Genomic DNA, 144,179 nt, shown 5'->3' with positions numbered 1-144,179 from the left:
GTAACATTGATATCAACATTGTTTCGTGGATGCTTTTCCGTGAAATGATAGCTATCAATTGTCTACAAGTTTACTTCAAGTTTTGATAACATTGAATACTTGACCACAATATTGGTGAAACTCGAGACTTGGTTGTAAACTTTTGGTCCAATCGACAAATTCTTTTTGCGAACTCGAGTAGAAAGTGTCAGCTGTAATTGTTTATTTTCCATTAAAAAAACAAAAAAAAAAAAACTCATGACCTAACCGGTTCGTCGAGCCTTCTGATTCTGAATACTTCCAAAAACGGTATCAGCTCACGCGATATGCAAACAGGTGTCAATATTTATTATTTGTTTATAAAAATTTTTGTGACTGGATTCTACTGACAGAAATATTTCACATTGTGACTGGTAAGTACCAATCATTGCGGAAGCAGAAAGAGTCTATCAGAGAATCACACTCACTGGTTTTGTGCAAATCTATCGAAATGTCTTTTTTATTTGAAATAGAATGTTTACGATATAAATGCATTGGGATAGTAGAGAACACTAGCAGTGATAGCTGGTACCAATTGAGGAATGCTTTCACTCTGTTGCAGTGTTGACTGAAAATATAATAAAATCTAAAACTTATTGTTTTCGTTTTTGCGACGCGTGAATGAATGAGTGATGACGGGAGAATTGCACGCAATTTTCATGAATAAACAGCCGAGTCGTGTTGTTTTGTGATATGGAGTGACACTAAAATTGGAGTACGGTTGCAGGCTCAGGTTTGGCAGCGGTAAACCTATAGGTACGTAAGTTAAGCTTGAGAGTAAAACAAAACCATTTTTGGCGGCGCTTGGGGGCCATAAAGCAACTGTGAGTAGTAGCTATAAAAGCAAATGGTTTGATTTACGCGGCTCTTTATGAGTTTTGCTTGGCCGGCGTTTGCGGGTTCTGGTCGTAATATATCACTTAAATATTTTAGGTATTCATTGTGCGATATGAGATTGAGTGCCACATGGTGGTATGAATTGAATTGGCAAATATGTCAAAATCGATGCGATGTTACTACCGCCGAATCAGTAATTCGACCAAAGGTTTTCCTCTGAAACATGCCCAAAATTTCTTATCAAAATATATTAGAACAGTCTTACCTAAACAGCATACATTTAATAGCATTTGGTTTTAGCTATGTTAATTTAATAATTTTCTGGGTGACTTTACTTTACTATATTTTAGTTGGCTTCGAGGTATGACGTTGGCCTAATAAGTCAGTCGTCGCATGTTTGAATCTCGGCTGGGAGAGGCTGTTAGAGTCAATAGGATCGTAGCAACTAGCCCTGCAATTGTCCTGTACTCTAACAGCTAACCAAGTTTCGCTAACGGAATGTTGCACCTAGGGTTTACTTTTTTAACTATATTTGTTAAGCTTAATCCTTGATCACAAACTAACTTATATTAGAATAAAAATCAGCACAGTTTTTTGTAAGTAACTTAAATAATAATTATCACAAACAATCCAGTGAAGTACATTTTACATATTGAATTTAAATGTCATAACCATTATGGCAGTTACGTAACAACCAGTCAAGTGCTGGTCATTTTTTTACCGTACAATCACCCTCACTCAGAAACTGGCTAACATAGGTCGCACGGGTGTATTAAAATGTAAAGCGATCCCCCGAGTGATTATCAGAAGACGGAAACACAAAGTTGAAGTGGGTCTTGTAAATTGTTACGTTTTTATCCGTCTGAATTTTGTGTACCATGCAGCCCATCTGTACAGTGGATGCGAGCATGCTACTACTATCGGCTGTACTTGCAATCCTGTAGTTGGACGAAGAAAAAAAAACAATTTCCAGTATAACTTGAGGAACAGGCCGACAATTCCCCTGTGCAATGATAAAGATTGTCTCTTGTCGTACAGGCTTTTGTTCAAGCTGGTCAGCTCATAAATCATCATTTCTTCCAGTCTCCAGCACCGGAAACCATGCTTTCCTAAATAGACATTTTGTAGCTGACATTTTAATTTCGGAATACAAATCAAAATAGCCATCCATTCTTTCAATTACTTGTTTGTTTCCTCACTTGCCTATCGTTTGACTTGTCATAAATTTTTCAGCTTGACACTAATGTATGTTAACGCTGCATGGGGTAAAGATGTGAGCAGGATTGAGTTTCGGGCCTGCTGAAAACTAATTTTTAGCAAATGCTTCGAAGTGATTGAATGTATATTATAGATTATGAAGGGCCCATTTTTAAAAAGCTAGGAAAATTTTAATAGTGATTTTTGAACATCAAGAAGGTCGTGAAATAATGCTATCAAGAAGGTCGTGAAATAATCATTAGTATGCATTCGAAAAGTGGACAGATTTCAGCGGTTTTCCATACTTTTATTTTCATAAATTACTGTGCTACTTGGCTGTAGAGTCACTTATACATTATACATTGCATCAATCTTATTGTGTACAGAAAAATTTGACTGCGTTATCAGTTTTCGAACAAGTTAGACACTTCGTATCCGCTGCATATAGCCGATCCGGTATTAACAATATCCTCTCCCTTTTGGAGAAAGGCGAGACCGTCAGGTAAATAAAGTGATGCAGTAGTTGAAGAAGAAGAGCGAGAATAAGGCCTTGGGCTGGGAGTCGAAACCACCGGCCAAACGGTGAAGAAGTATTTGGCCAAAATGGATTTTACCAGTAGTCCCACTCGCAGGAGAGCCCCAGTCGATTGAGAGTGAATCTAATCGAAATTGATCGGATTCTGGTTCCCACCAGATCCCCAGTGCTTTTACAGATCCGGAATCTGTAGGGTCACCTATGAAATATATCGTCGTTTGCCAGTTGTTGATTCGTATTACCCAGAAGATGATGGAGCCACAGTTAGAAGCTCAACAATCTGGATGGAGACGTCCTTTATAAACCGTAAAAGAATGCAGGGTAATGCGAAGTCATCTGAATGATGTTGAATCTGACTGTACATTTTTTCTAGGTAAGTGGTAAGTGAGGAACTGAAGAACGATTGGAAGGAGGAGGTTATCTTGAACTACCAGACCCACGCAAATTACTTCATTAAGAGTGAAGCCGGTCGAAGTATGACCTGAACCAATACCACTCTAGTTTCGGTGGTCATACTATCTTCCGTTAGGACAGGGTATGAAATGGGGAAGGCAAATGAGGAGCGTCCAATATAGCTCTAGCCATCCCAAGCCCCAACCTAGCGCCTCCACGTGGCCATACCTGGTAATGCTCTTTTGAGTAGCCAAGCTAGGAGGTGCGTTGCTGGGTGGTTGCCGGCTGCCTGATCTCAAAACCGGGGTTTTGGGCAGACGGCGGACCCAGCTAGCATTTTCATATGTATGAAAAAGGTAAAAATCAGCATTACCTACAGATATACATGTTAAATAAATCGTATTTTATGCGCAAAATTGGCATATCCGTACTATTTTGGAGGCGATATACGTGATTACGAATAATTTTGAGCGTTACGACTATATAAGTATTTATATACGATAATATCCGATTAAGCGCGAGTCGCTCCGTACTACTCTACGATTTTGTGCTGAAAATCGTATGCATGTCAGTCATTATCATTATATACGACAAAAAATCAACTTGATCCCACTTTAGTTACTTTAGTTTAGTTTAGCTTTAGTTACGATTTCGAGTTTGTTAGGAGATATTTACGATAGTTTTCGTACATTGATATACGAGTTGGTGCTAGCTGGCGAGCCACACGGCCTTTCATAATAGGTAAGCCTAATTTAGTTATTTTAATTATTTTTTTTTTCGTTTTAGCTTATGAAGCATCTCTTGCTATATAGTGCAAACTTTGGCCAAAACGAGTTTTAATACTGCACATGGATACCAGAATGAAAAAATTAAATTAAGTATTAGAAGCACTTATAGAACTTCAAAGGACGCTATTCTATTTCATACGAAGGATTGCTGGTGAGATTGTTCTATTATATACCACACTTCATTATATACCCATATATACCACATTTCCTCATAATATCATATTATTAATAATATTATTATTGATATCATAAATGTGGAAGGCTGGATGATGGAGTGCCAACCTGAATCCTTATGATCTGAAGCAAATATGGAACTTCTCAACTCAAAACAAACAAATCATCACGTGGGTTAAAGTTGGTACAGCGAAATTGATTATTACATGGAAGGATCCTAATGCTGGAAGGCGACTCTTATAACCCCGGAATGCGCACAAGTGCCTCTGCTTGTGGATCCGCTCAATCCCTTTTGGCCCTTCTGTAACAGCATTAGTATGAAATTCATTTGATAATCAAATTTGGATCTACTGTAATTCTACCTACATACATAGGCAAGTCCTTGAAATGATGGTGGCTTTCCCCTACTACTACTACTACTACTACTACTCATACTATCTTCCGTTAGGACAGTGTGGTAGGGCAGATAAAACGTGAACGATAAAGAGAGTAAGGCTGTGTGTGTTTCACGAAACTTCATGTTAACCGAAATAGTACAAAATTTACCTTAGATGGTATGGTAGATCACCATTAAACTATGGTTGAATCGAAAGTAAATTTTGCTCGGTTTCGTTTCATTTCTGGCAAGACAAAATTTCGCGAGATTCCGCAGAGCCTTACAAAGTTGGGTTCAAGTTGGGTGAGGCAACGAAGTGCAAAGGTATTGGATTCCCCTAACATGGCATCAAAGTCGGTGGTCGAGCGGAGGTGGCGGAGTTGTCGTAGATTGATAGAAATCTTCACAGTAGCGCTCTTCGATGAAGTAGTTATTGTTGACGGTCAATTCCATAGTCTTCCAGAATCGTTCCGTGCTCTCCACCAGTGTCAGCATGGAAACAGTAAGGATACTAGAATTGGTAGACTGCAACTGAGCGGGGTGAGCCGTGCTAGCTAAGTCCGTGACAACCAAACCTAACACGCTGTCTTCCAGAATCGGTAGATGATTGGCCATCCGGAGCCGAACTGTGCTGGGGAAGAATGCATGGAAGTGCTTTGCGCCCAATATCATGTCAATTTGCTGACATTTGTTGACCGGGGGATCTGCCAACGCTATATTCTGAGGAATTTGCCAATCATGGACGGAAATGTCCTGTGCAAGAAGGTCTGCAGTAACCGTATCGATCAGTAAAAACTCGATCCCGCACTATGTATCGTCATTGCGCGTTAATAATTTATATTAAAGTAGAAACACAGTTTTAAGCATAACTATTGAATTTTTTGTTCATTTTTAATTTACAAGAAACTTCACGGTAATAATTTTGTTGTCGATTACGTTTCAAATCGGAGGTAGTCGGTTGCTATCCAAATAGGTAATTGCGTTGCTTGGTTAAACTCCTAACAATCAACTGACGGATCTCAAGAAAGGAGCAAAACTGAGTGCTAAAAACTTATTGATAAACTTTAATGATAAAAGTAATATAAATAGTGCGCATGGCGGTTTTCAATCTTTTATCAACCTACAGGAAAGTTTTATTCAGCTGTAACCGGAACCTGTCCATTATGGGTTGCGAAAACGTACCCTGTGACCAAAATTGTACGTGTCCAAACTTAATAGTATTGTAAAATATTTTTTAAAGCTTGTTTACACGCACAACTGTGCAACATTAGTTTAAAAAATTGATTTACTTTTGCCTGTACGGGCTTCCATTCAATTTTCAAAGCTTACAGAGCTTTTTAGTCAACCAAGGCGCAGGACATCACAAGGTTAAAGTATGGTGGTTAACCAATTTGGTTTTATTTCAGCCCGGTCATCGACCTTGAAATTAGTGAACTGAAGTGATTTATCCAGCTCGACGCACAAAGTTTTAAAAATTATTGGCTTTTCGTAGGATACACCGCCATGACGCACAGTATTCTATTCTGGGAAATATTTGCTCTGTTTGGTTTGGGGAAATAACATTAATCTTCTCTACGTTGCTTATCCCATAGAAAGCTGCAGCATGACGATGGCTGGTGGAGTGCGGAGAATATCTTTTAATAAATTGCGTTGGTATCGAAAGTCAACTCCAATAAGCCACATGATGAATGTTGCTACAAGATTATATCCCTAGCTTTTGAAAGGAAAGCTCATTCTGTCACGTGTGAGTATTCAAATAAAAAGCCGATTGATTAAAACTTTGAATGGCTGTCAAAGAGAGCATCCTTTTGACGGTGCTAGCTGTAAGTGCTGCTATTGCTGCTACGAGAATGGGAAATTCAAACATTTTCGCACAGGATCAACCCACAATTGTGCCGACGGTTGTTGAAATCTGTTCGGAATCCCTGCGGAGTGTTCAAGGAATATTCGTCCCGCTCCTTTAGACAATTGCTGTGAAAGTTGATATCGTCGAGAACAGGGAAGCCCCCAGGGTCGGTGCCGTTTTTATTGTAGCGAAGTGGAACAGAGGGAAAATTCACATATGACGGTTAGTAAAAAAATGTCTCCTACGCCTCGAGGGTTACATCGTTCATGTCTGAGTTTTAGGGAACTCTGTTTGACCGTTCCAGTTTTGCTGGTTGATGTGGAATGCATCGTTTATGGATGAACCCCTGACTGCATTGCTTTGCTTGCGGCAATGTCGAAGCATCCACGAAAAGCTATGAAAGTTGAGGCGAAGAACATAAAATTATGAACAATAAAAATGGTGAATGTAGCAGCTCCGAGAAATGGGAAACTTATGGGCCCAATGGAAAAGAATACTTATGGCTTTCAGATCTCATAATGAGATTCTACTACGATGACATCGGTTCTCAACACACAAAGGCACTTTTAAGCAGATGGCTGTGCCACGACAGCCGATGATCACTGTGAGCGGGTGGTAGTGGTGGTGTATGGTGCATGCCGGGAGTTACTTATTGGGTGGTACTTGCTAGTGGCGGCGGTGATGCGGTGCGAAATAATTCGAAAACATCAGCTTGAAGTGAGTACTTATTTGAAATGACGTTTTGAAAGAAGAGTTCTGTTTGTTTCCGTTGACAGCGAACATAAGCTTGAGTTTTAGTTATGCTGGTTGGCATATTACACACAACGGGTGTATGCACAAAAATAGAAGAAAAAAGATCAACTGTGTGCCAGTTAGACAAATTGGCAGCTTCCAGTTGGGTGCATCTTTCTGCATTGAGAGATGGAATTATTTGCATCATTCGTTGGCAGTGGTGAAATGATTTACAAACCTTGTGTGTATGCAACACATATGGTCTCCACTTTGCATAAGCTGTCTTTGCCAGGCAAGTGTTTTCTACTAACGACTGCAATTGCGCTTGTCGAATGCCGGTGTGCAATAAATGACAGAAAGTTTTATAATAATAATGCAATCTGTTAGTCACTAAAGTTATTGCATTGATTTGAGTGTGGTTGGTATTACAATTGGTGTTGAGAAAATGAACGTTTCTTTTTCAATACACAAGAAGGGGCAAGGTTAATAATTACTTGTTTATTGGGCTTGTTTAGCAAACAATCAAAGAAAAATAATCGTATTTTTTCACAAATAACCATGCGCCTCCATTTACTCGCAAATAATGGAGCAGTTCGATTTTTTTGCTTATTCAAAGTTATTCAAAGCTAGTTGAAAAGTGCATCACACTTTTTGCTGATAGTAGCTGGTCTAGGTAGTCTGAAAGTTAACAAACAACGGATAAATAATAAATGTTTGAAAAAATATTTGAACCATTTTTACTATGCAGATGTGCATTAAGATGTGCTTTTCTAATTTTTTTCAGCCAGTTTCAAAGTTTTTCTTTTATTTTTCTCTGTTATCGTGATTACGAAAGCAATCACTACCTAATAACAAAATATGTTATATCCCTAATAGTGTTAAACAATCACTACTCGTGAATCTTAGGCTACCATGTACACAAAAAAAACAAACAATTTCTCTGCCTCAGAAAAAAATATCATTTGCATATTTCATAGTGAGCATATAACATGCTGGCGCCCGGCGATAAACGAATTGCGACAAATGTGTCAAGATAGATTACCATCAAAACACTGTTCGAAGACTTTTTTTTCGGTTGAAAACTCGCCCAAGAAACACGGTCCCTTCCGTTCCCCATCTCGATCCACGAGTTTGCATAACAACTTTGTCGGGCGTTATTATGCGCGATACGCGCGAACTTTTTGTGATTCCTATTCGCAATATCAATTTGGTCGAGAAAAGAAAAACACATCCGTTAAAATGCTGCAAATGATACTGCAAACTGTTTGATGATAACACGAACCGACATGACACGGTAGGTATGCTACAAGGGAAAGCAGGAAATCGTAAAGTGGCATCGCCGCTGGTTGATTTGTGTTGAATTGGTAAAAATGGGGAAATGAAGGAGGAGGCGATGCATAAAATTCCATAAAAAAAGAAGGGAAAACCTAAATAAACAATATTTACGTACAGTACAGACGCGTTGCAGTCTCAATGTTTTTTACCTGCTTATCAATTCTCAATGAATGTTCTACTTCTTCGCTTGTGATGTTTGTACAAACAAGTGCTTATGTTTCGCGACAGACCAGACTTATGTGTTATCGTCAAATAAGTTAAAATATTCTGCTGAATGCGTAAGGCATGGTAGAGTGTAGGTATTACTGAACATGTGTATTTCCCTCGTTTGGATGTTACTCCCGCAGGCGATGAAAAAAGTAAAAACAAATTTTCCTTGTAAAATTTGGATGGTTCACTGGTTTCCCAGTAATACTTCTACATTATAGCCTAAGAGCTTTGAAAATTGGGCTGACATGAGATATGTGAGAGTCGAAAATTGTGTTATGGCAGCTGTTTTAGCACGTTAAACGTTAGAACATATGTACGTCGAATGAAAATTATAGATCAGACTCATTCAAGCAATGATGACACCGATGAATATGCTAGGTTCCAGGAATTTGTCTTTCAGTTTAAACTGATATCGCCTTTAATTTTTATTGTAGATGGGGGAGGATGTAATTGTTATAATTATAAGAACAGTATTGTTTGAAATATTTCAAAACAATCAGAGTTTTTATTTCTTTCTAACCAACTTTTCATTTAACATGAATTATTTGTTTGCTGTTTCAAAAAGACTTTGCAGTCGATTTAAAGTTATTTTTTCATATTTTGCAGTTTAACGCATGATGATCACATTATTCACAATCACTGAACGATTTTTCCGTGTATCTCCAATGATGAGGAAGCGCAAAAATAATACAAAAGTCGATAAGTTGCATCGTTTTTGAATAGTCGAAAGAAAACTAATCGAGTAAAAAATTGGAAAAGCGGCTTTACTGCATTTGATAATACAAATATGTCAGCAACGTCGGAAGTAGGAACTTCGTGATAAAGTCTGTATCCTATTAACTGTCAAGCCGACCGACGGTCGTTCCGTTTTCTTCTCTAGCAACTTGGAGCCTAGGTCCTACTTACTTCACTTTTTCAGTGATAATCCGCTTATTGAATCATTGCCGAATTTAGTAGCTATATCCACGCTTGTCGGTTTAGTCGCGTTTAGTCGCTTAACAATATTCACATCGGTTCATTTTAACGTTTTACCGATATAAATATTATGTAATTGAACTGAAAATGTTCTGTAGTACATCTAAAAAAATGTAAAGGGGACGTAAACGACTAAAACTTTTGAAAATTTCATATTTTTTTTATTTTAGGTTTTAATTCTGCAGTCTTTTCCGTTTATTTTGATACTAATTTTGTAATGATCCGACCACGGGAAGTGGCCGAAAAACGATCATATACAGAAGCGTTCCAGTGCGGCCTGAAACAACCTCTTTGGAATAAAACGCCGCTCCTGAAAAACCACGATTTTCAGACTTTATGTACCTTTTTCTCAGAAACTACACAAGGTATTGTAACAAACTTTTTTTTGTTTTGTTGGTAGGGGCTTGACAAAGACTTTTATAACTTTTGAGCTTTGTAAACAAAACACAGCCAAAGGAAAAAGAAAAAGAAGACAAAATTTTATTTTTTCTGCCATCTTTTCTTCTTCTTTTTCGTTTTTCTCAAACTATCACACTATGAGCTATCACTCTTCCTGAATGCGTGCAACTGGATTTTCATCTTTTGCAGCTCTCTTGCCAGGATACTGGCATATGTCCGGTTCAAGTAGAATCCTAACATTTCGAGTACCAAGTTTCTAAGAATCTCATTCGTCGCCGATTCCTTGAGCGTTTCGACATTTGCAAGCCATCTTCGATTGAGTCAACCCATCTAGCCAATTGAGCCCCTTTCTATTCCTTTGCCCATGGATGCATAGTTGACGTAAAAACCAAAATCACCAAAATGTACTTTTTCGGTCCTACGCACTCTTAACTATGTTGTTCACATGCCCAATACTCAAACAACATATGTTTCTTCGAAAATATTCGAGATATTTAGGAAAATTGAGTTACTCTGCTATTGGTTTCACGTAATGCTAATGGTTGACGTAATTTCCTGCATAATCAATCAGCATAGTAACCTATTTGTTTTTGTAGCTTTACGCCAAGTTATGGGAATAATCGTTCAAAAAACAGTCTGTTTATTCACATAAACTGGCGTTCGCATTTTTTAAACACAATAATTGATGAATGAATCTTAAAACCCCATCAGTCCTGTTTTGATTAATAAACTCTACTAAATAGACAGATTATTCGTTTGAAAAAGTTTATAGCAAAGATTATATGGCTTTAAACATTTTTCACGATAAAAATGCGTTTTCTCAACAATCATGGTGCTGGTCGTTACGTCGACTATGCATCCATGGGCAGTCCTGGTGTCGGTGGGATCTGTAAAGAAAAGAAGTTTCGGCGTCCTATCGTCAGGCATATTCGCGACGTGGCTAACCCATTGCAATCGACTTTCGTTAAGTGAGCATGGAAATATCTCCAAGGTATTCATGCAGCTCATGGTTCATGTACCTGCGATCACTCGCAGAACCTTCCATTCAAATAGGTCAAATGCAAGTCTTACGTAAGCACAGATAGAGTCTAAAGTCCGTGAAAGACTACCGTTACATCGTCAGCTTCGTACTACGGCGTTTGCTCCTTGACCGAAATATCGTTGAATCTCCTTACTCGTGTAGCTATCGACTTGGACCATTATCTAGTAGCAGTACACGTGCGCTCAAAACTATCGACCGCTTTTACCTCGGGACAAAGCCGCGGCAATTAGACTAGCCGCGAGTTGCCAAAAATGCCGCGCGCGTACTGGATGAAGTTCTGCCTTCCTCTGTGGATCTAGATGCTGCGTCCTTCGAAAACGGATGGAGTATGATATGCCGGCACTCGAGCGCACGAAATAATTGGTTTGACGGAGGGAGAATCCCAAGTAACACACAAAACAAGTTAGAAAATAATATTCGTGGAAATTAGTCGCTTAAGCGTACTATAAACGTACTTTGAAAACATATGTCGTTATTATTAAGGTTTTGAGATGTTTTGGGATAACATGAATTTATTTGACAGCTCATATCTAATGTATAATGTTTGTTTTGTCAACATGTCAACACGAAGTTTTTATTACGTCACCATTACTAAATTTAAACTACTGGAAGAACAAGTTGTAGCTTATGCTATAATAACGTTTTAAATTGGTATGAAATAACCTGATACATACTTCTTTCAATTCTTGTTTCATTAGACTTAAGTTTTTTGCGCTTTTCAGGTAATAGAGAAGTTCTGATATATGTAATATTATACTATTCGATAACAAGCTGTGTTGCTTGGGATGCTAACAAGCGATAGAGAAGGAAAAAGTGCTTGGAAAAACTATCTAAGCAAATCCACGAGAGAGGATTCGGCCAAGTATCGTCGAGCGCGGAATGAGTTGACCACGATCCTGAGGAGGAAAAAGCGCCAGAAGGAGGACAGAGATCGTGAGAAGCTGGAACAACTATTCCGAGCTAATGACACGTGCAAGTTTTACCAGAAGGTGAACCATACTCGTAAGGGCTACACTCCTAAACCTGACATGTGTAGGAACGAGGGAGGGGATTTAATCACAAACCAGCGCGAGATGGTCGACAGGTGGAAGCAGTTCTACGATTAGCATCTCAACGGCGATATAGTAGAAGGAAACACCGAGACGCAGCGGAAGTTAATCTAGGAGTGCCTACAAACGACAACAGCGTGCCACCTCCCGATCTCGAAGAGATCCGGCGAAAAATTGGTCAGCTGAAGAATAATGGAGCCGCCGAAACGGACCAACTCACTGCAGAACTCTACAAAAATGGCCAAGAACCCCTAGCAACGGCACTTCACTTGATAGGGCAATAAGGCGCCGAAATTTCTTTTCTTTACAGATCCTACCGACACTAGGCATAGAGAGGGGTTCAATTGGTTAGATGGGTCGACTCAATCGAAGCTGACTTGCAAATGTCGAGACGATCAAGGAATCGGTGACGAATGAGCTAGATTCTTGGAAACTCGGTACTTAGAATGTTAGGGTTTGAACCGGCATATGCCAGTATCTTGGCAAGAGAGCTGCAGATGGTGAAGGTCTAGCTGCAGGCATTCAAGAAGAGTGACAGCTATCTCTAATACCTATTTTGTACGACGCAAGATTCGGAAGCATACCTCGAAACACCCCAATGGAGAGATTTTAGGAGGAGGAGAAGCTACCGGAGGAGTGGATGGAAGGTGTAGTCTGTTACATCTACAAAAAGGGCGACCTGCCATATTGCTGTAATTACTGCGGCAGTATGCCGGTTAACACCGCCTACAAGGTGCTCTCTCAGATTTTGTTATATCGTTTATCCCCAATAGCAAGAAAATTCGTGCCACTACGGATCAAATTTTTACTCTCTGACAAATTCTCCAGAAATGTCGAGAGTACAACGTGCCCACCCATCATATTTTCGTGGAATTCAGAGCAGCATACGATACAGTTGAACATGAACAGCTATAGTAGATAATACACAAGAACGGTTTTTCGGACAAACTGACGCGGCTGATCAAAGCTACCCTGGAGCGAGTGATGTGTTACGTGCGCGTTTCGGCGATACTCTCGGGTCCTGGATGGACTGTCCTGCATGTTATTCATTATCACTATTGAAGGTATGATCCAGCGAGCGCGCACAGAAACGAAAGGAACAATCTTTAGCAAGAGTAGCGAACTCCTAGCCTTCGCAGACGACCTTGACATTATTACTAGAAGCCTTGGGATGGCAGAGGCAATCTCACCAGACTAAAAACGGAGGCTACGAGGTTCGGGTTACAAATCAATGCGTCGAAAACCAGGAAGAGGCACCAGAGAAAGCAACGTTTGCCTCCCACGGATAGTGACTATTGACAGCGATGAACCAGAATTGGTTGATTAATTCGTATATTTGGGATCTCTGGTCACCCTCGACAACAATATGAGTAAAGAGATTCAACAACGCATTCAAGGTGGCTGGAAATCGAGCCTACTTTTCTCTCCGCAAGATGCTTCGATCAAGTAGCATAGTGATTTTTAAATGCATAATGCAGTTTGGCTTACTAAGCTCCGCGGTACTAGTTATAACAGTTTTGTGACAGTTATGAAATTGAATTTTGTGATTCCATTCATAAAATTTATGACGTTGACGTGGTAAATAAAAACGATGTTTACAAACTCTTTATTGGTACAAGTGTCAAAAAGTTATATCGCGATTTACGATAGAACCAAATAGATAGATAGAAATAGAGATGCGTGACAGAGAGCGCCGCGCTGTTGCACGCTAAGTAAATTTATTGTCGTGCAAAATTGACTTGTTTCTGATAAGCACTATGTTCATCGCCGACATCTAACGTCAGTAACTACATCTATTGAATTCAACTGGGAAATATCGATGATACACTAGCGCCAGCTTCTGTGTTTTATTATCATAAACTAGAGGATGTGTCTACATTTTGATTTACTAAATCATATGCTGTCTGGAAATCTATGGCCAAATAGTGGATCTGCAGGTATGTATGGCTAATTAGTTATCTGTCAGATCAACAAATCGTTCATTGTGTTACAATCATCATGAAAACCGAAAAAGTGAAGGAAGTGAAAAAGTAAAAAATTACGATGGGAGAAAATTTCTGGTCTGTTTTTTTATTAGATGATTAACAGTGAGGAAATATTCCAGATGTACCAGTGGTTGTGGGTGTACCAGTAATAGTGGAAACTCGAAACATTTCATAATTTTGGCGAATTTTAGTATCATTTCGATAGAATATCAATTTTCGATTGTTAAATGTATATTTGTGAACAGTTTTATCTAACGTATATAGTTAAAATTTAAGATGTTGGTGCATAAATTACAAATTTCTTTTGAGTAGACCAAAACGGTGCAATTACTTAAGAAATTCATAACAAACCATAGCATTTAAACAAGCCTACGTTGTTATCCACCAGCTGCCATGCACATTGCAAGCGTTACTAAGGGCGGTAAATAAAATTCCACTATTATAGGCAAATTTTCCACTATTATAGGAACATTGCCACTACTTTAGGAGCACAGACTAATGTCAGTAAAAGCAATATTTTAGATATATTAACCAACAGAATGGTATAATTTTGGTATGTATATAAAGCCAACATTATGGCGCACCATATTATCATATAGTTCAATTGGAAACTGGTAAATTGAGCATTCTGGTTGTCTTTAAATACTTTCCCCTGACATAATCCCTCCATTACTGGAGCATCTACCCTAAATGGAAGATAATACGTTTGCCAAATCTACACGTGAACACCAAGCGGGAACCAAGCGACCAAGCCCGTTCACGCGAATGTTTATGATATGCATTTTGAATTAAATGTTTATTTTTTGCGTATTCTCTACCCAAAGCTAATGTGACGAAGCAAAACACGGTCTGCTTAATAATTGTCTGTGCAATAACAAAAAATAGCACCAATTTCCAGCGTCATTTCAACTTTTCTCCCAGTAATACCAACTAAAAGGAGCAAGTTTTATCGCTCTTTTCACTTTGTCGGAACTTTGCACTGCTAGCCGCTAGCAATTTGAACAATTCACAGGTTAACGAAGAAATGTCAGTGAAGTTTTACCAGCCATTCGTTTACTCGCACCGTCCATCGCTTCTAAGGACCTGTGCTGTGTTACGCCATCTCCATCTGCGGTCGAGTGCTATGGTCACTTAATGATGTGTCGGCAGAAGGAAGAGCAACAAACTGAGTTGGATAAGCTGAGGTCTCCCGTCTTGAATGAGTCCTCATTTTTTGCCGTTCTTTATATCGAACCGGGATTGTAAATTGAAATACACTCCCAAGAGGGTCATTCTTCTTACCAGCAGGCGACAGTTTGGGGAACGGTTTCGTTTTCGTTCGATGGAGATGCAGTATTTTAATATCAATACATTCAGAGAGAAAGTCACAGCCGAATCGAAGCATCTGATAAACCAGCACCATTCATCACCAAAGATAAATCTTAAAAGAGTGGACTGGATAATTAGTTTACTCTAATTTAATGGAGATCTTTCGATCGATAAAGGAAACTTTCCGTTGCTTTCCTTTCGTGATAGTTGATTTATGTAACGGGAAAATGTTCCGGATGTGGTGGATTGTGGCGCAAAACGTGATTTTTCATTCATTGCTTTCACTTGAATTTAAACTTTTTTTTTATTTGCAGCAAGTGCTGCAGACTGATTTTTAAACTGCTCTTGTTCGATACCTGATGCTTTGTTTAACAACGGTAAAGCCTTCAAACATGTAAATCCGAACCAAAAACATCGAATAAGACAGAGCAAAATTAATGATTCCTTGGTCGCGAATAGCCGCAGGGTGAACTGCCTGCTTCAGATTGTTACAAATGTCTCCGTCACTGTCGGAGTGCCGGGGATATTTCGTTTTCTTCTTGCTCAGACGCTAATTCCTATCTACAAATAAAGAAAGCATTGCCTTTTTACCCAAAGCCATGGCGAGAGAAACAGCTTGATTCAGAGCAACCACTGCTGTATAACACAAGCCTGATACTAACGAACGGATGGAACACACTATACCTACTGTACTTTTAGCGTGTAGAAAAAAGCATCGCGTTCTAGCCAGCACGCTAGCCAAAACAAAAACAAGGATGATTAATTGTACGTTTTTGTTTGACACAATGAATCTTCTCCGCTCGATTGTTAACCAGACACAATTGGTCACGAGAGTTGACGTGTTTCTTGCAGCCGAGAGTGTTATGTAGCGGGCTGCTTTAAGGTTAGAGCAGTTTGGTGGAAAGTTTTTTAGCGCAAAAGAATTGAATTGAATTTGAATGGGTCCGGAGGATACGGCGCCATTTGTTAGGAACAAAAAACCAGTCTACCCGATATAGACATTAGATCAACTCTGATAGAGCATTTTAAATAGGTACCTTAAAATTTTGGCATATACTTTACTGGCTGGTCTGTAAAACATTAAATATCGACTAACCTCGTGGTTCTGTCCTGACCTTTAATGAGGTCAGGCGTTAATTATTTTTTTATAACGGTAGTTTTTACAATCGACGAAGGGGACGGTAGAATAAAGTCATGAAACAAAGGTGTTGATAGTATCCAAACAGAACGGGATAAGGCGTGAAGAGGAAAGAGCAGAAAATTAGGTAAGAGAGGGTCATTGAAGCAACACTTAGTAAGTTTGTGTAACGTTTCTCATTACCCAAGTTGGGGGATCGATTCAAACTATAATGGGAGCCAATTGTGACCGGATTCGAACCCAGCTTCTCCTCTCAGGTCCTGTGGATCACAGATATTGGTGAACCTTTGAACCACTGCGAAATGAAATATCACTTAATAGGACTGACTTATTTTCAGTCTGTTAAGCGGTGGCCTGAACAATGTTCATGAATTTTGTTGAAACTCTATTTGTTCGATACTAGTTTTTCTCACCCATTTTATTTGTTTGTAAATGTTACTGAATATCTGAATGCATTTTGGTACTAAGAAAACGGGATGGTTCGTGGTGTTTCAAGCTGTCAACTCCATCAAATTCGATCTGAGACCATTCGTCGCCAACTTTCCAGTTTTCTCAGAAGTCGCAAATCGCATTCGCCTGATCGAACCATCTTGCACGTTGAGTCACTTGTACCTGTGATTGGTTGAGTTTGTTAAAGTGTACTGTTTTCATCGCACTGTTGTCCGGCATCCTTACGACGTGTCCGGCCAGCTTTCAATTTGTACTCAAATATCGTTCGTGGCACCTTCCGATCGAATACGGAAAGGCCGCGTATGTCCTTCGTGAGCAGCGTTACGGATTCAAGCACATAAAGAACTACCGGTCTAAAAAGGGTTTTGTACATTGTCAGCTTCGTATGGCTACGTTTGCTTCTTGATCGTAACGTTGTGCAAAGGATAAAGTAGGCCCGATTTCTTGGTTGAATGCGCTGCTAAATCTCCTTACTAGTGTTGCTGTCCGCGGTCACCGGCGATCCCAAATATACAAGCTCATTTGCCACTTCTAGTTCACCTCCGTTAACAGTTACCGTCTGTGGGAGGCACGCGTTTGATTATTTTAAGTTTCTTCGTTTTATGTATTCGGTCTTCAACGCATTTATTTTTAGCCCAATCCTAGACTTTCAGTCTGGCGTAGATTGCCTCCGCTGTCGCAAAGTTGCCTCAGTTTATCCGAAAAACCGCGTTCGTGCATTATCTGCATAGTTAATCTCGATCGACTGTATCGTATGCTGCTTTGAAATCAATAAACATGTGATGCGTGGGCACGTTGTACTCCCGACGTTTCTGTAAGATCTGTCGGATGGTAAAAATTTGGTCCGCAATTACGCCAGTCCTTATGAAGCCCGCCTGGTAATTCCCTACGAAACATGTGCTATCGGTAACACCGAAACGCTATCTGGAGAGTACTTTGTAAGCGGCGTTTACCACCGTAGTTACAGCAGTCGAGCCGATCATTCTTGTAGATAAGATAAACCCGTCCTTCCATCCATTCCCCCGGTAGCTTCTCCTCCTACCAAATCTTGGAAACAACCAGGTGTGCAGCCGTTACCAGCGTTATTTGGTCATGATTATAAAGCTCTGCCCGTAGGCGGTCCTTACCAGCGGCTTTGTTGGTCTTTAGCAACCCTATTTCCTAATTTGACTTCTTGGAGATCAGGTGCTGGAATATTATTATCTTCCATGGGCACTCCTAGGTTAACTTCCGTTCCGCCTCCTTCTGCAACTCGTCATTGAGGTGCTCATCGAAAAACTGCGCACACATGTCATCCACCTCGTGCTCGTTTGTAATCATATTCCCTTCCTCGTCCTTGAAAAAGGCAGAAGAAGTACATCATCCAGTATTTGCGCGTTATCTAGCTGCCTGATATTCAGCTGAGGAGGACGGCTTTGACGTGTCTGGTATACGGTTGACAGAGTTGAGCACACATATGCTATTATTAGATGATGGTCAGAGTTAATATGTGCACCCCGTAGGGAACGAATATCCGTAATATTTAAGAAGAATCGACCATCTCTGAAAACGCTTGGAAATCTGAATCTTTGCATGGAAAAAAGGTGCTTTGAAGTTTGAAACACCGGGTTTTGGGAAACAGCGAAGTTTATACATTGTTGGCTATTATCCTGGTGTCGGTTTGCAGGCTATAAGGTCTATACAACATCGAAGCCTGTCAATAACTAATAGTTCTCAAGAAAATGGCCATATATTTCGAGAAGTTTATTTCACGATGGCTGACTATCCGGATACTTCGCGCCAAACAATTGTCTTTTAGTAACATGCGATATCTCGCGCTTGATTTTGAATATGTGTAGGGGAGAGTAGTCAACAGTGAGACAACAGGAACAGTGAGACATCGGGAATAGCTTCGATATAAAACATACAAGATCCATGATATTTTCGTGCAAAGTAAAGTTTGTTAATCTATATCACATAATACAGTTTGAGAAAAATTTGTTAATTTTTTAGTATATTTTTCAACAAAAGTCGTTTTTGGGGGGGTCAAAGTAAATTTTATTGCGATCATTTTCAGGTGATTTTTAAAGGCAAATCGCATAACTAATCCAAATTAATTTTACTACATGGCATCTCATAGGAATGAGAGATAAAAATAAAAAATGTTAGACCATCGAATTGTTTGCTAACACCACTATTTCACTATTTCTTATAAAACATTCCTATTGGGAACAGTGAGACAAACAGATGTGGGTAGTTTTCAAAAAAAAAATTTGTGTTGAATTGTAAATCAATCCATATAAATTGATTGTAAATGAGTTCTGAAGTGTAAGTTGAAGATCAGAAAACCAAGATTTGACCTTTATATGAATATAAATGTAGATGTGAGAAAAATCGGAATTTTCAATAATGCACAACAATAATGTATCCTTTATGCACAAAATAAACAGTACGACCTCTAAACTATTCTTTGTAACCAAAAAATATGGTTTAAGCTTAATTCTAATATGTGTCTCAGTATTCAATACTCATTGTCTCACTCTTCCCACCTACTGGGGAACAGTGAGCCAAAAAGACACCTTCACATTTGCGTTTGTAACTATTTTATCTTTTAACCAAAAGGGCTGAAACTTTTTTTCAGACAACTAGAAGGATATACCTCTCAAATGGATTGAAGACCTCGTTGGTAACTATTACCAAAAAAATTTTAAAATTTTTGGAAAAAAAGTGTCTCACTGTAGACGTCTCTCCCCTATAGCTTTCACTCTTTTTGCTATTTTACATCAATCTCACTCCAGAGCGAAAACAAACTATAATTTACCCAGTTCGAGAACCCTTGTCACGATCTCCAACTCAGTATCACTTCTTTGACCTGGCAGCACCTTGACCCGTTGATCGAGCGGAGTTCGACGCGTAGAAACGGTGTGGTCGGGTCTGAAAATTAGGCTGTGCTTAAGTAGTTTGATATCCAATGACCTGATTTTACCGGTTGCATGGTTTTTCATTTTATTAGTTTGTGAGTTATAATGTAAAACCGCTACACCATAAATTTGAGGATTAAAATATTATACATTTAAATCTCAGAACAATTGAAAAATTAAACACTATTATAAGGCACTTAAATACGAAATCAAAGTACGGGGGACCGGTAAAATTATCAAACAATTACGACGAGGTCGTACCGCACCCTAATAGAAAACAGCGGTTCCCATTTACTGCTTTTCTGGACAGCCTATCGCTGGCGGCCGGTGATGGTGGCAGCGGTGTCGGCGTTTTTCATCTGGGTGAAAATCAAATTACCGAAAGCTTCACCGAGAAAAAAGTGCCCACTTCTCCGAATGTGTCATTGTGCGAATAAAAACAAATTTGTGTTCTGCTGGAAATCTTGCCATTTCGAACGCAATAATCTCCTACCGGAAAGATCAGAATAAATTATATTTCTCGTCCGGTAGAAAAATGAACGAAAAAAGATGCAATAAAATAGCGTGGGTTATGTGCAGGTAATGAAATTTTTCTTCGGTGTCGTAAAATAAATATTCCAAATTAAAGGGGGGCAAGTAACACCCGGCTGTTTGGGTCACTTTCGGCACGGGTGCGGAACGAGTTCGAGCCTGTTGGCAGGAAGGCCAAAAATATTTGTTACACCGCCTTACTTCAGCGTTCATAAGAGAAAAGTGAAAAACTTACTGAACGGAACACTTGGGCTGCGATATCACCGAATGGATTTTTCCCTATCAGAGCAGCGTGTAAGAAGGTCTGGGAAATGGAGTTGGAAAAGGTTCGGCTGGAAAAGGGATTCACAGAGCGTTACCCTTTGCACTTTATTTCCTCAAGGGAAACCCCCTTGTTCTCGGTAGTTTTTCATCAAATGGAGCTCCTTTTTATTGCTCGATCTGGGTAGTATCAGGTAGGTATATCCTTGTGCATTAGCGCCGCTGTGAGACAAAATAAGCGGGCACAAATTGGCACACGAAATGTTCATCGGCATTCCGTTCGAAATTCCCACTGCGCTCGACTATTCCGCTTTTTCCCCCCAAAAGAAAAATCGTCATGGTCAACATTCTAGCTGAGCGGTGAACGGAAATGTTTCCTATGAGCTGGAGCTCAGCATAAATTTTCTTACGGGATGCGTGATTGCGGAGCCGTTTCAGATAGAGTACACAGAAGGGAATCCTATTTCCATCCACTTATTAAGTTTGAAGGATTTGGAAAATTGAGTTTTATTGGATGATCTGCGGACTGCAGATAGTAACAATAAACAGTAAAAAAGGGTTGCAACTGATACTATATATCTTTCTTTCAAATACATTAAGCGGAAGACGTGATCCAATTTGGAAGATAATGAAGGAAGATTTACCTTGTATTGTCGATGGATGTTCGAATTAAGCGGGGAAAATAATACCAAATACTGATAGCGACAGCAAATCGTCCTCTGGTTTTGTTGAGGCTTTATATGTCAGTCAGTACAATACAGATCAATTGTTACCCGGTGCATGACCGATCGTTACTTTTACGGTCACAATTTAGAAAATCAACTTTATCAAGAAATTTTTTTCTCATTACTTGTATACTACCCACAAAAGCATAACTGTCCCATATGGAAAGCGTGAAGTGTGAGAAAATCAGATTGAAAGCGACTGATTTATTTATATGTTTTGTGTCATTATACAAGAATTATTTTACTTTAATCGGAGGAAACATCACGTTACACTAGTAATTAAACTATCCACAAAATTAAACACCAATTCATTTATTTTTCAAAATTTTGAACCCCTAGGAAATGACCAGTTTCGAACATCAACAAAAACTCATCATGCGACCCCTTAAATCACGCTATAACTTTTGAAATATATTCATGTAAGCCAAATTGAGTACATAGAACCATAATGGCCAATTCCGGACATGGTTTTATTATCAAACATATACCACATTGGATTATTGACTTCTCCAGGGTTTTAAAGTCCCTCAAACACATCCAGATATGACCAAACCTAACCCTAGAAAGCAGATTTGGCTTCCATTGATCTAGTTATTGAATTCTTTTGTGATTTAAGGTGTCGCACGATAAGTTTATGTTAATGAACTTGCCACTTGTCTGGGTGTTTCCGAAAGTCCCAGGAAGTTGTCCAGACATAACAGACCAGAGGTGTCGCATGATAAGTTTGTGTTCATGTTCGATACTGGCCGTATCCCACGGCGATAACTTAATTCGGAACATTTCCGGTTAGTCCCAATACAGCGTAACATTCCTAAAATGGCCACCTTCCAAGTAATAATTCTAAAGCCACTTGGTTTTACTCGAATTTTATAAAGGTTTTATTGCGGTATAGATCATTACCTTTGGTTTTATAGTGGTATTGCGCAATACCGAAAGGATACGAGTCCGAACACACTTATAGCTACCTAGAAAACCATAATAAAACTGTTGATAAAGCTAATTTAGTGTGGTTGTTTATATTACCACGTTAAAATTTGTTGGCTGCACCACGTCTCTTATAAACTTACCATAAGTGTGGCGTAGCAATACAAAATGGCGCATCAATCAAAATTGATATTATCACGGTTGCATGTCAAACCGCAATAAATCTGTTAATTTTATAGAGCTATTAAATCGATAGCACCCTGACCAAATAGTTTTTTTGCTGCTATTATGAAGAATATCGCAGTTCAACACCAAAATCATTTTTTTATGTGAGGCCATATTGCCATATTCTAGTATTTTGTTTTAGCTCGTAAACAAAAATTTATCAACGCAAAGTGTTTTGCAGAAAGAAAGTTATTATCAATCGGTTTTCCAGCCACAGGAAGCAACTAAAATGATTTTGCCAGAAATTGAGATTGACAAACTGAATATATTTATTTTGTTAAAACAACCAGTTTTCGAAAATCTTAGTGGCGCGTTCATTTTGTCCACCTATGTATCATATCAATATGCACGATGAAATTAAATGCGCACATACTGCAAACCAACGAAATTGCTTAAAATTTATGAAATATTCTATGGTATATTTTATTAATCGCTATACCTAAATCAAATCGATAAGAATAATCTGACAGCAAAACTATAACTTTGCTGCTCACGCATGTATTCTCAAGTTGATAATGCTGGCGAACTTATGTTAGCTTTCACCAGAGGCGAAAAGCGTTATTAAATTATGGCGATGGCTGTCAAGCAGCGAAAGCTTAACCGGTTTTATTGCTGCTTTCAGCAGAGCATGTTGCGACTACTTGAGCTTATGACCTGATTCATATAGCGATTATGAAAACCTTCTGAAGAGTGGGCCCCTTAGTCAGAAGGCAGTTTTATAGCGGTCATCAGAAAGTTCTGGTGGAGCTCATAGTTTTATTAATTCATGAAAACCACTATACGAGCGTAAAAAAACTTGGAATTGTTACTTGGGCTATGAGCATATGTTGCATAAAAAATCAATGCCGGTTGTGATTGGCGTTCATTTTGGAAGTATCGTTGAAGATTTTTGTTTACTTTATATGAGCAATCTGCCCTTTAAAACTTCAAAAGGGCCTAACTCAAAAGTTCGTTGAACAATTTTTTAATCCGGCTCAGAGGCGTAGGATGGCAATACAAACCAACTGGCATTTCCCGTTTAAATGGCCTATTTTGGTTTTTAGGGGTCGTGCAATAATTAGGTAAGGGCCTTTTCTTCATTTTGGAACCCCCCTTCCCCCCTATATAAGATTTTGTAAGATTCTGGCCAATCCCCCCTCCTCCCCGTAAAAAAATCTTAGTAAGATTTTTTGAAACATCAAAATGCAAGTTTTATTTAAAAAGTTAGACATTGAAAGAATATTGAAACAGTCAACAAAGTTCAAACAAGTTAATAAAAACCAAATTTCAAACAAATTCATAAAAAAACAAAATCAATAATTATCTGTTGTAAATCCCTTCATAGCCCACTCACGAATCGAACGTATTTCAGTATTGAGGTTGTCAATAGATGTTGGTATATGCTCAGAAACTCACTAGCGTTCACATAATTCGCATTGATCCACTCTACATCTTCTGAACACGTGTCTTTGTCAAGTAGCACATAAAGAACTTCTTTGCCTCTAGATGACACGCGACATGGTCTTATCTTGGTATTGGCACTGCGTTGCGTCTTATGTACAGATCTGTAATGACCATCCACGGTTTCCTTTGAAGCAAAATACTGATCCCACCTTGGTCACACGTGGCAGGCAAGATCTTTGGTAACAGAAGAACAATACAATCGCAAGAAACATTTTTGTTGTATAGTAGCTTATCAAGCGCTTGTTCCATTGATACAGCTATTCATCAGTTGAATAAGCTACTTTTAAACAAAAATGTTTCTAGTGATATCATAAGGGATTTTGCGGCTGCCTTGCAGGATTGCGATAATGTTGGAATAATTGCATAAACCGATGACATCAGATGGCTCTGGAACAAGTATGCCAACTGCTGTTTTCTTGAGGGGGCGTGGCTAAAATAGTCAGCAGATTGCTATGCATTTCCTTGCAGCATGAAGGATTTTTCGACACTTTAGAACTTAATAACTAATCAATTTACAATTTTTGGTAACAAGTAACATGACTTTTTTAAAAAAATGAGAATTTTTCATAATTGTTTCGTGTATGAAAATCTTACGTAAGAAATGATTAAACCCCCCTCCCCCCCCCCCAAATAAGATTTTGTAATATTTTGCGAAACCCCCCCCACCCCTCATTATGCCTTACGTAATTAGTGCACGGCCACTTAATAACGGTATTTTGAACACAACAGATATTACCCAGTGCTGAATGGCGAAATTGATTCGGCGAAACTCTTGTCCATGTTTAACTTCCGTGCATCACAACGTGTCCCAAGTAACAAATTCAGGCTGATCAAACGCTTTTGAAGCTGATGATATTCAACCTTCGTCTGGGCGAAGGCTTCTTAACACAAATGAAACCCTTTGCTGAGCGCTTAAACGTCTAAATCTGGTAAATTTATCAAGCTTTGGGCTTCTTAGTTGTAGCTTTCGAAGCGGCAATGGAGCTGAACAGAGGCTTTTCCGCGCTTTTAAATAGCTGGTTTTGCATAATACTGTCAATTCTATTTGTAGAAAGGCTTCGTGCACAAATTACGTAACGCACAGAGGGGAGGTGGGGAGGTCGAGCTTGCGTTACTATTTGTTACGTCGGGGGGAGGGGGAATCATGAGAAGAATTACGTAACAAATTTATCAAATTGAAAAAATACGGAATTATTTTTTGGTAAATAAATCTGAGCAGCTAAAGACCATTTGAACCCAATATAGAATACGGGGGGATGCCTAATTGGTAACTGTGAAACTCTCTATGATTTTTGCCTCGATTTTACTTTTAATTAAAATTTTTGTTCTGAACTCAAACCTGGTTGTGTTATATCATACAGTTTGTTCAGAATTCAGAATGGTTAGGAATGCAGATTCGATGCGTTTCTTGAGTTCGTAAAAATAAAAATAATTAAACGGATTGCGCGATTTTTATTCAATGGTAGGGGGGAGGGAGGTTTAGTTAACGTTACGTAATTTAAAGGGGGGCTATGCCAAGCGTTACTTTTTGTTACATAGAGGAGGGAGAGGGTTAAAAAATTCTAATTTTGGCGCTACGTAATTTGTGCACCACGCCAAAGCGAAATAGCTTTGCGATGCTTAGCATCAACGTCTCTTCAACTTTATTCAGTTTCAAAAATCTATTTGAAATGGATCAGCCATTTCATTAACCAAAAATCCAATTCAATCAATAGCTTAAACCTGTATAAGTACTTATGCATATAGTTTGATACTTAATTCACTATAAATAAAGTCATTTCGATAATGATCGTACAAAACCATTTAATTTTTATCAACGGTCGTATTTCAAGTAATTTCATTCATCTATGGTCTTACCGACCCATATCTTTTCATTTAACTATGTTCGTACCGTACCATATACATCATGCAACAATGATCGTACCGAATCATTTAATTAAACGATGGTCGTACCGAATTATATAGTTCATCAACAATGATCGCACCGAATCATTTAGCTCATCTATGGTCGTATCGAATCATATACTTCATCAACAATGTTCACATCATCAAATTTCATCTACGGTGTTATCATACCATACCATACACATCAATCAACAATGGTCATACGGAATCATTTAGTTCATCTATGGTCGTACCGAACCATATACATACATCATTCAACAATGATCGTATGGAATCATTTAATTCATCTATGGTCGTACCGAACCACATACTTCATTAACAATGATCGTACTGAATCAATAAATTCATTTATGGTCGTACCGAACCATATACATCATCCAACAATGATCGTATCGAATTATTTAATTCATATATGGTCGTACCGAACCACATACTTCATACACAAAGATCGTACCGATTCATTAGATTCATTTATGGTCGTGCCGAACCATATACATCATCCAACAGTGACCGTACCGAAGGATTTAATTCATCGATAGTCGTACCGAACGATATGCTTCATCAACAATGATCGTACTGAATCATTTAGCTCACCTATGGTCGTACCGAACCAATACTCTACATGTTCAGTAATTCAAGTTATAGTTCCTACCCATTCTGTGATTATAAAACATGGATAAAATAATTTTCCTATAATGTTCCTATGAATTCAAATTAAACAATCCTTGAAGCAACAAGTAAAGTGGACTCTAAGAAAAGTTAGGCAAATGGCAACTGTTATGCAATGCTCTCAAAAGTTAACTTCTTACTAAACTCTTATGAGAGTTTGAATTTACCCGTTGTTTGAGGAATTATTCACACACGTACACCATTGCTTTCTTTCGAAATCATACGATAGGTAGTCCGAAGTTGAAAAGTCTGAAACATCTTGACCCATTCAATACAAGTGATGGTGGGCTTATTAAATTCTTGAATTGCTTACTTCAGCCTTTCATTATAACTATTCATAGAAACTGTACATTAAAATATGTTTATTGTGTTTGCAAAACTATATAAACTCGACAAAAATACAATCTATTTATTATTGCACACATAGATTGTATTTTTACAAAACTATATGTCTCTACTCTATTCATCCTCTTCTTGATGACTACTCAGCAAACAACTTTTTTTTCACACGTAACACTTTCTTTCCACATGCTTTCTTAGGCGATTCTTTAAGAGGAAAATCCGAAAAAATAATTTGAAAACAATATTCTGCACTAGGCACTCTCCTGTTACGGTCGCCATTGTGAAAACCTTAGTTACTGCCACAAAGAATCGCCCAAGTCTTATTCGTTTAACCGTTATGTGTGCGACAGGGTACCCGGGTACCTTTTCAGTTTTAAAATAGTTATAACTCATTCAATTTAAAACATACGTCATTGAAATTTTGCGACATCGTAAAACTCGTTGATCTTAAGTAATTGAGGTTTTTTTGGTGCATATCCATAAAGGGGTTTAGCAATGAGAGTCACTGGAATTTTTTTATTACGTAGGAGGGCGACAAGGGTACCCGGGTACCCATGATTTGCTATCTTCATAACTTTAGTTATGTTGAACCGATTTGGATGAAACCGGTGGACATGTAGTTCCCGGGAATCGGTAATTCCGGAGCAATGTCCGGTAAAACGTGGGAAGCCGCTTGTTTTGAAAGAATATCAGCTTTCTGCAAAGTTTTTAGCTTTGAACTTGACGTTGTGGACCCTTTTTTCATCTTATTATATAAATTGGTGACTTTAGATCGCATTGGCCATTCCAGAATTGGGTTCCTGTAGGTTTACAGATGGCCAGTTGAGTGCCTAATCCAATACTAGAATTGGTTTAGCGGATCTTTTAGATGTTTTGAACTGATATGGTCAGTTTAGTACTGATTGATAATTTCAGAACTGGTTCCGAATGTATAACGGATGGATCTACGTTTTGAACTGTTCCTATAATGCTAAGCATTATCTTGTATCCTGCGGTATCATCTGTGACCCCGTAGAAACCATTTTCGAAATAACCAATCAAAATACATCGAAATGTAAAAAATATCACCTACCGAACTAATTCCAAGAACTTTGATACCCATATTGCTAGGTTTTACCTCCAATCCTGGACTGGCCACCAATGACCCCACAGGAACCTACTCCGGAATGGCCAACCTGATTCATCTCATTATATGAAATAGTACATTGTATGAATTTTTAGAGTTTTTATATCCGCATGACTGATTTTCCTGCAATACAATCATTTCTCTTCCTCACAGTGGACACTCTGTCGGAATTCCGGATTTTCGGGCCCCGTATGTCTTTTAGTGGCCAAATGGCCAATAGATTCAAAACTAGATAAATAAACGAATCAAATGACACCTATTTCGTCGAAATCGGTTTAAAATTGTTGATGTTATAACAATATCAATTTTGGGTACCCGGGTACCCTTGTCGCCCTGCTAAAGGTGTTTTTTTTGTCGCACACATAACGGTTAACCAGCTGCAGACGACTGACTGTCTTTGAACACAGCCCAAGTAACAATTTGGGTTTTATTACACTCTTATGATGGCATTTAAGACCAAAATTGGCTTTTAAAACCACCATAAGAGTACAATAAAACTCACATTGTTGCTTGGGAGCCGTAATCTAGACGATAGACGTTGATTATTGACACGATGACGCACCTGATGGATTTCACGGCAACTCGATTCAGAATTCAATGTTCAATGTTCAAAGTTGGTCTACATCAATTTTGGAAAAACTAAGTATGCAAAGTTGCACTCTTTACACACACAATATGTCATTGAATTATGAGAGGGTCATGCGTCATGCCAACCTCATAGACGAATTGGCGTGAAACCCGTCTCCTACTTTTCTGAGTCATTCATCGCGACGGTAGCACAATGGTATATTGCGCGAGGCGTTCTGATTTTGGGATAAGCGATATTCAATGTCAACGGCATTCAGTCCCAGTTGGTAGCGAGGTACGTCCTGGTACCTGGTCTAACAAACCAGTTGCTGTTGGTTTGAATCGCGACTGGGTGAGGCTGTAAGAGTCAATTGGATCATAGCACTAGCCGAAACATCTACTCTAGCAGATGGCTGCAAAATCTGTTGAATAAAAACAGAACGTCCCAAGAAGTTCCAAAAGTGGAATATAGCACTAAGGCTATACGTTTTAAGTGATATTTTAAGGTGTTGGCCTAGACACAAATCATTGAAAAATCATTGCTATATTAGAGAAAAAGTGGAATGTATTAAATATCGAGAAAATTCCGCACAATATTGATAATATTTAATGATATTATTTATATGAATCAGCAATACATTCATTTTAGCGTATTCAAAATGCTTCCAATGACTATCATATTTTACGGCCACTTATTGTGGCGTCAGCCATTATGATAAAAGCTGCATCGAAGAGTGAAAACTGCGCTTATTTTCATCACACTAAATAGGGAAGCAATGTACCGATGCAAACATCAAAAATTAAACCTTCCGGGAAAACAGAAAATACAGCGCATTTGTTCGAAAGTCAACAACCCGCCTGAAATGCAGAGATATCGCAAAAGCACCTTCCGTAGTCTAGCTGCGTTCGTTGGTGGATTGCGGAAAGCCAATTCTCATTAGGTGCTCGGTGTTTTAGGCTAACGTACCAGTGTGGTAGGCTTTTCCCAAATGTGCAAAGCATTCCTTTGTCGGTGCGGCATCCTGCCTGACAACCTAGCGAGAGAGAGAGAAAGAGTGAGCAAAGAGAGTAGTCGGAAATTGTTTTTCAATCACTTCCGCTCCATTTGCTGTTGTTCTGCAATGCCAGAGCAAGCGAATAAGACTAGAAATAAAACTTCGGCTTGTCGTACAGTGGGAAAGTCATTTAATAAAATCCAAATTTCCAATCAAATCCAAATTTCCAAATGCAATGTTTTGCCGGATGCATGTATCTCAAAGTTTTGGACAACTGTTGTGCGACTCGATTTTACTGTGCACCCATTTTGAGTTCTGTTGCTTTGTCAGGGAATTCCTATTATCGCCGGTTGGGTTGCGCTTATACTTGTGTTTATTGCTAACCAATGATTTCCACACGCGAGAGGCTTTACATCGCATCGGTGGTGCTCTATCTATGCTGGGTTCAACGTTTGCCCTTTCTGGAGGTGGGAAGAAATACCGGTGGGTTTCCGCCTCGCCTTTGCCACTCCAAATTTTTACCCTGCAGCAATATTCTTTCCATTTTCTTCTACGTTCGTTCTGTGATGTTCAGCAAACGAATCTTTCCTCATATCAGGCATTGTTTGTTCTCGAAAGAAGGTTAAAAGAGAAAGGATAACGTCGGTTTAAAAGATGTGTTAGTCTCTAGATGTAAGTATTGCCTCTGGACTTGGTGCTACAGGATATGTTTGGATGATGTCAAGTTTATTTATTTGTTTTTCCCCGAACTTTGACAGTTATTATTATGCTTAAACACGTAAACCTTAAAGCGATCTTATACACGGAATTGTCATTCTAACCTATTAGTTAATCACCTTTTGCTCGAAATAATTTTCCGAAAATATAAAGGACACACTAGTGACACTTCTTGTCTAGGGACTAGGATATCTTTTGTCGGCATCCATTTTTATCTCGAAGGCATTCCGTTACGAGACAAGCCGGGCTACTAAAAATTGGAAATAGCAAATTTTGTTGTGGATGTAGCACGGTTGAATAGTGTATTGATTGAGCTGGTAATAAAGTTTTGATTGTTACAGGTTAATGGAATGCAATTTAAATTGAAAATATCCTAATCGATTTTAAGCTTTTATCGCTATAGCTCATAGGTTATGGATGAAAACTTTCAAGATTTTCAACCGGATCTGATCGATAAGAGCTCTATGCTGTTATCGTAAGGAAAATGTTGAGGTTCGATACTGACTTTTTAAAGATATTATTAAAATATTTTTAAAGATTTACAAAAAGATGTAAAAGATGTAAAGCTTGGACATTTGAAAAATCTTTTTCAAAATCACATTCAATGGTATCCCAGTAATAAAAGATGGCGATCATATTCTTCTAATAACTGCACAAAACGCTCCGCTACTTCCTTAGCGGTCTGAAATTGACTATAGTTTCGATTTAAATGTTGTAAGCTCAGTACGAAATAATTTTTCCCAAAGAGTAATCAAATTTCTACTCATGAAACATCTTGATGAAGTACAGGTATTTAAAACTGCTTGGATGAAATTCGTTCAATTAAAACAAGATTATGTATATGAGTATATGAAATATATGCTTTCAATATTCTGAATGAAAATCTCCGAAAATCTCATTTAAATTACTTTGAAATTTTTGGTAAAAATATTAAATGTAACCGTTAGCATAATTTCCTCAATTGTTTTTCGACCTTCCAGAAAAGAGTATCCCCTTAAGGATGAGCCGACAAAAGGCCATGACCAACGTATATTAAAACTAAGCCGGAACAACCCCATGGTGTAATGTAATGCCTGGAAAAACTCATGGCCATGTATATTAAAGTTAAGATATTAAAGGTAAGATCCAGGAAAAGGCTATGGTCGACGGAAGTTAGGATTGAGAGAGGTAAATGCCATGGTCAAATCATATTAAGGTTGAGTCAGGAACGCTAGCAGCTATGAAGATTAAGTCGAGGTGAGTCTAAGGTCAATGTTTTGAAAACGTTAAAACGTTGGATAGGTAAAATATCATGACCATAGACTTCCATAGACGTACAGTATTAATGACAAGATATGGTCATTAATTACAAGATACTGGGACGAATATGCGTGTCCTAACAAAGATGTTAGAAAAAGTAGTATTTTCTATTTTGAGTCGCCACATAACAAAACGTAGAGCGATGTTCCCGCAGGATATGTATGAAAGTTAACGATTTTCAAAATAACAAACAAGAATAATTTGACGGTTGTGTCAAAAACGTAACTAATCTATAATAGATCTGAAATAATTTATACTCAATTATTCATTTCACGCAGGGGGAGGATGTGTCATCCTGGTATTTATACCATATTAGAGGCTAGAATGTGTAATACGTGTTTTTTACACACTATTTGGGTTAGAAGCGTGTAGCTGGCATAGAGAACATGCCAGGAGTTTGGCTGATAGCTTACTGCGAAAACGGGAATGCGAGTTATTCGCGCAGAATAGCAAATTATGGAATATCAGGCTTGGTGAATGGCTAAATAAATCGAATACAGACCTCATCTCCTCGTGGGACCAATCGGTATAATAGCAACTCTTAGGAGTCTAAGGTCATATACCAACAGGGAAGGAGGCATTGTGTTGTCTTGGAAATTTAAGATTGCAACCCCATCTCGAGACCCGGTAGCGGGGCCCTAGTAAAGTAACCGATATAAATCCACCGTACTACAAATATTCAAGCTAATACGGATCGAGCTACGCGACGAAATAAGGACGACGAATAGATACTCAGTACATGAAACTGCTGGTCGCTAAATATCCCAGGTGGTGACAGGGTGCTGCTCGAACAGCTTAAACCCCGTAAATTCGGCATCATAGCTCTGCAGGAGATCAGTCGCAAGGGAGAAAATGTTTGGAATATCCGCGGCGGGAAGGCCCAGTTTCATCAGAGCAATGGCACTACAAACGAATTGGGAACTGATTTTGTAGTATTGGGCAGAAGGCAAGATCGTGTAACAGATTGGAAGGCGATCAACGAGAGAATGTGTTTATTGAGGAAGAAGGGCCGTTTCTTCAATTATTACAGCATCATCAACGTGTACTGCCCGCACGATGATGGTAGACCTGACGATGAGAAGTAAGTATTCTCACGAGGCTGGAGGCAACGTACGACGGACTACTCGCCACGGGACTTCAAGAGCGTCATCGGGGGCATGAACGTCCAGGTCTGTAGGGAAGAAATGTATAGACCGGCGATCGGGACCCATAACCTACACACCGACAGGAACGATAACGGCCAACGATGTATAAACTTCACAGCTTCCCGAAGCCTGCTGATCTGGAGCACCTTTTTTCCACGCAAAGATATACACAAAGCCACCAGTAGATCCCCTGATCAACGTGCAGTGAACCATATTGACCACGTTCACATAGAAGGCCGATACTTCTCTAATATCACGAACATACGTTCCCTACAGGGTGCGGGTTCTGATCATTACCTAGTAGCAGTATATGTGCTCTCAAGACTGTTAACGGTATTCCAAACACGTCAAAGCCGTCCTCCTCGGCTCCTCGTCGGCCAGCTTAATAACTCGCAATCTGCCTAGAACTACGCGAATACGGGATGAGGCACTGCCTTCTTCCGATGAGTTAGGTACTTCAAACGTCGTAGACGGTTGGGGCTTGGGGCAGTAAACGTTCAGCCATCGGAGAGGCAGCAGGTGATAAACCGAGGAGAATACAAAATGATTAGTTTGACCACAATCTTGAGAAGTAAAAAGGAGGACAGAGACCGTGAAGAATTTGAACGACTGTCGAGCTAATGACTTGCGCAAGTTTTGCGAGAAGGTGAAACAATCTCGCAAGGACTACACACCGAAACCTGTCATGTGTAGGGATGAGCGAGGGAATCTAATCATAAACGAGCGTGAGATGGTCGACAGGTGGAAGTAGTTCTTCAATGATTACCTCAATGGCGAAGTCGCACAAGGAGGCAAAACGGAAGTTAACCTAGGAGTGCCCATGAAGTCAAACGAGAAATCGGGTTGCTGATGACCAACAAAGCCGCTGGTAAGGACCGCTTACCGGTAGAGCTTTATAAACATGGCCGAGAAATGCCGGTAACGGCTCTACACTGGGTGATTTTCAAGATGTGGGAGAAGGAGAAACTACAAGAGGAATGGATGGAAGGAGTGGTGTAACTTATCAACAAAAAGGGTGATCGACTCGACTGTTGCAATCATTGCGGCATAACACTAGTATGCGGCGCCTACAAGGTACTCGTGGGCAATTACCAGACGGGTTTCATGGGGGCTCATGTGGGTACAGACCAAATTTTTACCATCCGACAGATCTGGCAGAAATGTCGGGAGTACAACGTGCCCACGCATCTCATCTTGATTTCAAAGCAGCATACGATACAGTCGCTCGAGACCAGCTATAGCAGATGATGCACGAACACGGTTTTCCGGATAAATTGACGCGATTGATCAGAGCTACATTGCAGTGAGTGATGTGTTTCGTGTGCATATCGGGGACATTTTCGAGTCCTTTCGAGACGCGGCGAGGGTTGAGACAAAGAGACGGCTTATTCTGCATGCTTTTCAACATTGCTTTGGCGTCGAAGACCAAATAAGGAAGAGGCTCGTAGGAGACGTGCCTCCCACGGATGGAAACCGTTGTTGGCGATGAACAAGAAATGGTGGATGAGTTCGTGTATTTCAAATTGCTGGTGTCCGCGGACAGTAACACTAGTAAGGAGATCCAGTGGCACATTCAAGTGGGAAACGGAGCCAACTTTCTCCTTCCGAAAACGCAAGGATCAAAAAGCATGCACCGCCGTTTGAAGCTGATAACGTACAAACCCCTTATTAGACTGGTAGTTCTTTATGGACTTTATGGACGATCTGAAAGCGGAGAGTAACGGAGGCGTATGAATCACTTGCTACTGTTTGGAGAGATTACCATCGTAAATCTGGTGAAAATCGGTAAGCTACGGTAGGCCGAACTTCTTTTCAACAACCCCACCAGTACCAGGAACAGGGGTGCTCAACGTGCAAGATGGCTCGACAAGGTCGAAAGTAATTTGCGACTTCTGCGACAGCAGAGAAATTGGCGACGAGCGACCCAAGATCGCGATGAATGCAGACGATCTACAATCTTGGGGTTTAAAAACTGTGTTAGAGGGTTTGTCCACGAATAACGCTTCATAGATAATTTCCATGAAGAAATATAAGTATGGCGTGTTTGACAAACTTGTTTGTATTGATATTTAGTACAACTTTGCCGAAAGTGCCAAACCTGTATCTCGAATATACGAGAAAATAAATTTCGCATCTCACTTTTAAGGGAATTAATCACCCAAAGATTTCTCTCACAAGAAGGGGCATGTTATACCAAGAAATGTTTCTAAAGGTACTATATGCGAAAAACTTCACGTTTCGGCGTAATATCACACGATCACGTATTTCGCTGTTTGGACCACTGTGCAAGGGGCTGAACTGGCCTATATGTTATTCAATATCGCTGTGGAAGGTATGAACCGGTGAACGAGCATCGACACGAGTGGAATGATCTTTGGCAAAAACAGCCAACTTCTAGCCTTCGCAGACTACCTAAACATTATTAGGTACTAGAAACCTTTGAACGGCGGTGGCAATCTACGCCGGATTAGGAGGACAGGAGGATTGGGTTACGAACCAATCCATCGATAATCACATATATGGTAGAAAGAGGCTCCAGAGGAAACAACGTTCCCCTTCCACGGGCAGTAACTATTGCACACTATGTCCGAAGGAAATTATTATTTAATTTTCATGCACCTCAGATTTTTCTTCACAGGATGTTAGTTTTGGGCAAAACAATTAATTTAGAGAAGGTCTTAAAATATTATATCTTGGGTTTTTAACAAAATTCAATTTTCAATGTTATATAGGGGTCATTCCCTCTCAAGTGATCATATCCGTTGTAATCGACCACCACCGATTTCAACCAAATTTGGTATAATTACTTATTCTGACCCCACATTCAATTTCCCTAAGTTTTGTATTGATTGATCAATCCCTCTTGCTGTGACATGCAATGAAAAATGAGTTTTTTTCGAAAATCTAAGAAAATTGAAGAAGCGTCTCTGCAAGGGGGATTCAATCTGTACAAAACTTTGGGAAATCGAATGTGGGGTCGGAATGAGCAATTATGCCAAATTTTGTTGAAATCGGAGGTGGTCGATTACATTGGATATGGTCATTTCAGAGGGAATGACCCCTATATAACATTGAAAATTGAATTTTGTTAAAAACCCAAGATATAATATTTTAAGACCATCTCCAAATTAATTGTTTAATCAATACTAACATCCCGTGAATAAAAATCTGAGGTGCATGAAAGTTAAACAATAATTGCCTTCGGACATAGCACATGTATTGACAGCGATGGACTGGAAGTGGTTGATGAGTTTATGTATTTGTGATCTCTGACCACAGCCGACAATAATACGAGTTAGGAGATTCAACGACGTATTCACGCTGAAAGTCGGACCTACTTTTCCCTCCATAAGACGTTTCTGTAACTTTTCTTACGGTAGACTTACGTCCACTTGACGTATTTGAACGAAAGGTATTGTAGACTTTTTTGGCGGAGTAAGAAGCAAACGCGTAGACATGAATCATATGCTGCAGGTACTTCTTGTAGAGATTCTCATTGTATACCCAGCGAAGGTTGGGAGACTGGCCACATTGCAAGGTTGTCGGATGACTGTGCAGTGAAATTCGTGTCCTCCAAGAGCCACACCGGCACCAGGAATAGAGGGGTCCAACGTGCTAGATGGCTCGAACAGGTTGAAGCCGACTTGCGTATATCAACAAATTGGCGATGAACAGCCAAGGACCAAGTATCAGCGGAGACCATTTTTTGATACAACACGAGCCATCCCAGAGCCATATATGCTGCTAAAGAAGACCAAACCCAAAACGGGTTCTCGATATGACACGAACCACTTCAGCTTTGAGCTACTGAAGAACAAACTACATACAATTTTAAGATTTTGGCAGCATTCGAGCTGACCACGTGCTTTTCACTTTGGAACGGTGGCCCATACTAGAGTGACTATATACAGAGTGGCGACATGCCATCCCAAAAGTATGCAATGCGTATTTATTTTATATTTTCTTTCTCTTTCCTGCATACGCGTTGGATTGGTCGTCTGCTCGATTGGAATGGCACTGATAGATAATTATCATTCCAATTTTGACATTGTCGTCACTCTATATATGGTCACTCTAGCCCTTACAATAGAAGGTGAAGTTCGAACAACGCGACAATCTGAAAGTGGTAACCGAGTGTTTTTCGGTTTTGTATTTCTTTGGGAAGATTTTCGCTGAAAAAATAATAGTAATGTGAGCGGAACGTTCGCTCCTCTTCGCTGCAATTTGCTCTTGTATGCTTTTGCTTTCGTGTATTTTAGCGGAAAAACTCTTTCTACCGCCAGGTTCGCTATTGTCTATAGAAGTGTATCATGTATGTGTTTGGATTGGAATAAAATATAATATGAAATCTTTTTCATATGTAATTGGTTGCAAACTGGCAAGTTAAGGTTAGCGAAGTAAGGAGTTTTTAAAAATGGAGAGGTTCCAGTTTGGATTTCCCATTTTTGATTTAGAAGTCTGCTAAAAAGTGTATTACTTACAGAAAGTGTATTGTCTGTACTTTGTATCCATCTTTTTCATCACAAAAGTTTAAAGAGAATCACTGCTAAGTTCCATACGGTACCGGAGCAGACTAGTGAATTTTTTACTACATAAGGCAGCCATACCGGTACCTAGGGGAACTGGGGGGAAAATGAACACCCTTAGCAATTTCGCCATTTGCTTCCCCAGGAACCAACCAAATGCTGAACGCACTACATGAATTGAAAGCTGGATTCATATTCCATGTAGCAAAATATAAAGATGTTTGAAAAAAGACGATTTGTCATGAAAAATTCCTTATTTCCGAAAGCGTTACATTCGAGCCTGATTTTTTTCGTGTGGGTAAAATGAACATGCAGTGAGGGCAAAATGAACATGTCATGGAAAACTAAAGTTAACATGCAGCTTGGATAAATTAAACATTATTTTACCTTATCATTGTTCTACATAAGCTGTAGATAATCAACAGGGCTGCTGGAATTAAAATAGGACTCCACAAAGTTAACATAATGTAACTTCGCCAGGTTCAAACAATGCTTGACTTTCAACTCGCTTCATCGGTCATTTTCCGTCATTTTTCGAGAAACTTCATCATTTTTATTGATTGAATTGTAATTAGGTCCTGGCTGCTGATAAATGGAAAATAAAACATCATGATACACACTGTTCATTTTGCCCCCATAGTGAAGTGTTCATTTTTCCCCCAAAACACCAATTGTTTTCTAGTGTTTATTATAAACAAACAGTTGATAAAAATATTTGGAATTTTCGACAGATCCGCAGGACAGTGATAAGCAAACAACACTAAATGATACAAATAGTCGAAATTCAATTTGTTTCGCCAAAAAAGCTTATATACTAATAGTGGAAATTAACATCGGCGTCAGATTTCAACAAATATTTTTTACTTTTTCAATTTTTTTCACTTTAGAACGTTTATGATCACCACATATTGTCTCAAATAGCTTGAAATACTTCTAGGAGAAGATACCTATTGATATGGAACAGATTTTAATCGGTTTACTGGGAATTTGGCTACCTGTTCATTTTACCCCCCCCTGTTCATTTTACCCACAGTTCCCCTACTAGCTGGGCATAATCGATATCTTATTTCGTTTATGAACTTAGTGCACCTTGTCGCGTGACCTATAAAAACGATAGTGGAATCTATTATTTTAAATTATTATAACCACTCTTAATTTCTTAAATCTTAATTATTATAACCTCTTTTAAAGTCAAAAAGTCAAAACGAAAATGGCAACGTCATTAACGTTCAGTCTAATCCGCTGCCGTTGTGTGAAATACATTAGACCGGGCAATACCTGATTCCTGCAAAGATTCTCGATAAACAAGATTTGAATACGAACTGTTTTTCTGCCGGTTCTTCGAATAGATTTGCCAGCAAACTCAGAAAAGGAAACTCTGAAAAGCGCTCATATCCGCTTTTCGATATCACTTTTTCTGATTTCCGAGCGGTGTTTTTTTCTCATTTGCTCCCGCCGCAAATTTCATTTCGCCATCAATATTTAGGATAACCGCAATCTTTTTCTAAATGGGAGGTTTCTGTTCGGATAAATAAAGTTCATGGTTATGCATGAATGTGAAAGAAATTCATCAAGCTTCATAAATATACATTTCCATTTCATCATTTTATTTTCATTTTAGTTTTTTTCCATTCACGCTTATGCTCTATTACAGCTATCATAATCCTCTGCTCATATTTTTTTCAGATAATTTTCCATTTATACAATTTTATTTCAGCAGGGTTCTGCGAATCTTTTCTCCTGCCATTCAACTATGTGCTTAGCAGCTGTATTATTTCCTATTTCGATAAACTATGAAGGTCTTAAGATGATTAAAATTTATTTTTCGAAGTTATTCATTACGGTATTCTGAAAGTAATTTACAGTTTTATACACAGACGCACGTTTCGTGCTGCTGCCATTCGTTTCCCCCAATCAATCGAAGTAAAATTCGTTTAGGACAGCAAGGGATATCAAATATTAACATGTTTGGTGTAAAGAACATCGTTTCAAGTGCCGGTCTCTGTTAGACGCAGTTTCATCTCTCTCATATACATTCACTCGTCTGTGCTAGCGGAAGATTCAGTGTCTATTCAATAGAAAAATTTCACTAGAAATTGAATGTGGCTGTTTACGCGTAAAATGAATTTATTATTTCCAAGCGCATGCCAGAATGTTCGATTTTTCACATTTATTTTGATTTATTCTTTATTGCTGCACCAATAATAAAACTCTCCTAGTGGCATCAAAACTCAGAGTTGAAAACTTTAACACCGAACCGCTAGTTAGTTTTGCGATTCTAATCTTGTTCTGTACTATCTACTGACCGCAATCGTTTCTTCGATGAAGGGCACGTAAAGGATGTATGTAGGTTGATTTAAATTTATCGATCGTATCCCAGCTTAGACTGTGTACTTTGCAATCTTACCGGGGTTCGATTTGATAAAGCGTTGGCATGAGCTGACAGAGAGGCAACGGTAATCCTTGAGCAGGTGGCTAACGATGTTGATACTGATTGGGGGATGATCTCACGATTCGCATGTGGTAAACCAATGTAAATAAATTTTTTATGTGATTGGCAGGTAACAAAAAAGTTGGAGAATTCAATACCTTTACACCTGGTACCGAAACTCGGCAAATCGTGTGCCTTTTTAATTGAATGTTTCTCCTTTCTGACGCTCGGAATATCACTCCAATCATAGACTCCTATCATAATTTCACCAGACCGTTTATCAAACGAGCGCACGTTATTAATAAAATCCCTTTATCGCCATCAATCATCATTAAAGGTTGTCGTCTTGTGGATCCATATGTCATATTCGGTTACGGGCTGTTCCAAGTAGGTATACCGTTAGTTTCATATGTAAGCATCGTACCAATTGTCGACTCCTGGATTACACATGGGACGCCCGCGCCGGAGTGGGTTGGCAAACGTTTTATATGCTCTCGAACAATGTTTTTCATCGAAGTCCCAACAATATCTGCCAATCGAGTGGTTGTAATTTCCGTTCTGTAACTGGCAAGCGTCTGGCTGGAAAGGTAAAACCTGAAGAGGAGAAAAGAAAAGGACAACAACTGTAGAGCGCAAATATTTCCAAGTGGCACTCGAGAATGAAGAAATGTCATCAGAAGCTTAAAGTATGAACGATAAACAAATTTCGAGTGATTGGGAATAAGATTGAGTTTTGTAATTGCTCAGATCGATGGTATTCGTTAGGCTTTATTTTTGCTTGTTTTGTGTTTGAAGGGGTTCGTTTGGGGTAGGTTGCTAAGGTTGAGGGGAAATATTGTTTGTTTTGAGCAGTTTTGCAATTTGTATATTTACAAGAAGTTATGTAACCAATATGAGTGTATCAAACACATCAACAGAAGTCAATTTAACTGGTTGACGAGATATTTCGTAACCGGTTGAATTTATGGGGACTGAAAACATAGGTTGTACTTACAGTAAGCCGATCAATTCAAGTTCGAATCAAATTCAACATAACTAGATGACACTTTCTAGCATTCACCACTATAATGCATAGGTGTACCCAAACCTTACTCGGGGTATATATTTTTATATGGGAAAGAAGCCAACATCACAGTCAATGTAGCACGTTATCCCGATATGATTAATGATTCGTTGCCTGTTGGAGAATGTGTTCGATGATGTAATTTTATATTTTGGATCCGCCAAATGGCTACCCACATCTTGGAATCTTATGTGGCTGAATTGTTTTTTTTTTGTAGGGGAATATGTCAGATGTTTGGTTTATATAGACAACTCCAAGACTTTAATCGTGGATATGTGAACTTCATCGACAAAATACTCTAGAACATACTAGGCAACTTTGCTGAATAAAGGGTGACCCACATCAAATTGCATAGCGGAAAAAACGCTATAGAAAATTACTTAGTTGATCTATCCTTTTCAAACCTCCTAGTCAATAAAATATAACCCATTAGTAAGCTTTAGGCATATTTTTTTTCATTCAACTCTAATACCATAACCACATGCTCGCACCTTACGCTCAACTCCACTCATAAGGTTCTGTACAACATCCGGCTGCCGACCTACTTTTTCTTCATGTCTTCTTCAGATTTGACCCCCTTGGGATGCTTCCGTAGTACCTGCTTCATAATAGCCCAGTATTTTTCGATGGGCCTTAGTTTCGGTAGGCGTTCAAGCCCTGCGGTATGAAAGTGATCGGCCAGAAGATCGTAGGGTCCGCGTGTTACTTCAACAGATGAAGCAGACGCTTCTGTAGACACTCCTTGAGGTAGATCTGCCCGTTTACAGTCCTGGTAGTCAAGAACGGCGCATTCTGTTTGCCACATGAGCAGATCGCTTACCAAATCATGTATTTTTTGGCAAACTGTAAAACTTTCTGCTTCTCTACTTCCTCCGGAACATTAAACTTGTGCTGGGCGGTGAAGAACAGTAGCCTCGAAAGCTGTCGGAAGTCCGCCTTGACGTCAGGGATGCCACATATAATTCTGTGTTTTTTGTTGGAAAAATCTGACAATCTGTACGGCGAGGAAAAATATCTGTGCAAAAATCTGTCCAATGCAAAACAATGACAGTGAAAGAGATAGGGAGTCATTTTGCTGACTATTTCCGTCTCTTTCACTCTTATGTAAAAGCACAAAAATTTGTTTAATCTGTGTAATTTGGCGAAAATCTGTATTCTATGCATACAGATTCAGTACAGGTAATTTCTTTCAAATATCTGTTAAACACAGAATAATCTGTGCATGTGGCAACCCTGCTTGACGTAAGTCTCATAATTCATTATGAGACAATGAGGCTTCGTCAGCATCTGGGTGTAGAGTTTTCGGGCCAGTGACTTTCCCACGGTATTTTGACGTTCGTCACGATTTGGAACCTTCTGCACTTTATACGTATGCAGTTCCTTCCGGTCCTTGGCTCTCTGAACGAAAGACTTGGACAGATTTTACTTTTTGGCCACATTCCTGACCGAAGCATTGGGACTCCGCTTAAAAGCTTTCATGTCACGCCTGTGACCCTGATCACTTATAGAACATCCATTCTGACCGCATTTCTCCTTTCGTTCGATGCTCAGAGTTGTGTAGTAACGTTTAATCACACGACTCATTGTTGACTGCACGATTGCAAGTCATTTCCCGATGTCTCGATGAGAGTTGAGGATTTTCCAGGTGCTTGCAGAAAATCTGTTCATGACGACGCGTTTCGGGTGGGATTTTTTTCCAATTTTCGAAAAACTGACAGCAATAAAAATATAGTCTAAACCTGTAAACAATACACTCTAAACTACTTCTACCCAAATTTTCAAGAGAAAATACCCAGTGGGTAATTTTCTACAGTATTTTTCCGTGATGCAATTTACGAACTCATCAAGATCAATAGTCACTGTTCATGGGAAGCGAACGCTGTTTTTTTGGGAGCCTCTTCCCACCATATATTTGGTTTTCGACGGATTGATCTGTAGCCTGGCGTTAGTTTTTAGTATGGCGTAGATTGTCTTCACCGTCTCAAGGTCTCTAGTAATGATGTCGATGTTGTCTGCGAGGGCTAGGAGTTGAAAATCGTTACCGCCACCTTCTGCGCTATTTGGAGGGACTGGAAAGTACCCCCGAAATGCGCACGTAGCACATCTCTCGCTCCAGGGTAGTTTGATCAGCCGCATCAGTTTGTCCACAAAACCGTTCTCATGCCATTATTTGCCATGCCTCATTATTTGCCATAGCTGTTCGTGCTCGGCTGTATAGTACGCTACCCCGAAATCCTTGAAAATGTGATGTATGGGTATGTTGTACTTCAGAAATTTTTTTACGAGCTAGGATTCTCCTAGAACTTGCGAATCTTATTAGTCCGGTATAGTTTTTCTAGCTTTTCACAATCTATGTCCTCCTTGTGGACCTTTTTTCTCCTCTGAATAATGGTTAACTCATTCCGCGCTCGTCGATACTTGGCAAAATTCTTCCTCGTGGCAATGCTTTTTTTCTTCTCCATTGTTTGTTGGCATTCCCCGTCAAACCAATTGCGGTCTCATTGTCGACTGAGCGTATCCTGCTTCATCCGTCTTTAAGGGTCAAAACACCTAGTTCTGCAGAGAAAGGTAGAGCAATATCCAGTTCGCGCTGGCGCTGCCAACGGCGATATCCATTTTTTAATGATATTTCTCACCGTCTTAGTGGCGCCATGTTGAGTACTGAGATGCCGCTAAAGAACAGAGCTGATTAGTTACCGATTGCCCGTTCAGAACAGCTTAAGCGATGGACTGAGCATTTTGAACAACTCTTTCGAGATTCAATTATTCGGAGACCAACAAAGCTGGCAGCGCGAGGCGCTAATAGTTCGTCGTATTAATCGCGTCTCTGAGGCGCCATCACTGGATGAAATTAAAGCAGCCATCAAAAGTATGAAATCCGACAGAGCGCCAGGGATAGACCGCATTTCAGCTGCGATGGTCAAAGCTGATCCATCTTTCTTAGCCCAGATGATGCATCAACTATTTAGCAATATTTTGGAAATCGCTACTTTTCCGGTGGACTGGATGCAGAACAAATGGGTCAAAGTCCCTAAAACAGGAGACTTAACTGAATGTGGTAACTGGCGGGACATCTTGGTACTCTGTACTCTGTAAGGTAATCCCCAATCGGACTTAGGTGAAGATCGACGCTACTCTGCCGAGTCCGTACTGGCCGATCATGTGTAAAGCGTATCAGAACGCTCCGCATCATATTGGAGCAGACCAACGAATTCCAGGACACTCTTTTGCTGGTGTTTGTTGATTTTGAAATAGCGTTTGATCAAATCAACCACGAAAACATCTGTGTCGCACTTAGGTGTAGAGGAGTCCTAGTTAGGCTAGTTCATCTCATAGAGTCTCAGTATGAAGCATTCTTGTGCAGGGTGTTGGACAACGGCGTTTTATCCGACTATATAAGGGTTGCTGCTGGTGATAGAGAGCTTCACATTATCACGGCTACTGTTTCTCATTCTGATGGAAGCGATATTAGTTGGAGCAATTCACAGTAGATCAAATAGAGGATTGCTCTGGAATCCTCTAACGATGGAGTAGCTAAATGACTTTGACGGCCGATAGCAACAGAAATCCTAGAACGTAAGTGGAAGTTAATCGGACACACCTTGAGGACAGGAGCGACTGTGATCTACAGAGAAGCACTCGACTGAAATCCGTAACGAAGAAAAGGCAGACTCAGAGGCTTATGATGAGGTAGCTTGGCCAACCACATCCGGGCTGTTGACGATAACCTGTCCTGACGACAGTTGAAAGCCATGGCAGATAACCGTCGACAGTGGAGATCTCTGATTTCGTCACTTTGTTCTACCGGAATAATGCGAAAGTATGTAGGTTAAAAAGCTCCACTTTAAAGAATACGGAGACATTCCCAACCAACACTAAATTTGACTCGATTATTGCAGTGTGCAAAGAATCGGGCAATGAGTGTTTTTATACTACCTTTATATTTCATACTTTTTATGAGAAAATATATTTAAATGAGAGCTTGTACTCAAGTAAAAGGTAGCGTGCATAATTTATCAATATTCCAGATAGTAACTAGCTCTACAAGTGTCCTACACATAAATTTTTCAAATTCTGTCTGTCCCAGGTGGCACAGTCAAATGAGTTTTTTTAGCGGCAATATGTTGAACTGGTTTGAATCGTACTTAACTGGTCGAACCCTGAGTGTGATGAGACGAGTGTGGTGATGAGATTTCTGCTTCGTTCCCTGCAATTTCCGGAATTGCGCAAGGCAGTCATCTGGGTCCGCTGGTGTTTATCTTTGTATTATTGCTAGGTATTGATTATGCGAATGACACGTGACTTCAAAAGTATTGAATATTTGGTAGCGCTCTACAGGTGACTGGTTCGAGCGTCCCTAGAATACTGTTCCGTAGTATGAATCCCTCACTAGAATAACGCTATCTACCGCATCGAAAGCATCCAGCGTCGTTTTGTACGCTACGCTCTTCGAATGCTTCCATAGCGACAGCCAATGAGGAATACTCGATACGAGGAACGATGCCAATACATCCGAGTCGTTATTCTCGAACTTCGCCGAGAAACAGTGCGCGCCATGGTTGTTTCGGATATCTTGACATCCAACATCGACTGCCCTACCATCCTTCGTCAAATCTACCTGAATACACCAACGAGATCACTGCGGAGGTTATTCCTACTAAACTTACCTTTTCGTTGGACCAATTACAGTGCCAACAGCGCTATCTCTGGTCTACAGCGTTCATTCAACCGAGTTTCGGCAGTTTTCGATTTTGATTTATCACAACGAGTGTTACGTTCGAGTTTTGTTTCTATGTTTCGATGTTTTATGTATTAGATATTAGGGTCCATTAGGGCAAGTTTTACCTGTTGGTAATAAATAAATAGTGGGACTCGAGGTCGACTAGTCTTCGAAATTTCGTACAGACAGTTCTTAGTAATTACTTATTCTAAGTTTGAAAGTAGTCCGAGTAACATTAAAATCATAATCGTCAGAAACAGTATTAAATACACGACAACATACGTCATACGTCAACGTTGGCAGACGTATCAAAGCGCATCGATGTTCGTAAGGAGGCAGTCGAATTGGATCATCCCAGGGCAGCAACCGCAGAGCGTACCGAACGAAATGACGCTGGATTCGTTCGGTCCGGTTGATATGGACAGCGTGGTAGGGCGCCCATACAAGCGCCCCATACTCAAGGATACTGCGTACAATCGCACAGTAGAGAGATTTCAAGCAATAAGAGTCGGTAAACTGCTGCGTATTCCTTTTCATGAAGCCCAGAACAGCGTACGCTTTAGCAGTTGTAGCTGTAATGTGCTGAGTGCAACATAATTTGTTGTCTAGGAGAATGCCCAAATCTATAACGGAATCGACTCGGGTGATACTGACTGAATTCTTTTTGTAGTCAAACAAGGTGAGATGCCTATTTCTGCAGAATGAGATGACATTACATTTCTGCACATTCACGTCCATTCCGTTGAGCTTTCACCAACTTAACAGCGAATCGATGTCGGATTGTATGGCAGAGCAGTCAACACTGGAAGCAACTACCCGATAGAACTTCAGATCGTCGGCAAACATATACTTGGACGATGTTATCGTGGAACACAAGTCGTTTACAAAGAGAATGAACAATAGTGGGCCCAGGTGACTTCCTTGGGGCAGACCGGATTGAATGTCAAATGGTAGGGATTTGGTTCCATTAACACGTACGACCGTGTCAACCATTCAGGAAATCCCATTTTTTCCAGCTTCGTTACCATCAAAGAATGTGGCACTCTATCAAAGGCTTTTGCAAAATGCACATAAACCGCATCAATTTGCTGACGTTTTCCAAGCGCACTCGTTAGTGAAGAAACATATGCCATCAAGTTGGTAACTGTCGAACGTTTTTTCACGAATCCATGCTGCCTTTCCGAAATGACATGATCAACCTTCGGGTAAAGCGAATCGTGGATAAGGCTTTCGAATACCTTCGGCAAACAACTCAGAATCGAAATTCCGCGGTAGTTCTAAACGTCGTGAGTGCTACCTGCTTTATGAACAGGTGTAATAGCAGCAGTTTTCCACACATTCGAGAAAGTTCGTTCCGACATGGATTGATTAAAAATAATCCTTGCAGGAATCGCCAGCGTCGCAGCACAGATCAGGCTTGGCATACACTTTTCGCTTTGATTTTGCTCTTTTGATTACTGCTCCTCAGCCAAGCAGAATTTGAAAAAGTGGTGTATGGGGCATTTGTAGAGCTTGTAATTATCTATAATATTGCTGAAGAAAGTGAAGTTTTATCTTTAGTATTTACGGCGCTGTAGCGCAGCAATGCCGTTGGTAGGGTAGGGTAGCAGTCTTATAGCGTCATAAATACAAAATGCACAGTAATGCTTACTTCAGCAATATTGTAGATAATAACAAATTCTACATACGCCACATACATTACTTTTTCAAATTTTGCTTGGCTGAGATGCAGTAATCAAAAGAGCAAAATCGAAGCGAAAAGTGTATGCTAAGCCTGAGCACAGTTTTTGAAGAGGAGCGGTGGCAGGCTGTCAGGTCCGGCGCCTTTCGATTCGTCAATTGATTGCAGCTTCCGCATTACGTCACTATCCGAAAAATTAAAAAGCGGCATGTTCAAATCCAACAACGGCAAACTGTTCAAATACTCCTCAGACGAAAGTGTTTTAAGTGATATTTACTTGCACAGTGGCCTGTTACGAGACCACAGTAAGTACGTAAGTTTCTGGGTTATTGTTTTATTGGGAGATACAAATTTCTTTGATTTTTGAGCTGTTAAATTTTTTTTCCAGAAACCATCTATCATTGATTTTTTTCAGCTTTTTAATTCCATTCTAATGGTACATTCTGAGGCCCTACAGAATTGTTCTGGTCCGATTAAAGATTTAATCGATCCAGCTTTTGCCACCTGATCCATTTTTTTATTGCCTTCAATTCCACAGTGCCCAGGTACCCGAAAAAGATTTTCTGTGCTTTTTCTAGCCACCTGCTGTAGCAATTGAATGCATTCCCAAACCAGTTTAGATGACCACAAAACTGACTTTAATGCTTTTAAGCAGCCTGGTTGTCAGAAAATATACATATATTTGCATGTCTATAATTTCGTCGCAGACAAACTGTAGAACATTCAATAATTGCCTGTATTTCTGTTTGAAAAACAGTCGGCCATTGGCCCATGGATATTGATATGTCGACCCCGGGGCCCGTTAAACCAGCTACAACTTGGTTGTTTAATTTAGAACCGTCAGTGTAGAAGATTAGCGATCCTGGTTGAATATTAGGCCCACTTGATTCCCACTCCGTGCTACTTGTTTTTGTCACATGGAATAGTCGCTCAAAGTTATATTGCCTACTTAAAATAGTGTCTAACGCTTTTGATATTCATGCATTAATCGGCAGATAAAGCTAAAATGATCCATAATTGTGTGTGGTTCATGATTGTGGACTGACTGTATATGATGATCAACATTTTAAAAAATAATAGTGTTTGAAATTAATTTTTAATATCTTTAAAAAATCTGTTGGGTGTATGTACATATTGTCGAATAGAATATATTATTCCCTGAACAGAGTGGACTACAACATTGTAGGAAGCTGTTTTCCTTTCAGGTGGACACGATATTTCGAATGCTTTATTCATTTTTATCTACTAACAAGTTTGAAATGCTGTGTTGCACAGTCGAATGGTACCGACCCAATTTGCATTTAGTTCGGTTGCTTGTCTGATAACATTGGATGACAAAGACAAATGGTAACCGGGGACCACGACTAGCGTCGTTTAATTTTTGTTGATATTCTATTTTTTTACTCTTATGCACACCTTTATCAAACTTGCTACCTTGCGCTAGAAGTTGGTTCGTTTGCCGGCGGAAACGTTAGTCGTTTTTTTTGTGCGAACAAGTACCTTCGCGACAATTGGAAGAGTATTTGCTTCTCTGGCTAACGAGCTGTGAATTTCTTATTTATATATGTTCGCAATCAACTAGCATTTGACGATTAAAATACTTTTTGCATTCCAACTGTAAAAATGAAATCATTTACTCTCTGTTAATCTGGCCCATGTTCGAACTTCATGTTGTTAGAGAGGTAGGTAGTAGTGTATGTAATGGCTAAACTTCACTCAACAACCCAAAATAATCCTGTATTTATAAAAGGCCTTTTAATTTGTTTTTGCTTTTAAAATGAACAAATTAACAAATTCGCCTCTTAGCAGCTTTTGTTGATAAGTCAGAGAAACCACTCATATTTCTCAGCAAAGCGATTGAAGCAATGCCGGATGAAGAACTTTCCTGTTAGAACTTTTCGTTGATGAATCAAGTCATGAAGTCATTTTTACTTTTCTCAATCAAGAAAGGCTACAGGTTTATTCCACAAAAAAGACTTCATGTTGGTTCTCAAAGGGAGGCACGTAACATAGTGTCATATATTCTAATCGACTAGTTTTCAAAAACTTGGTTCTCCACTGTTTGTTTTCATATCCATATTTTTGTTCATGTTTACATCTGTGTATGAATACATTAGATTGCACAAGCAGTAGTTATACTTGAGATTTGAAAAATTTCAGGAATGTCTCTCAAATGCAATTGTCATAGCACAATAATTTCTTTATGTAACTGTTTAATAATTACATTTGTAGAATTTCGAAAAAGTATTAAACATTTGTTCACTCGATCTCTATCAGAAAGCAATACATTTACCACTAAGCATAGCAACTAGGATCTCCTTCATGTTTCCGTGGATAGTTATAATATAATAAATTATAACAAATTTGCTTTCAATTCTTCAATTCCTCTTTTTCTGTTAGAAATTGATTCAGATTATATCCGATTTGAGTATGCAAATTGATAAACAAATTATAGGAATTTAATTATTGTTTAACAATTTCCAAATCGCGTCACACGTTGAATGGAAAATCTCGAGAAGCATCAATTTTATAGAATCTCTTGTGACGATATCGTTAGATCACTTAGATTTTGATAGACATTGGGTTTGTGTTCTAGTAGAACAACACGCTCAGCTTGTTTAGCGATAATCATCTTTCAATCTAAGCCGAAAATAAGCAAGAACAAAATATTATGTTTAGTTACAAATTACATCTGCTTTATAAATAATTGTAGTAACCTAATAGACAACAATTCGCTAAAAGCTAGTCTAGAACTGTAAATACTAATTTAAAATAAACATGACTAAAAAAAAAAAAAAAAAAAAAAAATCTGAGTAGAAAAAGAGTAGAACGCAGTGCGTGATTGAGTTTATACTAAAACTTTTAATGCACCTATACAATAATAATTCAAAAACTAATTCATTTATCATTAGGTGGATCGAAGCGAGTTTTTTGTTCTGCTAAGAACTTCGCCGGTGTAACCCAACATACGATAAGAGTCTACACGCTGTTTGTCGCTGTTTTCATACAGGTAACAGCTTTCGCAAATGTATCTTTGGAAACACGTACGTAAGCACGCCGTCTTACCTCAACGCTATTATCTCTGATGAAGTATGGCATGCCCAGAGATGTCTCGAGGATATCATCGCGATGATGTGGACGAATACGAGCTTTGGCCGCAATGGTGAGATATGATGTTACACTGTTATAACACGGGCACTTACGAGAAGAATGTCACATACTGGCACGGTTCGCGTTGGTGGCTGATTCGATGTTCGTCCGCTGCATGAATGGAGGATGCGATGTAAACGTTGATGATGTCGTAGCTGGAGAAAACGGGGGAGAACAGGGTGGTTGCTGCTGCGTAATCTTAGTCCTAAACGAGAATAACACGGTTAACTGACAGTGCTGCTGTGTTTGTGTGTAATTTGCTTTCCTCGTAGTTTGGCCTTATCTGAAATTGGATGGAGATAAGACAAATGTGCGAATCAGTTGATGCCACTCACTTGACGGAAAAAATGAATCTTGAGTCTTCTGATAAAAAATATCCATACCAATTTATAGTGTATTCTACAATCGCGACTTATATGTTAAACAAAGATTAGATTTATGTTTTACAGTCAACCAAAAAAGTATTCGGACAGCAGCGCATAAAATTTTCTTTTAGTAATTTTGCACAGTATTTTTGCAAAGAATGGTAACACATATTTTTTAAAACAATGTTTAACTAAAGCATATTTATATGCACAACAAAAATTCGGGGAAAAGCTTTCCGTTTTGAAGATAGGGTACATATAGTTTGAATTCCTCAAAAATGCAGCCAAAAAAGTATTCGGACAGTTAACTATTAGTTGAAACAAATGCCCTTTCTCGCTCAACTACTACCTCGTAGGACCATTTACAATCTTGATGGCCTGTTTTAATCTGTTTGGGATAAAATTAACAATTTTTCAAATATCCCTTTGTGAATTGCTGACCATTTTTTTACAAGAGCTCGGTTTAAGTCATTGTGATAAGAAATCGAATGATTTCTCATTTAGAAATAAAATTATCTAAAAAGATGTTCAAAAGGGTTCAAATCTAGACTGAAATTTGATGCTTCGATAGCTCTAGGACAATTGCATGGTGCCTACCGCTTACAATTATCGACAGTATGTTTGGTTTCAACATCCCGGTACAATATGTATGTACCGCACAATTACAATTTTGCTTTAATTTCACCTAAAATTGTTCAGATAATTGAGTTTACACTTAGTTCTATCCAAAAATATATATCTTTGCTACCTCGGAGCTTTCCATGCATCCCAACAAGGTATAACACTAACCGCATTGCTTGTTTACTTGCTGACGAGTGATTTTTCGCTTGTAACCCTTCTCTTTTAGTTATTCTTGCATAAGGGTTGTTGATGTCATACCTTGTTGAGGTGCTTGGAAAGCTCCGAGGCAGCAAAGATATATATTTTTGGATAGAACTAAATGTAAACTCAATTATCTGAATAATTTTAGGTGAAATTAAAGCAAAATTGTAATTGTGTGGTACATACATATTGTACCGGGATGTTGAATCTAAACATACTGTCGATAATTGTAAGCGGTAGGCACCATATAATTGTCCTAGAGCTATCGAAACATCAGCTTTCAGTCTAGATTTGAACCCTTTTGAACATCTTTTTAGATAATCTCATTTCTAAATGAGAAATCATTCGATTTCTTATCACAATGACTTAAACCGAGCTCTTGTAAAAAAATGGTCAGCAATTCACAGAGGGATATTTGAAAAATTGTTAATTTTATCCCAAACAGATTAAAACAGGTCATCAAGATTGTAAATGGTCCTACAAGGTAGTAGTTGAGCGAGAAAGGACATTTGTTTCAATTAATAGTTAACTGTCCGAATACTTTTTTGGCTGCATTTTTGAGGAATTCAAACTGTATGTACCCTATCTTCAAAACGGAAAGCTTTTCCCCGAATTTTTGTTGTGCATATAAATATGCTTTAGTTAAACATTGTTTTAAAAAATATGTGTTACCATTCTTTGCAAAAATACTGTGCAAAATTTCTAAAAGAAAATTTTATGCGCTGCTGTCCGAATATTTTTTTGGTTGACTGTAGATCTAGTTAAACACTTCTCATGCGTCTCCCAGTTAGTTTCGAGGAATGACGTTAGTCTAATAAGCCAGTATGTTCGAGTCTCGGCTGGGAGAGGTTGTTAGAATCAATAGTATCGCACTGCTAGTCCCACAATTGTTCTGTACTCTTACCAGCTGCCCAGCAAACAATTTGTCTATTTCGGTTGTAGAATATATATATCTCATCACATAAGAACATATTAGTACCAAAGTGGATGCAATACATGTGCGAAAATTTTGACAATTATTTGTAACTCTATCTTGCATTTTATACAGTCAGTGGTGTTTGAACACGTAACTTAATATTCCTGAATATATAACCTAATATTAGGTACAACCAACTATACTGCTTTAAAATTCACAGTCCTGAGTTGTATATGAGGACACGCACGACTACTAAACAACTTATTGTTCACTTTGACATACTCTAATAATGCAATTTTAAACGTATAGTTTTGAGTGAATTGGTATCTGAAAACTGTACGGATTCATACATCATTCATAGCACACTGCGATCAACGCTTGCGACGGACACGGTCTGACGCGTATGGAAAACAACAATGAAACAGACTTCTCGGGTCTCTCTATAGTGGTGTCAGCGATTGACCATGAAAGTTTACGGATTGCGTGTCACACTGGAAGATTTGTTGAGTGCTGAACTGGGTAAAAATGCATTCTTTCTACACTGCAGGTTTCAGAGCTGCTGTTTGTGAATAAACCTAAGCGGCTTGAGTTTTGTAGTATTATGCAAGTAGAGGCAAATCCTTAATTTATGAAAAACATTGTTGTTGCTATTGTTGTTTTTCAGATCGCGTCCCTTGCACGCGGCGATCTAGTGTGCTATATGTGATGTATGAGTTCGTGCAGTTTTCAGATACTAATTCAACACTTAACACAATACGTTTAAAACTAAATTGCAACAAAACAAAAAAAAGACGTTTCACGCCAAAGAACGAATTGTAGAACGACACCAAAGCTTCGAATTGGTATACAAAAGCAATCAACTTTATCACACTTTTATGAAAGAAATTTGAAACATTTATTTCTTTTTTTTGGCTGTACTGTTCAGTTTGTTTACGTTGAGTTTTTAACGCCTCTAAAATAAACCGTCTTTTTGCAGTGATTTTGAATATTAAGTGCGATTTTGAGTTGAATATACTCTTCGCTGTGTTTAGTTTTGTGCCGAATTGGGGAATTTCGCCTAATTGGTATATAAAAGTGGATAATCATCTCGTTGATTAAGTGCAGTTGTTTTGTTTGTGTTGACTTCGGTCTGCTGCTATACTGCTGTTCAGTTGGACTTTTCCTTCCACTAAGAGCGACATCTGTATTTCAAACGCGTAACCCTCTGCATAGACGATCGATATTAAGAGTGTTCACCTCACTTTCATGATGGCTTGCAAAAAATGCAATAAGCACGTCAATGATTCAGACCAAATCGTTTGTCGCGTTTTTTGTGGTTCAAAGTTCCATGTGATTTGCGCTAATATTGATCTTCCGGTTATGGATATCCTGGGCGAGTACGAACGTAATGTTTTACGTTTGTTATGCTATAACAAAGGTTTAAAAATTGGTCGAAAAACACAAAGTTGATCCGAGTCCCGGAGGGCCGAGTCACATATACCAAACGATAAGGTTCGACGAATTGAGCAATGTCTTTGTGTGTGTGTGTGTGTGTGTGTGTGTGTGTGTGTGTGTGTGTGTGTGTGTGTGTGTGTGTGTGTGTGTGTGCGTGTGTGTGTGTGTGTGTGTGTGTGTGTGTATATGTGTGTGTGTGACGCTTGACTTTAGTCGTCTGTTTCTCGGAGATGGCTAAACCGATTCGTTTGCTATTACGCTTATTTGAAAGGTGTTACCACCTTGTAGATCACTATTGAATGGTTTTTCGGTCCCACATTTTGTTTAAAAGTTATAAGCAAAAATGTAAAAATTACGTGACAAGATTTTCTCCGGAACCGCTTAACCGATATCAACAATTTTAGTATCAAATGAAGGCTCTTGCTACTGCAAATTTTTTGGGAGAGTTTTATCGAAAACAATCAAGCGGTTCAAAAGTTATGCTTAAAAATGTGATTTTTCAAGGTGTCAATTAGTCGAACGTTTCTCAGAGATGGCCAAACCGATTTATGCGCTATTAGTCTCATTTGGTAGGTAATATAGCCTCATAGATTACTATTGATTTGTTTTTTGATTGGACGTTTAATTTGAAAGTTATGAGCAGTCGTGTACAGCATAAAAAAATTTACAATTATTCATAACGATTTTATCTGGTTAAAATTAATCAGATTTCAATTATCTTAGTATCAAACGAGAGGCCTTAACGCTGTGAACATATCTGCCAAATTTCATTTGAATTGGTTTTACCAATCAAGTTATTTGAAAAACATTGATGAAATTATTTAAGCAAACTTCACTAATATGAACCAAATACAAAAACACGCGATCATGTGCTCTAGCGCAAAAATGTTTAAATGTGTGTATTTGAAAGAGTTTATTTAAAAAATATGGCGTAACTTTCTACACTATTAGGGTGACCGTAAATCTACCTATTAGGGTGTTACAAATTTATTAAATGCGTTATTAAATGCGTCCAAAAAAGTACAGTGTCTCCACAAAAGTTGTAGAACACAATAAAATAAGCAACTTTGCTGTACATAGTAACTATCTACCTCTTACTGGTTGCGAAGAGTAACGATTTTTTTAACTGAGATACACGCACCGTCGCTGAAGACATATGGTTTCGAGGAGAGCGCGTTTAACCTATTGTAGGTACACCATTGCACTTCCCTTCAAGCGATCCCACATTTTTACTGTAAATTCTCAACGAGACCACGTACCGAAAAATACTCTGGGCTCAACATTTCTGAAGATAAAAGCCTATAAATATCAATCCTGCCCAAGAAAAAAATATTCTACAAATTTATCAGTATATTACATACACATGCATATGTGTTTATAACCATTACTACCATTACTGCCCATAAATGCATAACAGTCTCATGTGAATTTCACCACTTTTGAGATAAGCCTAGGAATCATCTTTAAATTGTTCACGCTTTCAATATTTCAAACAGTAATATTATGTTTGTTCCCAAAATTTTGAAAATAATATCAAACTATGTCAGTCACAAGTTACAAATAAACGCATAACAGTCTCAGTAGTGAAAATATAACAATAAACATCTACTTTTAGGAAATGCCTGGACCGATTTGACTGAATAACTACCAAACGCAAAGTTTTGTGGCCTAGAATAATTCTATTGAACAGAATTTGGAATACATGTACGGTTCCGAAGATATGTCTGGAACAAGTTCCGGAATATATGAAACTTGAACATAGAAGCACCTTGAATCATAACAATCCCGTCATGCGACACCTCCAAGTACTCGACATTGCAGTACTCCATTGTACTCGATATCATATTCTTCACAAACATTCTCTCAGAACGAACAAACAGCCAAGCTCTGACCAGTCGATTGATATTTAATGACAGTGCAGTCACGCTCCGACGACGTAGGATTTTTGACCCACCTTTTAGGTCTAGAAATTACTCACAGCACGAACCGACTTCCCGATTCATGAACGCCTTCAATGCATTGCAACATGTTATAACCATTGGCATGAGCTCGGATGTGATAAGACATAGACTCAGTTTATACTTTAGAGGACAATTACGATAAATCGAATACTTTTAATTTTTAAGACAATTGTAATTTTGTGCGTGTTGAAATTTATTTATTTGTAAGCCTATGTTGTAGTATATATTTAAGAATGGGTAAAGGGCTTAAAGCCTATATTCGAAATACAAATCAAATCAAATCAATTGCAAAACTAGACCATTGGTAGTCGTATATAATGTTGAAGACATCATCGGCCACGTCTGAACACGTCCGGAAACGTTCCAGATCGGGGATCAATTTCTGAATTGAACTAAAATAAAACTTGTGACATCTTTAAGTACTCAAAATTGCAAAAGTAGTTCATTTGCCGTCATATAAAGTGGCCAGGATTACATTGGCCACAGCCGGACACGTTCCGGGAACGTTCCTAATATATCCAGGAAAACGGCCAGTTTCTAACTCAAACCAAACCCCAGAATGCGACCCCGCTATTAACTCAAAATAACAAATTACAAATAAAAGGAAAACATTTTTGGATTGCTTTGAAATATATATGTATAATATAACCAGTATATTACTTAGACATGCGTATGTATTGATGATAACTACCATAGTGTTATCAAAAAGCTGAATTATGTTCTGAAGGCGTGTCGAATTCTAACTCAAATGACAAATGAGATGGTATAACAAAGGTTCCTTTCACCAATAGGTGGATTAAATCGGGTTTTTTAGATGTGCAATGGTTGTGCGGATTTATTCTCCAACGAATATTTTAGAAACATCGCTCTACGGAATGAAATCAGTAGTACTGCTGCTTCGGCAAGCGATATAAAGGCCATGAAGACCGATATTGATAAGCTGAGTACCGCAATCAACACGCTTACCTCCAAGGTTGACATAAAACTTCAAACTCCTCTGCCTGTCTCTCCTATGCCATGGGGCAATCGCAATGACTTGATGCCGAATACCCCCAAACGCAGACGTGCAAATAGCGGGAATCCTGTGGATTCAACTGAGAGCGCAAGTGGTACTCGCGGTACAAAACCTTCGGCGGGCTCAGTAAAAACAGTATCGTTGAGCGACGACCTTTTTTGGATTTATCTTTCATCTTTTCATCCTAATACTTCAGTGGATGATATGTTGGAGTTTGTGCAGGACTGTTTGGATCTTGATTCTAGTACAAAGCTTAAAGTGGTAAAACTGGTACCCAAAGGTACAGACCTTTCTACGTTAAGATACGTCTCCTTTAAAGTCGGTATCAGTCGTGACCTAAAACACGTTGCGCTGTATAGCGACTCCTGGCCTGAAAATGTGTTTTTCTGTGAATTCGAGGACAACCGATCAAAAAACGTTGTTGTCGGATTGCAGCTGAATTCACAAACAACAACGCTTCTCAAGCCACTAGATGGCGATGGACAGAATCATGCGAAACCACCGGAAGTGCAGTAGGTACCAGCGTTGCTCTACCATTGGCACACCAGGAACCAGAACGCACTGCCTGTCGCATTATGGGAGACCTCAGCCCACCCGACCCAGACATGCTGGAAGTTTCTTGTCGTCGTAGTCAACTCGTTTCCTGCCATCAGAGTCGTTCTGGTCCTGCGGTTGGGATTGGTAGCGGGGTCTCCCAAACATCGTTCTCAGGCAAGTATGAGTACGTTAGTAACATTCATTTGCCTGATCAACATCCGTGTTCCAGCGAACCGTCTACTAGTCTACCAAATGGCAGGGTCCGATCGGGAGAATTGAGATGCATCAGTCCGGGACGCACAACATAAAGCAATATGGTAGCCCTTGATCCGCCTAGTTTAGCCTCGCCCGATGCCGGTTTCACCCAATCACAGTTAAATAGTTCCTGCCATCATAGTCGTCCCGGTTCTGAGTCTAGTGCTGCGATCAGGGCTTACCAAGCTGCCCTCTTTGGCAAGTATCCATCTTCTCGTGACGTCGACCTGATATCGCCTCTACTTCCAGCTCGACGTCAGCAGTTCTATCAGCCACTACATCGCAAGTTTTTCTATACTACCAGAATATTGGTGGTATTAATAGTTCTCTTGCTGAGTACCAGCTGGCTTGCAGTGACACATGCTACGATATCTACGCTTTCACGGAAACTTGGCTGAAGAACAGCACACTATCGAAGCAACTGTTTGACGACACGTCTCGGTTTATCGGCACGATCGGACAGCCTTAAATAGTAACAAAAGCTCTGGCGGCGGAGTTCTTTTGGCCGTGCGCTCCTGCATCAAATCCTGGCAATTGAAACCTCCCGAAATAACGACGGTCGAGCATCTGTGGGTAGCGATATCGACTCAATCTGGAACGGTTTTTATCTGTGTCGTATATTTTCCACTTGACCGCATCAATGACAGCAGCATAATCGTCAAACATGCACTCTCTCTCGAATGGGTTGTATCGCAAATGGAAGCTAATGATAGCATTATTATTGTAGGCGATTTCAACCTCAGCACACTTTCGTGGCTCAGCGATACGAATAATTTCCGCTTTCCTGACTTTGCTCATTCCTCGTTTCGTCCAGCTTCACTGTCCTTGCTTGATTCATATTCAACAGCCGGACTGAGACAGCTGAATGGCATTTTGAATGCAAATAACCGTTTGCTTGATCTGTGTTTCGTAAGCGAAGAATTAGGGCAACGTTGTTCTATTCTGCAAGCCCCAACACCACTCGTCAATCATTGCAGACATCATCCACCTCTATTGTTGACACTGGATTTGAAACCCGAATATCGTTTATTAGACCATGCTGAAACTGTCTATTACGACTTTCTCAGAGCAGACTTCGAGGCGATGAATAGTTTTTTGGCTAACTTGGACTGGAATTCTTTACTCGCTAGTCATGACGTTAACTTTGCTGCTTCCACCGTTTGTGGCATCATACTTTACGCGATCGATCAGTTTACACCCAAAAAATTTAAACGCAAGCCTTCTAAGCCCGCATGGTCCAACTCGGAACTTAAACGCCTGAAACGACTAAAAACAGCTGCCCTTAGGAAATACTGCAAATATCGCTCGGACCGCACCAAAGTTGACTATGCACATGCTAACTCCAACTACAAGCGCCTAAATAATAGCTTGTTTATTGCCCATAATTCGTATCTGCAGAGCTCTCTTAGAGCAAATCCCAAGAAGTTTTGGACCTTTGTAAACGAACAACGGAAAGAACCTGGACTTCCTTCCAATATGACTGACGGCGTTAAAGTAGCGGATTCAGTCGCAGATATTGCCGACTTGTTTCGCACGTAATTCAGTAGCGTTTTTTCTGATGAGATCGCCCTAGCTCATGACATTGTGGCAGCCACAAGTAACATTACTCGCTTAACCGTTTCCAGTTTCCCGTACAACGTAACTAGCGATGTGGTGATCTCTGCTGGGAAACACTTGAAATCCTCAACGGGATGCAGCCCAGATGGCATTCCTTCCATAGTCTTGAAACGCTGTTTAAATACTCTTGCATTGCCCTTAGCTAAGGTTTTCGATATATCATTGACGACGGGAGTTTTCCCCGAGTGCTGGAAGGATTCCTTTGTTTTCCCTGTGCACAAAAAGGGATGCAAAAGAACCTTTGCTAATTACCGTGGTATTGCTGCCTTAAGTGCTGTCTCTAAGCTGTTTGAGCTAATCATTCTGGAAAAGTTGATGCAAGATAGCTCACACTGCATCTCTCCTGACCAGCATGGATTTATGCCAAAGCGCTCAACGACAACTAATTTAATCGCCTTTACATCGTTCATCATCCGTGCAATGCAAGAAGGGAATCAAGTTGACGCTTTATATACGGACCTTTCTGCAGCTTTCGACCGCATAAACCATGAGATAGTCATCTCCAAATACCACGAATTGGGCATTCACGACAATCTGCTGACTTGGCTTCGCTCCTATCTCATCGGCAGAACTATGTCATTCAAAATCGGCGATTACGTATCGTCACCCTTCCTAGCACCTTCCGGCGTTCCCCAAGGCATTCATTTGGGACCGTTATTGTTTCTGCTGTACATGAATGACGTGAACAGTATCCTCAAATGTTCGAGATTATCTTATGCTGACGATTCGAAAATGGACTGTACAGTAAAAAGCCCTAATGACGCCCATCTCTTGCAACAGGATTTGGAGACCTTTGACGAATGATGCCGAATTAACAAGATGTCACTAAATGTGTCCAAGTGCTCAGTCATCTCCTTCGGTCGCAAACGTAACATGTATCTGCACGATTACGCCCTTTGTGAGACGGCCCTAAAGCGCGAAACAACTGTTAAAGACTTGGGAGTCTTGCTTGACTCTAAACTAACGTTCAAGAACCACATTTCCTTCGTTGTATCCAGGGCTTCCTCGAAACTAGGATTTCTGTTCCGCTTTGCGAAAAGCTTCAAGGATGTATATTGCTTAAAATCTCTATATTGCTCGCTAGTTCGTCCTATGCTGGAATACTTCGCCATTGTTTGGTCACCTTTTTACCAAAATGCAATTCATCAGATTGAAGCAGTTCAACGCAAATTTATCAGGTTTGCTCTGCGACACCTACGCTGGCGTGACCCACGTGACCTGCCGAGTTACGAAAGCCGTTGCAAGCTGATTAATTTAGAACCGCTGGAAGGAAGGCGCTATGTGGCTAAGGCGTGTTTTGTCGGCGATCTTCTTCAAGGAAATATCGATAGTCCTGAATTGATTAGTCGCCTAGATATCAACACTAGAAGACGTAATCTTCGTTCGCACGCCTTTCTCGTCAATCGACATTCAAGAACTAACTATGGGTTACACGAACCAGTGCTTAGTATGTGCCGTGTTTTTAATAGCTGCTATGAAGTGTTTGATTTTAATGTGTCTCGTGAAAACAATAATGCTGTTGTAGTTTGGAGCTGTTGCACTGGAATTTGGTTCTCCTTTGAGACTCCTATCTTAGCAAAGTACTTCCGCCGTATCAAGAACTCTCGACGATAGGAGAAAAATTTCGTTGCCCGGGCATCCTACGTTGGTCAAAATGAATCAAGTGAAGCTATGTGTTGCTTGGTATATAGTGTGTGCAATTTTTCAAATTTTAATTGTTCTAGTGTTAGTTTTAGACATCCCTTACGAAGATTTAACGTACTTTAGTTAGTTGTATGATGTGGATAAATTATTGAAACAAACTGGAAGAAAGGTAAAATTGAAAAGCATTTGTTACCGCTTTGTGATCACCGCATTGTTCGAACTTCCACAAATATTCTGTTCATTTGTAACGCCTCTAGACTGAATTTAGCTTTGCAGTTTTTTTATTTACTATAATAGGCCAAAGTCCTACTATAAGAACTGTATATTACGATGGTTTTAAATATTTAACCCGAAGAATGTGAGGCAACATAAAAAGACGGGAAACTTGAAACAACTACAACAAAAATTGTTGAAGGAAAGATATCTCATAACATTTTGAAATATATGCAGAAGCTTCGTGAGTAGACCAACAAATAGATAGTTTCCGTAAACAAATAACAATATTAGAGAACTTTCCGAGGACACTATCAAATGACAATGAAAATTCATCCGCTTTTGATACATCTGCAACGCTGTACAAGGATAATCTAGCTGAGCTCAACTGAGAAAATTTTATTAAAACTTTCACGAGGTTCATGAAATCTACCTTTCACAAGATAACCTAATTAACCTATGCTGATAAGTGACATGTAGTGTGTAGACTACTGGCGGGTCGAAGAACGAACGGAGGAAGCAAATGCATAATACTGTTATCTTTGCGAAATGTTTCTGCTGGCTAGATTTCCCGAACAGAAATAAATATAAATCGAACAAAAAATCCTGCTAGCTAATTTGTCGAAACACTTTCAGACTGGTATTCTCATAAGTTTATACCCTAACTGATCCATAAAGATATTTTCAGTTATTCAGTCTCAAAATATAATATACTCTTTATGGAAATTTTCCCCTACACGGGATAGCTAGTCAGAAGTTTTTTTTCGAGTTTAACGAAGGCTGATTGTTTAAAAATTTTCTTCCAGGTGCACCAACCGCTTTACTGCGGCAACCTAATGTGAAAAGAAAATAAGTCATAAAAAGTTTAACTTAAAAACTTCACCTCTCTATGCTTCCATTCTAGTCTTGACTCTATTCTATAGTTTGACAGAACAGTGGAACGCTTGAGTAGTGCTTTTGAATTTTCGATGCGACAGCGTAAGCCTATTTAACATTTAACATATCTTTTCTGAATCTATCTGTTAGTAGAAATCTTTCTGCTTTTTCAACAACATTGGTTCATTAGGGGTGCATTGTGTTTTTAATAAAAAAAAAATAATTGTATTTACACAGAAAAATAAATTGCCATGTTTGCTCGAATTATGCAACTCATTAATCAGCGCCAATCTGACGTGCGGAGCAACAGGAAGTAGGATTGGATTACTTTTCACATGCTATACATGTAACAATCCGCAATGTAAAACGGTGAGGTCGGGACTGCATTTAACGAAGCCCCGTACCTTTATCCAGCGCGAACCTAGCAAAAGTCATTGCAGCAAGTAACAATAACCGAAGCGAATTAATCACTTTGAACTGGACTTACCTGTTGGGGAGCACCCCGAGCAGCTGAGACAGAAGACAGAGCGTTACCATCAGAGCCGTCCTGACCTGTGTGTCGCGTTGCCATCGAAGATCAGCATCGGTTTTCGCGTGAAAGCATCGACCGACCGGTGATTAGAGTCATTGATGTGTAACACCAGCAGCAGTGGCAATGCGAAATCAGAGAAGAGCGAGGTACAAGGAAACACGATTAGTAAATTGTTTTACCGATGCCGTCGGTCGTTTGGTCGAAGAGATAACTGGCGCACCGAGCGACGATGGCTTCCAACCGGTAAGGATATTGAACTGTTCGGTTGGAATGATGATTGGGTTTGGTTGCGATAACACCGACATTCGCGGGTTTAATTACGCATGCACGGCCAGCGTGTTGAACTATCGGCTGATTAAATCATGTGAGGGGAAATTTCTACCAGCGCGAGTACAGGAGAGCTGTACGAACAATAAGTAGCGGTGTTAATCCCACTGTACATCAGTTCTCATAAACTGTTCAGTTCAGGTATCCTTTGGCACGGAGTGGTTGGTAGAGCATGCTTTCGATGAAAGTAAACTTCAATCATTACTTACGGATTGTGATTTGTGTATGTAATCGGCTTCGTTCACGCCATGTTGCATAGCAGCCGGATGTTCACCTTTGATTACGTGGACCACCACACTAGCGGAGTCTGTGAAAGCGAAAAGATACAGGGCAGAAGAATAGTGTATTAGCTATGCATATATATTTTCGCAACAATAATAGGTATGAGAGTTCTTGGCTTATCATACTGATAAAAGTATAAATAAATAAAGTTTTGCTCAAGAGGTTTCATGATGAGCAGTAAGGACTAGAATATTAATGTATGGGAATTGTTTCGACTTGCTTGAAGTGAGTACAAAACAAAAAGGCGTTCCATATGCCGTTTCAAGACAGGTAACTTGAGCTTACACAATTACTTTGATATCATTCGAAGGTAAGAATAATAAACGGTTCATAGGTTCAGAGCGCTTCCGATACTAGTAACTACATGTTGAACGAATCTTTATCCAATTTGAATCTACAAATAATCAAGTTACATGGGTAAAACAGATCAGAGGCATTATCGTCATTCATTCGCTGCTCTTCGATCTAAGCTTGGACTACATCAGTGGTAATCCGACTTAGATATCGTCGTTTGGAAAATTATTATACAAGCTTCACGTTTGATTTTGCATTTGGCTTGTAAACAGACGTCACATTGACACACAAATTGGCTATTTCGAATTCATTTTCGTTCAAGCGTACGATTAATGAAGAGTCAGAAGAGTTGTACTGGTTGGTGTCAGAAATTTGAATACATTTGACTTTTTTTCTTGCGACCAGTTAAGCGATATGTTTCTACCATACATGAACGACGAAAAATGTCATGGGAACAATGACATTTTTTGCTCTTTGTGTCGTTTACATTATGGTACGGTGCAGACCCTTTTTCACTATTATAATGACAGGTATCGCAAAAAATGAAGTAGGTTCTGCAGATTATGATCACATGAATGCTATAAATCATTTCTTGTTTCACCAACGATTTATCCGTGAAAACTACCAAAAAATACAGTATTAATTAGGGTAACGGCACCAGTTTTCGCCAGGACACCAGTTTTCGCCACCCTAGGGGTTCAAAAGTGTTTTATAGATATTTGGAATGCCATAATTAGCATAACATTTTGAATAATTTAAACATAGTTATGTACTGAACCAATATAATATGACTCCAAACCCTTAATGGTTATATAACTCAAATTGGCATTATTTTTAGGTGGCGTCGTCATATTGAAATGATTTAAACATGACCCACTTTTCGCTATTGGCGAAATTCAATGGACTGTTCCTAAGCGCATCGCGGGAACCAGTTATGCGATTGATTTTCAACGGAAATCCATTCTGTTTTCGCTATTTAACTGAAAATTAATCCTATTTTCGGAAAAAATATAATCATTAATGAATTTTCTGTCTAGAACCGGATACAAATGATGCTTCTGATTAATTGGCCTAACGTCTTACGACAAGGCATCCGCAGTATAATTTCTCCATCTGTTTCGGTCCATGGCAACTGATCTCCAGTTCCGCGGGCACCCAGTGCTCGCCAGATCTCGCTCCACCTGGTCTTGCCACCTCGCTCGCTGTGCCCCCCTTCGTCTTGTTCTTACCGAATTTGATGCGAAAACCATTTTTGCAGGATAGTCGTCCGGCATTTTTGCAACATGTCCTGCCCAACGTATCCATCCAGCTTTAACCACTTTCTGAATACTTGGTTCGCCGTAGAGACGCGCGAGCTCGTGGTTCATTCTTCGCCTCCATACACCGTTCTCTTGCACTCCGCCAAAGATGGTTCTTAGCACCCGCCGTTCGAAAACTCCGAGTGCTCGTAGGTCCTCTTCTAGCAATGTCCACGTTTCGTGCCCGTAGAGGACAACCGGTCTAATTAGCGTTTTGTACAGTGTGCACTTTGTACGGGGGCTCAAATTGTTCGACCGCAAGTGTTTGTGGAGTCCGTAGTAGGCCCGATTTCCGCTGATAATACGTCTTTTAATCTCACGGCTGGTATTGTTGTCCTCTGTTGCCAGTGAGCCAAGGTATACCAACTCGTCGACTACCTCGAACTCATCCCCGTCGATTACCACGGTACTGCCCAAGCGAGCCCTGTCGCGCTCGGTCCCGCCCGCCAGCATATACTTCGTTTTAGACGTATTTATCTGCAATCCAATCTTCTCTGCTTCGCGTTTCAGTCTGGTGTACTGATCTTCCACCGCCTCAAATGTTCTGCCGACAGCATCCACGTCGTCAGCAAAGCAGATAAATTGACTGGATTTATTGAAAATCGTGCCCCGCATTTCGATCGCCGTTCGTCTTATAACACCTTCAAGCGCAATGTTGAATAGCAGGAAAGACCATCTCCTTGTCGAAGTCCCCTGCGAGATTCGAATGGGTTCGACCATCCACCCGAGATTCTCACACAGCACTGGATACCATCCATCGTAGCCATGATAAGTCTAGTAAGCTTACCCGGAAAGCCGTTTTCGTCCAAAATTTTCCATAGCTCTTGTCGGTTTACGTTATCATATGCGGCTTTGAAATCGATGAACAGGTGGTGCGTGGAGACTCGGAATTCGGGGCACTTCTGGAGGATCTGCCGCAGGGTGAAGATTTGGTCTGTTGTAGACCGACCCTCCATGAAGCCGGCCTGGTAACTTCCCACAAATCTATTGGCTATTGGCGATAGTCGATGAAAGAGGACTTGGGACAGCACTTTGTAGGCGGCATTCAGGATAGTGATGGCTCGGTAGTTCTCACAATCCAGCTTATCACCTTTCTTGTAGATAGGGCAGATAACCCCGTCTTTCCACTCCTCCGGTAGTCGTTCCGTTTCCCAAATCTTGACAATCAGTTAATACAGACAGCCGGCCAACTTGTACGGGCCCATTTTAATAAGTTCCGCTCCAATGCCATCCTTTCCCGCTGTTTTGTTTTTCTTCAGCCGCTGGATGGCTTCTTTAACTTCCCTTATCGATGGGGGTGGCACATCTTCGTCGCTTGCTGCACCAATGTGGTCACTTCCTCCGCTATCATGGTCTTCCGCCTGCACGCCATTCAGGTGCTCATCGTGGTGCTGCTTCCACCTTTCGATCACCGCACGGTCGTCAGTCAAGATACCTCCATCTTTATCTTTATCGTGCCTGCGGCACGAAGCCTTTGCGAGATCCGTTGAGTCTCTGATAGAACTTCCGTGTGTCGTGAAAGCGGTACAGCTGTTCGAGTTCTTCGCACTCCTTCTCCTCTTGGTGGCGCTTCTTCTCCTTGAAGAGTCGGGATTGCTGCCTCCGCTTCTGTTTGTATCGCTCCACATTCTGACGGGTGGCTCTACGCAGCATTTGTACCCGCGCTGCGTTCTTCTCGGCCAATATCTGCTGGTATTCCTCGTCAAACCACTCGTTACGACGATTCGGTGCCACACGTCCAAGGACGTTCTCCGCTACGCTGTTAATGGCTGTTTTCACGGCATTCCAACAGTCCTCAAGAGGGACTTCATCCAGCTGACCCTCTTCCGGCAGCGTGGTTTCGAGAGATAACGCGTAGTTTTCGGTGACCTCCGGTTGCTTCAGTCGTGCTAGATTATACCGTGGCGGGCGGCGGTATCGTAAGTTGTTCACAACAGATAGTTTTTGACGTATCCTTACCATCACTAGGTAGTGATCCGAATCAATGTTAGCGCCCGGATAGGTTCTGACGTCGATAATGTCTGAAAAGTGCCGACCATCTATCAGAACGTGGTCGATTTGTGATTCTGTCTGGTTGGGTGATCTCCAGGTGTACCGATGGTAGAGGTTATGTTGGAAGAAGGTACTACGTATGGCCATGTTCTTGGAGGCGGTAAAGTCGACAAGTCTTAGGCCGCTTTCGTTCGTTTGCAGGTAGGCGCTGAACCGTCCAATCACCGGTTTGAATTCCTCCTCCTCCTGAGCATTACAGTCCCCGATGATAATTTTGACATCATGTCTCGGGCAGCGGTCGTATTCACGCTCCAGCTGCGCGTAGAATTCGTCTTTGTCATCATCGGTACTTCCGAGGTGAGGGCTGTGCACGTTAATTATGCTTATATTGAAGAATCGGCCCTTGATTCTTAATCTGCACATTCGGGGGTTGATCGGCCACCACCCGATCACCCGCTTCTGCATCTCGCCCATCACTATAAAAGCTGTGCCCAACTCGTGTGTATTGCCGCAGCTCTGGTAGATGGTATGACCATCTCTATACGTACGTACCATCGTTCCTTTCTAGCAAACCTCCTGCAGCGCTACGATGTCGAACTTGCGGCTCTTCACTTCTTTAGAAAGCACGTGAGTACTTCCGAGGAAATTTAGAGACCGACAGTTCCATGTTCCTAATTTCCAATCGTTAGTCCGTTTTCGTCGCCTGGGTCTTTGTTGATTGTTCCGATTAGAGTTATTATTATTACTTACGGAGTCCATTGCTTTGTTTTTTAGTGGTTCAGGCTTGCAAAGCCCGCAACCAACCCCACAGTATCGCCGGAGGGCCAACGTAGCTCAAAGGAGCCCTCCTCCCCTGTCAGCATACGACCTTGGTTTCTACCGGCGTTAGTTACCCGATCTCCACCGAGGTTGCTCGTATCTCGGCTGGTATCACGAGGAGGTAGGGGTAGGAGTGGCTAGGTAAGAGGATGTGAACCACTGTGGGGTCTATTTTATGCCCAGTGCACAAGGCACCGATGGTACGCATTACCAAGCCGTTTACCAGTCATGCTACCATGCCATGTTCCCCATGCCATACCAGCCAGCCAACGATGCTTCTGGGGGTGGCGAAAACTGGTGCCTCACATGCATCACAAATTTTACATTTACAACGACTCTTCCAAATATGTGGGTTTAAGCTTAAGGCTGAAAACGTAGCAAAAATGTTTCTCTTTAATGTAGGCTAAACAATTCTCATCGATATGAAACAAAGTATATAGCAAAGAATCGCGGTTTCCTTGTTTGCTGTCTGGAAAAGTGGCGATTTCTGGTATCGTTACCATATAATTTCAAAAACAAAGGAAGAAACGATGTCGACGGCAAAGAAACAAGAATAAAGAAATCATGAAGTTTTGTAGTTTATTGGTTTATGGTCATATCTAAAGTATCTTCAAAATTTCAAATACCTGAATTGATCAAATAGGAATGTTAGGTGAAATCCGTATCATTAATTTAGATCTCGTTCACGTTCGCCAGTCGAAAAATGCAAATATAGCGATAAATCTGTATCATCTCTATACTACGACGAAAAATGTCACGAAAGGAAAGAAAATGTCGTGACATTTTATATGACCAGTCATCGTACACAAGAGAATGTTTTCTCGTAGTAATGTATGAATTTGACCAAACTCGTGACTTTAGTCATGACCTTGAAATGCGGTCAGGCATATATTAATATTTTTTTTTGAAACGATGATTCTACAATTGATGAAGGGACGGTAAGGGAAAGTAATGAAGAAGGATTTTTTCGGGAATGAAGGGGAAGGGTGTGTGTGGTATTCAGCCACCTAATAAATAAGTGTATTGCACGTATCGTGAAAGCCATCCCCCGGCGCCATCCCGAACCCCGAAGGCTTGCTGTTCGTTCTTCGGTTCGTATGCGCAGTGAGTTCGGGCATGTTGCCATCGTACGATAATCTTATCCCTCAGTGCGTAGTTAACCTCTTTGAATATAAGTTGTGTGTGTGCTAGATGCGGCATGTTGGGTGATTCCTAGTGGATAGCAGTGTTACACATTTGGCGACCGCGACAGGTTTTTTGCTGCTTATCTAATTAATAGCATATAACTTATCGGACAGCGGCAAAAATAAATCATGGCTTCTGGGAATCATCCAATGTGTGGCTGAATTAAGCACTGAAATATCCGAATAAACGATTGTGCAAATTGAACAGGAAATCTGCACGAGAAAATGGCTGCCGTGTGTGGAAAAGTACTCGGTACGATACTACGCCATTCTTTTTTTCTTTTCATCGCTTCCAAGAAATGCGATAATAGTGAGAGTCGATATCAGCTCGGGACGAGCAGTGGTAGTTTTTGGTGCACGATGGCACAAAAGATTTGATTATGTATGAAGACGCAGGAAACTTTGTTAGCTCGGGACGAGCATTTGTAAAGTTTTTTTTTAGCTCGAGACGAGCATTTGCAGTGACGTTATATAACTCGGGACGAGTATTTGTAATGTGTTTTTTAAAGCTCGGGACGAGCATTTATATAGCAATTGCAAAATTGACTCTTAGCTCGGGACGAGCATTGGCAAAGTTGTTAGTTCAGTTAGCATTTGCAGCAACGTGTTTTAGCTCGGGACGAGCAATTGTAAAATTGGTTGCCAGCTCGGGACGAGCATGTTCAAAAGTACTTTGATAGCTCGGGACGAGCATTCATGGAATTGATTAATAACTCGGGACGAGCATTGCTAAGAACTATTATCTGGTTCGTAACGAGGAAAACGCCGTCCATATTATTTTGGGTAAATAAGCGAAAAGGGCGAGTAGAGCACACAAGCAATTTGGCTTGAAGCTATTGCAAGAAAGCAAATTTTGCGAGATTAACAGGATGATATAGTTTACTATATATGGTGAAAGTTTAAATAACCAAAAATTTAGAAACTTTCAATTATAAATTATATCCATGGAGAATTTTTATCTGTGAAAGTAAATTTTGGAGCTAATTACAAGATTATGCTTGTTTGCTTATATTTCAAACCAAGTTTTACCTTTGTTTTACATCATAACGAGAAATTTTGCTTTATATGAGACAATGTTTAGTCCAGGTAGATACGGTCCTGCTCCGATTTACGGAAGCGATAGGGAGCATTCGTGTGAATCGGAGGACAGCCAAGTGTTTTCTCCAGGCCGGTTTGTTCGTATCAGTAGTCCTGACGAGAACAGCGTGGAGTACACTGGCGATTCGCAAAACGAAAATGTGGGAAACTTGGACGAAATATTACGACAATTTTGAAATCGCTGCAAATGCAAATGACCCAGCCCAGTTAGGCGTTCCCAACTACTATATTTATTCGGTGGGAGATGACCTTCAGGGCATCGTTCGAGCAGCTGAGCTAAAACCTGTTTGCGGCGAAACCGGCAGCTATGCAGCTTTTGTCAGGGATATTGAAGAATATTTGAAGGGATTAACCGGTAGTTCAGCTGAACATGGTACTTTTACGTCAACGTGCTAGGAGGAAAGGGAACCGGCAAGTCAGCTTCCATCCCAGGTTGAGGGAGAAGGTTGGGCTGTGCGGTTATAGCCCAATTGACCAAGACCGTTGCTTTCTTTCCTTGAGAGTAGAGGGAAGATGTGTGGTATTCAGCCACCTAATAAATAAGTGTATTGCACGTATCGTGAAAGCCATCCCCCGGCGCCATCCCGAACCCAGAAGGCTTGCTGTTCGTTCTTCGGTTCGTATGCGCAGTGAGTTCGGGCATGTTGCCATCGTACGATAATCTTATCCCTCAGTGCGTAGTTAACCTCTTTGAATATAAGTTGTGTGTGTGCTAGATGCGGCATGTTGGGTGATTCCTAGTGGATAGCAGTGTTACACAGGGTGGAAAGGAAGGGGGGGGGTAGTAGGTAGCTATGGTTAACAAGTTGTCGTTGTGACTCCTATCTTTTGTCCAATGCTGGAAGGTGCATGGGTCGAACCAAGCTGTAATCAGAGATTATAACCGGATTTGAACCCACAACACCTGCCAGGGCGTGTCGCTCACTGGTACCCGTGTACCTTTGAACCACAGAGGCGCTGGACTGGTAGGAGTCACAACGACAACTTGTTAACCATAGCTACCTACTACCCCCCCCCCTTCCTTTCCACCCTTCCCCTTCATTCCAGAAAAAATCCTTCTTCATTACTTTCCCTTACCGTCCCTTCATCAATTGTAGAATCATCGTTTCAAAAAAAAAAAAAAAGGTATGAATTTGGATTGCCCATGACTCTCGCAAACGATAAGTTCTATCAATACAAAATAGTACGGAGCGATGGAATGGACTGAAGGGACGATATGACGTTGTATTCCGGTCTCTGGTTAGTAGGACTGTTTGGTTCTGAAAATTTATTTATATTCTCTTTCAAGTTTTTTCTTCATGATTTACTAGTTTCTCTAAAGTATACAATAGTAACATATTAATATAACGCATATACGGACTGGCTACTGTGAATCAATTTTCGTGCTCTAAAGATTACCACCACAGCTTAGAAATAACGAAGCAAACAAGACAAAACATGTTTGAATGGCACGATAATAAAAAGCGTCTACACAACAAACTTTTTGTCAGTTTAGACAAACATACGCTTAAAGTAGAATTATTTCAATTTTTAATTATTTGTTGAATTTTGAGAAACTTCAAATACCAAACCATTAGATATAATGGGAATTTCTTCGAATGTTTCTTGTTCATTATACTAACACTCTCTAAACTCATTTATGATTATTCGGAGAGTTTTATTTTTCTACCTGAGATGAACAGTGTGCCTAAATTTGTTTCAAAGCCGAAAAAGTGAAGCACGCGTGGTTTTTGACGTAGGACTAGGTCTTTGTCTGGGATTGGGTAGCACTTTGTGAAAACGAAAATAGAAGTGTAACGTTTGAATGAAAGATTTCAAATGCTAATAACTACTAAACTACTGATCGAAACTGAACAATATTTCGTTGGAAAGATAAAATGATCAGCAATTTTATGGAGGGGCGAGAGAGCAATTTTATGGACGGCGTAAGAGGGGGGGGGGGGGGGCTCCTATACAAATGAAACACAAATCTCAAAACTAAAGAACAAATCAAGTAAATGAAAGCAAATTTGGCATGTGGGGGTTTTAGAAGGTAGGATTTTTTTTTCGATGGTGTACTGAGACCTCTTCCCCTTCTAAAGGGGGGAAGGGGCTCACATACAAATGAAATACAAGTTCCTTCATACATCTAGAACTAATCAATTAAATGGAACCAAATTTGGCATGTGGGGGTTACAGAAGGCAAGATTTTTTTCTATGGTGAATTGAGACCCCTCCCCTCTTTGGGAGGAAGGGGGGCTCCCATGCAAATAATATACAAATTGTCTCATAACTCGAGAACTAATTAATCAAAATGAACCAAATTTGGCATGTGGGGGTTTTGGAGATAAGAATTTTTTCTAAGGTGTACTGAAACCTCTTCCCCTTCTAAGAGGGGGGGCTTTCATACAAATGAAATACAAATTTTCTCATAAATCTAGAACTAATCAAACAAATGGAACCAAATTTGGCATATGGGGGTTTCAGAAGGCAAGACTTTTTTCTGCGGTGAATTGAGACCCCTCCCCTCTTTGGGAGGAGGGGGGGCTCCCAGGCAAATAATATACAAATTGCCTATACAAATGCCTTTTCTACGGTGAATTGAGACCCCTCCCCTCTTTGGGAGGAGGGGGGGCTCCCATGCAAATAATATACAAATTGCCAAATTGCCAAATCAATCAAAAGCAACCAAATTTGGCATGTGAAGGTTTTTGTAGGTGTATTGAGACCTCTTCCCCTTCTGAGAGGGGTGGGGGGCTCCTATACAAATGAAACACAAATTTACTCATAAATCTAGAACTAATTAAGCAAATGGAACCAAATTTGGCATGTGGGGGTTTAAGGAGGCTTGAATTTATTTTAAGATGGTTTGAGACCCCTCACCCCTTTGGTAGAAGGGTAAGGACTGTCATACAAATAAAACAGAAATTTTCTGCTATGTAACAAGCGGTAAGCTGTGAAAGTAAACTAGTAAAACCTTCTCGGAGTAAAAGACAGTGAATCGACTCCGTTAATTCGCCTGTTCCATTCATGTCAAAAGAGAAGGACATTCGAATGGTACGTCATATTTGCGGTGAACGTGCTTTGGCTTTAATGTTATTTGTAACCAAAGGCCTTTTTAATGGTCACAAGCGAGTAAAAGTAAGATTATTGAAACATGTCAAGCTACGCATAACCATATTTAATACAATAATCTGTGGGCTGAGCATTCATTACTGTTTCAACCTTTATGATGCACACAAGTGATTTTTAAAAGAAATTTTCTATGTCTCAACGGTTGCAGGCATTGTACTTATGAACCCCCGTCCACGTATTTTCAAAGCCACCATTACATTCAATGAAGAATTGAATCACTTAAACAACGGCACTTACAGCTTCTTATAAACATGCATATGCCAGAAATGCAGTTTACATTAGTCTTTGATCTAATGATCTGATATAGTCCTACGTCACCCATTCGTATAACCCTTAGGGCTGCATACCTTGTAGTTTTTAGTATTCTTAACAATTACATTTAGCTGTCTGATAAACGAGGTGAAATTATTATAGTAACGCATCGTGCAATAAATTCTCAGGTAATGACTATATAATTATTATTTATTCAGCTCCTTAGATATTAAGAATTTCCAAGTTGTTTGTGGTGAACTTGAAGTATGTTCATACGTCCGTGAAGTATACTAATTTTTAAGAGTCTTTTCCAACACGCCCTTAAGTGTCCATCAATTTACCGCCCGTCCAACCAAATTAAAAATTTATCTATCCTTCAGGTATACACACAAGTGAATTCTTAAAATCGGAAAAACCCCTTATTTCTAATACCATCTTTCTTGTGACTACAGAGTGTGTTTATTTATTGGGTCGCAAATATAAACCACTTGCATCAGTTTACAGAACAAGATTTACTATTGGGAAAGATTTGTTTACCAAAAAACTTTTTCGTTACAGTTGTTTCTGAAGTGAGTAATGGGGTTAAGCGATTCTCCGTGCCCAGAAGGGGGTCGAGTGGTGTGGTGAAGAAACTTCTTTCAAACCAATTCGGTCGATTCCTCCATGAAGCATATCGCCAACTGAGGATACTTGATGTTTCCTTTTTTCTCTTTTTGAGGGGTAAAAGAAAACTTTTAGGTCCCTCTTTGCAGGAGTTGAAATTCTCTCAGGTGTGTCAAGGTCAATACAAGTAGATTTATTTAATTTGATCCTTTTCAGCTGACATCCCAACACGTTTTGCAATGGATATGTTTCGATTTATGTATTTTTTTCAAGTTAATGATTATTTTTTATTCGAATGGTGTTTCTTTTTTAATCTACTAAAATTGTTCGTAATTTTTGAACATATTTTTGTTGTTTGCAAGGTTATTTTCAACTAGAATATTGACTGCTTGATCTTTGGTTTCATTAAAATATTGGTTATTTGAAACATATTGCCTATAAAAATAATAGCCTTTTAAACTGAACTGTCAATTCACCTTAATTAGTTTGTATTTTTTGTAAACTTAAATATGTAAATATATTTCGTAAGCCATTCTTGCGTGAGTTCAGTACCTTATGTGCTTTACAGATTAAAAACTATTTTTATTTGTGGCGCTGTCAACAAGAACCGACCAAGCTGGCTGGCCAATGAATGTGCTGTCGCATCTATGGTTAACCGGATGGTTGACCTGTTTCGAATCAGTCTGTCATATCAACATCGTGTTTGCTGTTACAGTTGTCAACCTTGCTGGCACTACATTATTTAATTATGAACGAAAAAAAAGAACCCACAACATGAAGCCGATCACTCCGCAAATAACTCTGTTTCGTGGTCCGATTCGGCACGTACACAGCGTACCCTTGGATTACTTAAAATTGTTTTCAATTGTGTGCCTGGCTGCGAGGACACGGTCCGGTTGGTGTGTCGCAATTTCTTGGTCAGTTCGATGTGGTGGCTGGCAACTCTATTTCCACACCGCATCACCGGGTAAACGGCTAACGACCAGAATGTTGTTGTTGCTGATGATGATAGTGATGATGATGATGCAATACGAAGTTGACTGTCGGTGTTAGCCCGGTTGGCCCAAAACACACGTATATTCCGATGCAGTTGTGGGCACTCGGGTTAGAGGACACCATCAGCCCAGTTCAGTTCAGGCCAGTCCAGTCCAGTTTGTCTACGAATGGCTAAAGAGGCGATAAATCGGCATCCATTTGGAAACATAGCCCCGATCCTGTGTGCGAACGTGAAGCCGCTACGAGTACGTGAGTAAGCACCGGTGACCCAGCTCTGGCGCACAGGTCGTGTTGAAGAAGGTAGGCAATCAGTCTCCTTTGCGAAGGCCATTAGATGTACGAATATATGTGTTTGTTGTTCCCTACGTGTACGAGAACAGCAGTTGGCAGCTCTTCTTCGGGTCCAGTGTCGATGATGCTTTGTGTGTGGACTGTGTGGATACGAGCAGGATGATATTGCATTCCCTCGTTTCCACTGTAAATTGCGCCTAATGTGGGCATCAAATTTTAAAACGAGCCGTGTAACTTATTTCGAACAAGATCTCCCACATGTAGGTATTTCGTATACGGAGTCAGTTTGGAAGGCAGGATAAGCCACAACAGAGTTTCAGATATTGCCAAATATTGAATCATTTTGTTTATTCAGGGAAATCACGTTAACTCCTTTTACAGGACCGCATGGGTGTGAAGTGATGAAAATGAAGCAATTCTCCAGAAAGGATTCGGTGTCACTTGCCTTGCACTTGGATTTTACTATAGCAGACCATAAAATCTGTGCAAAGTTAGTTTATTCTGTTAAATCCTTTTGTGAGAATCTTGTGCATATATTTGGAATCTCGGTGTCTGCTAGCCTATGGTAATGCTGATTTAGCCAACTTTACTGTAATGAATCCTGCTCTAAATCACTTTACCTACCAATTCTTTATCACTATACCTACAAAACAGGGAATCAAATAAAACCTTAATGGAAAGTTCCGAATCTACATTTTTGTTTGTTTAATAATGCAAGATAAGTAACACTTTTTGGATAAACAAAATTCTCTTCCCACTGACTGTCATCGAGCACATCCCCCACATAGATTTTTTTTAAAGTTCTTAAGGATTGTATTCAAAATTAAGTAGGCAGTAGATTCGTCCATGAATAAAGAATTTCAATCACCTATGTATATAGCATAAATAGAATCTGAAACATTGTTGCAATCACAACTTAAATACACGAGGCTAGCTCATTAGTGGGGTATAAACATAAATTGCACTAATGTCATCAAGTTTGTCGGCGTAAACATTGTAGCAGGCCTCAATTTGTTTTGCACGTGGTAGGTACCTAAATGCGTTTTGCCTTTCATAACGCTGAAAACAAAGTTGGTTGTTTATGGAAACATGGTATGAAATTTTTTGATGGTGGAAACAACCACTTGGACCTGAATGAATAGATAGTCGCGGGTAGTAGCAAGCCTTGTATAGTTTGTGCTTCTATGGTTTAGTTGTGGTTGAAATTAAACAATTAAACTATTGAGTGTATGTCATTGGCATGGTAACATCATGGTCATGGTGTTTGTAATGCCAATTATAAATAATCTATAATTTTATTGTATGCGCTGGAGTTGTATCTTACGTTTCTAAAAAGATTCAGTTGGAGAAAATGAGGTTGAAGCGAGTTTTTATGAGCTCCGGTCCGACTTACCCCGTAATCCCACTTGCCTCGGGGTACCTTGTAATAGTTGAAATAAATGACAAAAAAAGAAAAGGAAAGTGTTTTTCAACATTTTCCGCAGAGGTTCCGGAGCAAAAACGCCACGCATCCCTAGTATTTGAATATCCAGAGCTGTACCTGCATTACCCGTGCAGCAACCCACGAAACATTTATTGATCGAGTAATAAACGTAATAGCTATTCAAGATAATAAAAAGACAATTCAGTTTGCCCCGCAAGGACGGTGTGCTCAAAGAAGGAATCATACAAACAATGATAATAATAATAACATAATAATAATAATAATAATGATTTTCCTTTTTCGGGAAGTAAATGTGGTTGCCCTGGTTGGTAGGGAACAAACTGGGAATGAGACTGAATGCGGAAGGTATTTTTGCGCAGAATGATGCTTTTCACGGTTTGCGGTGTAAAGTGATTCTGTTCGTTAATTTTTTTTTGGTTTTTGCACTCCGTTTGTCATGTCCCGGAAAAAATAGTTAAATTGCCATAGTAGTAAAAATCGGAGAAAGATTCGCGAAGACAGACTTGCTTTTTTAGGCTTTAACTTTCGTCTTTTTGGGTTTTGGGTTTTAAGTGCTATTTTAGTTTAAATCGTTTCGGTCTCTTCGGCGCATTTATAGCTTGGAATGTAACGAAAGAGGGCGCCGAAGATACCAAAACGATTTAATGTAAAATAGCACTTTTATGAGCGATATCGCACTTTGGATGGTACAATTTTCTTTGCAATTAGTAATATTTGACGTTAGATTTTTCCTCCATGCTACTCTCTCTCATGTAAAAGTAAAAAACAATATCTGAGTTTCTTTCAATGGTTGGTTTTGAGAAACCCAAGTTACCCGCCTTTCGTACGATTCCGACATAAATTATACCAAGTTACAAAGAGATTTTCCTATTTCGAACAGATGAAATCTCCTCTCAAAGCTGAATAATTCCAAACAAATTGCTAATAAATTGAGAACACGTCTAATCTACTGCAGTTGGTTATCAAAATAAATAATACAAAAAGCAACGATCACGTCACAAGTCAAGTTGAACACGGATCTAACGACCCCAATCTTCTATCAAGTTTACTTCCCGATTACTGTTGTAGGGATGCAGAGATAAACACGATTCAAAATAACAAAGGTGTGTAACCTTTGTACTCATTCCCAATTCCCACTTGGTTGCTGGACGTGACTGGACCCAAAATAGAGGATTAATTATGTAATTTTTTCGTCATACAACTAGATAAAATATGATGGCGATTCGTATAGCAAAGGTTTCTAGAAAATGGTTTGATCAAAGAGAACAGTCATCCAAGCAAAATGTCCCCACTTGGATAAAACGTATGTCAAATTGGTTGGAAAACTATGGTGATGGTGTCGCTAAAAGAGTATAAAGCTCAACAATTAGCTCATAAACGGTAGCTTCTGGCGCTAGTATAATGTTTATAGTCTATATAAACTAGCGGTCAGTGTGCACATCATTTAGTCTAGAAAAGAACCATTTAATAGGGAGACTACAGTGGTGGTGATGCTAGTATATTAGGCGATTTAAATTTGAAGGTTTATTCAAGAATTCCAGAAAAAAATATTCTGAATGAATGTCTGTTCTCCGTGATTTAATGTCTATGTGTATAGAAGTAAAACACGCTGCAAGGTTTGCAAATTTTAATAAACTAATCACTAACAGATATTTCAAACCCTCTGACGGACTGCATAGTTACCGACAACTAAGTATATGGGTCATTCCATCTCAAACGTACACCAAAATCGGAAACATTGGATCCGACCATCAGCGATTTCAACCAAAGCTGGCATAATTGTTTATTCCGACCCCACAACCAATTTCCCAAAGTTTTGTGCCGATTGATCAATCCCCCTAGCAGTGGCGCTACTTCCTTTTTACAGATTTAAAAAAAAACTCATTTTCCGGGTTCAAATATCTCTGACATGCCAATATACTTTTTCTATGGATTTTTGGCCGCGCAATCGAATGATGTTATCAGTTTTTATCTAATTTGTCAACATCATACATTTTTTTTGCAGTTTAAAACATAAAATGCGAATATCTCAAAACACCCCCACTTTAATTTTCAAATAAATCTGCTCAAAATGTTCGCCAGAAAATTCTACATAAGGAATTACTTAACTAGAAAAAACAATATTGGTAGTTTGGGAGATATGGCGTTTTGAATATCTGGGGCAAGCGTAATTCTATCTGAATTGTTAGTGAAAGTATGTTTATACACGTCTACCTGAAGCTTCCGGACATTTTTATGACTAAATAATGTATTTTAATGAAAAAGATGCATTTTCAACATAGAATCAGCATAATATATTTTGATGTTCGGGATACTTTTGTATATATTTAAATAAAAGTAACAGTTTCGTACAAATTTTTATAGTTTTATTATTTAAGTGTGCTAGTTATTGGAGCAATATAATGCATTGTTATGTCGACTAATGTGGTTTTTCACTACCGTGATTATTCGAAACTTCGAAATAATTTCGAATCCTGAAAAATGCTTTATTAACATTTTATTGCACTACGGAAAAAAACTAGCCTTAAAACGAATCAATTTCAGAAACGGCCTGCCTGCTGCTAAAATATAAGAGATCTTATGTAAAATTTTCTGGCGAATCGCGTGGTGTCCACCCCTTCCCTAATTGTCATCGGAAAGTACCAAGTTTTGAAGATTTTCATCTATTTTTAAGAATATTAGCAAAACCTAAACCTCAGGTACTTTCACTAACAATTCAGATAGAATTACGCTTGCCCCAGATATTCAAAACGCCATATCTCCCAAACTACCAATATTGTTTTTTCTAGTTAAGTGATTCTTATATAGAATTTTCTGCCGAGCATTTTGAGCATATTTATTTGAAAATAAAATTGGAGGTGTTTTGAGATACTCGCATTTTTTGTTTTAAATTGCAAAAAAAGTATGATGTTGACAAATTAGATAAAAACTGATAACATCATTCGATTGCGCGGCCAAAAATCCATAGAAAAAGTATATTGGCATGTCTTTACATCAAACTGTTTCAGAGATATTTAAACCAATGAAAAATGAGTTTTTTTGAAAATCTGTAAAAAAGGAAGTAGCGCCACTGCTAGGGGGATTGATCAATCGGCATAAAGCTTTGGGAAATTGGTTGTGGGGTCGGAATGAACTATTATGCCAACTTTGGTTGAAATCGCTGATGGTCGACTCCAAACCTTGTGTACGTTTGAGATGAGATGACCCATATTGGATTTTCTGGACATTTTGTTGGATTCGGGTGGAGCTTGCAAGAACTCTAACATAAATTCAGTTAAAGCTAAGTAAGCGGGTTCGGTCAGAAATTCCGACGAATTTTTCTAGTCGAGCTACAGGCTTTTGGAACATTGAGCACTGCATTCATTGGAATCGTTTTCATTCCTTTTTTCTCTGCTCCATTTTGTGATCTACTTTTGTATTGTATAAGAACCTTATTCTGTGTGTAACGAAAACCTCAGGGTCACAATGATAACTGGCAAAAAAAATATAGTTCTTGCGATTCGTCACCAAGTGTACCGAACGTCATGTGAGTTGACTCAAATACTTTATTGGTGCGTATTATAAATACTTGTAATATACATCTACTACAGATAGTAATTTATTTGCCTGTAATGTTGGACGCGTGGCAATTCGCGTAGGCGAAGTCTGTTCCAGTTAGTGTTTGGTCGCTTCTTTCTAGTTACTGCAGCGCCTCTAGTTTTACCAAGAACCTAATGAAAGCATTTTGATCTGGAAGAATTGTTTATTTATTGGTGAAAATTTCAGGATTGTTCAAGATTGATGTATGCGTTAAAAAGTTATTGAAGATGGAACGCAAGAGACGTAAAATTTTTTTGCGCACTCACGTTGAAAACTCAACGCGGTTAGGAGGAACTAGAGTTCTCAATTGAGAGATTGGCCAGGGCACCTCAGTAGCTCGCGAGAACTTGTCATCATTAAACCAACGACACACGTTTCACGTAATCAGTGAGTGTCGTTGGTTTAATGATGCGAGTTTTTGAGTGACATGGTCAGTCTCTCAATTCAGAACTCTAGAAAGAACGCTTGCCAAGGTTCTCGAATTTCTAAATGGCGTGCTCAAACCAGCGGGGTGGTGTGGTTGTCAAACTACATACATTGTACATGTCCCACTCATTGGTTTTGGTACTTTTGGTTATAGTGCCTACTTAAAGGTTTATTCATTTTAAGACTACTGAAACTAATTACAAAGCAGTCAAACACAGCCTTTTAGCTATAATTTAACTAATTTTAGCTGTTGTTTTCGGTATACTGGCTGGTTCCAAGTTGTCGCCGTCCATGGATGTTTAGTCCGCTAAATTTTGACAATTTCACACCCCTGGCTCAAACGTTACCGAGAAACATTGATGTTGGATCACGCATACATAAACCACCATAAAAGTGGGCAATGTTATCGGAGACTACGAGTGTAGATCATCAAGGCAATTCGAAATAATTCTGAGCAAGATTGTTAGAAGGCAACAGCATTGCAGCACTAGTCCCGCCATTATCTTGTACACTAAAATTATTTTTTCTGTATTTTCAGTATTATCACTGCGACCAATGTTTTAATCTATATCGTTCAGGTGTCTTCACATCCCTGGCACGAACGTCATTCTCATACATTTTTCTTGCAGCCGTTAGAGCCAGGCTTGCTGGCTCGATTTTGACAGCAGCTGTAAGAATTACGCAATCATACGGTTGTATGCTTCAGAAACTTTGTTGCATGTGGGATGTAGATAATGAAACATATTCGTTTTTCCTGTTATCGGCAACGTAAGAAAGGAAAAATTCGGACTTTTGGTAGCCTTATTTTTTACGATAAACGAAAAAGGGAAAACAACACGCTGCATTCGTTATACTGCGCAGCATTAAATACATGCGTTGTCTCGTATAAATGTTGTTTAAACATTTGTTATCTACCTCTATTACCACCACTATCGGAGGCGGCTTCAGCTGACAGCTGTCGTGACAGGGATCTGGGTGTCTTCCAACATTTCGTTTTTTTCAGTATCGCTAAAAATGAGTGAACTGCCCATGACCCGTGCTTAAGTGTCAGTGTTTTCTTCTTCTTTTTCCTTTTATGCTTTTACTACTTTTCAACCAATGCACTATGGGCAAAAACGAGCGAAAAAACGGACGCATCTAATTACCCCTATTTTTGACATTTTTTCACACTTATTGGACTATACCAAGCTTGACTTCGAGAAAATAAAACCTAAAAACCTGATATTTTTGTGTAAAAAAGTCCGCAGAAATGAATAGGGATTACCTTATTTAGTTTAGAGCATATTAATTTTATTGGTTAAGTTCCCATTTGGTATGGTCAGCTTGGTAAAGCGTTCAACCAAAAAAATTATTGTACTCTAAACTAAATGGAATAAGCCCTATTCAATTCTGTGGAGTATCGAAATTTAGAAGAGCTCCGATTGAATTCAATTCAAAAACATGCGCTTCTTTGCCAGAAATATCCGTTTCATTGTAATTAAAAACAAAACACCATGCGGCTGCATTGTATTCTCGCAACTATATTTAAATCAATGTTGCAAATCGAGCGAGAAGACAACGATGGCTACTCTGATGCGAGAGAGCCTGAGAGGCATAGCATTCTACACGTACGCCGCTCACGCAAGCGTAAGACAAACAGCCGCCGTTGCTGTGTGCAGACATTCTGCTACCTACACACTCGTGAACGGACAGCTTCATTTCGTCTTCCTGCAAAGCTTCCTCGCGAGTCAATTAACTCATGAGCAATCAGCTGCCACTGGGATACAGATTTTGCATTCCTTTTTCTCTTCTCTTCATCTTCATCCTCAATTCTACTCACGGGTGGGAGTGCGTGCCCTCGTGAGTAACGTTTGCATTAACAAAATGGACAAAAATTGCCGATTTTTCATGGGTTTACCTTCACACGCACTGATGAAACTACCCATGCAGCATCAATCATAATAACCCACGAGTCGGCAGAAGAAATTTGACAGCTCTATCAGTCGAACTCTCGGCGAACTCGGCCCGTTTCGGCGTCTACAACGTCTTGGCACTATTGGACAATAATCAGAGCATCGAAAGTAAGCCCGGTTCCGGACGGCCGACGATCCTAAGTAACAAGAAGCTCTAAAGGATACTGAGGAGGAATTCCGACGGAAAAGTGACTACATCGCTGCGTGCACTTGGCCGGGAGGTTGGTGCAACCGACCAAACAGAGAAAAAGTGGAAGAGGAAGTGATCTCCGAAGTGAAGTTCATTTCACACACCAAGTTCCACAACAAGGTGGTGCTGTGGGGGAAAATCAGCGAGAAGGAGGTGTCAAAGCCGCTCTTCTTTCGCTCCGTACTGACCGTGAACGGAAAAATTTATACCACAAAGAGAAATACCATAAGGGCGAAGACGCGGTGTTCTGGTCGGATCTGGCGTCGGCCCACTACTGTGGTACCCAAGAGGGGGGGGGGGGGGGGGGGGGGGGGGGTTATTGGTAGCTACGCTTAACAAGTCGTTGTGACTCCTACCTTTTGTCCAATGCTGGAAGGGTAAAAGGTAGGAGTCACAACGACTACTTGTCAAGCGTAGCTACCAATAACTCCCCCTCCCGCTCACTTTTCCGCTCTTTCCCCACCACTCCAAAAAATCATTACTTTCCCCTACCGTCCCTTCATCAATTATAGAACCACCGTTTCAAAAAATATTGATAAATATGCTTGACCGCATTTCAAGGTCAAGACTAAAAAAAACCCGAGGATGGTCTAACTCGAAAACATGCCTACGCGCATGTTTTCATCCGCCATGGCGAATGTTTCGGTCAACTGCCGGAAGGATGCTCGCAAGGGTGTAGAATTTTTTTTGCAGGTAAGCTAATATAATTACCTTCCATGGGAAATTTATCAAACTCAATTACCTGTCTTAGTATTTTGCATCACTTTCCGAAGAAAGTCCATTTTTTAATGCATACGCTAATCGGTGTATCAGCAGTTCGGGCTGCCAGGACGAACGAGAGCGACGACTGTGGCTCGCAAAAACTCACCGCAGTGCATGAATAAATAAGAGCGAGAGTCCGAAAGGGATGTTTATACCGGCGTGTTCGTTAGAGTGAATACGCACGTGTGAGAAAATTAGGCCACACTTGTGTAGGTTTCGCAACTGATTTAAATTGTATCTTGAAAAGTAAAAATTTAGTTTGCGGTTTGCGCAATTGAAAACATAATGTGGATTGCGAGGTTCAACGATTTGGTGACGAGTAGCCCGAAACCGAGTACACTGGATAGAAATTCTTGACACAGTCGGCCTTAAGCGGCCAGAAGTCAGTAAGTAAATAAGATATAATCTACTTTCCAGAAAAATGTGAATAAAGACGGTCTCGTTCAGGTACATTCGGTGAAAACTTTGAATATTTTCAATATTTTTGCGATTTGCTCTGAAAAGCTTATTCAAAAGCCTTTCATTTGGTATCAAAATCAATATTCATTGGTTCACAAATTATGAACTGTTGGCAAAAACGAAAATATTTGGGACAACACCGACTCAGAAAGGGGCATCCCAAGCGCAAAAAATAAGGGTCTAAAACTTTATGGAAAGAAACAAGTACGTAAAATTTGAACAAACTTGCAACACCTTTTTATAGGTATGTCTTTTTTCATGGAATTGCTAAATTAAAATATTAATATCAGTGAATATAACGGGTGGCAACTAAAATTTTGGAATTTTTTTCTCAAGCTGTCAAAAAAAAGACAAAGATACATGAAGAAGATCTGATTTACCGAAATTAAAGATACATTATCCATTGTTGAAAAAAAATTAGTGTACATTTGAAAACGGTCCGTAATCGGCTGTTCGGCGAAGCTTTCGTTTTACGTCGAAACAGGAGCGTTGTACGACCGTCATGTCAACTTTGCGAATGCATCTCTTGATTCTAGCAACCAACTATTTGCCATTCGTGGCTCTCCAGTTATTTTTGTACTCCAAGGAACTCAAAATCTCGAAGAAATCTTCGATTGGGTGCACCGAGACAGATTTTTCGGGTCGTGGTTTTTGGGTAAAAACGGGATCGAATAAGTATCTAGGAGCGATTGTGTTTTTTTGGCGTAATGCGATGATGTTCTATCCGGCCAAAACACGTATTGTCCATCTGCATGATGTTTTTGTAGAAACGGAATCAAAATTTTCTTCAAACATTCGTCTGGTGCATCTTAATTGATTGCCAAACCAGAGGGCTTGTTGTAGAAGAAACGAGAAAGAGAACGATGTCCTTCTGCGTCCATAATTTTGGCTGGTCTTCCACTACCTTGCTTGTAAATAGTTGCTGGCATCTTAGAATATGGTAAACAGTCAAAGCCGCAACATATTTGCTTTTTAAATGTTGTACCGTATACTTTTTGCCGAGATTTCTGTTGCAGTTGTACTACGCACTCCTGAAATGCTTCTTGTTTCGACGCCATTTTTAGCAAAAGTAGACAAGCATAAACAAAACAAAAAATATTAACAAAAAGAGGAGAGAGAGAGCTAACACATATATACTCTCATTTCTCTCTGAGATCGTTTGTTGCTGAGCATAAGGGCCGCGAAAAAATTCCAAAATTTTAGTTGCTCCCCGTTAATATGATCTAACGATGTGAAGTAATTTACTTTGAAAATGATATTGAGTGTGCCCTTATTTTGCAAACAACTTGCGTAATTTTATAACATTGGTCTACAGCTTTTCTGGAGCGCAACAACAGTGTGCTACAAATATAATAATGTGTTATGAAACTGATATTTAGTTCTGAACGGGTAACCATGCGTCATACTTTTTACAGATGTATAATGGAGACGCCTGGTATCGCATGATTGCAGTGCAGGATTTTAATGCTCGAAATGCAAAAATGCAACAACTGTTTTCAAACAGCATTTCGATGGGCAAAAAGTGTATTGAAGGACCGTGATGAAAATAATTAAAAGTTTGCTTGCCGAAAGATCCTTTCTAATTCTGGTTTCCGCTCCTAATTTTTATAGCCTCCTTCTACCCTTAGAATGTTACTGAGTTTACAGTATTCTCGATTATTATCCTATTATATTTGCATAATGTTTGGTTTCTAAAATAAGTTCGCAGCCACATTTTAGTCAAATAACTAGATCTAGAACTTCAAAGGAGTGTCAAAGGAAAAAATTTGCTTTTATCATAAGCATAACTTATATTTAACAACATACAAACATTCATTATACAGTTCATTGGTCCCTCGGGGAAAATCTCTGGTTAAGGGGAAACCGAAAGTGGCTCAAAGATGGCTGGGTAAATGGCTACCATTCGAAGCATGTATTGTTTTGCACCTTAAAAATGCATCTGTATTGGCAGAGTACGCTTTCGCCACGTAATCAGTGCCTCCAGCGCTGTTATAATTTCCTAAAACTTGCAATTCAATTTATCGATCTGCTGTGTATCAATAAACGCTCAGCAAAACATAATTGCTAATGGAAAATAAATTTAACTGATCATATCGATCATTACGTGTTCATAAAAGCGACCAATGTATAATTTGGAATTAGTTAATAGATATTTGGTTGCGCACATATTTCGTTGAACTAGCGATTTCCGAAAAAGCAGCAACACAGTATCAAACTTTCGTCACATCAATGAGCTTTTAAAGAGCTTTCAACTCTCGCCGCATCGATAAGCTTAGATTGATATAAACAAACAACACGCAAGCGCAGAAATCAAAAACTGGCCTCCGATGCAAACGGATTAATTAAACATCCTAGTGATCCTACGCATTATTCAGTTGCTGCTGTTAATCTTGATTGAATCGGAATGCCTTGATAAAGAAAACAAACCATATTTCGGGATGTTTGTAGTCGGTGCGGTTGGCTGCTGATCAGGTGTGTTTATGTTTGCAAGCTCCGCTATTTGACATATATTACGCGCACAAATTGAGGAAGCCAGCAACGTAGCACCACGTGACGCTTTCCCATTCGAGCTACCCCATATTAATACTGATACCGTTATTGCTGCATTAGGTAAACTGAAGACCTCGTACGCAGTTGGACCGGATGGCATCCCTTCTGCGGTATTGAAGCGATGCGGTTCTGCACTTAGTTCTCCTATCGCCAAGCTTTTGAATATGTCGATACAGCAATGCAAATTCCCTGACCGATGGAAATCTTCTTATCTTTTTCCAATATATAAAAAAGGCGATAAACGTGACATAACTAATTATCGCGGGATCACGTCCTTGTGCGCTTGCTCAAAACTTTTCGAGATAATTGTTAATGACGCTATGTTTGCTTGTTGTAAATTCTACATTGATGCTGAGCAGCATGGATTTTTTCCAAAAAGATCGGTAACCACAAATTTGATGCAGTTTGTTTCCCGCTGTATGCAAAGCTTGGACTCTAGCCTGCAAACTGATGCTATCTATCTAGACCTGAAAGCTGCTTTTGACCGTGCTAGGGAAAATGGAGCGACTGGGTGTATCTACGGACGCCATCTGCTGGTTTAGATCTTACTTAACGAAGCGAAATTTATGTGTCAAAGTAGGATCTACTGTTTCCAACTGCTTCTCCAATCGATCTGGAGTTCCACAAGGCAACAACCTGGGCCCGCTTCTTTTCTCGATTTTCATAAACGATGTCGCGCTTTTGCTTCCGCAGGACTGTCGGTTGTTTTATGCTGACGATACAAAAATCTTTAGAGTCATCACGTGCCAAAGCGACTGCGTGGAACTACAGGAATACCTGAACTCTTTTGTGAGCTGGTGTGCAACAAACTGTCTAACTTTAAGTATATAACTGTCTAACTTTAAGTATCTTTCATTGCTAGGCAGTCGAAACGGTTTATCTCTCCAAACGTTTCAATGACTCGCAAAATCCTGGAGCTTTCGAAGAAAGATCTTAGCATTTATACTGGTCTTATAACAGGACATTGTCCGAGCCGATATCATCTGAAGCTAATGGGAAAACTTCAAGATGATATATGTCGCTTCTGTAGCATAGAAAAAGAAGACTCGGAACACCTGTTATGCCGATGTCCGGCAATTCTCAATAAAAGATTAAGGTTCTTTGAAAGAGGGCTGTTAGAACCCTCTGATATTTGGAGAACAACTCCCAGCGCAGTAGTGCACTTCATCCGAAGTGCATCACCGGGCTGGACAAATGCTATTAGTCAAACAATGACGATCACTTCTGATAGTGGTACGTCATCTTGACAACATAGCTATAATAAAACGGGGGATATATCACAATAGATCAAACAAATGGTCGCAGTGATAAAAATACCCAACATGGAAAAAAAAAACTTTAAGTATAGACAAGTGCAACATAATTTCGTTTCACTGGAAGCGTGCGCCAATCGAACATAACTACACTATTTCGGGCCACTGTCTCCACCGTGTGCAATGTGTCAAAGACCTGGGAGTGCTGCTAGATAACGAGTTAACATTCAGGAGCCACTATGAAAGTATCATCTCAAGAGCTAACCGCCAGCTAGGATTTATTTTCAAAATTGCCGATGAGTTTCGTGATCCTCTCTGCCTTAAATCGCTCTATTGCTCTCTTGTGAGATCGATCCTAGAAACTAATTCTGTTGTTTGGTGCCCATTTCACGCTAACTGGTGCAACACAATAGAAACGGTGCAGAAGAAATTTATCCGCTACGCGCTTCGCCATTTGCCTTGGAGTGACCCGCTGAACTTGCCATCATACGAAGATCGCTGCCGACTTCTTGGTATTCAGCCTTTGGAGTTGAGACGACGAATTGCCTAAGCTGTCTTCGCTGCGAAGCTTCTATCCAACCACGTAGACTGTCCTTCGCTACTGGAGCAGTTGAACATATATGCTCCTGTTAGGCAGTTACGTCAAAGGAATTTTCTGTACCTAGAGCCACGGAACCGCCAATTTGGCGCTCATGAACCTGTCAGAATTATGTGCCAACGTCTCAATGAAGTGTTTGAGTTATTTGACTTCAATGTTCCAGTTCATGTTTTTCGAGAGCGACTAGGCAATGTTTTCAATAGAAGCCAGAATTATTTTATTCATTAAGACAAACAGTCAGATGGATTTTTTGAAATAAATAAATAAAAAATAAAAATAAAATAAAAATTACCAATACTAATGCAATATTCAAATAAACGTTTAGGTTTTTAACAAACACATGAGATGTACAGTACAGTGTTTGTCGCACTAACACAATAACGTTAGCCACTTTCGGTTCCGCCTTAATGACGGATAATGAAGGCAATACTTCAACAATGGGTTGAAACAATCCCAGTTTTAATTTAATTTAACTTTCCAAATATGCTCTTTAACTTTCTGCGGCTGAGGTGACAGACACCAGAAATCAGTAAAATGCAATAGACAATACATAATTGTATTCTAATTCTGAAGTTTGCAGTGTATTCTCGTCTCATATCTGCGGTCTTATTACATCCAATAGCTTGATAAACTTATGTTTTCAATTCTAATATAATTAAAAGCTGAATATACATAATTCAATAATAACAATTTTTAAGTTAAGTTTAGGTGTTCAGCAGACTACCACCTCAGTATAATCGTTAAGATTAGGGCACCTCAGCCCCAGAAGCTAATGAATAATGAAAAACTTTCGCATGTCCTTCTACGGACCTATACGTATCCCAAAAATTTTGATCGCTGTTTTTGCTGCGTAGGATGTATTGTAAGCTCTAAAATACACTCCCTCTAAAATTCAGCTCAACCTACAAGAGTAAAGTTTCCGTCGACTTCTTTATGCTCTGTATGAATACACTAAGCTTGTAACAACTATTAAGTGGTAACCTTGTCAAGTTCACATAGTTCACGTTAAACAGTCAGCAACTGTAATAACTTGCCTGCACGCACTTGTGCAGTTGTGTGTTTACTCTTGGCAAGAAACACTGAGCTTTGCTCCCTTTATAGGCATGAAGTTCTTTGATGTACTTACCGGAATTGCTCGGCGAGCAAGTGTAGTTGCCGGAGTCCGAAGGTGATGCACGCGCTATGACCAGCCGGCTGGTCCGGGTTTGCTGCTCGGTCAGTACGCTGATGCCGCCCCGTTGTGAATAATTGATCACCCGGCCGCCCTTGTACCAATAGATGAAGGAAGGTGGCTGTGGTGACTGCAGCGCTACGCAGGTCAAATTAATGTCACTGCCACTCTTAACGAACAGCTCGGTGTTTCCGAGAATCTTGGCCTTTGATACTGGAAGGGAACAAAACATGAGACAGAGCAAAAGTTATTCTCGGTTCGCAGAAGTGGACATTTTCCGTCAAATTACGTATTCATGTTGATGTTTAAATGCTTTTTATGAGGTTTTATGAGCTGGCATCTGAGTTCATATTTGACAGTTATATTGAACCGCAATAGAGCTGGGAGTTGGAGCAAGACAATTGTAAATCGAGCTCACTTGTTATTTGATTCATCATATTGCTAATTAATTACTCAGTGTGTAATTTCGATACGTGAGTTGTAATGAAGTCAAATTAGAATGCGTAAAAAAGCTGACTAAAAAACTGTAAATGAGTTTTATTTGCGTTTTTTTTGCGTGCAGCAGAAGCTAGCTCGACAACATCACATGAAAACGTAATCCATACAGATTATGCTATTTTATTTCAGTTAAAACTTTTATGCCCAACGGGTCAACCTGAACGATTCAAATACTCACCAACTACGTTCAGCCGGAATGCCTGGCTAATTTTCGGCTCAGTCGAAACTTGACACTCGTAGACACCGGAGTCCCGTGCCTGCGGTGACGTGATGCGTAACGTCCACTCGTCGCTGCCGTCCGTGTGCAGCGACTGGAAGCGCTGGTCGTTGGTGTACGTCAGTATCCCGACGGTCAGGATATGTAGATCTCGTTTCCGTATCCAGGATACCTTTTCGGCCATGAAAAGTAGACATCAAAGGAGAAAGATTAATATTCTGCATCGTTACTCGTACGGTCAGTGGAGCCGGCTAAATGAGTTGTGCAAATGCCTACCGCTCGGTCTCCCAAACTTTTGACCCGACAGTGAAGCTGACACGTTTGTCCCGCAATTGCCGTCAGCTCCCGCTTGGTGGTGTTCTCGAAGTACGGCTGTACCATGCTGTTTTCCCAGTACATTTGAAGATCAGGAGTCAGTGTATCTGCGGGGAAAGTTGATTGGATTCAGTTTTCATTTAGGCGAAGCATTATCAAAAGTCAGGTTTGCAATCTACCGGTACATCTGCGAAAGCACCATTAGGTTCGATTTTGAAATTTGGAGTCAGGAGAAATTTAATCCATTAAGACGGTACCTTTTATTATAGGATTTTACGCTGATCCAAATACCTGCAGTGAACTTTTCTTTACGTACCGCAAAGCACGTCTTGCGATAGAATTTTCTGTGCATGGGATCTTGTAGATGCATTTCTATAGAAGCGAAGGATATACAAGCTCGTAAAGATTTCTTCTGCTTTCATTATCGGTAGATTATGATAAGAAACGATAATTAAAACCAGAGCTATTGATTGCTTCGTCCCTTGTCACAGTCGTTGAAAGAAGCCACTGCGCTACTGCAATACAGGTTAGCAGTTAACGTGAAAGCAGTAAAAAAATATAGCTTTTGACTTCATCTCATCAGGGGATTCTATCTTTCCAGAAGAAATTGCTACAAACATTCATTCGAGCTATACAGTAGCATCTGAAGCATACTTTCTTTTGAGGGGGCTAAAAACCGACTTTCTTTACGGAAGAATTTTCATATTCAAATCGAAATTCAAAATCAGGCCACCAGCAGGAGAGGCTGTGTATTTATTCCATATCGTATGGCAGCTGGATTCATTTTATTTATTGAGTGCACAATTATTGATTGAATGCTTGTTACAAAAGATAAACCCGGCTGATTGGTAGGCATTACTAATATAATACTAGTAGTAGGGGGCCAACTATTTAGATATCAGGGTGTTAGGTAGCTTAGTGCAAATATTTCAGGGGGTGATAATGGACCACATTTAACGAAAAAATTCTTCTACGTTCATGGTCAAATTTCGTTTAATTTTAGGTTCTGTTTCCCTTAAAGTAGCTATAGTACGGAAAGCATGCTAGCTAGCTCGATTCAATTTTGCACTGAAAATTACCCTTAAACCTCCTACCTAATGAAATTTAGAAAAATTTCAGAAGCAAAAAGCATTGAAACAAGTGTCATCTAGAAGCAACAATAGATTCGTGTGCCGAATTGCGCAAAAAGATTAAAGCAGACACCAACCGTAAAAGCCTGTCGTTTCGGACAGAAAAAATTTTAAGTAAAAGTTGTAGAAAACATTTAGTTAAATGCACCACACTAGCAGGACGCCATTTGCAAACTATGCGGACAATTCAATGAAAGACACACATACATACGACAACAAAACACAGCCTCTTTTCCTTGAAAAAGGTGAAATAAAATCACCGAAACATCGGAGTTTTAGAAGCAAAACGTTGTTTTAGCTCTATCAAACGACTGCAAAGCCGAAAAATCATCCCATAAAATATAGTTTCACAGTCGATAAGCATATACTCAATATGTCATTTATTATACAAATATATTCAGAGGCTTTTTGAAATGCATTCCAGCACATGGAGACTTTGGTGTTCACCTGTAAAGACGAAGTCAGAGATTTTGCTTTACTTCTTCCATAAGATTTACACGGGAAAAGCAAAGCAAACTGTTTATTTATGCGGTCTAATGTATTTGCAATTTGAATACCATAGGGTAGATGCTCCAGTAATGGAGGAGTTATGTCAGGGGATAGTATTTAAAGACAATTAGAATGTTCAATTTACCAGTTTCCAATTGAACTATATGATAATATGATGCACCATAATGTTGGCTTTAATTACATACCAAAATTATACGATTCTGTCGGTTAATATATCCAAAATATTGCTTTTCCTGACATTAGTCTGTGCTCCTAAACTAGTGGTAATGTTCCTTTAATAGTGGAAAATTTGCCTATAATAGTGGTTTTTTGTTTACCGCCCTTAGTAACGCTTGCAGTGAGCATGGAAGCAGGAGGATAACTGCGTAGGCTTGTTAAAATGCTATGAATTGTTGCGAATTTCTTAGCCAATTGCACCTTATTGGTCTTTTCAAAAGGAATTTATCATTTCTGTACCAACATTCTAAATTTTAACTACATGTTTAGATAAAACTGTTAACAAATATATATTTAACAATAGAAAATTGAAATTCTCTTGGAATTATTCTAAAATCTGCCAAAATTATGAAATGATTCGAGTTTCCACTCTTACTGGTACACCCACTATTACTGGTACATCTACCCTAGTTTATATTTATTTTATAGCTACACTTTATATTCCCGAAAGAAAAATTTAGCTGTTGAACTGTTGAAAAATGTTAACTTTTCCGTGATGCAAACTAATGAACAAAGCATGAAGATCTAGAAAGAAGAATAGTTTTAGAATGTAAATAAGTTTGGATTGTTCCAGAATTATTTTTTGACGTTATATTGAGGAAAATAAAATATTTTTCAAATTATGGGCCCTATTCTGTAAGTCACGTCAAGTATCTACTAGTTCAATTTTAGTATTATGTCACACGCGATACGATTTTGTCGAGTAACTCGACTGAGTCGACCGCCAACAAGTTAGTGACTCCACTGTTAGCAAGTGGCGCTTGAGCTTGCTTTGTTTTGGTTATTCATTGAACCGCTATGCTGCCCATCCTCCCCGTACTTGACACTCGACCATACTCGATATCATATGACTAATTGTTAATACCAACCGCCATCACAAAAAATACAGTAAACTAACCTCAGAATAAATACTCAGACTAAATACTAATTTTCGGTAAATTACTTTTTCATTTTCTAAGACGATGATGTCCAATAATTGGCTTTTATATTTAGATCATTTAGATTTAGCCGTGCACTTCGATCTTACTTTGTCCGACGCAAGCAAAATGTTTATTTGAAGTTGGACGGCGTCAGACCGACTTCTTCCACGCACATATTGTGGTCGTTTTTTGTAGTATTGAATCATTCGATAGCACGGTTGCCTTTCGTTAGTCTGGTGCCTGCCAGTCAATTGATTATTTTGCAGTCATTCGCTGCTCCAAACGGTAAAGAAAACTTGATCTAAACGAAAATGTAAAAAAAAAATCAGAACGCATTGGTTTTGCCGTGTAATCAGAGGTATGACTGGGTGAATTGCTGATTGGATTATGCATAGCGTTCGTATTCACTAAACGGACGGTGTGAATCTGAATGCGCGGTGGTGTGACTGCGGTGGAAAAATAGGACCGGTTGAAGCCCTGGTCTTGACAGACATGTTCCATTAAAATATGATTTTGGTTTTAGACTCACTGCCAATTAGAGAACCAAACATCACGAACGCACAAGAGACAAAGGTATTGTCCCCACTTCAAAATGTTGCGAAAATGTATAATGAAAGTTTGTCACTATTGCATGGAAGTTAGGACAATAACAAGATATCGTAGCTATTTATCGTGGATACAAATATTTCATAACAACCATGTTGTACGCAACAAAAGCAATTCTAATCATGTCACACTGTGTCGGCAGCGGCAATCTTTCGAGTTACCAAGGTAATACGCCCAACTTTGGATCAAACCAAGCTAGTCATTTTCTTAAGGTTTTTGTTGATGAAGTATTCCACCACGCACACATATGAAGATTTTTATTAGCTGGGGCCCTCGCTGAGGCTGTTTGCAGTAAGAATAATATCAACAACATCAAATTTCAAACTCCCGGATTTCCTCCTCCACTCTTTGCTCCCCTCTCACTCCTATATAAACGATCCGCAGCTAATGTCATTTTCGTTAGTGACGTTTTCGTTAGAGAGTTAAGTTGCTGATACAACAAACGCTTCTGAGAGTGTACCACGGTGCATCGATATCCGGACACTTAAGCAGGTCATATTTTTAATATGCTTAGTAAACAATAATTTCGCAACATTCTAGTAATTGCTTTGTATTATAATCAAACACAAAGCCTAAATTTGCAATAACAAATCAATTTTACAATGAAAACTCAATAAAATTCATCTCATCTCAGTGAATCAATATCCGGACACTTTTAATTCGTTTTACGAACAGGCATAACATGCCTATAAGTAAACAGTATCTTATCACTTGTAAAATGTAGTATTAAATAATCATCTCTTTATACATTTTTTTTTACTTTTAATTCCAATTTTGTGTCATTAACGGTACGATTTTAGTCAAGTACGACACTGACCCACTTACCTAACCAGAGAACGAAAGTGATTAAGTTAACTAAAGTCGCTTTTTACGCGAAGGGTGCCATCCGCGTAAATTCCGGAATTCGCCCAAAAAAACCGAGTGAATTCCGAAATTCGCGTAAAAAACCAAAAATTTGCGTAAAAAATTCTTTGTGGATTTCAACACTACGCGAAAATATAGACTATTTGAGCACATCCGCGTATTTCCGAAATCCCCGTAAAAACCGCGTAAATCCCGAAATTCGCTTAAAAATAGTCACGTAAAAAACAAACCGTCCAAAAAGCGATTTCAGTGTACTTCTATATTAAATGCCTTATTATTATTTTGGATTTCCAAATATTTTGACGGTTTTATGGATCGAGGCTCCTTCTCGTACCACACCTTCTGCCTGGTTCAACGTGTCCTTTCGCATTTTCTAAGAAAAACATTAGGCAGAAATGGTCAATTTTGAGTTCCGGTAGAACCGACAACGGATACTCCGGGATGTCCAGACCAGCTCAAAATGCATCCTAAAGTCCACCCAAGAACTTGCGTTAAAAACCCTTTGATTTGATTCCCCATTTGCCATATTACCGAAGAGAATTCAAAACGGCCAATTTTCAGTTCCGGTAGAACCGATACCGGATGTTCCGGAGTGCGAGACATGAACTTGCGCTCTACAGGATAGTGCAAGATTCATTCTTATTGACCACAAATGAAATGGATAACTTTTGCGCACTCTGTTAAGCAGATTTCTAGTTTTATTCCACATGCTACTTATGACGTCAAAAAAAATCCCACTGCGATCTGGAATATCTCGGGGAAAATGGCACCAAAATTTATTAACTCATTTTTTTCATTAAAGGCCAATCTATTGTGGTTCTTTTAAGACTAATTGCATAAAAATCGAATGAAAATAAGTGGAGATAGAGCCAAAAGTGTAACTGCAACTACCATCATTTTTGATTTTTTTTGCTTGATTAAAACTCTTTGTTTTTTTCGCCCCCCCCCCCCCCCCCTTTAGTTAACCAACACCGGAAGGACAAAAACTTTTTTAAATATGTGTAATGGCCTTATTACTTAATAATGATAAATTAGTGAAGATGTCCGGATAGTGGTACCGAGGACCCCCGTTCGTTTGACCGTTTTTAATCTGAACACTTTTTAATTTGAACCCCGGTAGTTTGCACGATGTGCAAATTAAAAATGGTTCAAATGTCATTCTCAACATGGCATCATTTGCCTTCGCAGACAATGCACATAAACACGATTTGTTTGTACTGATTTAGCGTGTTTAATCCTAATTTAATCAGTTTCACATTTCGTTTCCCAACAATTACGATAGAAATCCGATCGGAGAATAACATATTCGCTGCTTGCAACTACCAACTAAACGAGACTAAATCAAACCACCAAAACAATAACAAAGAGCAGGGCGGCCAGTTCATACAAGTTTCAGTATATTTAGGGTTGCTAGTCGTTCAAATTAAAAACGAACCCCGTTAGTTTGCATGAGGAATCGTTCAAACGAACGGGGGTCCACTGTACCGTCCGTATTTTGATGCAGCATGCTATCAAAATATATTCTCATCGAAAGTTATCTTTCTCACTGGTGTGAACGGACATTCATTTGTTCTATTATTTTATTATCGTAATACATTCTGGTTGCTACATATGTTTGTTTTATAGGCAGAGAATATCGAAGAGCTTTATCGTGTTTGTCGGTGATATTTACGTATGAACAATGATATTTTGATTCCCTGGTTATTTCTATTCTAACAGTGCAGTTTTTTTAATCTTTCAACCAACTTTTACGGTATCAAATGTTTTCCTTCTGGGTGCTAGTTGCAGAAATTCGTATCATTTTAAATATTTGTACGAGAGCCAATTCGTAGCGCATTTTGCACCAGAATGCATTTGATACACGGTTATTGTCTAGCATCGTTATCAACGAGATCGGGCTGCGAAGATTATATGTAAGAGAAAATATACATGCGCAATTATGACCTGCACAATATAAGCCGTCGTGGTTCTGTGGTTTGCGGCGTCGTCGGCTGTTCTTATGGAAATATGACCAACGATTTCTACTTCGATTCCCGAATATGTCAGTTTTTTTTCCTGCAGTAATTCGTATGAATACACCCTCGCTTATAGGGTAAGGAACGAGTTAAGCAGTGTCACCTATTTTAATTAGTTGAACATAAATGAGCCGAAAATGCACTTTTTTATTCATATTTTCAAAATCTTTTGATAGCATCATCTTCACAAATCACTTAACCATACATTTGATTCACATAAACACAATTTACTGGGTTTCCCACAAGTAATATGATGAATTAAAAATTGTTGTCCAAAAACGTAAATTTTTCAGCTGCTGAAGGCAACCGCCACCTCGCTACTAACGAATCCATCACATTTTTCAGCACTGATTACAAGCACTCTAAAAGTCAAGCACTCAATTGTCACATACCATATTATTCACTATCTTTTTTTTTATTATCTAAGGCTTTGTCACTAGCCGAAAGTTTTATTATTTTCTAACAAAACTGAAAACAAATTCTGAATTGACGGAACCTGTTCACCAGTAGCAGCAGCTGCAGCATAACTGATGAACTATCGTGTTGCCAAGACACTGTTTTGGTTCTGGAAATAAGAATTATAGGTTTGTAACTAACTGAAACCTCCAATGGTGAAATCGTGGTTCAATACTTTCAAGAGAAATGTATGTTCATAACTAATTTTTCTTTATTAAAAACAACAGAAAAGACAGCTTTTTCAATAATTTTCGAAAATTTTCTCAGTGATTTAATGAAGCAACGATGTGTTTCAATGTTATTTGCTTTGACAACACTGTTCTGAGTCGGACCGTCTGTAGTGCTATGTTTACCTCTTTTGTTCTCCCACCATCCTTATGAACAGCGAGTGAGACGTCAAACTCGCAGTTTCCCATAAGAACACTAGAGAATAAAAGAGACGACGAATACCGTTTGCCGAACGGTGCGGTAAGTGTATGCCCCGATAAACAATTTAGACAGATGGCATTTTACGCATCTATGCCGATACGCTATGCCGATTACGCATCAGATGCCGATTAGTAGGTCACGGTTAGGAACGCGAACTTACTGAATAGGGGGAAAAGTTCTAGGGATTTTTTATGGGGACGTAAAAAAATTTAGATTTCAGGATTGCGCAAGGTGCTTTGCGAATGAAAATATGTTCGGTCTGATCAAAATTAGTTCCACCGTTCCAACTTTTAAAGCGAAAAATCAAAAGTCTAGCTCAACAATAGTGTCTTCCAATGGTAACAGCTTGAAGAACTAAAGATAGCAAGAAGATTGGTATGCTGATAGCCCCCACTTAGTCAACTCATCGCTTGTAATAAGGTAAAACAATCAGTGGCCCGCTTAGACTGCTTAAAACTGGTTCTTTACCCTATGTGCAAAACATTTAGGATTGATTTTACGAATCTACTTCGTGGTGGTAGAAAACAGCAGAAGAATTCGGAAAACAAACGTCCGTTTTCGTACTATAAACCATGTTGTGTTCTCAATATGCGCTTCTTATCATAGAAACGTGTCAATCATTTCAAAGCCAGCCGATAACATGCCGATGACAACGCCGCGTTTGTACCTAGTTGAAACAAGTTGAATGGCTTGTCCTTCCAGAGAGTGAAGATCAGGAACTATAAATAAATCAGGCTCGGCATTCTATATCCCGATTGTTCACAAGACTTTTGATAGGATCTTTTTGTTCAGTTGTATATTGCGTGCCTTGTGCGTTCCTTTTATTTTTGAAGATTTCATATCCTACGGTCATACGAAGTCGATGCGGTTTTATACGAGGTACGGCCTTAATGTATTTTTTCAGATGTTTGTTTTTTTGCTTTGTATCTTATTTCTGTATTAGGGGAAAGGCATATCTTGTTTTTATATTTGAGGAAAGGCAGATAAATTGGGTGTTTCGTGGAAGGAAACCCCTTGGTATTTTCGACATGACATAGGATGACAAATAATTACTAAGTAGTTTGATCGGACTGTTGAGATTACACGCCGCAAGATAAATGGGATTGGAATTGAATGTTTCCACACATAACAACAAAAAGAATTGTTTTACAATTCTGTCTTTTCTTTTGCCATGGGCAAAATTGTTATTAAATGTTTTGCCTTTCTACTATATAAATATATAGTATAAAGGTATAGAAATCACTTGGAAAACCGAAAATGGAAAGAAGGTCCTGCGGACCGAATGTTATATACCATTCGACTCAGTTTCGAAAACTGAGCATTTTCTGTGTGTGTGTATGTATGTGTGTGTGTGTGTGTGTGTGTGTGTGTGTGTGTGTGTGTGTGTGTGTGTGTGTATGTAACGCTTTCAATCTCACTCACTTTTCTCGAAGATGGCTGGACCGATTTTAATGTTCTTAGTGTCAAATGAAAGGTCTAGGTGTCCCATTGGTCGCTATTGAATTTCATACTGATAGGACTTTTAGTTCAAAAGTTATGTATAAAAATACGAAAAATATGGGACTTCATTATCTCATAGATCCCTTAACCGATTTGAACAAAATTGATTGCATATGAAAGAGGAGCCTTAAAAACCCTTAACTTCCAAATTTCATGACGATTGGACTTGTAGTTTGAAAGTTACATAAGGAAATGTGAAAAAATAGTATTTAAAACCTATTTTTGTAACATTTAAGAATTAATTCAATGAAAAACATCACACATTTTATTATTATTTGAAAATTACTGCTGAGATCTATCAAACGAAACCGAGTTATTGAAAATCGGACGGTTCATTCAAAAGTTATTCAAACTTTAACAATTAAGCACCGTATATTAAACCGTTAAAACGTGTGAAATCAAAACATATCAATCAAATGTTGATTGTATTCAATGTGTGCAATGTATGTATGTATGTATGTATGTATGTATGTATGTATGTATGTATGTATGTATGTATGTATGTATGTATGTATGTATGTATGTATGTATGTATGCCATGGAGAGACCCTGACAATATGCCACCATACGCTAATCTCTGCCTCCTGCTTGGTATTACTACACTTGAACAACGACGAAAGGAAATAATGGCTCAAACGGCTCACAAAATTTTAACTGGTAGCTATGACTGTCCAAACATCCTCTCAATGCTACAACTACACTGCCCTCTGCGCCCACAACGCCATCAACGTTTGCTATGGTTAAATACTCATCGCACAAACTATGGCCAACAGGAACCTATCCGTCGCCTTGCTTCATCATACAACAGTGCTGCACACAACTTTTGATTTTTCGTTATCTGTTGCCTGTAATGTGAATTGTTTGTAGTGAGTAAGTTATATCTATGTATTATTTATGTCAAAAAGATGCTGGGTTTTTGTGCCGGCTTGAAAATTGTCATCTATGATTTTCAAGGTGGCTTTTCCCAGCCATATTCATTAAGACACTCCAGTCGGATGAATTTAATAAATAAATAACAATAACAATAACAATGTATGTATGTATGTATGTATGTATGTATGTATGTATGTATGTATGTATGTATGTATGTATGTATATATGTGATGACAATTTGCTATGAAATTCAAGAAAAGTGAGAAACATGTCAATAGTCTGAAGTTTTTGAAGCCTCTTAGTGGAATACGAACTCTGAAATAAAAGAAAAAAAAATTTTAACCTACTAAACTGCCCATGGATGCATAGTTGACGTAAAAACCAAAATGACCACAATGTACTTTTTCGGTCCTATGCACTCTTAACTATGTTGTTCACATGCCCAATACTCAAACAACATATGTTTGTTCGAAAATATTCGAGAAATTTAGGAAAATTGAGTTACTCTGCTATTGGTTTCACGTAATGCTAATGGTTGACATAATTTCCTGCATAATCAATCAGCATAGTAACCTATTTGTTTTTGTAGCTTGACGCCAAGTTATGGGAATAATCGTTCAAAAACCAGTCTGTTTATTCCAGTTTATGTGCGTTCGCATTTTTTAAACACAATAAATGAGGAATGAATCATGAAACCCCATCAGTCCTCTTTTGATTAATAAACTCTACTAAATAGACAGATTATTCGTTTGAAAAAGTTTATAGCAAAGATTATATGGCTTTATTTCACGATAAAAATGCGTTTTCTCAACAATCATGGTGCTGGTCGTTACGTCGACTATGCATCCATGGGCAGTAAATTCCACTATTTAATATTTATTCGCGACAGATACGTATACGCTTTGAAATAAGACACTGATGAAGCCTGCACGTCGTAGGCGAACTACGTATCTGTCGCAAATAAATATTAAATAGTGGGATTCAATCGAAAAGTTTTTTCTTTTCTTTTTTCGATTTCAATAGTCATTTTCTTCACTTGCTGTTACTCACAATTGTACAAGAAAAGCAAAAAGCGGAGAAAAGCAGTTAATTTAAGTATATAAGTACATATAGTGGTGTATAGGATCAAAATACTAGTGAGTTGATTTTTCCAAATAAATTTATACAAATTTCATACAAATTTTGCGCATTAATAGATGCTCTTTTCAATCCATAGATACTAGAGCTTAGAAATGTTATATGAAAAATAGGAAGTAAACGGTGCACGGTAGTAATTTTGTAAGATTTGTTTTCGTTAGTGACATTTTAAAGGACAGATGTCTTATGTCATGTATCATATTTTATTAATAAATCAAAAATGACAAGCACTGGAAATCATATTGATCATATTTCTCATTCTCAAGCATGTTTATGGCGCAGTTTTTGCACTATTTTTCGACCTCATCTTGTTTTCCTAACCCTCTAACATTGTAAAAACGATGTGATCAAGTTAATGACTATCTTTTCATGAAAGTACATTCAAAAGAAGCTTAAGTTTTGATTTTCATGCAAAAATAATTATCTGAAGGAGCGCCAGCTAAGAAAAAAGCAAAGTATAATAATAATTTTTCTGAACACTTGTTTTTCAAAGATGCTAACTTTTGAACGCATGGTATTAATATCAAAATATCAAAAAAATCTACCCCAAGAAACCACTAAAAAACCACTCAAAAAAAATATCAAAAAATCTGCTATGAACACATATTTCATATTGTCAGTTCGAAACAAGTTTCGTATGTGACTCTGAAACCCGAAAGTTAAGGCCAACCGATTATAAAACTAAATAAGGTGTTCATCAAATAACATAAATGACGCTTAAAGTATTTACGCACTCAAGGAAAGAAAATATAATTATTCTACGCAATACGTTGTGAATTTTTCTGGCAAATAAGGATTTTGAGGAATACGGAACGGATATTTAAAAATATAGTCAAGTTAATTATAGATGTTCCTGAGAAATTAAATAATGATTATTGTGGCAGTAGAAAGGCTAGGTCACGCCGCTAGGTGGATTAATTCGGGTTTTTTTAGACATTTGGACACTTGTACGATTCATGGGTATTTGTGCTATACTGTAACTTTGAATGTGTGTAACAACGTATGTACAGATCATTTGAGAACATTTAATTAATACGATATTGTTACTTCGAGGGATTGTCACAGCAGTTGATTGGCCCAGAACCGTTTCTAGGTTCGAATCGTATTACTGACTTGGGAAAAGCTAGAAATAGTATCTCGTTGGTATCAAGTGCAGGGCCGTAGACAACCTAAGGAATTTATCTATCTATACCCTGCCGTAGTTAAAAACCTATTCACCTTAACGTGTAGTGAACTACGCACCATCACGGGATTTTTCATCAGGCTTTGTCCCTATTTTTATTATTTAAAAAGAATCGGCCAGCTCTTAACTGACATTTTCCGTTTTTGCAACTTAGCACTAGACAGTTCAGCGCATTTGCTCTGTGGAGCTCTTGCATCTTCCTGATTCGGTAGCTACCTGTTAATGCATACTCAGCATGGAAACTCTACCCAAAGGAAGTCATTAGTTTTATTAACCATGCAGTACCTAATCAGGGCGCGGTATTACAATATTCTCGCCCAATTTAATGGGTATAAGCAATTCGTAAACTCTATAGAGCAATCGGAGCCAGTTATCAAAAGACAATCTTCAAGACTGTCGTAGTGGCTTTTTTGAACTCAATGCCCTCTTGCATTTTATTCAAGGATGGTTCGATCACTTTGACACTACCGTCTCAACCGAGCAAAATTTGATAAAGCAATGCATGAGACATTTGTAGAACTAGTTATTATCTACAATTTTGCTGAAAAAAGTTTTGCTGTATCTTTTGTATTTACGGTTCTACAATGCTAGTACCTCTTTAGTAACTAAATGAACGTTCATTTAGTCACTAAAGAGTTCCTAGCATTGTAGCGCCGTAACTACAAAAGACGCAGTAAAACCTTCTTTAGCAAAATTGAAGATAATAACTAGTTTTACAAATGTCCTATATATCACTTTGTGAAATTTTGCTCGGCTGAGGCGGTAGGGGAAGGGCGGTAAAGACGGACACCTTAAGGTCAAGAGTCAATATCTACTCAAATATAACTGTATTGATTGCAATTTTCATACAAACTGAAACTTTAAGTCTCTGTCTAATAAAGTTACAGCGTGTACTAGAAAATTTCTTCCAAAATTTATACTTTTTTTAATATTATAAACATTATGTATAAATCAGAGTTTCTGCGCATGGGCGGGAGAGACGGACACTTGACATGGGAAAGACGGACACTCGCGAAAAGGTGTCACGCGCCGACGAATTATCAGTATTAAGAAAGATTAACATGTTTCATTATGTATTTAGGAAAGAATTGGCTTGGGAAAACCCCCTACCCAATTCCCCCTTTGAGCGAGGAAATAAAATGGTTCCCTTTTATAATCTTCAATATTTTAATTGGTGATGAATTAATCGTTTCTAAAAGTTGGCCTATTCCAACTGTTAAATGACTTCTGGATACTTTTACATGTATAATATGCAAGTATTTGCAATTTAAATCGTTGTTAGGCAAAATGAATACGGAATCTTTGTGTCCGTCTTTCCCTACCATCGGGAGTCCGTCTTTCCCGACTTGGATACCATTTTTTCAAACTTTAATAACTTTTTACTGAATATTCAAAAATTCACTAGATTTCCAATGGACATTCAGTGAAGGGTCAAACTAACGTAATGGCGTCGATATAGCACGAAAGTATTGCTTTTTAACGATTTACCAGCTATTTTCTTCACACACAAAATTACATCGGTTAGCGTATTTAGGCATTTTTTCTTTGTTTTGCTTATAAATTTGACAGCTGCGCTGCTAGAAATCGGCAGTTTAATTCAAAAGTGTTTATTCAGTCTATAGAAACATTTCCCATCATTGGTTTGCCTCAAAAAATTATTGTTTATGAAATATGATAAGTGTCCGTCTTTCCCGCAGTGTCCGTCTTTACTGCCCTTCCCCTACTCTCAAATGAATCAAAATTGAGTCAAAGTGATCGAACCATCCCCGATTTTATTTATTGAAACGAAGGTTCTACAAATATTGAAGGAGGGACGGTAGGGGAAATTTTTGGGGAATGGAGGGGAAAGAGTGGAAAGGAAGGGGGGAGAGTAATAGGTAGCTACGCTTAACAAGTTGTCGTTGTGACTCCTACCTTTTATCCAATGCTGGAAGGTGCATGGGTCGAACCAAGCTGTAATCAGAGATTATAACCGGATTCGAACCCACAACACCCGCCAGGGCATGTGGCTTGCTGATACCCGTGTACCTATGAACCACAGAGGCGCTGGACAAAAGGAGACTGCGCCCTTATTAATAAAGCGACGTATCTGGTTGGGGCTATTTTTAGGCACTAGGGGGGGGGGATGGAGGGGGGGCTAAGGGCTGAATGAGATTTAATAAGTTTAATCGATTCGATTGTAGCTGTCTATCATACTGATTTATAAAAGTAACTAAATTATGATTTTTATCTCGAGAAGTGATGGTCTTTCTCCCAAAGCTTCTTAATTCTTAATGTGACAAATAAAATCGGAGTCACTTACTTCAGTCCCTTCGGTCATGTTTCGGGGTAAAATAAATATCTGAAATAGGAGCTACAAAACATGCGAATCTCATTAGCTCAGGTATTGAAACTATTTTAAAAAGATAATACTGTGTTCTGTTTCAGGACTTCTGAATGCTTAAAGACACATAAATTAAGACGTAGGCTTTCTACACAATCGTGCATATTTTAAAGCTGCATTCTACAAGCTGTGGATAGTTATAATTTTAATTAAAGCTTCTGGCTAAATCGGATTAAGACATATTTTAATGCTCTGCTGCAGTACAAACTCTCTTTGCGGTTAATCTCATTGTGATTTCTGCCAGTACTGCTGCTTTCATTTTTCATTAGAAATGCCGGCAGGTACCTTACCGGGAGATTGCAAACCCAGTCGCATTGCTACCAGGATTCGTTCCGTTCCGGCAGCAGCAGCCGCCAGGGCACCAGACGGGTAATTGTACTTACCTGCCACAGCGATGACGAGGAAGTTAATCAACGATGCAATTAGTTTCAGCTTGGTGTTCATAGTGAAACGGCACTGCACTGTTTACCGTTAGGCTGTATTACGTTGAGTTTTGCTGGTAATTTGCCACCACTGCCAGTGAGTCACCATTTCGCGCACCAATGAACGCAGGCTGGTCGTATTTTTTATATTCGTTTATACACTGCGGAGCACAAGCTTTCATTCACCACCAACTGCCTTTCGATCTGATGAGCTTTCCTCTGCGGCTCGTACACTAATTTGAGTACGTTTTCGCAATGACATTTTTGTAATTAAATTCACTCACGTACTTGGGCACTGGAATTGCATTCGCTGAGCAGAGCTGTTGGAATTATTTCAATTAAGTGTGCATGTGTCCGCCAGGATAAACAATTCGCTGCTCACAGTGTGAAAAAGGCTGCACTGACTGCTCCTGTGGGATAGTAAAGGGTTCTGTTGAAAAGTGAACGATGGTGCCAGAGCAGAAGTGTCCCAGTTCGGTTCACTAGCGGAACGCCTACGACGGGACGACGATGCTATCGACGGTGCCTCGCCGGGCGCTGGACAGACTCAGCCCCAGCATCGGCAACAAATAAATTACATAATTCAAATGAGATGCTTCCGTTTCCGCCCTGGGTGACAGTTATTGGGGAAGAATGCGGCATTATAGTAATGGGTGGTTTTTGCCCCGTTCGAATGCATACAAAAGCATTGCAGTCATGGATGACGAATTACCTATCAAATGTTTCGTCGTTTGCATATGCTTCTTCTCATTGCTCGGTTTCTATTGTGTGGCACGGAATATGTAGGACATGGTTTCAATGCGGCCGGTGATATTGACGTGTATAGCATACGACAGATTTCACAACTTCTAGCTATTGTTACAGAACTAATCAATAAATTGATTATTTTTCTGTGCTTAGCGCCGCTGATTTGATTGGAAGAAAATGTTGGCAAAACCCACATGCTGTCAACTTAATTCTAATCCGAAAAGGTACTTTAAAGCCTTTTTAATGCCATGAATAGCTTTTAATATTTGCATTGAGATTGGCATTGGAGTCTTTAAATGTGCAATATTAAAAGCTTATTCGTCTATGTTCTGCCGACTATGCAAGAATTTAGTTTAAGTAATGAATTCCGAACACGATGATTTTGGAAGCATTAGACTTTTGATCTGTTTGATTTAAACTATAGAAAAAAGTTTTAAAAACATGATATTGCACAACATCTAAAAGCAACAAAGTAATGCTGTGTTACAAAATGGAAAATTGATCCTTTTTCAAAACGATCGGTACTCAACAATAAAATTCTGTAACTAATATTTCTTATGAATTCCATACTTTGTGATCGATTTCGAAATGTTAGGGATACCATGTGGAATTAACGGCGGAAAATATAATAAAACTAGCGGTTACAAAGTGACTTTTATCGCTTATAAAATAGGATTTGTAATTTCATTTCGTGCATTCATTTGTTGGTTATGTAAAATTCCTGCTGTCTGCGTGCATGGAACCTACCATTCCAGCAGGAAAAATAGTTGGGAAAAATTGTTACATATTTACTTCTGAGTACTTGCAGACGTCAGGGAATGCAAATGAATGCGAGGCGAAAAGTTAACGCCAAAGGTTAAATAATTATAAAACCTTGTATGGTCTTGTTGGTAACAAAGACCAACGAGTTTGAATGTATGCATGTGTATTTTTACCGCGTACGTTGGCAACATGTTAACGTGAACGAGGTAAATTAAAACACGTGTTGCGTGTGTTTACTTTAATTCTTGCACGCTTATTGATTACACAAGGAAATTCTACATTAAAAGCGTATAACTTGCTAGCACCAGTGCACCATGAGTACCAAGAAAGAAAATTAATGACTAGTCCTATTCTAGCAGATAACACCATTACCATCGAGCTAACACTTTATGGTGCATAACTAAGTTCTCGTTATTTTTATGCAACTTGAACTTTATGGTAAAAAAATTGTTTCAAATCAAATATTAAAAATATTGACTATCACTAGCTTAATTATTTTTCATCTTTTTAGTAGAGCGGTTTTTGAGCCCATCTATCTAATTTATCGGACGGCGCAATATCTGGAGAATATGGCGGGTAGGGTAGGGTTTCTCAGTTTAACGTTTCTAAGTACATTTTTACGGATTTGGCGATGTGAGGAAACGTATTGTTATTCTGTAGAATCACTTCTTTGGCATATTATCTCGAACGCAACGCAAGTACAAAGTATACAGAAATGCTGCCCTAAAGCAGTTATTCGCCGCCGTCGGTTGCTGGGTATCCAGTTGTTTTTGGTAATCAGAATATTGAAATGTTTCGACTTGGTTAACCTATTGTACCGTTACTATATAGTTGGACGGATTGGCAGTAGTGTTGCGAAGCCCGCACTCGAGTCGTCTAATTTTCTTACACACGCGTAGGGGAGTGTCGTCGTGGTTGGGCCTCGTTTTGGAATTCATCCATAACTTTAGTATCAAAAAGAATTTTGGAAATCTTAATACATCGTTGCAAAGGTCTAAGAATAAGGTATATTTCCGGAAAATTTTAAACTGATTGCTTGACAAATAAAAAAGTTATAGGCATTTATGTGAAGACAAAAAATGTTGTTATAGTCGGGCCATGTTGTACAGGTTGGGCCACCGCGGAAAATCTAAGACATGCGTATTGAAATTCTATATAGAGACACGAAAAGAATGAATTCCGTGAACAACGCTTCATATAGGTCCAAAAACCTTATTTTTAATTGCATTTTCGCGAAATTTTGGCAATCTTGTAAAATCAATATTGCTACAATCGCCTTTTCCGAAGTGTATTTACAATGAAAAATACAACAAAAATCTATGTTTTTATCGTATTAATTTTGCTTTATTTCATGACATTTTACGTGACTGACATTCTCTAGCGCTTCTGCGCTTCAAATTATGGTGGCCCAACCACGACTACTCAAGTGGCCCGACCTTTACAAATAGCGCTTTTCTAGTATTTCACCTTAGCCTTCCCGAACACTACTAGAGGGGATTTTTCTATAGTCTTCGTGTGCAGCACAACACACTTCATACATTTTCAAAATTTATCTCGATAATTGCATTTTATGAATCATTTCTTGAAGAAAAGTTCATTGCGCCTGGAAAGCTTTTTTTGTAAGATTTAGTCACTGAACTCAGTACGGGTGTTTTGAATATGCGATTGAAACTCACAATATTGTGAAAAGTTAGCTTTTACAGTAAGAAGTTTTACAATGGTTATATCGTAGATATCATGAGTTACTAAAACTGTAAAATCGTGATGGCCCGACCGTAACAGTGGCCCGACGATAACGACAATACCCTACTCATTTATTTATTTATTGATTAACTGATTGTAGCCTTCGCCCGTTATCAGCAGACATTGCCCGTTATGAGCATCCCTTTCAGACTCCCACACTTATTTTTATTTATGCACTGCAACCAGTTTTTGCGAGTGTGTGTTTAGCTAACAGCTACAGTCGTCGCTCGTCGTTCGTCGTTGCAGCCGGAGCTGCTGAAGCTGATTACTCGGGAGGGCTCGCACGCCCGCCCATGAGTAGAATCGAGAGCGAAGATTAAGAAGAAAAGAAAAAGTAATACACAATTTGTATTTCAGTGCGCCACTAGCCTCTCGGGCAACTGATTGGTCAGGAGTTATTTGACTCGCGAATTAGCAATGCAGAAAGACGATGTGGGGATGTGTGTGCGCGAGTGAGTGGGTAGCAAAATGTCTGCACACAGCAACGGCGGCTGTTTCTTTTACGCCTGCGTGTGCGGTGGAAGCGTTGAATTCTATGCTTCTCATAGTCACTCGCGTGTGAGCAGGCAACGTTCACTTCTCGCTCGATTCGCAACGGTGTAGACAACCATTTTTAGTACACCAAGATTCACAAAAACATTCGACTTTTTTTATCTCTCAATAGTTTTCAAACAAATTTGGGTATTTTCCCGAAAATCTTTTCAATTTTCATAGTTCCATATGTCACATGGTCCCGGCGTTATTTTGTTTAGGAACACTTGATCGTCAAAAATGAATCATTGGAAAATTTCATCAAAATGGAGAGACGTCACTGCAAGGTGGATTGGTCAATCAGTTCAAAACTTTGGGAAATTGAATGTATGGTCGGAATGAACAATTGTACCAGATTTGGTTGAAAACGGAGATGGTCGATTACAATGCATATGATCACTTAAGAGGGGTGATCCCTATATAACCTTTAAAATAAGATTTTGTAAAAAACCAGAGGGAAGAGAAGGAGTGCGAGAAGCTCGAGCAACTGTACCGCTTTCACGACACACGGAAGTTCTATCAAAGTCTCAACGAATATCGCAAGGACTTTGTGCGACTGGCCGGAATGTGCAGTGATAAAGACGCAGGTATTTTGACAGACGATCGTGCGGAGATCTAAAAGTGGAAGCAGCACTACAAAGAACACCTGAATGCAGCAATCAACAGAGATGTGCCACTCCTATTGGTATGCGAATTTAAAGAAGCCATTCAGTGGTTGAAGAACAACACAGCAGAAAGAAAGGACGGCATTGGAGTGGAACTTATAAAAAAAGAGCCCGATCAAGTGGGCCAGCTGTTTGCATCAATTATTTGATGCATGCAATTTGGAATACGGAACAACCACCGGAGGAGTGAAATGACGGGGTTATTTGCCCTATCTCAAGAAAGGCGATAAGCAGGATTGTGAAAACTACCGAGCGATTCTGTATGCCGACTTCAAAATGCATTCGTAAGTCATCTTGCTGCGACTGTCGCCAAAAGTTAGTAGATTCTTGGGAAGTTATCAGACCGGCTTCATTGAGGGTCGGTCTATTTCACCCTGCCGCAGATCTTCCAGAAGTGCCGCGTATTCCGAATTCCCACACATAACCTGTTCATGAATTTCAAAGTCGCATAGCCTACCAGTGGTGCCCAGGCATCGGCATGGTGCCAACCGAGATCGCCCCATGATGTCGTGGGCCGCAAATTCCTCTGGCCATTCCTGCGCATAACAGAATGTAAAATATGCGGCAATAAAAACCATTTTCTGGGAATTACCACAAGGCATTACGACTGATTTGAGTGACCCCTGTGTCATCAAAAGTGCGGTGTGAGAATCTTGGGTGGATTGTTGGACCTATTCGAATCTCGCAGAGCACTTCGATACGCAGATGGTCTTTACTGCCAGCTTTTGAACGTTGCACTTGAAGGTGTTATAAGACGAATGGTGCATGAAATTTGGGACTCGATTTTTAATAAATCCTGTTGATGAATCTGCTTTACCGACCACGGGGATGCTGCCGGCAGAACATTTGAGGCGGTGGAAGATCAGTACATTAGATTAAAACGCAAAGATTGGTTCGAAAATAAATACGTCTAAAACAAAGTATATGCTGGCGGGAGCGACTGAGCGCGACAGGGTCCGCTTAGGCAGTACCATGGTAATTGACGGGTTTGATTTTGAATATGTATCAACCGTGAAATTAAATGGCGTATTATCAGCGAAAGTCGTGACTACTAAATTAAGTGGTCTCCACAAACACTTGCGGTCGAACAATCTGAGCCTCCGTACAAAGTGTATATCTAGCTCTAGAGCCAGGTAGTGCGGAGACTAGTTATACTTTGTCCTTGGACAAGAGGATCCATTCGCACCTCGAGCAAGTATTATTCTTATAACCAGTCCCGGCTAAAGGCTTCATGGTCGGTAAAGCAGAGTTCAGCACAGAGTGAGGGTGTGTATGTGTGTATGTATGTGTTCCTTACTACTTATGCATCACCAATCTCTTTCCTAGAACCAGGAAGCGGAACAAGCTATAATTTGCCCTTGAACAAGAGGCTTCATTCGCACCTCAAGCAAGTACCACTCTTACAACTTGCCCTGGCAAGAGGCATTCATTGTTAGTAAATGCAGAATGCAGAAGGAAGGATGAGGAGGGGCCTGGGAATAAACTTATGCTAAAGTCACCTAACATCGAATGGCCTGATTCTACTAAGATGCGAACCCATGATCACTCGCTTGTCAAGGCAGACTCGGTAACCTTGCGGCTACAGGGCCCCCGTCCTCTACAGACATGAAACATGAGCTTTGCTAGAAGAGGACCTACGAGCATTCGTAGTCTTGGAACGGCGTGTGCCAAGAACCATTTTGGCGGCGTCCAAAGGAACGGTATATGGAGACAAAGAATGAACCACAAATTCGCGCGTCTCTGCGGCGAACTCAGTATTCACAAAGTGGCTAAAACTCGTCAGTTGGGCAGGACATGTTGCTAGAATGCCGGACAACAATGATGCAATCCTGCAAAAATGATTTTCGTAACGAATCTTGAAAAATAAGACGAAGAGGAGCACAGCGAGGTGGCAAGGTGGCGAAAGTGAAGACCAGCTGCCATGGACCCATATAGCTGGAAGAATTACGTTACGCAGGCCTTGTCAAAAGACAAAAGACCAACTAAGAAGCAGAAGACCTTTGGCACAAAATTTTGACCCTAAACCGGAACCTGGGACATCCTGACCCTTGCGAGCACAAGCCAACATTCTACCAAGTCTTACTCTAAAAATGCTGCTAGAGATGAAGCCTTGATGGAGTGGGAACCAGTAAACGAACCGGCTAACGTCGCCAGTCTTAGAACAAGGGTTAGAAACTTTACGGATATTCAGTACCTTGTGCCAATAGATGTGATCGACGCGCAGGAGTAGAAGAATATCAAAAATCAGTTAAAAAGTGCCGTTGAGGAAATGCCAAAAAGGGAAGTTCGAATCCATTTGGGCTACTTCAACGTGAACATTAGTTAAAACTTCGCCGACCTTGAGCGTGTCATGGATATTACGGCTTTGGAAGGATGAACAAAAAAGGAGAAGTATTTACAGAGTTTTGTGATAAACAACAAAAAAGGATGTCGAGGAAAACCTGGAGAATGACCGACAAACGCAGAGCGGCGGAAGCTGACATTGACCCGTCAATGGTACGCCGAACTAGAGAGAGACGGAACAAGATGGCCTGAATTAACTTCCGAACCGAAGAAAGATAAAACACCGCTGCCTATGCCATGGTCATATCCACCTATTGTACCATATTGCTCGCTGCCTTAGTCGTGCTAGGAAAATGGTGTTGGTGCTATCGTGGAACTGGATGGGGAACGATACCGAGTAGTGGAGGAATTCATAAATTTTAGTACGCTCGTGACATGTGATGTCTGTGAAGAAAAACAACGAAGCCGCGAGTTGGTCTTTCGTAATCAGCTTAAATCCCGTAGTTTGCAAATTCGCACAAAACTGACGCATTACAGAACACCAATGCTCTTGGTAGCGCTTTATGGACATGAATCAGAGAGAAACTGAACGGAAGTCAACGTAAGAGTGTCTACAAACAATAACAGCAAGCGTGCCGGCCCGCGATCCAGAAGAGATCCGGCGAGAAATCGATCAGCTGAAGAATAATAGCGCCGCCGGAAAGGATCGACTCTCAGTAGAATTCTACAAAAATGCCAAAGAACCACTAGTAACGGCACTTCACTGGATAGTTTTAAATATTTCAGAAGAAGAGAAGATGTCGGAAAATGGGATTGTTCCATGATGGGACTCCCATCTGTTCGGCTGGATTGCTGTAATTACCGCAGCATTACACTGAATTATGCCGTCTACAACGTGCTCTCTCAGATTTAGTTACGCTGCCCCTAATGGCAAGAGAATTCGTAGGGCTTTATGGAAGTCCGTGCAACTACGGATTAAATTACCACTCTCCGACAAATCTTCTAGAAATTTCGGGTGAACAACGTTCCCTCGCGTCATATTTTCGTAGATTTTGAGGCAGCATACGATGCAGTCGAGTACAAACAGGTATGGCAGATAATACACGAAAACAGTTTTCCGAATCAACTGACGCAGCTGATCAAAGCTACCCTGGAGCCAGTGCTATACTACGTGAGTGCTTCGGTGGCACCCTCAGACCCCTTCGAATGTCTTGTATGTTATTCAACATCGCTTTTGAAGGTGTGCGAGCGGGCATCAAAACGAGAGGAACGATCTTTAGCAAAAGTAACCAACTCCTAGCCTTCGCAGATGATCTCGATATCATTGCTTGCGACGGCAGTGGCAATCTAGCCCAGACTAAAAACGGAGGCTAGGAGGATTGGATTATAAATCAATGCGTGGAAAACCGAATATTTGGTACGAAGGGGCTCGTATCAGCTACGAGCTGCAGGCATTACTTGGAAAGATTCCCGCCGTACACCTAGCGAAAGCTGGGAGACCACGATGGGCCGGCCACGTCGCAAGGATGCCGGAATACTGTGCAGTGAAATTCATTCTCTTCAAGAACCCCTCCAGAGGGGCCCAACGTGCTAGTTGGTCCGACCAGATTGAAACCGACTTACGTGTGTCGAGGCGTGCAATGAATTGGCGACGAGTAGCCCAGAACCGCATACTGTGGAGAGGAATTGTTCATACGGCAAGAGCCCCTCTGGCTCCACAGTGCTAGAAGAAAAAGAAGACTTGGTGGAAAAAGGCGAGTAATCCACGAGGCGATCACGAGCTGTACCAAGTATACAAATATACTAATACAAAGAAAGTAGTAAAATAGGGCAGGCTGCGATGGACTGGGCACATGACTAGGATGCCCGACTAGTTTTTTACTTTTAGATGCCCCGAGTGTGAAATCTTGCACCTTTGGCTCTCCGGTCTAACAAGCTCAAGATAACGTCACCAATCAGAATTATTAGTCTTATAAATAATGATATCCGTCTCGCTATAGAGCGATGGCATCCTCAATGTAATGTCTAGAAAAGCTTGAACCGCACTGGATCAACCCGAAGCAGTAACATAGTCCAAAATAATGGAGGTAGTTATCCCCAGCAAAAAAAAAAAATATTTTCACAACATTTCTACAAAATAAAAAATAGGTTATGTCAAATTCTACTTGTAATCATAGTGACTGGAATTACAGTATCTTTCAATTTAATCCCGTTGCCAAAAAATCTTTCCTGCCATGTGATCTGGCGTCCTCCAGTGGCATGCAGCATGTGAACAACTGTGGCAGCATGTGAGCTTTTTATTATATACGAAATTTTTCATTCCTGGCTCCCAAAAGCCGGCTGTACCTACGGCTCCGGTTGTAGTTTTCTCGTTTTTGATGCTATTTTTTCCGTCGGCACATGGATGCTGGTCGCTGCGGCCACTGCCTGTGGACATACATATTTCACTTTTATCATGCAAAACCAGCTGGCCATGGTTGACTTTGAAATGAGACGAATTCAACTTGAGATACATTTATGTTATACCTAGATGGGAGACGCCAGATGGGGAGAAAGCCAACCGGAACAATGGTCGAGAAGTTAGTTCTGCGGCCTTGCCCGGAAAGTAATGGCCGAGCACAACGACGACTGCATTCGGGTGTTGGTTGCTTGCTTTCCCTGTGGACAACGGCGAGCAGCCAGCAAATACTCACTGTACAGCGAGGAAACTGTGGACCGTGGTACTGGATGCGCTTGGTAAGCCAAGCGAAACGACCATCGGTACAAGGCAGCCGCTCTGCCAGGGTCGGAAACGAGCGATGAATTCATGTACACCACGTGTAAGCCGCATGGCGCCATGGAGAATTTCTATCCTTGTCAGAGGGAACGATGGATCTATTATTAAAATCCCCTTTGGATATTTGGCGGTTAAATGTTAGCTCAAGGAATTTAGTTCTGTTCTGACAGGAAACCCATCAGAGAAATCAGCAAAAACGCCGAATGCTTCCACTGCGAAAGCATCATCAGGCGTTTTTTAAACATTCCGAAAGTTCAGACCAGTTAATGCGGTATTATGCTTCAAAAACTATCAGCCTATCAAGCCTGAAACTTTTCCAGTGGCAAAACAGTAAACAGCAAAAACGGTTTACTGGTGTGTTAAGGATTGGTATCGGAAAGCACTCGGAATAAGAAATGTTTGGAAGTAAACAACCCTTGTGCAACGGAAAAAAGCAATCTATTTTGGGAACCACCTCGTCTGAGTTGGCATGCCTATTTTCCCTACTTTATTGACACCCCAGAATACGGAAGCAGTCGGTAGCATCGACGTTTGCACTGAGCTTCTGCCGATCAGTTTTCCAGTCCGATATAAAATAAATGTTCAATCATTTTTATCCGCTTCGTCACTGAGCGATGGTCGGTAATTGAGTCACATTTCTTCTTTTCCATTATCTCTTTATATCACTACCTTGGAGCACTTGCGATACCCAAAGTGCCATCGAGAGAGTTGCGACGCGAAGAAGCATACCGGCACTCGCTTGGGAGGGAAGGTTACTGTCTCATCACTCGCCTGTCACACGCCTGTGATGACCAATCGGAAAGGATTTTCCTGTTCGTTACCGGCTGGGCCAATGGCAACGGTAAAGGCTCGGTTGGCTGTTCAGTAAACGAGTTGACAAGGTCACGGTCGATGCTTTGTTCTTTATCACTGTCACCAATCTGGAAAAGAAGTGAGAGAAAAAAACAGGAAAGTTGATCTGCGTGAGTTGTAATTTAGTTATTGTTTATGGACGGTGAACAAAACGTGAAACCTAGCCCGGCAGGTTGTCAAGGATTATTACGTTATTTTCTTATAGCAAGATTGAAGATTGCACAGGAAAATAATGTGAGAATTTTTCTTGAGGGTAACTTAACCATTAGTAGACCGTTCAGTGCTTGGGATGTCTTCTTCCATGAATTATTTGAGCTGGTAACGCTAAACACCCAACAGAATATTAGTAACTTTCGATTAAGCCTAAACAATATTAGTTGCAAATCTCTTTTACATATTTCTACATATTTTTTAAACATACATTCTACATGTTTTTTTAAACAGATTTGAATGTCCGTTTTCCTTTTATAGACTTTTATGGATTACAATAGGACAACGACCGGGTCCATTATAGGAATTCTAGTGTATTTTGTTTGGAGAGGGCTCACTAATAGCGTAGAAGAGCCAGACCTAGGCAGACTGATGGTAGCGTAGTCGTTTTTTTTAAGTAGGAAAATCTGCTCAGCACCTTAGAAGATACGGACCTGTCAGACACCTGAGAAGACAACTCATGGTGTGGGGTTGGGTATCCCGACCCCCCTGATGGGCGTGAAGATCCCGACCCACTAAAACCCTACTCGAGTCTCCAGCCTCAATCCCTCTTGACACCACTTTATCGGTATTACTTCAAGGAGGGGCTATTGTGCTTAACGCGCCCTCTTAGATAACTACTGAACTGTGGCCGTTAGGCTATTCCCAGGTAACCAATAAACATTTCCAATGCAATTTAAATGCAAGCCAATAAGCAGTTAAGTTGCCTTAAATGCTATTTAAATGCTATTTTGGCAAAATGTGCGGCTACTTTACTGCTAGCCCTCTTATAGTGCTGACAATGCTTCCTTGCAGCTAGTTACCGACAAAAAGAATTTAAATATAATCGTGGATGCCAATTTACAACCGTTATGCAGTCAAAAGGCTGAGAAACAGCAACCGGCAGTATAAAACGCCAGGGATGCTAATAAACGATTGATTTACTGCATATACTAATGCTTATTGGTTACCTGGGTTTACTCGCCGTTGATCGGCTCTCCAGCGGTTTTGTAGCTCAAGTACAATCTGGGTAGAAGCCGCATTGACTGCTCCCCAAACATCCGAGCTAGAACACATTTTTGGGATTAAGTAATCCGGAGTAGTGTCCTGTCCGCTAACTGCCTGTATGTTGCTTCTCGCGCCCACAAAACGAGGACATATAAAGAAAACATGTTTTGCAGTTTCTTCTACATCCACGCATTCGGGGCACGCGGGGGACCCCGCATGTCCGAGCCTGTGAAGATACTGACTAAAACAACCATGCCCTGAAAGAATCTGTGTCAGGTGGAAGTCCACCGGCCCTTTGTGGAATCGGACCATGCCGGCCACCATGTGGTCATCGAGGCCGATCTTGTGGTACTCCGTATGCCTCTAGTTCCCCGTTGGTTGAGGCACTCTACGTCCTCGCTGATGATGATGTCAATAGGCGTCCCCTAAGACGCAAATTGCGTCATATGAAACTGTGCGATACGCACTCGCCACTCTCAAGCACATGAGTCGATAGGTACTTTCCAGCTTACCTAGGTAGCTTTTGGTTCCTAACGCCGATGACCACTCCGGTCCGCCATACCTAAGTATGGACTGGACCATGTTGGCTAAAAGCCTTCGCTTGCTGCCATATACCGCAGAGCTATTAGACGTCATACGAGACAATGTCGAAATAGCTGTGGAAGCCTTCTTGCAGGCATAGTCGACGTGACTACCGAACTTGAGCTTGTCGTCGACCATGACTCCCAGGAGTTTTAAGGACCACGTTGACGAAATGGTGCAGTCCCCGACGCTGATATTTGCTTGCTGCACTGTCTTGCGGTTGTTCTCCACGATAATCTCAGTTTTATGATGTGCTAGCTCCAGTTTCCTGGAGCGCATCCAATCTTCGACAATGCTTATAGGGTGGGCAGCCGTCAACTCAACCTCTCCGATAGATTCACCGTAGACTTCCACGGTGATGTCGTCCGCAAAGCCGACAATCACCACCCCTACCGGGAACTTTAGCTTCAACATCTCGTCATAAATGACGTTCCACATCACCGGGCACAGTATGGAACCTAGCGGAACCTCTGCGGTGATTGGAACGCACTTCTGACCCTCCTCCGCGTTGTAGTATAGCACACGATTCTGGAAATAATTTTCCAGAATCCTGTACAGCGACACCAGCACTTGGACGATCTGAAGCGAGTTGGCTATGGAGTCCCAGCTAGCGCTATTAAACACATTTCTTACGTCGAGCGTGACAATTGCGCAATAGCGGATACCTGTCCACTTGCGCTGGATTGCCACCTTGGCTGTCTTAGTGACAGATCCACCGTAGATTTGCCTTTTCGGAAGCCGAATTGGTTCCTTGACAGACCCTCTGTACCTTCAGTGTACTGTACGAGTCTGTTAAAGATAACCCTCTCCAGCACTTTGCCGGCAGTATCGAGTAGACAGATCGGCCTATATGACGAGGGGACACCCGGAGGTTTTCCCAGCTTCGGCAATAGGACCAGGTTCTGTCCCTTCCATCTATCCGGGAAGTGGCCATCTTCCAGGCATCTACTCATTACTGCCCCGAATAATTCGGGAGCCTCCAGAATAGCCGCCTAATAGCCATATTCGGGATTCCGTCTGGCCCCGGCGCATTACCTTTAGGGATTTAGCGATCTCAATGAGTTCCTTGTTCGTAACCGTCGCTTCCTTCCCGACCTCTAAACCGCCGTCGCCCACGTTACTTTGAATGTTCGGCATGGAGGCCGACCATCCTACGCTATGGTCTGAGATACTGGAACGTCGGCCGTGGGACGACTCAGCGGCCTGAGGCCAGGGCATTGGCTCGTGGTGCGGAAAGAGGCCTTCGATGATCCGCTCCAGCATCTCTGGAGATCGCTCTGCTGGCGCCATCACGCCCTTGGTCTTTGCCATTACGACCCTGTAGGCATCACCCCACGGGTTCCCAATGGCGCTAGCACATAACCTTTCAAAGCAGGCTCGCTTGCTAGCTTTTATCCCACTCTTAAGCACTGCGCGTGCAGCAACTAGTGCTACTCGATATTCTGCCCTGCTCTCATCCGAACGAGCTCTTTGCATAATTTTCCTTGCACGAAAGCAGGCTCCGCGGAGTTCCGCAATTTCTTCTGCCCACCATTAAGCCGGTGACCTACCATACCTAGAACGGCTTTTCCTAGGCACTGTGGCGTCACACGCTCACGACAGTACCTCAACCAAATGATCTGCGTTCGGATAGGGCATATCGCGATCACCGCACTCTCTTCGGATCGCTTCCACAAATACTTCGGCATCGAAGTATGATGTCTTCCATCCACGTGTGGTTGGAGTGCTGGCTCTACCCGCCGCCTGCCGCCTCGTTATCTGACCGTCCCATACCGGACCGCCTAATGGTCACTGTGAGTGTAGCCATTGTCTACCCTCCAATCTCCTATCAGACCAGGATTACCGAATGTCACGTCGATGAAAGACTCCGCACCGTTCCTATTGAAGGTACTTGTGGTGCCTACAATGACCAGATCTACGTAGAGCTTTGCCAGAGCCTCAAGCAGAATGGTTCATGTGACGACTTCTCCACTCTACTGTCCAAGCGTTAAAGTCGCCCGCCACAACCACCGGCCTTAGACCAGTCAGCACAACTGATACTCGGTCTACCATCCGCGTAAACTGCTCGACAGACCAACTCGGCGGAGCATAACAGCTGCAGTAGAACATTCCACCAACTTTGACAACCGCAAATCCCTCGTCTACGGTTGACACAACCTCTTGAATCAGGAACCTGCTTGTCGTCCATATAGCCGCCGTCCCGGATTTATCCGAGACCCAGTTGCCGCTTCCGGCAGGGACGCGATATGGGTCCGAGATTATGGCAATGTCCATTGCTGACTCAGAAACTGCTTGGTGTAACAGCTGCTGAGCCGTGCTGCAGTGGTTCAGATTGAGTTGTGTCACTTGCACTATGAACGTGGCTTAGTCGCCGGCATACCGGCCGGGCACCTTGGACCTCCTCCCATTACGTGTTTTGCGTCCCATTTCCCGGTACACATCAGGCACTTGGGAGGCTCCGCGCAGTCCTTTGATTTATGGCCAGCACTGCCACATATCCTGCACAATTGGCTCATATCTGGCCCCTTGCAGTTCCAGGCTTTATGTCCGTGCTCGAAGCACCAGAAGCAAGCTTCCGACTGCTTGAGCATGCTCAGTGGGCATACCGACCTTCCCACTTTTAGCCTAGCAGCTTTCAGGGCTTCGTTTCCCTCTACCAGCGGAAGTCGTATGGTCGCCAGCTGGGTCCCGGTCGGACTCTTGCGTAGGCGAACCACCTCGGTTGCCACCACCACTCCACTTTGCTCTTTGAGAGCTTGTACGACCTCGCACACTTCGGTGATCTCACACTTCTGGTGTGAGAGCACGTACCTGTACTCCGTCCCCCGAGCACTCCTTTCGCTATGGACTTGTATGCGGAACTTTTCTTGGTGGCGTCCTTCTTTAACCCAAGGATCAAATCGCCTGTGCGTGAGCAGTGGATGCTCCGCACGCCCGCGCCCGGATCCCTGAGTAGGGCGTTTCCTCTCATGGCCTTCAGAACCTCCGAGTATTTCGACCCGTCGGTTTTCAGGATAAGAGCGTCGCCCTTCTTCGCTCGCTTCCTTGCCGGTTTAGGTGGAGCTGTTTTTTAATGGAGCTCTGCCTTTTTTCCTGGCCTTAACCTCGATCCATGGGCCACTCGTCTTGATGCTTCCCGCTGGTTCATCGGTTAGCATTGGTGGGGTCTGGTTGCGTAGTCTAGCCAACGATATTCGGATTGTTGATGCGAACAATTTCCTCAAGTCTGTTTGGACCTTTGTCACCTGGAGCTGGGCCTGCGTTTTGGACCGTTCGACAGTTAATCCGAAGAAATGTCTATTATCTTGCACTCGCAGGTAGCTGACAAACAACATACATCGTACACGCTTAAATGATTCTATCTGTAAATAGGTCGGATTTAGTTAAAACTTGGTTGAAACTACTCAAACTACTCAAAATGCCCTCAAAGTGTACAAACTCAAATTTTGGTTAAAAAATTCAACAAATTTTGGCTACTTGCTGCCGATATTTGAATTATTTTCTCTAACAAATAACGCACTTTTAAGTTCCTGCTACCAATATTTTGGTTGAAAAACTAATCAAAATCTGAATTTGTACAGTTTAAGCGCATTTACGGGGTAAACTCATTCAAAGCTATAAGGTATCTGCAAAGATTTATTTTTAGCTTTGCCATAAATTTCTTTGATATCCACTGACAAATCATAAGTGCGATCTGTTCTGGAATATTATTCGTTCATTTTGAGGCTTCTGAACAATTGTGATGAGAGCATTGTGTCAGTCCATTGCATAACGTATCGTTCGGTACATTGGATCACATCCTCTATTGAATTCAATAGATACATCTAATACTTTCAGAGATATTTTCTTTTATTTCGGCATCCCCGGAAACCTCGTAGCTTCGATTTACACCATGCTAGTATTCACATCGAATCTTTCAGAAAAATCGTAGAGAAGTTATAAATTAATGACCAAATATTTCTGGTTTTGGGTGCACCGACGTTTCTTGCCGTTCATCGCTCCTTATTCCCGTCTCATCGCAAACGTTCGTCAGCCAAGCAAGCAGATTGTATTCAATGTATACAATATTTCCTCTCCAAAATTCATTAGCGCTGGGCAACAGCGGCATTCCACTTCCGACACTGACAGCTTTGTTGCGCTGCTACTGTGGACGAAGAGTGATTTTTGACAGTCGAATACAGTCTGTCGACTGTTGGACCACAATGAACGCTAGCCGAGTCGAGATAAGTTAGAAAAAGATGCCACCGACGTTGCTGGCAACGGCTTCGAGGAGCATAAAAAAAGTTCATTCATCTCGTCATTGGTAACCGAAAAAAAACGGACACGTTGGAAAAAATAACTGGAAATGATTTCCGCTTTTGGCTGGCATGGAAATGAACGGAAATGGTAGCGAGGGTCGGTTTCAGCACAGGTTTTCCGTGGTGGTACAAATTTCGGGCTTGTTATCATGACTGTACCAGTGAAAATAGTATTTTATTAAACCGACGGGGTGGTGTGACTTACTAGGGTAGCCAACAGCCAAAGATTTCATAAACGATAAAATATAAAATTTTTAAATTCAGCATTCGTTTAGTTTTTCATTTTCAGAGAGGCTTCAAAATCTCTCTGCCTGATAAATTGCCAGTTTGACAAATTTTTAAACAGGTTGTTTTAAGAGCAAACGATCAAGGGTGAATAGACATGTACCTACGACATAGCGATAAACTGACAAAAAAGTATTGCACAAAAAAGATAAGCATGAGGCAGGTTTTGGATATTAATTAAATTTTGGTCCATGTCCTGATGAGATGTCAGTGCAGGATGACGGTATTGTATCGAGCCAAACTCTATAGAGTGAACTGCCGATCGTAGAGGTTGTGCCATCAGGACACGTTGCCCAGCACTGGGATAGCGCCCAGAATAGCAGCCATTATATGAAGGTTTTGATCCCAGCGAAAATGTTGTAGCACCTAGTTAATGACAAGTTGGGGTAGTATCATAATGGGCCGAAATTCACGGAGATGGCAAACACAGAATTCATCAATTATATTTTTAACTAGTTAGAATATACATACAAATAGAATAGTTTGTTTGTATCGTCCTGTTATCCTGTTATTCTGAATACTAAATATAATAAAATATATTTAAATTTATTATGCAGCATTGTGGAAATTTTAAGCGATGCGAGCACCATTGTGTTAAATATTCTAAATCACTAACAGAAAAGCAGAAATACTTTTACTCTTTGCTTACAAAAGTAAAAGTTTCCCCGGTACTTCTAAAGCGTAATATTTTTTACTCACGAGACCCATAGTTACTCCCCCAGCACCAAACAATAATAATCACGTTGTCAACCATTGCCGGAGTGGGGTTATTTCAGATTTGTCGAAGCATATCAAAGACTTACCACAAACTTTCAACCGCACTGCCGGTTTTGCTCTGATTCACACTCTAAACACACAAACACACATTTCAGTGAATCAAATTTACAATGAATTTACTAGGACTTCAATCGGAAAAGTTCCGCAGAAAGAAAATCGCCCCCACAAATCAATATCTTGATGATGAAAGTTGGTCCTCCCAGCGTAGTGGTTATAGCGACAGTTAGTCGTGCCTCCGAGAATGACATTTATTAGCAGAAGCCGTGGGTGTTGGAGAAATTGATCAAACAGTTGTGTTTGTTTTCGAATGATTGAAATTTTCAAATGATTTCTCTTTGATTCACTGGTTTAGGGCAGCACCACTACAGTATATATTTTAGAGAGTAGTATTGAAAATGTATTTAAACATGTTTCATGTTTTGAGATAAAAGTTTAATCTTTTTCTAGTTCAACCCTTATTTAGTTAGATTTAAGTTACCTACTTGTTCTCACTTTAGTCTAGAGTCTCATTCGACTCAAACTGAAATGCATATAAATTGTTGAATCGAGCATGTAACAAAAATCACCTTTGTGTTTCCGTCAAATAAAACGCACATAGGTTAAGTCGCTTTTAAGGATAGGGGAAGTCGTTAGTTTTAGTAATTGGTGTCACGTAGATCACGTAGATACACTAGGTTTTGTTTTTGTGACAGCTATTTTTTCATAACATTGACAGATTTGATTGTGTTATGTTTTGGATTCAAGTATTAAAACCACACACAAAAAGTTTTCCTGATGCAGTGTAGTGGTAGGATCTGTATTCAACGAGTGATTCGGAAAAATGCAACTATCAAATTGGCCGTTTGAATAATTCTTGTTGAAACGGGACCAGTATTGACACGAAGTCTTCAAATATTGAAACGTTTGTACTTTACTGATTGTTTTTTTTTTACTGATAATTACACTTTAAAAATCACGAAATTGTGGACCCCTCGCTCGCCAAGGGACCTTTCAGTTTAAAAACAAGTTGAATTTTTAACAAACTTTTAGATCTATGCCCTGTGTTGTTTCCTTATGATTTGCAATGATACTTATGACGAAAACGGCGATTTCTTAATAAAATTAAAAATGGCGACGAACTCCAAGATGACAGCCAATAAATTTTTTACTCCAATTGAAAGCCCTGTTCCTCTTCTTTACAGAACCACGCTATTTGTCAGTAGTTTCATTATACTTTTGGGAAATATCACATGATATAAATCTCAAGGTTTGTTAAAAATCCAACCTTTTTGAAATTGTCGGGCCCCCTTACCTTACAAGACCTTGCAGTTATCCAAAGTCTATTATTTACCAATTTTTATACCTACCCAGCTAGCATTTTCATATGTATAAATAAGGTAAAAATCATGCGCAAAATTGGCATATCCGTACTATTTTGGAGGCGATATACATGATTACGAATAATTTTGAGCGTTACGACTATTTAAGTATTTATATACGATAATATCCGATTAAGCGCGAGTTGCTCCGTACTACTGTACGATTTTGTGCTGAAAATCGTATGTATTTCAGTTATTATCATTATATTCGACAGAAAATCAACTTGATCCCACTTTATCCAGATTTAGTTACAATTTCGAGTTTGTTAGGAGATATTTACGATAGTTTTCGTACATTGATATGCGAGTTGGTGCTAGCTGTGTACCTCATCGTGGTATCGATCAAATACACGATCGGAATACAAGCAACCTTAGTGGAGATCGGGTAATCAACCCCGGTGGAAATTAAGGTCGTATATGGACATGGAAGTTGGCATTTAGGCAAATGTTGGCACGCGGTAGCCTTGCTAGTTATAAGAGCTGATTTTCCTGTCAGGGGCGGTTTTGACGGCTTTACATCCCCTAATCTAGTGAGCGTCTGTATTTCAAGTTAGGAGCGGCTCATGACAGCGGCGGATCCAGAATAGGCGGCTGAATTGAGAAACGTAGTGTTTTAACACTAAGGCTAGGAGTAAGACAGAGACGATAACTGTGTTTAAGTGTAAGTTCTAAGTTGTTCTAAGCTGTTTCATTTAGCATGATTTGTAAGTTTTACTTGTTAAGGGTATGAAGGGGGGAAGGCAATGAAGATGCGTCCAACATAGCTCTAGCCAACCCAAGTTCCTATCTAGCACCTCCACGTGGTCATACCCGGTAATGCTCTTTCCTTAAGATTGAGTAGCTAAGCTAGGAGGTGCGATGCTGCGCGGATCCCGGCTGGCTGATATCAAAATCGTAGTTTTGGGCAGACGACCGATCCACCCGGCCCCGTTGATAGGTAAGACCCAACATATATTCTAATTATTTAGCTCTTCAAAACCTTACTATACAATGGAAACATTTACCGTAAAACTTGCTAATAATGTACATGGATATTGTTGGGTTGTTGTACATGTAGGATTGATGGAAACTTAAATAATGGCATCATTATGATGCAACTATATCTGAATCAAAGGACTGCTGGTGAGCTCGTTCTATTTTTATCCGTATTAATTTCATTTCATTATATATCATGTGATAAATTCATTATATGCATTATATGATAAATTCATGAATACAGAGGCTTCAACCGGAATCACTAGGAGGAAACTCCTGAAGGTCTGAAACAATATTTATGTTGCACTCTTCAAACAAACAAACCATCACGTGGGTTAAAGCTGGTGCAGCAAAATTGATTGTTACATGGAAGGATCCTAATGCTGGAAGGAAATTCTTATAATCCCGGAATGCGCACAAGTGTATCTGCTTGTGGGCCCGCCCAATCCCTTTAGGTCCTTCTACAACACCTTTAGTGTGAAATTCATTTGACAATCAAATTTGGATCTACTGTGCGTCTACCCACATACACTGGCAGGACCTTGAACTGATGGTGGATTCCCCCCCCATACATACATATGTACATACATTTGAAAGATTTACAATATCAAGTCAAGCGTCAATCAATAATATGTCAATCAATAATATCAAGTCAAGACAATAATATGTTGAATGATCTTTTATAATTAAATAACTTTCAATCCTTAGAAAAAGGTGAAATAAATCGCCGAAACGTCGTATAAGTAAAAACAAAACAGTCGTTTGTTACATCCACTTGACTGAAAAGACGAAAAACCGTTAAAGAATAAAAATTTTCAGTCGATAAACTCTCCCTCTACGTAAATAAATAACAGACAAGGCGGCAACCACAAGAGGTAGCGTGGCCTAGCAAGGCAAACTATCCAACAAATAATTACTGCAAACATTCAAGTAAATATGAGTTGGAATATATGAATTGGAGGATGCTAGAACAGCAGGTGTTAAAGGCGACTGGAGAGTGGCAGCCCAAAAACAAGAAGCGTGGAAATAACTTCTAAATACGGCCCAGATTCGATAAGCGGATGGTCGCCAAAAAAGGAAATAAGTAAGTAGACAATTGGTGGAAGAAATATTGTATGAACAACCAATCTAATAATATTAAAAAGTAAGTTCTTTGAACTATAAATTCTTATATATTGATTAGGGTGCCAATGAAAATGGATTTTAACGGAACAACCTGCAAAATGTTCATTAGGAAGTCGATTTTTGACAAAATTTTTTTTTAAGATAACACCTGATTTCGACGTTTTATGCCATTTTCACGAAATAAATAAGCTTTTTGTGGAAAATATGCGATTTTTTTACAACGCTTGAATGCCTAATCGTTGAACACTTCCTATAGTCCTATAGTTGGACACTTATTGTCCAATGGTTGGACATGGAATATATTGCACCAAAGTTAATTTGATAGCTTATTACTATTGATAATGAATACATTTTAAGATATATCGGCACCAACTACTTAAAAGGGCCAGTCTGCAAAATGTAAACAAACCGAGTGAGGGTTTCTTTCCCTATCCTAGTCCAGCAGAAAATATTTAACCTCACTCGGTTTGTTTGCATTTTGCAGATTGGCCCTTTTGAAAAGTTGGTGCCGATATTCATTAACAATAATCAGCAATCAGTTAACAAGTTACTAATTACAATATATTTCTTAAGGGATGTTGATTTCCCTTCTAATCTACGATGCTATTATTCTTCATTTCTGTTGCTTTCCCGCAAATTTTTCTCTCTTTACGGTTCCCTCGAAGCATACTTATATTTCCTGCGGCCTAATGGCAAGATCTGTTTTTTTACAAGGAAACTATGTTTGTTTCTCTCCTGGTTACTCGAAACAAATTTGTTAGCAAGATAATAATCTGAAAAACTGCGAATATCCGTTTCCTTGCAGATGAAAAAATGCACCATTCATCTTCGTCTCATCATCGAAACTTTATTTATAAAAGAAATCAAATTATTAATTTGGAATTTTTGAAAAGTAATGATAAAAAATTATTTAGCACTCAAAAAACATGAAAAACTAGCTCGTTGGCAAGAATTTAGAAAAAAATATTTTCAACGTTATATAAAAAAATTGGTTCAACCCAATATTATTCTACAATATTCATGGAAGTATCTAACGTTTGCTGTCAGTACCATTAACACCGGAACGATTCGGTGATTCAAACTTCTTAATTTTTTCTTTAGTCTTTAGACTAAAATGATGATTTTGGTGATTACCCTAATTCAGAAACAGGCCAAATCAAATACACGACAATAAAATTTTTCGGATAAGGTTCAATTAAACATAGTTTAAACAAATCTGGAGTGGCTTTAATTCGCAATAGGACTATTTTTCGTGGAATTGTTGTATTAAAACAAAAAAAAAAACCAAAAGCATGTATATAAAATAAAAAATTAATACTATTACATAAATTTTCAGCGAAAGATTTTTGCGTACAAATGAAACCCATTTGTAAAGAGTGCCATAAACATAAAAACTGTCAAATACACATGCATAATTAGGAGTAATGCGATTTTTTCAGGCTATGTCAGTTCTTATACAAGCTTAGGACCATCGTTGCTTTATTGTTCAATGATTAAACAGTCACATTTTAATACTTTTAAAAATATAAATAATTTTTTTTGTTTTGCTTGAAAATGTTGACAAATAGTGCATAGATAAATATCATTAGCTATGAACAGCATGATATAGTGATATAATTATTTTAAACATTAATTAGTGAGACATGTTTCTTATCTGGAATGCTAACAAAATTCAGGGTTATAGCCCCTATCGATATGACAATGTTCAACTTGAATTTTTGTTATTAAATCTTGACTTATGTAACGCTATTGTTACAAGAAATTATCCACAACTGATCAAAGTGAGTAATTCGTGCACTTTGATAGGATTGGAGCGTATATGTATTCTAGAATTAGCGTTTTATTGGACGCTGTCCAATCATTCGAATCGTTCAATGATAGGCAAAATACCATATGCGTAATTATTTTTCAAGCAAAACTCTACGAAAAGAAAGCTCAAAACGAAAGAAGAAATTTTTTGTCGATTTTCGGAAATTTCATCGTTAGAATTTCCATTTCTATTTCGTACTAGAAGCGTTAACTCCACTCGCACACACATTTTTCGAGTATTTTAGGCTGTAGAGCTCACAAACAATTGATTTTATAAAAAAATTAACTTATGTTCAACATTATTTTTTGCCCCATGATTTTTCAAATCAATTTCCAAGGGCCCTCAAGAAGGAGGTGAAAAAAACTTTAAAAACAATTAGCAATGGTCTAATAGTTGGTCCGACGTCAATTTCTCGTACATCCCATATCATTTTCAAAGAATTAATCTTCGCGCATTCGTATTTTTGCGGAGGCTTCTCTGATTTGTTACTTCAGATGAAAACTGTTTAACTTGTTGTTCTAGGTTGAAGGCTCGTACACCTAGGAATGTAAATGTGATTAATTGATTAATTGTGGAAAATAACCACGTGGCTATGTAAAAATTGATTTGTTCTGCCTAATTTTAAAGTCAGTTTAGGGCTGAATTGAATCGTGAATGATATATAATTTTACTTTTTAATCGCATGTGCATACCGTAAGATATGATTTCCCAATATTGGCTTTGGAATTTTCCTGTAGACAAAATAACTATTTGATTCAATTCAACAGCAAACCCGCATTTTTCCAATGGCTGTTTTATTTGTTTCGTATAATATCAACTGAAAAGTTGACTGAATCTATATTTCACGCTCTCAATTCTTGTTAAATAAACATTTTTTTTCTGAAATAATTAATTCATTTTTAAATTTGCTCTTTGGCATCTGGCAGAACTGAAAGCCTCAAGCCAAACCTGTTCGAAATAAACAACGCAGCGAGTCGTAAAAGCTTAAAATACGTGCGATGTGCTAACGAGCATCCAAATAGGTCAATGATGGATTTACAATTCAATTAAACGTGGATATCAGATTTGGAAATTAAAACCGACAATGTTAAAACGGTTCTTCTCCCAATCCAACAGCTTTAATTTAATTCGGATAAATTGAAATAAAATAATGAAACCGATGTACGTATACCTTAGATCTAAGAAAAAAAAAATCTAATCACGGAAATGTCTTAGTCAGCGGTGATTGATACCAATTTGCAAAAGCCATGTGTTTTGAGATGAAAAAAAAGCGAACGTTTATCCATCATTCGCTGTGCTTTTCACAAACTTGCGAAGAAAACATTTTTCTCGCCGATTTTCTTCCACCCACAATTGTGGCGCGTCACGCCAAGCTGCGCAAGTCAGCCTTTTCATTGACTGTATAGCATCAAATTGGGCCCAAAATGATCTGGAACACATTGCTGGTCTTCTGCTAACGGCTATCGCCCCGAAGCGGAATTCGCCGTAACTGCTTCCGCTTCGTTTTTCAGGGAAATTCCAACCCGCCAAACGACTCCAAACTGGGTGGCGTTCAAAAACCGGGTGGGCGGTAAGTCAGTGACCGGCATTCTCCTTCCTTGCAGGGGATGACGGAGCAGCGGGCGGCTGAGGCTAATTTCTTCTTAAAATTTCTAGTCTTGACAACGATCATGAGACTTACGTCAATGGAAGAAATCTGCCTGTGGGTAAGGAAACTTTGCCATGGGGTAGAAATATTTAGGCAGTAGAGCAGAAAAAAACTTTTCCCAAGTATCAAGTTTATGGCTGCCGCAGTGATGACCGGGTCTGAGGATCGAGGCTGTCGGAGTAGTGGCTGATGAGTATCATTTACCGGCTCACGGTTGTATCGTTTACCGCCTGTACTGCCAGAATGACTTTGTTCGTTATGAATTATGAAATCAATTAAAAGTTTGGAATGGACTAACTCAATTTTTCTATGCGTCAGATAAACTTGGAACGTTGCGAAAGAATATTTTCAAATATAGTTCACTGAAATAAGTAAAAGAAATAATTAATTATCTAATACATTGTATCTAATGTATTACAGTTTTTTAACTTTATGCTTCGTCCAACTGTCTCTGTTATGTTATTCTTTGATTCTCAACCCTCTGGCATTCATCTGGCGCTGCGAAAGTATGCTAGCACCAATTATAGTATTTAATTGCGGCCGCAAGGCAGCTTCCAATTATGTTTAAAATTAGATTGCTAGACTCCTTATGCTTATTCTTCATTACGGCAGTCTCATTACTCGACCGAGAATGTTGTCTCATTAGAACGTGGCGGTCGTTAGTACTAATTTTTGGCAGTTAAAGTCATTCCATGGGGGTTTAGTGCTCGGGAGCTCCGATAGCGACTGGTGCTGCGGTCTTGCCCGGTTCGCTGCTGCTGCTACATGTAAGTTCAGCAGACGAATACTTATTTTTATGTGTACAACCGGCTATAAATTTCGAGCTCTGGCAGAAAATAAAATAATTTGACGGATTAAGTTTGTTTCTGCTGCTTGCAATATGTTTCCCGGTGGCCGAAAGCTTAACCAACTAAGCTGTCTGATTCCCAAAGACACAAAGAAAGATCTAATTGATCCAATTATTTCCAAGTGAGTTTATTTGTACATACATACAGACAGACCGTACGAACTAAATCGATTTGGCAATAGAATCCATTTTGACATCTTGTATTGTCGAATCCTTTTCTCGTGTATGATGTTTCATGGCATGAACATTAAATTGATAGCGTCCACTGAATTGCTTCCAGTCATCCCTACTTCAAACATAATAAATTTATTTAAATTAGGCAGACACTTGTGAGGCTGTCTAGAATGACCTTGTTGCTGGCTAGTGATCAGACAGGATATATAGCCCGACTAAAATAAATCAAAAACGCTCAACTATAGTCAAAGTCCAAATGAACGAAATGATAATATTAGTAAGTAGATCAAAAACACCCAATATAAATTACAAACTCCAACTAGCAACAGTGCAGCATTCATTTGAGTACCTATTTATATCTCCTCGTCGGGTTATATTTTCGATTTGCCAACTAGCCAGCAACAGCAGCACCAGCAGTAGCAAGCTTATTCCCAGTAGCATCGGATGGGTCGGATTTAATCCTAATTGAAATAAATTACTCATATACATCGAAAAGTTTTTGCAGTGTCATTGGTAATTTAGTAGTTGGAATTTGGTGGCTGAGTTAATACGAGTGCAATTTACAGCGTGCACATCCAAACTCTCGTAACAACTACTGTCAAATAAATCAGATCGGAACTGGTTGGATATATATGTGGCAGCAAAGTATGGCTGAGTCCAAGCAGGGATTTGGTCGTAAAGTGTGACGGAATGACATTTCTTTTTGTTTTAAGCTCACAGAGCACCTCTGAAACATAAAACTTCTTGGTTGAGGAGCTGCAGAATATGACAGTGGATGTTGCAACTATTCAAGAAATGCATTGTCAATAACGGGGAAACGTGTATGTTGGGCAGTATATCCTATTTAGTTATCACAACATCTACTACAGTGGTGGAGATAAAACGGAACGTGGTGTCGGTTTTTTATTACTAGGATAACAAATGATGCATGTCGTTAGATTGTGATCCATCAATGACTATTTATGCGTCTTAAGAATCAAATATTAGTAAAGTCTTTAATTACAGTCTGTTGAAGTGTCTAAGTAACAAAACTTAGGTTGCTATTGGGAACTAAAATCAGAGGTCGATCGGGAGAAGTTTTTGCGACTTGATACTGGTAGAGAAAGACCCACTTGGACTCAGACTTGGTTATGGGTATGGAGTTGCATTTGGACTTGGACTTGGACACTGACTTGGGCACTGACTTGGACTTGGACTTAGCTTCGGATTTGGAGTTGGACTTGGGCTTGGACTTGTAATTTGGCTTGAGCTTGGACTTGCACTTGGTCTTAGACTAGGACTTGGAGTTGGATTTGGATTTGGCCTTGGACTTAGATTTGAACTTTTGCTTGGATTTGGAGTTGGACTTGGACCGGGGCTTGGACTTGGAACTTTGCTCGGACTTGGATTTGGCTTTGGGTTCGGAGTTGAATTTGGGCTTGGAATTGGACTTGGATTTGGACTTGGACTTGGGCTTGACCTTGGACTTCGATTTGCATTTTTGCTTGGATTTGGATTTGAATTTGGACTTGGACTTGATTTTGCACTTGGACTTGGACTTGGACTTGGACCTGGACGTGGACTGCTTTGAGTTTCGAGTTGAACTTGGGCTTGGAATTGGACTTGGACTTGACCTTGTAGTTTGATTTGAACCTTTGCTTGGACTCGGAATTTGACTTGGACTTGGACCGGGACTTAGACTTGGACAAGGACTTGGTCTTGTACTTGCACTTGCACTTGGGTTTGGACTTGGCTTTGGGTTCGGAGTTGAACTTGGGCTTGGAATTAGACTTGGATATGGACTTGGACTTGGCCTTGGTCTTGGTCTTGGTCTTGGACTTGGACTTGGACTTGGACTTGAACTTGGACTTGGACTTGGACTTGGACTTGGACTTGGACTTGGACTTGGACTTGGACTTGGACTTGGACTTGGACTTGGACTTGGACTTGGACTTGGACTTGGACTTGGACTTGGACTTGGACTTGGACTTGGACTTGGACTTGGACTTGGACTTGGACTTGGACTTGGATTTGCACTTAAACTTGGACTTGGACTTGGACTTGGACTTGGACATGGACTTGGACTTGGACTTGGACTTGGACTTGGACTTGGATTTGGACTTGGACTTGGACTTGGACTTGGACTTGGACTTGGACTTGGACTTGGACTTGGACTTGGACTTGGACTTGGACTTGGACTTGGACTTGGACTTGGACTTGGACTTGGACTTGGACTTGGACTTGGACTTGAACTTGAACTTGGACTTGGACTTGGATTTGAATTTTTGCTTGGATTTGAACTTGGATTTTGCCTTGGACTAGAACTTGGACTTAGAGTTGTACTTGAACTTGGATTTGGACTTGGATTTGGACATGTACTTTGATTTGACGTTGGTGTTAAACTTAGACTTGGGCTTGAGCTTGGAGTTTTGCTTCGAGTTGAACTTTTGCTTGGAGTTGGACTTGGCTTTGGGTTGGTCCTTGGGCTGATATTTGAACTAGAACTATGGCTTAGAATTGGACTTCAACTTGTACCTAGATTAAGTTTTGGATTTACATTTAGATCTGCACATAACCATGGCTATGCGAATAATGGTCGATCTCCATCCAGGCGCAGCCAGGCGCATGATGTAGTGGAATTAAATGTGTAGCTTGTACGGATGTCTTCCCAGCAACGATATCTGCCGGATAGCCGTATTATCCCTTTTTCGGCGAATGCCAAACCCAGAATGTTCCATTCTTGCTGAAATTTGATTCTGACAGTGTTGATTAAAACTTGCCTTAGGAACGGTTTCAACCCTCTGCCCCCATCGCTGCGTCCATGGATTGAAGAGAATCACAATCACGATACGATCAGTACCAGAGCGCCAAGTGTTATTGTGGAGGCGGAGGATTGCTTCTACAGAACGATAAACAGAATCAGCAACTGGACCGTGTCAACTTCTGTTATGCGTAACAATCTGTTTACCGAAAAGATTGGATATGGCAAGGACTTTTGATGTGCAGATGATCAGATGATGATCAGATGATGAAAAACAGAGAATCGTCGTTAAGAATAGGCCAAAGGTTGAGGATGACAGACAAGCTGCGGATTCGCCAATGTTATTCAAGGTGAAGAAAGCAGTTCTTGAGTCGAAGAATGGGCAAGCAACTGGCAAGATTGGTATTCCTGTCGAATTATTGAACAACTGTACAACTGTATTGTTCATTTCATCGTATATGACCCAAGATGGAACCACCGGTGGACTGGTTAGAAAGTCCTATACTCGAAAGGCCATAGACTATACTATAGCTATAACTCTCCTCAACAAATGCCGGAGCAGTCGTTGGATGGTCCCATTTGTACTATTTTTAAAACAGACCTGACTCGACTCGAGCCCAAAGAATGTTGAGGAATAACATTGCTCAATTCTGCCTATAAAGTGCTCTCCCATATCTTGTTAGCGGAGTCCTTCATCGGCAAATACCAAACTAGTTTTCGTGAGGGTCACTCCGATGGATCATGTTCACCATGTGTCAGATACTAAACAATTTCCTGGAGTATAACTCGCAGACTCATCTTCTGTTTGTAGACTTTAAGGTGGCTTATGATTCAGTCAAATGAGATGAGCTGTGACAAATGGTGACAGAACATGGTTTTCCTACAAAACTAGCTAACTAGCTGATTAGTGCGACGCTGAGTGCGACAAGATCGTGTATCAGAATAACAAGTGAGACCTCAGTCACTATCATGACGTTAGACTGACAAAGAGGATGCGCTCTAAGCAAAAGCAATTCCTTACCGCTAAGCATCTTTAAAGACTAGACATTTCCTTATCGATAGACTTTGCAAACGACTGATAGACTACAAGACAATTACGCTAGTTCAACTGACTCTAGCTTTCAGCACCGCCCCCACGAGGTTCGAGCATACGACGACTGGCTTGTTAAACCAGCATCGAACCTCGAAGCTAACTGGGAGGTTATTTGCTATTCAACATTGACTTGGACGGTGTAATACGAAAAGCAAACGATTGAAGGAACGAGACTATCATCGCAAAATCCCAGATGCTTCTTGGTTTTGCGGATGACGTCGCTATCATCGGAATTTACCGCTGAGCAGTGGAAGAGGCCTTTTAAATTGGAAGCAGCGAATTGGGACCTATTATTAACATTCCCAATCCCCGGATAGGCTAGCTACCTGTTTCTCTGATCATCTGTTGCAGTCTATCGCCGCTAGCAAGTAAATTTGTGGGAAGTTCTTCCACAAATTCTCCAATTTTGTGTATGGGCGATCGACAACGGACCAAATCTTTGTGTTGCAGCAGATTATCCAAAAGTGTCGCGAATACCAACTCCTCACCTATTCATTTAAGGCTGCTTATGATACGATCGATCATTAAGAGTTATGAAAAAGGATGAACGAAAGCTGATAAGATTAATTATGGTCACGATGGATGCTGTACAGTGCTGTGCGAGGATATCGGACGCGTTATCGAGCCTCTTTGAAACATATTTTCAACCCCAGCAAACATTTTGGTCTGTATAACTTAATTCTAAATGAGATAAACGTCAGCATATAAGGTCTATCAAATCATATATCATGCGCAGAAACGGCATATACATGCAAAAGTGGAGGCGATATACATGATTTAGTTCTTCAGAATAATTGAAATGCCGACAAAACAAAACAGTTTATACGACTGAGCCGATTGACTGGATTGCATTTCGACAGAGTTACGATAATATTTCTACTTTATCCTTCGCCTTTCCACCATGTGGTAAATGACAAGTGTCAAAAATTGCATACAGAGCAGGCTATTTATAGCCAAATATTCGCCCTGAAAGTTAATGAGACAAAAAAGTAAAAGCTTTGCTGAAAGCTTTTTTTCATAACCTTCCAGATATTACCGACCGGTCACAATACTTAACTTTTTTGTCTATATCATTTAAAACAAGTTGCACTCACCTGGTTTAGAACCAAGAATCACCCGCACCGCAGTATTTGTTCATTACCTTTAAGCTACTGGTACATCAGTACCTCAATGATATTTTTGCACATCTTAAACCGAAGTCATCGTACATGTAAGCAATGAGATCTTATCTGATGCATTGAACATGTAAGTACGGATTTGATTTATTCTCATCCGACATACGAGTTTGTGTCAATTGTGACTGAATTTCTGTGTCGTAAATAAGTTTGCATTCGATCGTTAATTTTAATGATAATGTTGACTTCATAGAATGATATGCAGTACCTTTGTTAGCATTCCGTGGTACAGATTGTTCTAAATATATATTAGAATACGTTATATGCATATTCATATTTGATTACATGGAGATAATATTATTAAAGCTCAAGTACAAAAATGTTGTCTGTTATTTCAGAAGCTCTTAAAAAGAAATTAAAAGTTATTTAAAATAGAATGCTGAACATTTAGATGCTATAGGACAGCTCAAAATTGCTAACAACAATAAGCATCAACCATTATTTTTTACTGTACCAGTTTAATGCTGAATGTCTTTTTCCAATTCTACTTAACATTTGTATTTCTTCTGAAAAGCCATAAGATGCACTGATATTAAGGCATTTAGATTAGCGGAATGAATCATAATCTAGACTTGCCCAGTTCTGAGAAATACTCTCCTTGGTAATTTTAAGATTTCCGTTCGTTCACTTTCCTATCAGAGAAATATCTAAAAAATTATGAGTTTCTATTTTTAACATTTTTAATTTTTAAAACGTTACGTTACGTGGTTTTAATACGCCAAAAAACAATCAAACTCCTCAAAGAGTGCTTCTTCAAACAGATCTTTTATTGTCTTGTCAATATGTCTTAATCATTATATGCTTGCTGCTTAATATTTAGGCGGGCTTATTTGAATTATTAACATTTTTAAAATAGTTAACAAGGTAATTGTAAAAGTTTTTCAAACCAGATAATAGTTTTTTGAATATTCCGCCACAACCAAAATAGGTTCAATTTTAACAAAAGAAATAAATAGTTATTTAAATTTAAAATAAAAGCGAAGAAGCCGTTAATTTTTTTGGTTGACAAATCTGCATTAAGAACGTATCCTTGAAATCTCTCTATTTTGTTGTTTTGGTTGTAAAGAAATAACAACAGATTTGAACGTGTTTTGATGCAAATCATATTTTAATGCACCTAGAATCTCATGATTATTACTGCTTTTATATAAATCTAAAACGATGTCATATAAGACATTTTGCAAAACATAATCCGATGAAAACTGTAATTAAATACGATTACATCTTCATGATAGCCATTGTTGATAACTAAATCTAAGAAATCGTCATATGCGACATTCGCTTAGCATAACCCGATTAACTTTCGATCTATTTACGATTTTTACTATTAATTCGTATATCAATCATCGTGTGCATCACATACGATGAAATTTACACAATGTGCTTACAACATGTGTACATTTATACGAGTCCGATGTGATATCCATTTATATAAGATTAAATCTCGACATGAATATACGATATCTGGTTTGCTGGGACATCACACTGGAAGGACGTTCTAGGTGGTTGCTGAGCAGTATACCAAGCTCAAACTAAGTACCTGGTTGTAGGAGGAACCGATCACGATCGAGCTTGTATTGGTAATAATGTGCTAATCGACGAGAATGAATTCGAGGTGGTAGACGATTTTATCGCCAATAGCCAACAGATTTGTGGGAAATTACCATGCCGGCTTCATGGAGGGTCGGTCTACAACGGACCAAATCTTCACCCTGCGGAAGATCCTCCAGATATGCTGCGAATTCCAAGTCCCCACGCATCACCTTTTCATCGATTTAAAAGCCGCATATGATAGTGTAAACCGACAAGAGCTATGGAAAATTTTGGACGAAAGCGGCTTTCCGGGTAAGCTTACTAGACTTATAATAGCTACGATGGATGGGATCCAGTACTGTGCGAGAATCTCGGGTGGATTGTAGGACCCATTCGAATCTCGCAGGGGACTTCGACAAGGAGATGGTCTTTACTACCTGCTATTCAATATTGCGCTTGAAGGTGTTATAAGACGAGCGGCAATCGAAATGCGGGGCACGATTTTCAATAAATCCAGTCAATTTATCTGCTTTGCTGACGACGTGGACGCTGTCGGCAGAAAATTTGAGGCGGTGGAAGATCAGTACACCAGATTAAAATGCGAAGCAGAGAAGATTGGGTTGAAGAAAAATACGTCTAAAACAAAATATATGCCGGCGGACGGGGCCCGCTTGGCCAGTACCGTTTGCCGGGGATAATTTTGAGGTAGTCGACGAGTTCTTATACCATGGCTCACTGGCAACAGAGGACGACAATACCAGCCGTGACATTAAAAAGTGTATTATCGGCGGAAGTCGGACCTAATATGGACTCCACAAACACTTGCGGTCGAACAATCTGAGCCCCCGTACAAAGTGCACACTGTACAAAACGTTAATTAGACCGGTTGTCCTCTACGGGCACGAAATGTGGCCACTGCTAGAAGAGGACCTATGAGCATTCGAAGTTTTCGAACGGCGGGTGCTAAGAACTATCTTTAGTGGAGTCCAAGAGAACGGTGTATGGAGGCGAAGAATGAAACACGAGCTCGCGCGTCTCTACGGCGAACCAAGTATTCAGAAAGTGTTTAAAGCTGGACGGATACATTGGGCAGGACATGTTGCTAGAATGCCGGACAACTATCCTGCAAAAATGGTTTTCGCATCGAATCCGGTAGGAACAAGACAAAGAGGGGCACAGCGAGCGAGGTGGAAAGACCAAGTGGAGCGAAATCTGGCGAGCACTGGGTGCCCGTGGAACTGGATACCAGCTGCTATGGACCGAAATAGATGGAGAAATTATACTGCGCAGGCCTTGTCATAAGATGTTAGGCCAATTAACTAAGTAAGTAAGACCAAGACCGACAGCACTGGAAGACCAACTCATTCGACACAGGATCGATAACGGACCGTTGCCATTATTATTATTTTTTTTGTATGGGCTTATCACTTTGACCACAATATTATTGATCTATTGTAATGTTGCCCGGGTGTATGCTGTATTCTGCACTGCATTTCTGTGCTTTATCGTTATTGAGTAAACGATAAGCTTATATATTTTTTTTTATGCGTGCTTATGTGTTGAGGGTTTTACCCATGCTTCGATACATGTCCTACTATACCAAAACTGTTTCGCCTCGTTATAGTTAGCACTGGTGAGTCCTCCTGAGGTTCAAAACCATTACCTCATTAGGTGCTCATACCAGTATACTAACCATAAGAAGCGTCTTCGGGATAATGTAGAACTCAGCATGAAGGAAGGGTGATGAGGGGCCAGAGAATAAACCCATGCTAAAGTCACTTTGACATCGAATGGCCTGATTCTACTAAGATTCGAACCCACGACCATTCGCTTGTCAAAGCAGACTCGCTAACCTTGCGGCTACAGAGCCCCCTGCCATTGCCATTATAGTTATAGTCATTATAGAAACTCTCTTCTGCTCGAATGAGGCCGTTACGGAAATCTTTTGCTGGCAAATATCAATTGGGGTTTCGAGAGAAATGCTCCATTGTGGTTTAAATGTTCCCCTTGGCACGGATACTCGACAAATTGCGAAAACTTAACTTGTATATCCACCATCGGTTCAATGGCTTCAAGGCAGCGTACGATGCAGTTTAACGAAATGAGTTACGGCGAATTATGATCGAATACGGTTTTCTAGTGAAACTGATTAGGTTACTACATCGGTCGATGATTTTTTGTTCTATTTATTTTTGAAGTTTTAAGTTATACTGAAGTTTATTTTTTATAATAAGTTGCTTGATTCAGAAAAATAGTTCATGTATCGACCAAGTCTAATTGCTTTGTTAAGAGATAATGCCAATCCCATGGACAAATTAGTCCGCCATCTGATACAAATATACTTTCACAGATAAAGCAGATCGCGAATATAACTGCAACTTTAAATCAAAGCAAAAGACACCTTAGCGGAAGTTCTGAGTTAAATCTCGTTGGACAAGCAATATACACAGGAAATGTTAATGGATAAGTTGAGCATGCCGGTCATTAGGATCATGTGTCGATGCAATTAAAGTCTACATTTACTTTTTTTTAGGTTTACCCTGGGTTTACGACAGATACCGCCACCGGCAGGCGGTGGTTGGTGGCCTGTTTTTTTTTCTCCTGTTGCTGCACTGATTTTGCCACGCTTGCATTTATTTCACATTTTTATGATTCCGGTGGGGGCGGGTCACACGGCAACGTAACGATTTTACTGCACGCGAGGCAAATATTTGCTTTACTGGGCGAGTACCTCCCACTTGCGAGGGCCGCTTTTTTGTTGTTGCCGTTGCTAGAGAGAGACTGTAACGACAGGTCGTTTGGGCGGTAGATTTTGTTACACGAGGGTGGGTGAAAGCAATAACATCGCCGAAACGAAAAATAAAACAGCCAGGACTGCTGGCTGGCTGGCTGGCAGGCGTGCGGGATGGGTGCATTTTCACTGCCAGTAGTGTGATGATACTGGAGGCGAAAATTGTTTTCAGCGGGCAGAAACAAGCATTAAAGCTATTAATTAGATTTTTCTCTGAGCATATAATAAATCCGCTGATTGGAAGCGAGGTAACCAACGTGCCGTGTTCCGAACCAATGATTTTAAGCAGCGAATGTGATTGTTTATGCTCGGATAAATTTAGTTATTAGTCAAAGCATGACTTTAGGCCATTTTCTAGTGAATTTTCATTGAATATTTGCTGTACGATAGGCCGATTTGCATATCTGATTGATATAATCGCTGATTGATCATAAATTTCAGTCAGCCCATTGCCGGCGTGGATTCTTTGTTGTTTAAAGCAATTCCATTGACGAGGCGTTGACGTTTTAAATTGTTGTGATGATTGTTGTATTGAAAGTTATTCATTAATATGTTGTTTTTAATGTTTTAAATGGAATTCGGCAGGCACCACGGAACTTTGAAAAGAAATGCCTAAGTTTCAAACAACTATCGATTTGACATTCCGTACTGAATACTGGGCTTTTGCAATAGAAATAGAAACAATTAAAATGTCCGAAATTGCCCTATGAAACACTAGACGGTCTCATATCTCAGCCGGTACGATGCCTTGAACATTAATCTGTGATCCCTAACGAAAGAAAAAGTGCGAAGCAAAGCACCCGAAGCATTGCACTGTTGAAACACTGAATAACAGAAAATAACTTCACGTATACAGAATCCGGAAGCTGGAAGGGGTGGTCTTTCTTTGATACTGGTTGGTACGGTGTTTCATATCTCTAGTCTAGATTCTCGACATTGCTCCATAAATTATGCATGTAAAGTATACGTTTCACCGCCCATCGCCACATGGGTTTGTTGTCCGACGGAATAATGGGTTTCCCTCCGAAGGCCAAAGGCCCGCATGCTGACGTTATCGCAGGTATTAGATTTAACAGCCGGTCGACGCCTTACACACGACGGCTTCCGATTCAGATATTCCTATCAGAAGGAGAACTTGTGAGGGGGAGAACATCATAAGTTCCAAGTACGTACTGTTGCAGTGTCAGGTAGGTATCAGGAATCAGATTACTTTGTTTCTGACGACACGTTTTTCCGACACAAAAGGATACGCTGGAATTTGCTATTTTCTTATGATAAGTAGAAGCCAACTAGACTGGAAAATTCTTGAGTGTTAATCATCTACAGAGGTTTATTTAGGCTTCGTTGCCAGAAAATCGATAGCTCGTTATAAAAAAAGCATTCAGTTTAATCCCTTCAAAGGAACTAACTTTCACAGGGATTTCACCTTGTTTTTTGTTGCAGTTAAATACTTCGTGCTGTTCTTTTCTTGTATTGAATCCTGCTCTTTGATGTGGGGGTCGTTGGAGGGTATTATTTAAAAAAGTTTCGTAACAGTTTGTTTGGTTACCTACATTTTAAAAATAAATATGCTGTAAATTTAGCTCTGTATTCCGTGGGGTTTTCTAATCTATGCAATACATTAATTTATTTGAACTTCAGCAGGTAGTGCCAAATGACATAGAAGCAACTTTTGCAGTAACACTGGCAATACCAGCCGCTCTTTTCAAAGTGTGCAAAAAATATAAACCCAAAAGTAATAGGGTGAAAACCATCAAATCTGCAATTATCGTAAATTGGCTGTATTATCTCGTGAGCTTCACTGAACAACTGGCTGCATTGATTGATCCATTAAGCGTTATCGTTGAATTGAGTGTCGAATTAATTTGCAATTACTCGCCCTGGAAATTCGTCAGATACCATAAAAGTTATAGACCGCAGACAGTTATTTTCACTATTTATTGTGCTTGTAAATATTTCAATAACTTTGTCGTCATGTTCATATTGATCAATTTTTCGCTGCATTTACTGGCATCGAGCATTTTATTACGCTGCTTGAATACATGTAATACTATACATATACATGGAATACTGCGAATTTATTCCTATCATAATTATGGCCTCTATTTTTCCGATTTGATTTTAATATGTTTTAAACGCATAAGATATACCGGCCACTATTCATTTAAATTTTGTAAGTTTAACACGATGTGAAGGAAATTGAATTCATTGTTAATTTTCCAGCTTTTTGGACTGAAACCACAATCTCACTTATTCATACAAAACATGATATTTTAAATTTTAATCTAACTATAGAAGCACTGCTGATGTAAAGATTTCCGTACATATGAAGCTGCAGCTAGGTTGTACAAAACTTTTTGAGTGGAGTTAAGCGTAAGGGGCGAGCATACGGTACATATGCTATTGAAGTTAAATGAAACAAATATGCAAAAAGAATACTAATGGTTATATTTTGTTGTCTGAAAGTTTGAAAAGGATCGGTCAATTAGGTAATTTTCTACAGCGTTTCTTACGTGGTGCAATTTGATGTGGGACGACACCCTTAAGTCCTAGATCAAAAAATAAAACTTGTATTGATCCTATATTAATGACCAGTATTGATAAATCAACCATAGAATGACACTATCAATCATCGACCAACTTCCAGCGAGCAGATAATCATCTTGGCAGCACTGCACACTGACTGGCTGGGCATCAACGCTCACCCCACTTGAGATGATGATGAATGAATTTCATCTCGGACAATTCACGCGAGAATGTGCCTCTACCTCCCGGATGAAGGTCGTCAGACGACGTCCGAGGGTCTGCGGTGGGATGGAGATATTTGTTTTAACCACTTTTTTTGTACACCTATTATGCTCACGGGCAGCTTCCGCCCGGGATTCCGGTCGGTGTGGTGATGGCGTAGTTATGAAAGACATGAAGCATAATGAAGAAATCCCACTCGGTTAGGTCTTTGCAGAAAATTACAAAGACGGTTCTTTTGCTCCGAAATTTTAGTCCACTAGAAGTAAGGCATAAGGCGTAAATAATAAATGATGTGCAAAGTGGAAATTCACTTCACTTGTGCTACTTAGGAGAACTATTATTAATTCACAGCTGCTTAAGCCCACGCCGCCGCTGACCTGATGAATTGTGTGCTGTCAAGTGCGGCAGCCGTGACCTACACAGTAGAATAAATTTCCGGCATTGTTATTAGACGCCTGAAAATTCAAAATAGTTGCTTTAGTTCTTGTTTGCAACTTTTGATAATCATCCGGTGAATTCCCTCAAACACAGCTTGTATAGATAACTTATATATAGTCAAGTAGTGACTTATAAGAGTTAAATAACTCATTTAATAGATTGATTTTCAATTACAATAGAATTAATATTATTTTTGCGATATAACTTAAATTGCAGCTTGCTTCGTAATGTCTTTGATAGCAAATCAATTTAGTCATGGGTTCGAAAGGTATCGGTAGAGAAATAATTAAGAATTTTGGACAGAAAATTGTTGAACGCCTAATATACTCATCAGCCGCACGTCTTTTACCGGGTAATGGATTTGACACTCGATTATTGCTTAACAAACTTTCATCTGTAGGCAGGGGACATAGTAGATTTATTTCTCGTCGGCGTCGTCATCATAGAGGCGGGGGTGGCTTATTTTGTTTCAAGTAGTCATCTCCATTTAGGACTATTTTGGGCCAATCGTCACCAATTTCCTAGACATATCAGAAGTCACTTGAAATTCTGGCGTAGATTGCCTCCGCCATCTAATCTAATAATAACGTCAAGGTCGTCTGTGAAGGCTAGGAGTTGGCAACTTTTTGCCGAAAATCGTTCCTCTCCAATGCTCAATTCTAGTGTTTAGGTTGAACAATACAACAGAATTCACCAAGAAGAATGCATTTTTTTTCCATGTGTGGACTCATTACTGCGACCAGTATAGTTGATCTATTATAATATCGCCCGGGTGTTTGCTGTATGACCTGCACTGCATTTTTTTTTGCTATAATCGCTATTGAGTGAGCGATATGCTTATTAAATTTTATGCGTGCTTGCGTGTATTGGGGTTTACCCTTCCTTCAAAGCTTAATCTACTTTACCCACTTATTCCTCGCTGCCAGCACTATCCCATATTATAGCCGTCCCTGGCGAGGACTCATTCGTACCTCTGACCAGTACACTTAACTATAGGAGGGACATTTGCACTGTCAAGAGGCTTCAGAGGGTAAATATAGAATTCAGCACGAAGGAAGGGTAAATGGAGGGGCCTGAGAATAAACCCATGCTAAAGTCACTTGACATCGAATGGCTTGATTCTACTAAGATTCGAACCCACGACCACTCGCTTGTCAAAGCAGACTCGGAAACCTTGCGGCTACGGAGCCCCCCAAGAAGAATGCATTAGTTTGTGTACGTGTGTTGTGCAGTCGCTTGAAGCGTTATTTCACACTCTCGGGGTTTTTCTTATTGGAACGAAGAGGAATTGAAAAAAAC

At 39.8% G+C, this 144,179-nt stretch overlaps 1 protein-coding gene across 1 annotated transcript; it reads right to left on the bottom strand.

Annotated features, from left to right (window-relative positions):
* Nucleotides 1-59,011: 59,011 nt before the first annotated feature.
* Nucleotides 59,012-104,958, bottom strand: LOC128739841 (uncharacterized). The gene is made up of 6 exons (XM_053835342.1): nucleotides 104,889-104,958; nucleotides 90,245-90,390; nucleotides 89,930-90,140; nucleotides 89,209-89,466; nucleotides 62,852-62,953; nucleotides 59,012-59,265 (listed from the first exon to the last, which is right to left on the bottom strand). Exons 1-6 carry the CDS (start codon nucleotides 104,947-104,949, stop codon nucleotides 59,012-59,014), a joined length of 1,032 nt encoding a protein of 343 aa, XP_053691317.1. The 5' UTR covers nucleotides 104,950-104,958.
* Between the last annotated feature and the right edge of the window lie 39,221 nt (nucleotides 104,959-144,179).

Source organism: Sabethes cyaneus, chromosome 3 (assembly GCF_943734655.1).
Source record: "Sabethes cyaneus chromosome 3, idSabCyanKW18_F2, whole genome shotgun sequence".
Lineage (NCBI taxonomy): Eukaryota > Metazoa > Arthropoda > Insecta > Diptera > Culicidae > Sabethes > Sabethes cyaneus.
The sequence above is the reverse complement of the archived record's forward strand: the minus strand, read 5'-3'. Positions and strand labels throughout refer to the sequence as shown.

Coding starts and splice junctions, on each gene's coding strand:
- LOC128739841 (XM_053835342.1), bottom strand. CDS start 104,949: ATGAACACCAAGCTGAAACTAATTGCATCGTTGATTAACTTCCTCGTC. Junction 90,141..90,244: donor AAAGTTTGGGAGACCGAGCG/GTAGGCATTTGC, acceptor ATGGCCGAAAAG/GTATCCTGGATACGGAAACG. Junction 62,954..89,208: donor TTGCTCGCCGAGCAATTCCG/GTAAGTACATCA, acceptor TCGCTTTCACAG/ACTCCGCTAGTGTGGTGGTC.